The sequence below is a fragment of the Leucopleurus acutus genome, assembly GCF_964270905.1.
Source record: "Leucopleurus acutus genome assembly, chromosome: 11".
NCBI classification, from domain to species: Eukaryota; Metazoa; Chordata; class Mammalia; order Artiodactyla; family Delphinidae; genus Leucopleurus; species Leucopleurus acutus.
In genome coordinates this window covers 71,956,688-72,078,583 of record NC_139152.1, presented here as the reverse complement: position 1 = coordinate 72,078,583, position 121,896 = coordinate 71,956,688, and the positions used below count along the sequence as shown (strand labels likewise).

Below are 121,896 nucleotides of genomic sequence, written 5' to 3'. Positions count from 1 at the left end.
AAAGTATGAGCTAGTTTGTTCCAATTTCAATCAGAACATTGAAGGATAAAACATACTATTTTATTTTTATTAGCTTTTTCTGGTCAATATACTAGAATTGAGTAAGAGAAATTACTGTACAGTATTCACTAAGGTAACCTAGCCTACAGTTAGATGTGAGGTCATTTATGATGAGCAAATAATGGATTAGGTAACAGTGAGCAAAATTCTGGAAGTTTGAGTTTGTGTGCTTACTAGCAACCACTTTCAACATTTCTGCCAAGCTAGAGAAGGTATCTTCTAATTTAAATTTATTTAAGAATTATCTATTGTGTAATATACTGTCAACAGGAGATCAGTTTTAAAAATACTGATAGCCTGAAAGAGTGTGGAAGAGAAATTATTTTTCCCCGTACACACTCATAGTTCTTATATTTGCATTCCTGCAATTTTTATATTAAAAAACATAGGATTAGTAGCAAGAGAGTTGAAAATGGCAGAAGTTGGGAATGACTGCTATTTCTTTTTTAATTCCATATGCATAAAGGTAAATATTGTACAATTTACAGTACTTCACATGCTTAAGCTTTTTAGTAGAATGAAGGAAGATATGCAATAATTTGCATTGCTGAATCAAAATTTACTATTTTCCCACAAAATACTTTATATATTTAAAATCTGAAGTAAATCCTTATCGTGTATTTTTTTTTTTTTTTTGCGGTACGCGGGCCTCTCACCGTTGTGGCCTCTCCCGCTGCGGAGCACAGGCTCCGGACGCGCAGGCTCAGTGGCCACGGCTCACGGGCCCAGCCGCTCCGTGGCATGTGGGATCCTCCCGGACCGGGGCACAAACCCGTGTCCCCTGCATCGGCAGGCGGACTCTCAACCACTGCGCCACCAGGGAAGCCCCTTATCATGTATTTTTGATATATTGAATTTCTCTGATAAAATCTGGGATAACTTAAAATTGTTTGAAACTACCCTTCTATATGCCAGTTATATGCCCCTGGCTTTTTAGTCCTCAGTGTGGCACTTTTGCCTATATTATGGCTCCTTGAAACATCAAATTCCTAATATTGAAACATTATATGATACATCGTACTGTTTTGGTTAATGTGATTCCAGTCATATAAATTCGAATAGTTAAATTCAGGTCACTATCAAACAGTTAAATAAATCTAATTTACCCCCTATTTTGAAATTTATTAACGAAATTACTGAATTTTCCCCTGTCAAAGTAACAGCAAATAATATCATGGAAAAAGGAAAAGAAAGTAATACAAACAAATTGGCCAAACATGAATCGAAGTTTATAAAGTTAAAATGGGAAAAAATATTTAATCTAAGTGATTAGGATTAATGGATCTCAATGAAACCAAATAAAAAATGTAGAAATTCAGAGTTTGGAGCTTCATGTTCATATCAGAATGAACCCAGTGAAAGACATGCTGTTGTCTGGTTTAAAGCATTTCATCTCTGCTAGGACAACTGAATGGAGTCAACTTGACTGTAAGAACGAGATCTACTTCTCTTACCTGTTACTTTAAGATTAAACCCTAGGATGATAAGAAATAATAGAACTTATGTTCCATGTGGGCAGAGAGTTTTGTCTATTTCACTGCTGTATCCTCAAATACTTAGTAAGTTCTCAATAAATAAATGAAAAAATAAAAATAATAATAGCAATCACAATACTTTATCTCCCATAATTTTTACAACAATCTGTGAGGAGGGCACTTTATTCCCTTTTTACAGGTGAGGAAACTGAGGCACAGAGAGGGTGAGTAACAGATTGACTTTCTGATTATGGGCAAAATAGAGTTCAAATACCAGTTTATCTGGTTCCTGCCTACTATCCTGGACTACGAGACCTACAGATCCACCTTAAAAGGGAGAGAGACTGAAGACAGAGAGTAAGAGGGTGGGAAAAAAAATAAGGAACAACCCTGAAACACATGTCTAAAAAAGGGATGAGTTTAATAGGATATTTTTATTCTATGTTACCCACCCTCTGCCCCAAAAGCCAATGACCTGAAGTTTTCCCAATTGTGGATCTATGTGTAAAAGATATAAAATAAAAAAATAACAGCCCTTTAAAATAATCCATACCTGCTTTTGTTGGGATATAATGATGTAAATGTGTAAATGTATAGACACAATTGTAGACCAAGGGCATATAGCATATACATGTAACATAGCACATTGTACCAATTATTTAAAATTCCACAATAATATAAAGTTTAAGCTCCATTCACTTTCCCTATATAAATACACTTAGTATCTCCATAAAGTAAGAAAACAATTATCTAATGAAATATATGATTAATAGAGATCATCTCTACAATTAGAATATGGATGATGATTCTTAAAAAAAAATTCTGGCTTTCTTAACAAAGAAAAATTAGATCCTTCTGTCATTGGATTGTGATTAAGAGTGTCACTGATCTTTTGTATGTTTATCCTTAGTGAGCCATATGGATTAACTGATAACAAGGAGAATTTTATCAGTGACTCATGGCGTGTTGTACTATTTAATCATTAGATTATCTTGTGTCTTTCATTAAAATTAGACTGCTTTGCTAGAATTTAGACTTTATGGCATTGTATTTGTAGTCTTTTTTTAAATTTTAATTTGATCTCCTCATATTTTCTTTAGTTGATTAGTAATCTGTTGTTAAACACTAACATTCATATATTGAGTTTTCTACACTGTTTACTTTTTCCTTTTAGGGTTCCCAGTGCCGATTCCGACACTGTGAAGAGGCCCTTGGCAGTGACACTGTGTGCTCATTATGGAGAGAAGGAAAATGTTTAGATCCACTTTGCAGATTTAGACACATGGAAATGCAGGTAGAATTACTCAGCATCATCATGTTTGTTAAAAGCATCTCCCTTCGATAATACTGAACTATACTCTTACAACACAATTGAGAAGAAATGATTTTTCCTTCCATTACTTAATTTTAGGCATTTTGCACTTTGCTCAATTTAAATTCTTAAAGAAATGGGCAAGTATATTTTAGGAAATCCATTGCATCTTTAAAATAGCAAAGCTTAGAAACACTCAAAGCCTAGAAACACATGAGATCTTAAATCGGCAATTGCAGTAGTTTTTGTCACATTGTGTTGTGTTGTAGCACATTGTATTTATTGTGAATATGGCACCTGATCATTACATTTCCCCCCCCTCCTTTGTCTAGCAAAACTGCAGCATTTCATGCTTCTGGGAAACTCAGCCTCTTGGTTGTGTGAAGATCAGTTGTATCTTTTATCACAGCAAACCTCGAAATATCAATGGATTATTTTTGCCACCAAGTAGCAGTGAGTATTTTTTTTGAATAACATGGATATACCATATTATAATCTGGTTTTGGAGTAGCAGCATAGAATGACACGTTAAATAAAGTATGAAAGGTGAGTAATGCAGTTTAACAGCCACTGAATGATTTGGGATGATTCTATCAAGAATCATGAGATGAAGCTTAGAATGAGCCATGAAGTAGCCAACAAAAATGTAGTGAACAAAGAGCAAGTCAAACTTTCTATGTGTTTCTAAAGTGGATTTATTCATCTGAAAAGTGAGAGGACTACTGACCTCACTAGGTAGAGAGGAACTGTCTCAGCAAATCATCGCACAACTGGCCTCACCATTGTGCCCTTACCTCATAGGTGGGGAGAGCAAGGGCATGCTCTGGTTTGCACACTTCTGCTTCTAGAAGAACAGCTAGATGCGTGGTTCTTCCTAAGACTTCATTTGTGGATAAAATGCAATCCCATTGTTGCAGAGTAAGTGGCATACTTCAATCCAGCTAAATGACACTGAGGTTCTACTATGTGATGAACCTTAAACTAGGTTCTGGGAGGGGATAGGGAAGACACCACGCCCTATAACAGTGAATGGCAAAAACCTTGCTTAAGAAGTTGGGATTGTCAGGTTTCCCTGATGCTATAGCTATGCCACTCTCCTGCTGCGGCCACCATATTTCTTACGATGGAATTATTCTAGGAATGAGTTTACAGAATATCAGTCCTTTGGATTTGAAAACGTGGCTTCAGATAATCCTTGGCAAATGAATGACTAAAAATTATGTTTCTTTGTTATAGTCTTCTGGAAAACTCTGATCTCATAGCATTCATTATACATGTGGTACCTTGATCAATGTTTTTCTTCACTAGACTGTAAACATCACAAGGATGGGGACCATAACTAGTTTCCTTACCAATGCTTTGCACAATGTCTGGAGCACAGATGCTCAATAAAATTGGATGTATGGATAGATGGATGGGGATAGATAGATAACTACTGAAGGTAACCTACTGGGATGAAAGTTATTACACTTACTAAGTGGTTAACTTGATCCCATTGTTTTACATCTAGTGTGATTTTATTTCATGAGGACATTGTACTAAATTCCCTATATCTAGTGTAATAGTTTTCTTCCTAAAGGTCTATGGATAAAATTGCTATCTTTCAAACTAATTCTTTTAGGACTAGAGGAAAACAAAGACTCCATCTCTGGGCAAAGGAAAGGTAGAGTGTCTGTGTAACAGTTATTGGGCTCCCCACTATAAGACATGCCCTGGGCTAAGTTCTGTAGGGATACATTTCATTATTCTCATTTATTAGGCATAGAATCTGGACGTCAAAAATAAATTCTAGCTTTTCTGGAAGTCTCAATTTCTTCAACATGTGTCAAAACTGCTCCTGACTTTGGAATAAGGTTTCCCCTCTCTCAATAGGGTCAAAACCAGATCCATGCACTGGGACCAAATCCTTCCCCTAGCCATTCTACCTCCATCATGAGAGGGGATAAGCAGGCTTCATAGGCTGCTAATACCCTACTTCCTCAAACCTCCTTTCGTCTGTCTACAGGGAACAAATCCACTTATGTGTTTTGAATTCGCCAGGACTAATTTTATTCTGCCCTTTATTCCTGTTTATGTCAGTTTCCCTAGGGGAAAAAAAATACTCCTGTGTGTTTCTCCTTTATTTGCACACTAGTACCATACTCACAACACTTCTGACACCATACAAGTGGGTTTTTTCCCACACCAATCAATTCTCTGTGACATTAGCTGGGTGTCCTATAATTTAATTCAATTCTGACACTAACCAGAGTTAGCACACACCCCACAGATTAATGGCTGTATCCCCAAAGATTATCTTACACTTTTCATATTAATTGCAAGTAGAAGGTCCCTAGGTTACCCACAGCCTCTGTCTAACTTGGGTACAAATTGGAGGTTTCCATGATCTCTCTCCCTAGATTAAATAATTTTCTAGACAGCTCAAAGAACTCAGGGAAACGCTTCCTTATCTTTACCAGTTTATTGTAACAGACGATGCCATAGAGGATGGCATCCTCTACTGTAATAGAAGATGTTCATCACACAGATGAACAACCAGATGAAGAGGCACATAAGGTGAGGTCTGGAAGGGCCTGAGCACAGGAACTTCTGTCCCTGTGGAGTTGGGGTGTGCCACCGCCCAGTACGTGGATGTGTTCATCAAGCTGGAAGCTCTCTGAATTCTATACTTTTGGGATGTTTATGGAGGCTTCATCAGGTAAGCATGATTGATTATTAAACCAACCTCTAGCCCCTCTCCCCTTCCTGGACATGGGGGCAGGGCTGAGAGTTCCAAGCTTCTAATGCTGGCTTGGTCTTTCTGGTGACAAACCCTACTCATGAAGCTACCAGGAACCCACCCAGAGTCACCTCATTAGAACAAAGGACACTCCCATCACTGAGGAAACTCTAAGGGATTTTGGAGTTCTGTGTCAGGAACCAGGGTCAAAGGCCAAATATTAGAACAAAAGATGTTCCCAGTGCTCTTTTTACTTAGGAAATCACGAAGGTTTTAGGAACTCTGTGCCAGGAACTGGGGGCAGAGACCAATGTATTTTCTATTATTTCACATCAGTCAATATCAGAACCCCCATCTTTCAAATGACTCACTCCTCTCCCTATCTGGCCCCTTTCATCCACTCCTCCCCAAACTTCATTATCAGCAGAATTCTTTTTCAACTTCTTCCCTGAACTTTCCCTTCGTCTTCATAGTCGAATGTAAGCGTCACTCCCCACTCCTTCTCCAGCAGCCCTCTCCAAATGGTGGCTGTTTTTATCCCCAGTTCTCAAGTACCACTTGATCTGGAGATGAGGTAGAAGGTTTCCTTGGGTCCTATTGCCAATTTCAGATTGTTCTCTCTCACTTCTCCTTAAAACCATCCAGTTTGTATCTCATGCCATTATCCCCCCTCGGCATTGCTGTTCTTTTTGCTTTTGTCTACATCTGTCCACATCCTTCCACCCCATTTTTCAGAAGTATGAACTCCTGGCTCATAGTCAGTCTAACTGTACTCCTGTGTCAATTCTTGGTGATTCCAATATGTAAGTATATGATCTACCACCCCAGCCTCTCAGTTCCTCGAACTCAATTCCTCCACTGAGCTTACCCTTCCCCATCTCAGTCATTCTCTCAGTTATACTCTAAATCCTAATTGCCAGCCTTTCTTCCTCTGGAGGAAATGGCCTGGGCTGTATTATGGGACAGGCCAACTGATGTGTACAGTGGTAGGGTGTCACTTTTGATCTTTTGTAGTTTCTATTAAACTTGAACTGAGGAAAAAACGTCTCCTTTGTCTTAATCCATCCTCTTACAAGCTACCACCCCATTTTTTTCTTTCTCTTTGTAGCAGTTCTCAAAATAGTTATCCTTGACTTGGTATTATCAAATCCTCCCCACCCATTCTCTCTTAATCCCATGTAAATCATCCTTTTCAGCCTCTTTCACCATTGATACACAAATTATTAAATCCAGTGGTCAATTTTCAGTCCTTCCATAACTGGAACCATTAGCAGCATTTGACAGACTTGATCACTCCTCCCTCATTGATATAATTTCCTTATCTAGCTTCCAAGACCCTGTACCTCTTTGTTTTACTCCTATCTACCTAGTATTCTGTTTTTGCTCTCCCTCACTGGTTTTTCCTCTTTTCCCCATCCTCTTACATGTGGTATGTTCTAGGAGTTAGTTCTTGGTTCTCTTTTCTTCTCTGCCTACGCCCTTGGTAATCTCATCCAGTCTCATGCCTTTGATTATGAGCCACATGTAAATTACTCCTAAATTTACATATCTATTCCAGCCCTCTCTCTTGAACTTCAAAGATCCTTATATTCAACTTTTCACTTGGGCTCTTAACTTGAGTAGATATTTCCCACTTAACACATTCAAAACTCAACTCACAATTTTACTCCTATATCCCCAAACCTGCTATATCCATGGGCTTTCTATCTTGGTTTAATGGCAGTTCTATCCTTCTATCCTTCAGGTCAACTGAACCATCCTCAAACTCTGTTTCTCTCATATCCCACATCCAATCCATACAGAAATCCTGTTAACTCTACTGTATTTAATATATCCAAAATCTGACTTTTCTCACTATTTCTACTATTCCCACCTTGGGCCAAAACACCGACATCATTTCTGGACTGGATTACTGCAATAGCTTAAATGGTTTTCCTACTTCAACTCTTGTCCCTCTCTATGTCTGTTCAAAGCACAGTCAGTGATAATCTTATGCATAAATCAGACATCACCCCTCCAATTGGTTTTCATTTCATTCAGAGTAAAATCAGAGTCCTGACAAAGGCCTAAATGACTGTACTTGATGTGGTGCCCCGTTTCCTCTCTGAATTTATCTCCTGCAGCTGTTCTACTTTCTCACTCTGCTCCAACCATACCAGTTTCCCTGCTTCTCCTTGCTAGTAGGCTCCTGCTTCAAGGGCTTTGCATGAAACGCCCTTCTCTCAACAGCTTTATGGTAAACTCCTTTACCTCTTCAAGGCCTTACTCAAATATCATCTGTTAATGAGGTCTACCCTGAATACTCTGTTTGAAATGTGGCAGCCTTCCCACTTCCTCCCTACACATTCTTCCTGGCCTTGCTCTGCTTTCTTTTGCCATTTCCCTTATTTTCTCAGATAAAATATAATTTATTTCTTCACTACGTCTATTGTTTGTTGTCTGATTCCTCCCTATAGAATGAACATTCCGTAAGAGTAGGAATCTTTATTTTGTTTACTGATGAATCCCAACCACGAAACATAGGTACATAGTACTACCTTTCACATAGTGGCTAATTCTATCCCAGGAAGTCCAGAAAAGTATTTATTCATGTTAAGAAGGTAAATATTTTTTCTCTGCCCAGACAGATGTCTGTGCTCTAGGAAACAGGATTCAATTTCCAGACTGGAGGAAACTACAAAGCTCATTTGAATTATGTGTTGAACCTACTGCATCATCTGTTCATTCTAAAAATATTTCAGTACCTCAGAAGGTATAATTTGATCTTTTGTAGACCTAATATTTCCTAAAATATTTCCAGGGACATTTACCTACCAAGGTTCATATTAACCAAAACCGGGAAAATAAATCATCTCACCTTTTTAATGTTGTAGAAACATGTAGAAAAGTGTAGAACTCATACTTACTGATTTTGAAATGTAAAAATTACTACAAAACTAGTAATCAAGACCATCTGGTACTGGCATAAAAATCAATATGTAGATCAATGAGATAAAATTGAGAGACCAGAACTAAACCTTTCCATAAATCAATTTCTGGTCAATTGATTTTTGAAAAGGGTGCATAGACCATTCAATGGGGGAAAGAACAGTATTCTCAACAAATGGTGCTAAGAAAACTGGATAGCCATAAAAAAAAAAATTAGACTTCTTTATACTCTACAAAAATTAACTCAAAATAGACCAAAGACCTAAATATGAGCTAAAATTATAAAATTCTTATAAGAAACTGTAGGTTACTCAAACCCCTCTCAGTTATGACACCAGAAAAACAAGCAATCAATGAAAAAAATGAATTGGATTTCATCAAAATTATAAACTTTTGTGTTTCAAGAATACCATCAAGAAAATGAAAAGACAACCTACAGAATGGGAGAAAATATTTGCAAATCTTTCATCTGATAAGAGACACATCTAGAATATATAAAGAGCTCTTACAACTCAATAATATAAAGACAATCCCATTACAAAATGGACAAAGACTCTGAATAGACATTTCTCAAAGATATACAAATGGCTAATAAGCTCATGAAAAGATGCTCATCATCATTAACCATTAGATAAATGTAAATCAAAACTACAGTGAGATGCCACTCACATCTACTAGAATAGTTTAATCAAAGAGATAATAAGAGTTGACGAGGATGTAGAGAAATTGGAATCTTCATACATTTCAGGTAGGAATGTAAATGGTGCAATTGCTTTGGAAAACAGTCTGGCAGTTCCTCAAAAGATCAAACATAGAGTCACTATATGTCCTACTTATTCACTCCTAAGTATATACCTAAGAGATATGTCCTCTCAAAAACTTGCACAACAATATTCATATCAACATTATTTATAACAACCAAAAAAAGTGGAAATAACAGAAGTGTCCATCATGTGATGAATGGATAAATTGTGGTATATGCATACAGTGAAATATAATTTGGCTATAAAAAACACTGCGGTAAGTGGAAGGAGTTATGTATAAGGACCACATATTGTATAATTCCATTTATATGAAATATCCAGAATAGGTAAATCCATAGAAACAGAAAGTACACTAGTGCTTGTGTAAGACTGGGGACATTGGGTGGACATGAAGAGTAACTGCTAACTGGTATGGGTTTCCTTTTTTGGGGTGATCAAATATCCTAAAACTGATCATGGTGATGGTTGCACATCTCCCTGAATATACTAAAAAACATTGAATTATACATTTAAATGAGGAATCGTATAGTATGTGAATTATATCTCAATAAAGCTTTTATAAAATGTGATTTTAACTTGTATTGTTTTGAATGTTCAGTGAAGCTTTTCTTTGAAGCTAATGACAAGTCTTGGGAATATGTATTGAGAATAGCTAAAAAGTTCTGTTTAAAGCCATGTTTTTCCTTCACAGTTTCTTACTAGTGCTCTCTTTTCATTGACACCACAAGACTTTTTTTCAAGAGTGACATATTCTTTCACAATAGTCTAGAAATGGAGCAAGCAAAATTTTTCAACAAAAATTCTTAACTAGCAACATACTCTATTAAGCATTTGAATTCAGAACATTCCAACCAGATAGGACTTTTTTCTAATACCCCGTGTATTCATTTTCTGTTACTGTTGTAACAATTTACCCTTAACTAAGTGACTTCAACAACTCAAGTTTATTGTCTTGTAGTTCTAGTTTAGGAATTTGATGAGATCTTTCTGAATTAAAATTAAGGTGGTCTCCAGGGCTGCATTCCTTCGGAGATTTCTGGGAGAGAATCTGTTGCCTTGCCTTTTCAAGTTTCTAGAGGTCTTCAGTATTCCTTTGTTCATGTCCCCCTTCCTCCACCTCGGAGTCAGCAATGTATCCATTCTGACACTGTATCACTCTGACTTAGCTTCCACTGTCACACTTCTTTTCCTGGCTCTTTTCCTCTGCATCTCTCTTTTACTTTCAAAGGCCCACCTGAATTATAAAGGATAATCTGCCAATTCTGAGGTCAGCTGATTAGCAGTCTTAATTCCTCTTTCCTGTATAACCTAATGTATACACAGGCTTCAGCGATTAAGACTTGGACATCTTTGGGAGAACATTATTCTGCGTATCACAAAATGATTTTCTGCTGGTAGAAATGTGTATAAGTCAAGGTAATGGAAAAAGCCCTATGAGTTCATGGTGGTTTGATTAATCAGTAAAGGAGGATTTCTTTTTCGGGCAATGTGTTATAGAAAATTTTGGCATGGGTAAAGTAGAGCTTTATTTTGTAAAGTGGAGAAAACGCTACTGTGAACGGAGGCTTGCTCTCAGGCAAACTAATTTTAGGGTGAAAATGGATGTGGAAATTAAGGATCTGGAATACGATAGATTGCTTTCAAATTATTGGGATGGCAAACCCACTGAAAGCCTTCCCATGACCCAGGACCCCACCTAGATGATCATTGATTCGGGGCCATGTTTCCAAACTTGACTGATTTTGTAATTATCTGAGGCATTTAAAAATAGTATCATATTTCTAGGCTTTAATTTAGACCTGCTGAATCAGAAATTTGAAAAACAGAGACCCAAAAGATGATTTGAATAATTTTTTAATTTGATTCTGATAATTAGCCAAATTTGATAACTATTGGTTTGAAAAACCAAGAGAATTGAATAAGTAATGATAGAAGATACATGTGTTCACTGGCTTTTTCTATTATTTGCTGGTTAGTTTTGAAGGTTATAGAACATTTAAATATGACCTAGAGCTTTGGTCAATCTGACCCATGTGAGTCAATAAAGGAATCTGAAAGTATTATTCTCATTTTGAAGTTATCAACCCCCAGCCATTGGATTTTTTTTTTTTTTTTGCGGTACGCGGGCCTCCCACCGCTGCGGCCTCTCCCGTTGCGGAGCACAGGCTCCGGACGCGCAGGCCCAGCGGCCATGGCTCACGGGCCCAGCCACCCCGCGGCATGCGGGATCCTCCCGGACCGGGGCACGAACCCGTGTCCCCCGCATCGGCAGGCGGACCCCCAACCACTGCGCCACCAGGGAAGCCCCAGCCATTGGATTTTTTCCTCTTTTGAACACGTATACTCTGCCATTATAAGCTATGTCTTATATGAGTTTGCCTTTGTTAAATTATTGTAATGTGATTAGTTAAGTTATTCTTATCCCACGGATGTAATGTAAGAATACAGTAATGCTTATGATCACTTTGTATTTATATCAAAGTATGATATATACCAAGTCATGGTTATAATTACTATCTAAAGTCTATGAATTAGGATATTTTCCACACCTTACCAGCAAAATGTTGATATTTTTTTGCAAGTTAGTTCAATAACCTTTCCAGAAATAAGAAGAGACACCTTTTAACAAATATGCAGTTAATCAGGAGGACAACAGTTGATCATTGAACATGCACCAAAACGTGTATCTTGAAAAGACTGAAATGTTGCATTTCCTCTATAGATATCACACCGCAGAAAGAAACTCAGGAAGGCATTCCACCCCCAACCCAGAGTCAGGAACCTCTGAAACCTCAGGAGAATATATCACGACCCATTCACCATCCCTTAGTTTTAAAAACAAACTTTGAGGAAGAAGAGGAGGAAGAAGATGAACAAAATGGTTAGTAAGCCTTTTCTCAGATTTACAGTGCACATTCAAAAACCTCATGGTATTTTCTACATATTTAACTATTAGAAGTGTATAATATAATATATAAGGCAGATTTGGGTGAGAAAATAGCTTTCATTTTATTAAGTATATTAAATTCATTATGTTCTAATTTGTTCTATGTGTACACATATGCTTATCATTTGGATTGGAAGTTTTTTGTTGTATGATGGCTAGAAGACAGATCTCATGTTTAAATATGCACAGTTGCTTGTAGGTATACTAATAACCTGTTTTACTTTTATATAACTTAATATTGATAACATTGATTTATATAACCTTTATTATTTATATATAACTTAACATTGATATACATGAGTGTCAATCTATTACATGATTATATCCATCTGTCTCACATTTAATCCTTCAAGTTATAGAGATCAATAGAGTAGTTTATAATTTATAAAGCACTATCATCTGCATTATCCCAGGTAATCCTTGCCAAACTATAAACAAGGTTAGAACCCAGGTCTTTTGCAGTGTAGCCCATGCTATTCCTCCCATATCATCACAGCCCTGCAGTGCCAATAAGTATGTACAAACAAGATAGGCATGTGGAAAAATAAACTCTCAGTCTGTCTCTACCCTGGAATATGTCTTTCCATGGAGACACAGGATGTGGGCACATTGAAAAATTGAAATGTGACATATTTTCTGTAGGTATTTTACTACAGAAACAAACTCAGGAGGGAATTGCACCTCTGTCCCAGAGTTGGGAGCCCCTGAAACCTCAGGAGGATATATTGCAACCCATTCACCATCCTTTAATTTTAAAAACTAACTTTGAGGAAGAAGAGGAGGAAGAAGATGTGTCCTTTTCTTCTGTAGCTCTGGGTCTCCCATACTTACATCTTCCTTCTCCAAACAAACAAGCAAGCAAGCAAGCAAACAAAGATGATCTCAAATGTGAATCTGTACCTGCAGCTTCTCATCTCAAGACACATAATGTATAGTCATTTCCTTCCTCTTGACTGATTATTTCTAAAATGTAAAATATAGCAATGAGAAACATTTGACAATGTGCAAATTATTGATTTTAAATGTTTTTTAAAACAGTAATCCATTCATGAGAACAGTGTATGGGATGTTTCATTGTGGTTTATACATTTTCAGATTATTTGGTTTTGGGACAATTTAACTTAAAAAACATATATATCCTATAGATGCTTCTAGTTTATGGACAAAAACTCCTGAAGAAATTGAAGAAAAAAGAGCAATAAAGGAGATGTGTTATAAATCTGGTAAGGAATCAAACATTTGTGGATTTTCTAATATTTGATGTGAGACGTACACTAACTGTTAATTTTCTTGTGGGAGATTAGGTGAATACTACAGATTTCATACTCCTCCAGATATTTTATCATCTAAAAGCATAGCCTCTACAGTGGAAAAAGAGTTAGAAAAGCCTTTGGAAAATGGAAGTGAATTGCAGGAAGGTAAGGAATGAAAAGGAAGCATTTCAAGGTGATGAATAAGAGGTACTTGGTATGATAGGCTGTGAATTATTTAGTAAAGTATGCACTGAAGGCAAATGATAATACATCAGAATTGAGAGTGAGAAGGAAGTGATTTTATTGGATGACCTAAATTTAATATGAAAAGCTGCTATTAATGTAATTGTATTTCCAGAGGAACCACAGAATGAATAGACTTAATAAACACATGGTAGCACTACACACCCCATGCAATAATTCTGTAAATAATTTGGTTTTACCATTTTATTTGGCTATGAAAATAAATCTCCCTGTGAAACAGGTGTAGATTTTTCTTTATAAGTAGAAGGGACAACTTAGCCTTAGAAGGACAAAAGGGAGATCATAGAAAAACGTTAGCAGCAGAACAAGGGTGTTTGTTCATTGAATGAGTGCCTCCTGTGTACCAGCCAATTTCAAGGGCAAAGCAGGGGAATAATTCCAAAGCTGTGCCTTTTATGGATCTTATGTTCTGGTGAATCTGACTTTTCTGTTGGTGAACATCTTGCCCTTGAAGGCAAGATAAGAAGAACGTTATTTTCTGCATATAAAACAAGGAACTCATGAGAAGCCAGAAGAATTACAATCCTGCAGCCTGTGGAACAAAACCACATTCACAGAAAGGTAGACAAGATGAAAAGGCAGATGGCTATGTACCAGATGAAGGAACAAGATAAAACCCCAGAAAAACAACTAAATGAAGTAGAGATAGGTAACCTTCCAGAAAAAGAATTCAGAATAATGATAGTGAAGATGATCCAGGACCTCGGAAAAAGAATGAAGGCAAAGATCGAGAAGATGCAAGAAATGTTTAACAAAGACTTAGAAGAATTAAAGAACAAACAAACAGAGATGAACAGTGCAATAACTGAAATGAAAACTACATTAGAAGGAATCAATAGCAGAATAACTGAGGCAGAAGAACGGATAAGTGACCTGGAAGACAGAATGGTGGAATTCAATGCTGCGCAACAGAGTAAAGAAAAAAGAATGAAAAGAAATGAAGACAGTCTAAGAGACCTCTGGGACAGCATTAAACGCAACAACATTCACATTATAGGGGTCCCAAGAGGAGAAGAGAGAGAGAAAGAACCAGAAAAAATATTTGAAGAGATTATAGTCGAAAACTTCCCTAACATGGGAAAGGAAATAGCCACCCAAGACCAGGAAGTGCAGAGAGTCCCATACAGGATAAACCCAAGGAGAAACACGCTGAGACACATAGTAATCAAACTGGCAAAAATTAAAGACAAAGAAAAATTATTGAAAGTAGCAATGGAAAAACAACAAATAACATATAAGGGAACTCCCATAAGGTTAACAGCTGATTTCTCAGCAGAAACTCTACAAGCCAGAAGAGAGTGGCTTGATATACTGAAAGTGATGAAAGGGAAGAACCTCCAACCAAGATTACTCTACCCAGCAAGGATCTCATTCAGATTCCATGGAGAAATCAAAAGATTTACACACAAGCAAAAGCTAAGAGAATTCAGCACCACCAAACCAGCTCTACAACAAATGCTAAAGGAACTTCTCTAAGTGGGAAACACAAGAGAAGAAAAGGACCTACAAAAACAACCCCCCCCCAAATTAAGAAAATGGTCACAGGAACATACATATCGATAATTACCTTAAATGTGAATGGATTCAATTCACATTTAATATTCCAACCAAAAGACACAGGCTTGCTGAATGGATACAAAAACAAGACCCATATATATGCTGTCTAAAAGAGACCCACTTCAGACCTAGGGACACATACAGACTGAAAGTGAGGGGATGGAAAAAGATATGCCATGCAAATGGAAACCAAAAGAAAGCTGGAGTAGCAATATTCATATCAGATAAAATAGACTTTAAAATAAAGAATGTTACAAGAGACAAGGAAGGACACTACATAATGATCAAGGGATCAATTCAAGGAGAAGATATAACAATTATAGATATATATGCACCCAACATAGGAGCACCTCAATACATACGGCAACTGCTAACAGCTATAAAAGAGGAAATCGAGAGTAATACAATAATAGTGGGGGACTTAAACACCTCATTTCACCAATGGACAGATCATCCAGACAGAAAATTAATAAGGAAACACAAGCTTTAAATGACACAATACACCAGATAGACTTAATGATATTTATAGGACATTCCATCCAAAAACAGCAGATTACACTTTCTTCTCATGTGCGCACAGAACATTCTCCAGGATGGATCACATCTTGGGTCACAAATCAAGCCTCAGTAAATTTAAGAAAATTGAAATCATATCAAGTGTCTTTTCTGACCACACGCTATGAGATTAGAAATGAATTACAGGGAAAAAAATGTAAAAAACACAAACACATGGAGGCCAAACAATACATTACTAAATAACCAAGATATCACTGAAGAAATCAAAGAGGAAATCAAAAAATACCTAGAAACAAATGACAATGAAAACAGGACTATCCAACACCTATGGGATGCAGCAAAAGCAGTTCTAAGAGGGACGGTTATAGATATGCAAGCCTACCTCAAGAAACAAGAAAAATCTCAAGTAAACAATCTAACCTTACACTTAAAGGAAGTAGAGAAAGTAGAGCATACAAAACTCAAAGTTAGCAGAAGTAAGGAAATCATAAAGATCAGAGCAGAAATCAATGAAATAGACACAAAGAAAACAATAGCAAAGATCAATAAAACTAAAAGCTGGTGCTTTGAGAAGATAAACAAAATTGATAAACCATTAGCCAGACTCATTAAGAAAAAGAGGGAGAGGACTCAAATCAATAAAATTAGAAATGAAAAAAGAGAAGTTACAACAGACACCGCAGAAATACAGAGCATCCCAAGAGACGACTATAAGCAACTCTATGCCAATAAAATGGACAACCTGGAAGAAATGGACAAATTCTTAGAAAGTTATAACCTTCCAAGACTGAACCAGGAAGAAATAGAAAACATGAACAGACCAATCACAAGTAATGATATTGAAACTGTGATGAAAAATCTTCCAACAAACAGAAGTCCAGGACCAGATGGCTTCACAGGGGAATTCTATCAAACATTTAGAGAAGAGCTAACACCCATCCTTCTCAAACTCTTCCCAAAAATTGCAGAGGAAGGAACACTCCCAAACTCATTCTATGAGGCCACCATCACCCTTACACCGGAACCAGACAAAGATACTATAAAAAAGAAAATTACAGACCAATATCACTGATGAATATAGCTGCAAAAATTCTCAACAAAATACTAGCAAACAGAATCCAACAACACATTAAAAGGATCATACACCATGATCAAGTGGGATTTATCCCAGGGATGCAAGGATTCTTCAATATATGCAAATCAATCAATGTGATACACCATATTAACAAACTGAAGAATAAAAACCATATGATCATCTCAATAGATGCAGAAAAAGCTTTGGACAAAATTCCACACCCTTTTATGATAAAAACTCTCCAGAAAGTGGGCATAGAGGGAACCTACCTCAACATAATAAAGGCCATACATGACAAACCCACAGCAAACATCATTCTCAATGGTGAAAAACTGAAAGTCTTTCCTCTAAGATCAGGAACAAGACAAGGATGTCCACTCTCACCACTATTATTCAACATAGTTTTGGAAGTCCTAGCCACAGCTTTCAGAGAAGAAAAAGAAATAAAAGGAATATGAATTGGAAAAGAAGAAGTAAAACTGTTACTGTTTGCAGATGACATGATACTATACATATAGAGCCCTAAAAATGCCACCAGAAAACTACTAGAGCTAATCCATGAATTTAGTAAATTAGCAGGATACAAAATTAATGCACAGAAATCTCTTGCATTCCTATACAGTAATGATGAAAAATCTGACAGAGAAATTAAGGAAACACTCTCATTTACCACTGAAACAAATAGAATAAAATACCTAGGAATAAACCTACCTAGGGAGACAAAAGACCTGTATGCAGAAAACTATGAGACACTGATGAAAGAAATTAAAGATGATACAAACAGATACAGAGATGTACCATGTTCTTGGACTGGAAGAATCAATATTGTGAAAATGACTATACTACTGAAAGCAATCTACAGATTCAGTACAATCCCTATCAAATTACCAATGATATTTTTTACAGAACTAGAACCAAAAAATCTTAAAATTTGTATGGAGACACAAAGGACCCCAAATAGCCAAAGCAGACTTGAGGGAAAAAAACGGAGCTGGAGGAATCAGACTCCCTGACTTCAGACTGTACTACAAAGCTATAGTAATCAAGACAATATGGTACTGGCACAAAAACAGAAACATAGATCAATGGAACAAATAGAAAGCACAGAGATAAACTCACGCACCTATGGTCAACTAATCTATGACAAAGGAGGCAAGAGTATACAATGTAGAAAAGACAGCCCCTTTAATAAGTGGTGCTGGGAAAACTGGACAGCTACATGTAAAAGAGTGAAATTAGAACACTCCCTAACACCATACAGAAAAATAAACTCAAAATGGATTAGAGACCTAAATCTTAGACTGGACACTATAAAACTCTTAGAGGAAAACATAGGAAGAACACTCTCTGACATAAATCACAGCAAGATCTTTTTTGATCCACCTCCTAGAGTAATGGAAATAAAAACAAAACTAAACAAATGAGACCTAGTGAAACTTCAAAGCTTTTGCACAGAAAAGGAAACCATAAACAAGACACAAAGACAACCCTCAGAATGGGAGAAAATATTTGCAAATGAATCAACAAAGGATTAATCTCCAAAATATATAAACAGCTCATGCAGCTCAATATTAAAAAAGCAAACAACCCAATCCAAAAATGGGCAGAAGACCTAAGTAGACATTTCTCCAAAGAAGACATACAGATGGCCAAGAAGCACATGAAAGCTGCTCAACATCACTAATTATTAGAGAAATCAAATCAAAACTACAGTGAGGTATCACCTCACACCCGTTAGAATGGGCATCATCAGAAAATCTACAAACGACAAATGCTGGAGAGGGTGTGGAGAAAAGGGAACCCTCTTGCACTGTTGGTGGGAATGTAAATTGATACAGCCACTATGGAGAACAGTATGGAGGTTCCTTAAAACACTAAAAATAGAATCACCATATGATCCAGCAATCCCACTACTGGGCATATACCCAGAGAAAACCATAATTCAAACAGACACATGCACCCCAATGTTCATTGCAGCACTCTTTACAATAGCCAGGTCATGGAAGCAACCTATATGTCCATTGACAGACAAATGGATAAAGAAGATGTGGTACATATATACAATGGAATATGACTCAGCCATAAATAGGAATGATATTGGGTCATTTGTTGAGATGTGGATGGATCTAGAGACTGTCATACAGAGTGAAGTAAGTCAGAAAGAGAAAAACAAAAATCATATATTAACGCATATATGTGGAACCTAGAAAAATGGTACAGATGAACCAGTTTGCAGGGCAGAAATTGAGACACAGATGTAGAGAACAAACGTATGGACACCAAGGGAGGGAAGCCGCGGATGGGTGTGTGTGGTGGTGTGCTGAATCGGGCGATTGGGATTGACATGTATACACTAATGTGTATAAAATTGATGACTAATAAGTATCTGCTGTATAAAAAAAAATTAAATAAAATTCAAAAAAAAAAAAGAAAGGAACTCTGAGAAAAAAATCCATGGATTCCATGAGTTTAAGTAGATTTCTTGCCCCTGGGATGAGCTGAAAAACAAGTTTTGCAGGAGTAGGAGAGATCTGAATTCTTTTCTCCTCTTTAAAAAAAAAAAAAAAAAAAAAAGAGATAGTTGGCAAAGTCTCCCAGGATCAATATGAGTATAGGATAAAAAGTAGAGTGCCTGTCTTGCAAGTACATATGTGTGGCAAACTATTTAAACATATGGCAGTAGGTGGCAGCAACATGCCATCAGATGGTAGAACAATCGAAGAGACCTAGCTGATAAATGGGAGCCATCTAGTGAAGGACAGATTTCTTGAATTATGGAGACAAGAAAAATTAAAACAATAACAAAACAACAACATACACATTAGCAATGACTATTAAAAATGGCAGATTTTAAAGACAATTATATGCATTTTTGCTTTATATTATGGTTTTAAAAAGCTTTTTATTTTTAAATAATTTCAGTTAACTAATGAATATCCTTTACCCAGATTTCCCCAAATGTTAGCATTTTACACATTTGATTTTTCACTCTCTCTCCCTCTCTCTCTCAACACACACATTGTTGTTATTTTTTTCAAATTGTTTGAGAGTTAGTTGCAGGCATGATGCCCCTACATAACTCTCACCCAAATGCAGTATAAATATCAATATCAGGAAATTACTACTGATTCAATATTATTTAAAGACTTTTTAAAAAAAATTTCACCAATTGTGCCATCAATGTCCTTTATAACAAAATGAAGTTTTTTCTCTGGTTTAGAATCCAGTCCAGAATCACAAGTTGTATCATATTGTCATAGCTCTTTTATTCTCCTTTTAATATTTTATTTTCAGAGAAAATTAGCTAGAGATGTATAAGGAAATGGTGAGAATTAATTATCAGTATAATTAGCATTTTTTAATCAGTAGTTGACCCTAATACTTTTTACTTTGTTCATGGTTAGTAGATGAAAACAAAACAAATATTACAAAATTCATTATATGAAAAGCACATCAAATAAACTAAATATACATACACTATAGAGTCAGATTGCTTAACTTTTTTAACCGCCACTTGATACATTATCCACATAGGAAAATAAACTTGCCTTCTGCTTTCCTCCTAATTATAAATTGGCTTAAAATTTGTATAATTATAAATTTATTGTTCATCAAATCACTGTGCAAACAATATTTCCATTAACTTTTAGGCTTTTTACTGTCATCATAAATTCTATAATAAACTTAGGTAAACGCCTAATGGTTCCTGGAGTGATTTTTTTTTTTTCCTAGGGGACAGTCTGACAGTTCCAACAAAATTCAGCCTATTTGAAAGGCAAGGTGAGATAAAAGCATCACTGGATAGGAAAGCAAGGACTGACACTGCTGCTTTTGAAAATGGAGGTGAATTAGTTTATTACTGATTGATTCTGAGTATGTCACCATATAATAAATGAGTCTGAATTTTCTCTCTCATAACTGATTTGTTTCATCAACATCTTTTTAGCATTTTATTCATTGGCTTTGGATAAACTCCTTGAGGTCAGGAATTGTGTATAATAAATTGCTCTGGACGAATCTCTAGTAGAATGTCTGGCACATGATGTGCACTCCGTAAATATTTGTAGAATAAATGATTTTACGTTTAAACAATTGAATGACTAGATGTATAGAGACGCGTTTATAAAATTTACAGATGACTGGAAGTTAGTATGCTGGAACAATGGGCCAGATCTAACAAGGTAAACTCAAACTGTGATAAACAAAATCTCTTGTATTTAAGTCCAAGACATTACCGGTAGGTTCTCTTCAAGTTGGGAAAGACCTGACATGATATATATTGTGAGGGAAAAAAAAAATGTTTTTGTTGGCCACAAGGTTTCAATATAATTCAGTAACATGTGTCAGCTACCGAATAGCTAAGGTAAACTTACATTGAATTATTAGGAGTAGTATAGGAAAATAATTAAATGTGATAAGTCATTTAAAATACTCAGTAGAGTGTATAACTTATAGAATGATGCTCCATAAATGTCATCTATTATTATACTAGTTCCACTGATTTCTTCACAGGGTAGTTCACATTTGGGCATCATTTTTTTTTTTTTTTTTTTTTTTTTTGCGGTATGAGGGCCTCTCACTGTTGTGGCCTCTCCCGTTGCGGAGCACAGGCTCCGGATGCACAGGCTCAGCGGCCATGGTTCACGGGCCCAGCCGTTCTGCGGCATGTGGGATCTTCCCAGACCGGGGCACGAGCCCGTGTCCCCTGCATTGGCAGGCGGACTCTCAACCACTGCGCCACCAGGGAAGTTGGGCATCATTTTTAAACAAGGTTACTTGAAACAAATATTTTATGTTAAGAAAGGGTAACTTGTATGGTGAAGGATCTGAAATTAAGTATTTAAGTAATATTTAAAGCAACTATGGATATTTATCCTGGAATATAGAAGATCTTTAAGGAACATAAAAACTGCTTTCATATATCTGAAGATATTGTGTGGAAGATAAATTATATTTACTCTGAGTATCTCTAAAGTGTGGTAAAGATTGTTATATGGAAAATTGTGTTGACTGTGTGAATTTTCTTCCAATTATCTGTAAGTGTACATACTGTATTTTCACACACACGTATATATATATATATATATATATATATATATATATACACACACACATGTATTAATCGAAACATATATGATATGTATAGAGATGGTGATGGTATCACTGAGAAGTATTTACATAAAACTGTGCAAAAGGGGTATTTTAGGGGAGGATTATCCTGTAGTAAAAGATAGTTTTGTACAATTTTCTGCCATCATTGCCACTGACAGTAAGTTATTGTCATAGGAGGTGACTGCTACATTCCACAGAGGATCATATTTCCTGGAGTAGATGAAAATGAAACTTTAACTGAAGAGAAAGAAATCATGATGTCGAAATGTTCAAATGCTAAAGGTAATGAGCCAGTCTATATTTTGATCCATTTGTAATTTGTATAGACAAGTTAAATATAAAGCATTATTGTTGTAGAGGCAAGGTTATAAATAAAAATATACACAAAATACACTAGAGAGGAGTCAGAAGCCCTAAGTTTCCAGTCCTGGCTCTATCCCTAATTATTTGCCTTTGGGGCTTCATCTTTTTTTTAGCTTCAGTTTCCTTATCTGAAAAATTAGCCTGTTGGACTACATAATTTCTAGGAGTCTTGCTAGCTCTAAAGTTATTGGTCCTCTTAAATGGTAATACCCAGTCCTCTTTAGTTGTTTTTTTTTTTTTTCATCTTCCAATATTCAGTGTGATTGAATTTTCTTAGAAAGCTTTGTGAAGATATATATACTGAGAAGAGTATCAATTCTCACGCTGACTTCCCCACTTTATGATTATTACTAATTATAGTCTGTGAATAATCCAGAGATATGATAATAAAATACACCCTCTATAGTGTTATGCTGCCTTTATTGTGCTTAGAATCCCCCAGCTGGGACCTCTGCTGGGCAGCTCTCTCAGTCACAGACAGTACAGCTGTCCTGTAATTAGAGAACTTCACATGTTCTCCATCTAAATATTAACCAATTACATTTACTGTTTTCCCCACCATTAAATAAATATTCTCAAGAACAGGAAGACACTTGTGATCAAATTCTCCTTATGGAAAATTATATGTAAATCTTGTTTCCTCTCTTTTGCTCAATCCATCAAAAAACACACACCTCTAACTACACTAATAACCATAGCCACCATTCACGTGTGGTTGTTTAAGTTAATTAAAATTAAATAAATTTTTAAAATTCAGCTCATCAGTTGCACCAGCCATATTACAAGTGCTCAATATCCACATGTGACCAGTGGCTATCATTTCAGACAGCACAGCTTTAGAATGTTTCCATCATTGTAGAAAACTCTATTGGATGGCCCTGCTCCAAAGCTTAGAACAAATGACGACTGTTACAGATATTTCTTCATCCTTGGTTTAAATTGGCACACTTGATGTAAAATTGATAACCTTTTCTTTTGTTGTATTTTATTTTTTTATACAGAGGTATTAAAAATATTGCCACAAATATATAATTTACATATTGAAGATAATGGCTGTTATTTCTGAATTTTCAATGTTTTGTTAGTGACAAATTTGGGGGACTCAATGTGGTAATTAGGGAATTTCAGTGGTGGGTTCTAAAAATTAATATACGTATATATATTTTAAATAGGTATGCCCATCATATAATGCTTGCAAAGTGAAATACCAATGGAAACACTTCTTTTTACTAATAGTGACATTCTATTTTCTTAATTTGCTTTAAAAGATAACAAGGACAGTCCTCATCCAAAGCGTTCCCTAACTACCCGACTAGTACCTACAATGCATGTATTAAATGCTACTGAGAATATCAGTATGAAGTGCAGAGAGGACCCTTCTTCAAGTGAGACATCAGCTCTATCACTTTTTGGCCTTAGATATATTTGCCTTATCGTGGATTTATTTTGCTTATTTGCAGTAGAATTTTAAAAAGGAAAGAAAAAAGGATGGTTTGAAAACTATTCAGGATTAAGATTTAAAGACACAATATTCTTCTAATTGACAATGAATTGTGATGTAGATCCTAGTAAATTATACACTTTCCCACTAGTTTAATTTAGATGTTAAAGTTAATAATATACTCCGTTCTCTGAAGCTTCATTAGTACATTTTAAATTTAACCCGTGCTGGGATACGTTGACAAATTTTTATTATGTTTCAGATTATTTTTCTTGATTGGGCTTCTCCTTGCTATTTAGTACTTGGAGCTTCTTCTCTTGATACAATTAAGACTCATGAAACTTCCTGTTTCCCTCCCTCCTTCCTTCCTTTTCCTTATTTCATTTATTGAACCCCTATAATATTCTTCAGCCCCAGCTGGGAAACAAAGGGAACTGTGATGGTTTACCTCAGAGCAGCTTAGTTTAGTGACACTTGTGAAAAATATGGTTTCCAAGTTCTAGGAGTGGGAGCATGAGAGTAAGGGTAGAGCATGATGTTTGGAGAGGAGGTGGTGAATCAGAGCTTCACTGAAGGTTTCCTGCTGAACCTGAAGATGAGAGCTAGGGCAAAGAGAGATTTATCAGCCCACTGTAGAGAGCTAATGTAATCTACATAGTGAATTTGATGTTCATTTTCTCTGTGTAGTAGTTACTTGTGAATGTTTAGGATCTCCACACAGAGAAATAATAAAGAATGCTCCTCTTTACTAGATCGTTTTAAGATACTCTGGAGAAATGTACCTTAGAAATTCCTGGAAAATTGAGCATGCACATAAAATTTTCCATGTAAAAACGTGCAAGCAAGAAGTGAATAACTTAGTGATATTAGCACTTACAAATTCTGATTATTGAGGCTTGTTTCACCAAACTATCTATACCCCCAACTTCTTAAGATCTTAAAACAGTAAGGTAATAGTCATTAAAGTATTTTACACTAATGCAACTTCTTAAGAAGAAGTAGTTTAGGCTTAAAAAGTTATGTTCAAAATAACTATTCTAAAACTACTTAAAAATAACATTATAATGAGATATTTAATTATATTTGGATTGTAATTTTATGTTCTTTTAAACCTAAAAAGATCCACACATTCCTTTGGAGAAAAGCATTTTTCTCCAAAGGAATGTTACTTATTGAAAGTTTTCTCATCAATCAATTTCCAAGATAGATTTTTTTTTGGTACTTAAAATTAAATCACCCTTTGTTCTAGAAAGTAATGTCTTGGGGTGGTACATTTATTTTTTTCTCTTGCTTGACATGTGAATGCACAGATATGTAATTATCACCTACAGTAATTTTCAGATGAAAGTGTCTCTTTAAAAACTGTAAAACTTTGTATCTTCTTTAAGTAAATGATGTCCAGCCAGTGAGGAAGCCTCATTTTAAAGGCCTGAAAAAAAGAAAATGGATTTATGATGAACCAAAGAACTTTCCTGGCCCAGAAATGCAGAGAGGTAAAGTGTCTATGTACTTGATATTCCTAAATTGTAATTTGAAAAGAGATTAAATAATATTTTCTGGCAGAAAAACAAGTCATTGTCATGCAACATGTTATTTTAGATGTCAGCCCAATTCTTATAAACTTAGTTCTTTTAGCTTACATTTTCTTCCATTGTGCTATCAAACATTTAAAGTGCAATATGTTATTTACGGGTGTGAAACCAGCTTGTTTTATCCCTCACTCTCTTCCCCCTTTCTTTTATAGCAGTACAGTCTCCAAATCCCAAAAATAAAATGAGTTACCATCGCAATAATAAAAACAGAAACTCTGAGAATGCCTCCTATATCCATGGTCAGAGAGATGCTGTCAGAACTGTCTCAGTGAATGCACCTCCCCGCAGCAGGCCCACAAACGGGTCCTACAATAAAGTTGATGTTAACAAGGAACCCAAATTCAACCTCTGTTCAGGTGGAGTTCTACACTTATATAGGCTCTTTACTCATGTCTGTGGTTTGCATTCCCATGGAATTTCCTGATGGTCCAACTAATCTTAATTGCTATCCACCCCCTTCTTTTTCCAGGCCATCACCACCATAACATCTTAGAAAACTAGTAAGAGGATTTTTGTCCATGTGCAGGAGTGCACGTGATTTAAAGGATATTGGAGAAAACATGTTGGATGCAGATGGCTTGACATGACCCTCTCTAGAATTTTGTCTCAGAGCGCTGCACTTTGTTCCCCCTGGATAACTTTATTTCACTCTTGAGGATTGTTTTTGAATGGCTGACATTTTCTTGTTCCACTGACTGCATTGTTCAATTATCACTTTCTGTCTAGTGCTGTGGTTTTTCTTTAGGCCTTCATGATTACTTTCTGAAAGGGTTAGTTTGGGGGTTAACTGCAATATTTTTGACAACCTCTCATCTCTCCCACCCATGCCCAGATTGCTTCTAAATCATTTCATCATGTAATAGGCAAAGTCATAGTATTTCTCAGGAAGTACAAGGACACAAGGGAGGAGGGAACCAAATCTCTCTTTTTTTTTTCCCCTCAGATGAATTTGGCTCTTTTAAAGTTGGGTTTGTCTTCTCAACTTAACAAAAGGTCACTCAATTCCCTGTAATTTCATGTTTGTATTTTCCTGTGTGCACAGTCTAGTTAGTAGAGTTCTGAATGTTGTGTACTTTCTGAAACATAAGTGAAAACTCTATGTCTCTCTTAGGTCCTCCTTTTACAATTTAAATAGAAGTTAGCTTTTAAATTATTTTCTTCTATTTGTTTTAGAATGGAATGATGTATGGATTTATATATAAAAATAAGGATATTCTTAAGTGAAACAGACTTTTAATTTTATTTACTACATTTTATTATTAATTTTATTATAATTTTACTGTGAGTGATTAGCTGTGAAGAATACAGTAACTACCAGAACAGTTTGATGCCACAGTCTAGATTTGTGTTAAGGTGGCCTCACCTACCTACCTACCTACCTTCCTTCCTTCCTTTAGCTCTGCAAATGTTAACAGAATTTTATGTAAAATCATGGTAAAGCCAGGCAATGAAACATTTTGATTACATACACATATCATACTCTTCTCTAGCTTAGCCTCGTGGGAGCAAGCCTTATTTGAGGAACTGAACAGTCAATTAAGAGATGTATAACCGTGTTCATTGATAACTTAAATGGTTTTAATAAGCTCACTTGTATCCCTGATGCCTTAGCCTTGAAATGGTAAAATGAATTATTAGAGAATAGCTTCACCTCTGAGATATTTATAACTTTGAAATGCTCCTGGAATATGATTTTAACATTATAAAATATTTAATTCCTGTTTCCTTTTTCTCTCAGATAAATATATGTCAACATCATATAATGGTTCAGCCTGGCAAAAAAGAATTCCTTTTTCAAAAACATATTCAAAAACTGAAAAGATATATTCAGGTAAATATTTACTAGTGATTTTAATGTATCATACAATTCTGAAAATAAATGACAAGTTTTTAAGCTCAAGGAACATATTTTAGAAAATTTAGAAAGTTTTCACCATATACCTGAACATAATTACTTGGAGTTTAGTAGATATCTTCTCTACTAGCAATTTAATTTTACTTTTTTATTGTGTTTTCCTTTGCCTATATTTATTTTATCAGAAATCTTTTGATATATTTCTCTCCTTAGAAGCATAGCAGTTTCAGCAGTTATGTAATATAAGATGCATTCTTTGTTGAACTACAAAGCAATATATAAATCCATATTTTGACGCAAAATATTAAAGCCCTACTATATCCACCATGGACACATATTGGCTGGTGCTGGCTGACAAGGCATCTAAGACGTAGTTTCCAGGCTGGGAGGTTCAAAGTGACTATGGTCTCCCCCTTGTGCTCTGTGCTCTGGGAGGGTGTAGGGATTCCAGGAACCTCCTCAGTGTAAAGGTTTGTAGCAGATCTGGCCTCAGGTTTGGGATCTGGTTCTTCTACTAAAAAGCTTGTTGTCTTCTCCCAGCTTATTCTGGGGCTGGCTCAGTGGGTTTGGAAAACCATACAGGATAAAATGGTTTCAGTTATTTCTTGGAAAACTGAACCTCTCAGAAAAAGACCTAGATAGGGAGTTCCTACCTAAATCAGTAGCCTAGAACTTTCAGAATCATCTGAAATCCATAAACTCTTATATGAGAGGTTCCCAGAATGAATCAGAACACATCCAGACTAGAAACTGTACTCTTTCCAAAATAAACAGCTAAGATCTTCTAAAGCAGTATTTCCCTATAAACTCTTGACTATAACTGTGATGCAGTATTCAGACCTGTATATATATTTATACCGGAGTCAGTTGTTTTCTTTTTTCCCATCTCTTCCCAAATCATATTGTACTGCAAGAAAACTCTGCTGTGGCACTGTTTAATTGATTATATTTCCTCTTCACTTCATGTGGGTTGCACTTAATTTTGGGGGGAAGGAGGTGAAAAGGCAATGAAAATCCTAGATAAAACTACCAATTGTCAAGTCACATCTTTTTCTCCCACGGGTTCCTTGTGGGTGGAATGTTATTTGAAGTATTAAAGGATGCGCTTCTCACCCCCCTGCCCCTGTCCCAGTGACTACTCTTGTATTGTAGCAGCCTTCTCCCCTCCCATCCCACACAGTGAAACATGCGTCACTAAAGGATTTGGAGGAAGGAGGGTATGGTGAGACAGCAGGAGAGCAGAAACTGTGAAGCCACTTACACAGTACTAGTTCCCTCCTCCCCTTCTCCCACCACCTCCAGCTATGCCAGGGCCCAGGGATAGAAAGGTCTATGATAGAATTCCTCTGGAGCTTTTAAGAAACTGAGTATAAAGAGGCTCTGCATTGTACTTCCCAGATGCAATCTAGGGGGGAAGCTTTGGAGAGAGTTTCTCAACGCCCTCTGGTGGTGGGGTTGTGGGGAGGACGAGGCACGTCTAACGCAAGAGGGCTGGAGACAGAGCCTCTTGAGATTGCCGAGCTCCGGGGTTGATTGGGAGGGCATCACATAACCCTGTGAGTTTCAAGTGAGAGTGAGTTCCTGGGAGAGAGGACCAGCAGGTCTACACAAAGTCTTCTGGCTAGGCCTAAAGGGATAGCATCAAAAAGATGCCTTTGTGGTTGGGTGCTATTCTGGGGAGGACTCAGCTGGAAACTCAACTGTTTGCTGTGCCAGGAAGTCGATTAGAAACCAAGCCATCATCCACTGATCAAACCCCTGTTATGTGAAGTATGGTCTGGGGGCCACCAGCAGTGATATCACCTGGGAGCTTGTTAGGAGTGTGGAATCTCCATCTCAGACCTACTGAATCATTATCTGCATTTTAACAAGATCCCCAGGTGATTAGGATACACATTAAAGCCTGAGAAACCTTAGACTATGTTATCTGGGCCACTGTTCCCCAGCACAGGACCCAGACCTTGTTGAAACCCAAGATTGTTGAGAGGACATTCTTTTCCTACCTGTCACACAGCAGCAACCATCCTCCCCAGTCCCAACCCTAGAAATTAGGATAAGCAGCAGGAAGGTAGGGGAGGGAGAAAAACCCTCAGAATTTCAAATCTGAATGTGATTGACATACATGTGAAGTAGCTAAGAAAGCACTGAATGGGACTAAGTTTATATGCAAATTTTCTTTTCTTTTCTTTTTTTTTTTTTTGCGGTACGCGGGCCTCTCACTGTTGTGGCCTCTCCCGTTGCGGAGCACAGGCTCCGGACGCACAGGCTCAGCGGCCATGGCTCATGGGCCCAGCTGCTCCGCGGCATGTGGGATCTTCCCGGACCGGGGCACGAACCCGTGTCCCCTGCACTGGCAGGCGAACTCTCAACCACTGCGCCACCAGAGAAGCCCACCCCTAAACTCTTATCCTTTCCAGTTGTTGTTGTCATCACCAGAATAGGGAGAGAAAGAGTAGCTTGTGTTTCCTCCCCTGCACTTCCTGCTAGGGCACAAAGGAGAGATTTCAGTGTTTCCCGGGGGACAGGTGGACTGCTAGAGAGAGCCACTAGTCTACTCCTCTAAGGAATATCTGGAGCCAAGGCCTCAGAAGTGTAACTGGGTGAGAGGAGTCTTTGGGACAATGTTGGCTGCTATGAGGCTAATGCAATAGAAGAGGAAAATGTGTCTGCAGGAATCAAGGAAAGGAGCTGAAGGCAGTTAGAGATGTCATTGTCAGCCTTTCCTTGAGGCCACTTGTCCTTTCTGATAGACATACAGCTGGTGTGACTGGAGGTGCCTTTCTCCAGAGGAGGGGACATTCATTCTGTTCATTCTGGGTGCCCCATGGTGCAGCCTTCTACATACTGTAGTATTATTTCCATTCCTCTCCACCCCTCCATCTAAATTCAAATCACAGCGAGCGAGCTTCAGAAAGAAGTGGAATTAGTTTGAATGGCATTCTGAAAATTTATGAATTATGAATTAGAACAATAAGCTTTTGTTTTGTCTTTAGATTTATGGTAACTGATTAGCAAAAGAAATGCAAATTTTTGGTACCCTGAAAAACGCTGAAGAAGAAAATAACTGAAATATTTTTTCTACTTTATTATTAGAGCCAAGAAGAAATGGGAGGAAGTAAACCTGGAGGTTGAAAAATGAGAAAAGAGAAAAGTGCCAGAGATCATCTGGTTTACAATCAAAATGAAAATTCCAAGAATGAGATACTCAAGTAGTCCATACTGTATACTGGATAGCCAAATATGATAATTGCAAATTCTGAAAATAAGATGCAGGAAGTACATTGTGCTCTTTCAAAACTGATAAAAATGCAAATTACAAACAGCTGCCTGTGTATTTATATAGGTCTGGAATTCATTCAATGCATTGCCACAAACATTTAATAAAATTTAAAAGTTTGACAATTAAAATCATTCTTTAATTGTAAACTAAGATTGCACAGATTGAGGAGTAAAACTGTGCCTTTGATTTCTATTTTGCAATATTCTTTAAGGAAGAAACCTCACATTTTCTTTCTTTACCTAGATTTTAAGCTGGGTGTCCGTGATAGTTACAGATAAAATGTAAACAAATTCAATGAAGTCCCAGGATTACAGTTTGGTGGTGAGTATGAGAGGAATTCTAATAGAAATACACTTCAGTGTGTTGTAGAAAGAGACAAAGATTGGTTTATTATTCGGGTAAGTTGCTGAACAATGTCTTTTAATTGACAACTACAAAATCTATCTGCTGAAATGTGCTACATTCAAAACTGAAAAATGAACATTTTCCTACCATGAAAATAAAAATTATATGATCATACTGGAGAAAAGAACTTGTAAAAGGAAAAAAAAAAGTGAATTAATAACATGGTATCCACAAAGTCTAGAGTGAGCTTTTAAGGCTTCAGTAAACTCCAGAAGTATAAATGTTTACAAATATAACAACTATACCCCAATTAAAAAAAAAGTATGAGAGCAATATAAGTAATTAACCTTTCAAATGATGTTTCTCTAAGTTTGTAACACTTATACTTCTGAGTTTATGAAGGCTCAGAACTTCACTAAGAGTTTAGAACACCCTGTATTTATATTTGCATGCATCTTGCGGTTATTGGTAGCTTCTTGTTCAATATTTATTGGGGAAGGGAGGCAATCAGGGTTCTTAGAAATATTTTATTTTAAAACATTTTATATGGTATGATTCCAGCTTGTGGAATAATAAACCCTAGTTTCTGGCTTCTAATGGTGCTCTGTCTCCACACCTGCAAAAACTTGAGGTTATAGTCACTTTGTTTTTTTTTACAGATAGAGCAGATAGAAATGAAAACTGTGTCAGCAAAGTATCTTGGTAAGATGGTTTGAGAGGGATGTAAGAAAAGAGCTGAGATGAAAAGATGTCTAGATGGAAGGTGATAGGAAACAGCCTATAATTCCATTTAACAGACAGATCTGTGTCCTTCTAAAACTTCAACTAGTGATGAAGAAGGAGGGGTTCAAAGAAGGAAATTCAAGATCTCTTTCTTGAAGTACAGATTCTCAGTGTGTATCTGCATTGCATGCCAAATGCTGAAGAATCAATGAGGAAAGAGGAAAATATAAAGGAAGGCTTGAATGTGATTCTTCTGAAAGTGTACATGTACAATTCCTGAACAAATGTACATTTTTATTATGATAAACTTTGTCTAAAGGACCAAGTCAGACAGTGGCATTAATCAACCTTGTTTTAATGTTTGTGATTTAGAGAAAGGGCACTTGGTTTAAATGGGGGTAAACCAGTAACCAGGAAGGAAGAAGATAACAAACCCCAAAATAAGAAAAGATAGGGGATGACAAAGGTAAGTGGACAACCAAACATTTGGAAGCCAGCAAGATGCAATGCTTACTGACTCCTAAACATACAAGTAGTGCATTTAAGCTTCAATTCCACAGTGCCACTGTTGGGCAGTTGCGTATCTGGCACATACAAAAGCTTTCAATGAATTTCACTGGTGTTCAATGATTCTACTCTTTTCAAAATACAACAGTAATAAAAGTAATAATAAAAATAGCATTTATTGGGTGTTTAGTATGTTAGTTAGCTAGGGCTGCTATAATAAAGTACCACAAACTGAGTGACTCAACAGAAATTTATTGTCTCACAAATCTGGAGGCTAGCAGTCTGAAATCAAGGTGTCAGTGGGTTGGTTTTTTCTGAAGGATCTATTGCAGGACTGTCTTCTTGGCTTATAGATCACTGTTTTCTCCTTGTGTCTCTTCGTATCATCTTCCCTTAATGTGTGTTTCTGTGTTCATATTTATTCTTTTATAAGAACACAGTCATGTTGGATTAGGGCCCATTCAAATGACCTCATTTTAACTGGATTACCTCTGTATAGACCTTATATCCAAATAAGGTCACATTCTGAGGCATTGGGGGTTAGGTCTTCAAAAACATATGAATTTTGGGAGGACACAAAGGTGGCTCTGGGACCCTTCCAGGGTGGGTGAGTAGATTTTAAGTGACAAATGTACTCTAACACTCCAATCTCTCTAAACATTTAAATCCCTTCCTCTACAATAAATCAAGGCAGGTCTGGACTCACTCTGGATTTGCTCACTCTGGACTACCTTTTAGTCCATATTTAAACCAACCAACCAACCAACCAATTAGAACACTTTCTAATTTCCCAAGCTGCACCTAAGTGCAGAATCTCTGCTTAGTGGGCCCATATCAACAAATTTGGCTCGATCCAATTCTATGTTCCTTCCGTGATTATTCCACATCTTTAAAATTCATTCCCACACACATTCCTTGGACTTTTGTCTGTATAAATTAGAAAACTCAAGCAGTTGCTTTGGAGTGTAGCATACTTCCTCATGGTTCCCAGTTTCATCAAAGTCTTCCTATATGTTCCTATTTCAACTTTCAAGATTATGTTCCTTCGCAATCAATGCCATAATTGTAACAGTAAATACCCTGTGAGCCTGTGAATTCAATTTGCATTGTAATTCAGTCACTCCAGGATGAGATTTTAGGTTTGTTTTCCAGCATTCTCAACCCTGTGCCTATGACAAATAAAGAGCCTTCTTTCGGGGCAGACATAGAAGCTTTCAGGTTTCACTTTCTATGTGATGTATGAGCTAGGAATTTGTCAATGTAAAGAAAAATGCACATGACTGTTGTGAGTTTAAGTTTTATTCAGGGTCTTACTGAGGACTACCACCTGGGAGATAGCTTCTTAGTACCTCTGAGTAACCAGCTCTGAAGAAGTAGGGGAGAAGCCAGTATATATATATGAATTTTTTGGCTAGAAAAAATGTAATCAATCATGCATATATCTTAGTAAAAGATTACTGCTAATCACAAAGAACAAATGATTTTACTGCTTTTCTATGTATGGGAAGATGCAAGAATCTGGGATTATTGAAGTTCTTCCTGAGATATATATCTAACTATCTAGGGGTCTGTTTATTCCAAAGCTCAGAATGTCTCATCCTGTTTCTTCCATCCTGAATTCCTCTCAGGGCATGCTCTGTCAGTGGGTGACTGCGGTGGGTTGAGACTTAACCCTTAGTATAACTGGACGGTGAGTGGTACTCTTTGTTCCTTTTTGTTTGTTTGTTTTTAAATATTCAATTTCCTGAGTTCATTTTTTTTTCTTTTTTCATTTTGTTCAGTGACATTAGGAGCAACCAGCCCATCTCATTATATTTGTTAGTTTGACAAAAATGCTCAGAAGTATCATATACATAGTTACCTAGATCCTTGCCCCGTAGAAGTGTTTGATTATGAGTATCCAATGGTGATATTTTTGCATATTTCTGTTGCCACATCACACCATTAATTATCAATTCTCTACTGCTAGAAATAGAGTAATTAGTGCCTTTAAAACTAATTAGATTAGAGATCCAAGGGCAGAAACCCTAGAACCAATTCAGAAAACATATCCTTAGGTTATGTTCCCATAGAGCCACTCTCAGTACCAAAATTTTTATTAGGGTTCTCCAGAGAAACATGACCAATAGGGTGTGTGTGTGTGTGTGTGTGTGTGTGTGTGTGTGTGTGTGTGTGTGTAAAGAAATTTATTTTAAGTAACTGACTCGTGAATGGGCAAGAATTTTGTGCATAAATCTATAAAACTTTAATGAAAGTTTCTAACAACACCTAAAAAAAGTAAATGGAATGCTATACCATAATCATGGATAGACAAACACAATATGTTAAAAAAATGTCAATTGTCTGCAAATTGACCTAGTCATGATATCATGTCAATCCTAACAGGCTTTTTTCATGAAACTTGACAAGCTTATTCTGAAACTAATATGAAATTCCGAAGCCTTAAGAATAACCAAGATGCTACCAACAGAGAAGAATAAAGTGTGGGGCTTTGCCTGTCATATAATCACGATTTGATCTAAAGCTATCTAATATTATAAAACTATATTTTATATCTGCTACAGCATAATATTGACATTATTATGATATCTGAGGCAAAATCGAAGAGAACAGAGAGCCTAGAAAACCAACCTACCTATCTATGTAAATCTGACATATGGCAGAAATGGTATTGTAGATCAGTAGAGAAAGAAGAGGTTATTAAATAAATGTTTTGGGAAATTGAGTATCCCTAAAGAAAAAAAAGACAATGGATCCCTAATATTACACAAGAAGTAAATTTCAAATGAGTCAAACACAATGGCACAGGCAAAACTTAAACTCTACAAAAACTGTTTGCTGAATGTATACATGAGTCATAGAATATTTAGAAATGTACCACTGAATGAAAAGTTTGATAAACCTCTCTTTACTGCTATGCTTGCCAATATTTGGGTAAAGGAAGGAAGGCTGGAAGAGGGACAGGCAAGCATGTTCCACTCCTAAAGTCACAAGAACCCCCTAAATATACTTTCCAAATAAACAAGGGCACATTTATAAAAATTAGGCACTAGTCCTCTTGCATTTATCACTTAAGGGGCTGTGTTTTATTTCTCTTATTTAAAAGCCTTTATTCCTTTGATGTAAATAACTTCTTATCTTACAATAGGACTATTATACATTTTTACCTAAATCCTCTTAGATTTACTTGAGGGATCCAAATAGCTTGTTTTCACTTCTAATCTTAGGACATATCTATGCTATCTTTAAGAAAAGTTTTCTATAGACAGCATTTCCTTTGAAAATGAATTTTGGCTCCTTTTACCAGAGGCTGCCATTTGACCTGGAAATCAGTTTCTTTCTACTTACAATTATTTTGTCACAAATTGGAGTTTAAACTGCCTGAAAAAATAAAAGCCACAACTTCTACTTTGCTCCTGGCATAAACTCAGGACAATTTGTACCATTTGCAAGCTAATCAGAACAGATCATCCACAGTAGGCTGGGAGAACTTCTGGTTCCAATTCAATCTGCTTTGGGTTGGCTTTGGATGGTAGTGTTTGTGAAGATAATTGTCCCTATTGCCAAGTTGATATTTATGTTCTTTCCCCCAGGGAATAACTGCCACAGAACAAATTAAGGGTGATTATCAAGAAGAGTAGGTAATTGCCAAGGAGTTCAATAAACTTACATGAGCTTTGGAGCCAGAGGACATTTTTAGGCTCCTGGCTTTGCCTTTTGCTAGTCATTTGGCCTAGGAGGAAATACTTAGTCTTTCTGTGCATAAATGTCCTCATTTGTAATAACACCTTCCTGATAGAGTTGTTATGGGCATTAGAGATAATATATGAAGTGCTAAGAGTTGTGTCTGGGATAGAGGTGGTTTTCAATAAATGATACTCATTTATTATTACTGGAAATTATCTGACAGGTTACCACTACTTGTTGATCAATATAATAGAAATAATGTGACCATACTCTTAGGACTTAATGTGATATTTACTTTGCCTGATATTAAACAGCAACTTAGTATAATAAAATCTGTATATTTCTGCTGGAGCATAGGCTAGAAATACAGTTTGAAGTTGTTTTTGAGAACAGAATGGTAATTCTCAGACTCACTTGCTCCTTTCCTATGAGATCTGGTAACTAAGGATGCAGAAATGTTTCCCTTTCTTATATTTTTGATTCAAAACCAAATCTATATCCAATTTTAATAGGAATATATATATATAAAAAACACAATAAGAATGAAATAAATTTGATACATTATACCATTAAAAATTAAATACCAAGTCATAAGTTATAGGAGAATTTTTAAAAGATTCCTTTTTAGTTTTTTTAAAATTATGATTTAATAATTTATACTCCCCAGGCATGCGGCCCTGGGACATTTCTAGCCCAGGGCACTATAGCTCTGCATTCCACAGGGAAATAATTTCAAATTTGCTCCCTCCTGACATCCAGAAGCTTCTTTTTTCCCTCCATAGCTAGTGGATTATGTTTAAAGGATATAAATTTGCTTTCATCATACTAAATTCTTATGCAAATTGTTTTACCAAAAAGCTATATTTAAAATTATAGAGAGAACATTTGTTAGTTGGTTGATTTTATGGGTTATCCACATTATTGCTTCTTGCATGGGCCTGAATAATCAAGAGATGGTTACTCATTATTGGGAGAAAATAGCTCCATTTAACTAAGTATATATTTTTGAATCATCTTCAGACTAGCATTGTGTTATATAATTTGTAAATTTGACTCTCTGAAACATTAACATATTAACATGCTATTATATTAATATATGTTAATGTATTAATGTGATGTATTAAGGGTTACTTATTTTCAGAAGTGCATAAAATTCAGATTCCACACTTTGTCAGCCTTTATCCAGTGATGTGCTGATAAATGTTTGACAACTGATTCTCAGGAAAAACAGCTTCAGTCTGTAGCACTGGTGATTTCTGTAGTGTAAAAACTCTCACCATGGTTGATTTAAAGCTACCAAATTGAAGTCACTGAACACAGAATTAGGAAGGAATGCACACAACTGGCTCTCCTGAGCTGGAAAGCACTCACTCCAGCACACCTCTGCATATTCTCTATGTAATAATAAAATAATTTAACATAATCAAATTAAATTCATATTAATTGAGTGCCTATTCTGAACCAGTTCCTATTCAAGGTATTGGTGATATCCCACTAACTATATAATATACATATTGTATGTTTGTTTGTTTATTGCCAGTTTTTATCCTTAAGAATAAAGCATCATGAAGGTAAGGACTTTTTCTTTTTAGTTTATTATTGATTTCTCTGAGCCTAGAATGATGGCTGACACACAGTAGGCAATAAGGATGCTGAATCAAATGAAGGAGACTCAATCTCTGTCTTTAACAAGATTACAGTCTATCAGGAAATGAAACAAAATGTTTTTTAAGGAGAAAAACAGATTAGAGCATGTAATAATTAACAAGCCTTAGTATTTTTCTAAAGTTGAATATTAAATTATAATACTATAATTAATAATAACTTTTATCTCTAGCAAAAGTTATATTTTATTGAAGTGTTATATGTTGATTGTGATTCTGCAAATAATAACAGCAATAACACCAACAGTAATAGCAAAACTTTATAGAGTGCTTACTCCATGGTAGGCATATGCTAAGTGAATTACATGTATTATTATTATTAATTCTTAATAATTATATTATTAATTCTCATAATATTCTTTCAAATATGCATTAATTTTACCTTTCCACCTTATACATGAGAATGCTGTGATTCCAAATTTCTCAGTAACTCGAGTCAATAGCCAATAAGTGTAACGCTCCTTTTTGTACCTAAGTCTTCCTGATTCTAGAATCTATGTTCTCAACCTCTGTGTTCAGTCTTGTAAACACTAATTTTCTTCTTTGTTGTTACAAAACGATCATGGAGGGTTCACATTTTCATTTGGATGCTTTGCAAAGTGAATAATACTAGGAAAGGGAAGTCAAAGTCCTAGAGGCAGGAAGAACACTCTCTAAACTTTAGCCAAGCTGAGGAGAACTTTCAGGTCATCTTGGTCAGTGTCTTTGTTTAAGAAATAGCCAAAAAGCCAGTGTGGCTGGATGGAAGGGAAAGAGAGAGAAAGGGAGTGTTGTGAACGATGGGGTTAGAGAGGTGGGCTGTGGAGGCAGGTCAGATGGGCATTTGCTGTCATCTCTAGACTTCAGCCTTTTCTCTGAGAGCCCAGGAAGCCATCTGAATGTTCTGAGCAGAGGAATGCCACGATCTGCCTTCCATTATTCTGAAGGAGCACGGTGGCTGCTAAAGCTAACAGGCTCCGTGTAGGAGGAGAGCTATAGCCTGGGAGAGACCAGTTAGAAGGTTATCACCATAATCCCAGTGAGGGAGCCTGTGGCTTGGGATGGGCGGTGGCAAGAGGGTGAATAGTGGCTGGATGCTGATGTGTTCAGCAGTAGAACCCATAGGATTTCTCATGGATTTGCAGGGTGAGGGAAGTAAAGAATTCAAGGTTAACTCCAAGATTTACAAATGGCAGGCTGGCGACTGTAAGAGGAATAAGGAGTTTGGTTTTGGATTATGTTCAGTTTGAGATGCTTCAAAGGGGAATGCCTGTGATGACAACTGAAAATGTTTACATCTCTTCTAACAATTCATATTTTAAAAAGACCCCACATCTTAATTCTAAGATTCAGTACTTATATTAAAAAGACAGTCATTTACTTATTACTAAACTTAGAATTTTTATCAGATTCCACTAAAAGGAGACCCAAACCCATGAAGTTCGAAAATACTAAACACAAGTGAAGTTAAAGAAAATATTGGTGTTCTGAACACTAGAGGTCAGCAGTATCACACAAACTACCTAGAAAATGCATCTAGGTAGAAACCACAATAAGACAGTTTGAGAACATTTATTTCTAACTCACTGATGCTAGCAGTAGGAGTCTTCAGGAATAAAAACAAAGCATAACCTTTTCATCGAAGACATTTTATATAAAGAAAAAATAATTTATTTCAGTTTGTAAGGATCCATAGAAGCTATAACGTAGCTTGGGGGCTTCTATAGTATTTGAAAATAAAAGCATAAAGACAGATGGAGCAAAGGACACTCTGGGGCATATTTTTCTCTGGATGCCCTTGCTGAAATCATGCTGGCAGCAATTAATCACATTAGGATAGAGAACAGAGCAGCCCAGCTTGTCCCAGTTCAGATCTGGTATTCTTCTCAAGGGCCAGGCTGCAGCTTTGGTATGCATGCCTCCTAAGAAAGGTGACAGTATGGCCTGAGGCCCTACTTAAATCGGCTGTAGCAGTTGGGTACGGTAGGTCATGAGTGCTTGAGTCAGGGATTGTAATCTTCCTTCCAACAGGGAATAGAGGAAGATGTAAGAAAAAAAATGAAAAGAAATAGTGCAGAAAGGAAGAAAGTGCAGAGTCACAGCAAAACTAATAAAACTTTAGAGTCTGCTGGAAAGAATGAGAAAAAAGAAATATTTATTTATTTGAAAATGAGTGAAAGGAACACACAGACTTGTGTAAAATAGGTGGTATATCTATTTTTGTTAGAAAATAGAGTAGGTACTGATACAGATAAGTAAACGACCAGGAGGTAACATATTAGATTTAAATTTGAGGGAGGGTGATTATGTATTGGAGAAATTTAGTTATTTTGATAAACAAATTTAAAAGGGGTGTGTGTGTGTGTGTGTGTGTGTGTCTGTGTGAGAAATACAGAGGCAGAGACACAGAATATCTGTTTTTCCAGGTACTGCTTTACCTTCTGTTAAACTGCTATTTATAATGCTAAAAATACATTCAGTCAGGATATGTTTCTTCACAATGGTATTTAAAAATATGATGCCACAGAATTACATTATTATGTGTCAAAACTGCTGCCTCATTTTTTCTGTGGAATAGAGAAATATATAAATGTTTATATTTTTTACAGGGATACAAGACAAATGCATTGTAATTTATTGCCCCCAAACCCTGAAGAGGTAAATGGACTAAAAAACTATTAAAGCCAATCAGGCACACATGATTACAAAGTTCTATAAATATAACTCATTATTTGCATCCAGGTGAAGTTCTCGTTTTGTCTTTACTTCATTCACCTGTGAGATCAATTATATATCTTTGCTCCTTTCAACCACAGTCCCCCTATCTCCTATATATGAAAAACTTTGACTAGGACTTTAGGTATTGATACATTTTGTTCCACTTTCTCTTTCTTTCTTGGATCATTAAAGCCAGACTTCCTCCTTTCCTTCCATCCTTCCTTAATTCCTCCTTGTCTCCCTTCTTTCTTCCTTGTAACATCCCTTGTTCTCTCTCTTCTTGGCTCCTTCCCTCCTCTGTCCCCTCCCTCCCTCTCTCCCACCCTTCCTCCTGTCTTCTTGTATTTAATGAGCATGTATTAAGCTCACTATACGGCAGACACTATGCTAGATGGCAAGATTAGAGAGCTGAAGAGGACAAATCATCCCTGCTCCCAAGAAACTCAGGATCAGTTAGATAGACAGATATGAGCACAAATAAAGTGCTGCTCAATAAATGCTATATCAAAGGAGTTCACATTTTCTCTCTTTTAAAGCTCCTAACCCAGTGGAATATTCATCATTATTTTCACTTTATACATACGATGAAAGGATTAGAGAAGTCAAATGACACACATGAAAATTCATAATCATCAAATAGGGAGTAGGTTGCATGAAGTATTTATGTTGCTGTTTTCAAAATTACCGTGCTGCCACTCCAGTTTCACTCTTCATTATATCCTTTTTCATGTTTCTATAGAACACTTACATTACTTCTTTTCTTTGTGATTCTTATTTCACTTCTAGTTCCTTCATTGCTAGATCTCTTTCTCAACTACCTCTGTAGCTAATATAGAATAATTTTTTTGCAATGAAGAATTGAGTGACTGTCTTCCCCTGCCTATTTTCCAACTGTTCAATACAATAGAGAATGCTTCCAGTGTTACGAATTGGTTTATTAGTTTGCATCCTGTTAAAATCTAGAGAGACCCTAGCTCTTGAAGGATGAGGTATGGTTTATAATATTTTTTTAAATTAAATTTTATTTTTAGGGCAGTTTTAGGTTCAGGGCAAAATTGAACAGAAGGTACAGAGTTCCCATATATTACCTGTCCCCTGCCACACATCCCACTCTATAGTGGTTCATTTGTTATAAAAGATGAACCTATACTGAAACACTGCTATCACCCGAAGTCTATTGTTTACATTAGGACTGTCTTAGCATTGTACATCCTGAGTTTTGACAAATGTATAATGACATGTATCCACTATTGCAATATCATACAGAATAGTTTCACTGCCCTAAAAAAGCTCTGTGCTCTGCCTATTCCCTCCCTTCAAAACCTTTACTGTCCCCATAGTTTTTTGATTTTTCAGAGTGTCACATAGTTGGAGTCATACAGTATGTAGCCTTTCAGTTTGGTTTCTTTTATTTAGTAATATGCATTTAAAGTTCCTCCATGTCTTTTCATGGACTGATAGTTCATTTCTTTTTTGTGCTGAATAGTATCCCATTGTCTGGATGTACCACAGTTTATCTGCTCACTTACTGAACATCTTGGTTGCTTCAAAGTTTTAGCAAGTTCTTTCCTTTCTTAGCACATCAATTATGCTCCTTTTAAAACTATATTTTCAGTGGTTGCTCTAGAGTTTACAATATACATTTGCAATGAATCTAAGCTCACTTTCAAATAACACTATACTACTACATGGGTAGTGCAAGTACCTTACAAAAACAAAAGAATCCTAATTCCTTCTTATTGTCCCTTGTATCACTGCTGTCACTCATTTTACTTATGCATAAGCTTACATAAACACACAAGCATATATGCATAAGCATACATAACCGAGTACATTTGTTGCTATTATTATTATGAAAAAAACTGCTGTTAAATTAAGAAAAAGTCTTTATTTTATCTTCATTTATTCATTCTTCTATGCTCTTCCTTTCTTTATGTAGATCCAAGTTTCTGACCTATATTATTTTCCCTCTCTCTGAAGAACTTCTTTTAACATTTCTTATAAGGTAGTCTACTGGCAACAAATTCCCTCAATTTTTCTTTCTCTGAGAAAGTCTTTATTTCTCCTTCTTTTTTGAAGGATATTTTTTGGGATATAGAATTCTAGGTTGGTGATTTATTTCTCAGCACTTTAAACATCCCACCCATTCTCTTCTTCCTTGCATGGTTTCAGAGGAGAAGTCAGGTGTAATTTTCATCTTTGCTCCTCTGCAGGTAAGGTGTTTTTCTCCTCTGGCTTCTTTCAAGATTTTTTATTTTTTATTTTCTGAAGTTTGAATATGATATGAGTAGGTGAGGTCTTTTTCTTTTTTGTATTTACCCTGCTTGATGTTCTCTTCTCTGAGCTTCCTGGATCAGTGGTTTGGTGTCTGACGTTAATTTTGGGGAAATTCTCAGTTATTATCGCTTCAAATCCTTCCTTCCTTCCTTCCTTCCACCCTCCTTCCCTCCTTCCCTTCCTCCCCACCTCCTTTCCCTCCTTTCCTCCCCCCACCTCCCTTTTTGGTATTCTCATTATGCACATTTTTAGTTGTCCTACAGTTCTAGCATATTCTGTTTTTTTGTTTCACTCTTTTTTCCTTTTGCTTTTCAGTTTTGGAAGTTTCTATTGTCATATCCTTAAGTGCAGAGATTCTTTTATTCTTTTATTGAGGTATAATTAAGATAACATTATATTAGCTTCAGGTGTACAACATAATGATTCTCATTGCAAAACAATCACCATGATAAATCCAGTTAACATCTATCACCATAGAGTTACAAAAATGTTTTTTCTGGTGATGAGAACTTTCAAGATCCACTTTCCTAGCTACTTCTAAATACTCAATATAGTATTACTAACTATACTCATCATGCTGTACACCTTCATAATATTGGGTTGGCCAAAAAGTTTGTCTGGGTTTTTCCGTAACATCTTTCAGAAAACCTGAATGAACTTCTTGGCCAACTCAATATATTCATTTTATAAGTGGAAATTTGTACCTTTTGACCCCCTTCACCCCTCCTCAGGCATCAACCAATCTGTTTTCTGTATCTATGAGCTCAGTTGTTTTTTTTTTTAAAGAATCCACATATAAATGAGATCATGAAGCATTTATCGTTTTCTGTCATGCAGAGAGTCTTCAGTCATTTCAAGTCTACTATTGAGCCCATCAAGGGCTTTATTTCTGTTACAGTGTTTTTGATCTCTAGCATTTATTTTTTATTTATTTATTTATTATTTTTTTGAGGTACACGGGCCTCTCACTGTCGTGGCCTCTCCCGTTGCAGAGCACAGGCTCCGGACGCGCAGGCTCAGCGGCCATGGCTCATGGGCCCAGCCGCTCCGCAGCATGTGGGATCCTCCCGGACCGGGGCACGAACCCGTGTCCCCTGCATCGGCAGGTGGGCTCTCAACCACTGCGCCACCAGGGAAGCCCTGGATCATCTTTACTATTGTTACTCTGAATGGTTTCTCAGGTAGACTGCCTATTTCCTCTTTATTTGTTTGGTCTGGTGGGTTTTTACTTTGCTCCTTCATCTGCTGCATATTTCTCTGTCTTCTCATTTTGTTTAACTTACTGTGTTTGTGGTCTCCTTTTCTCAGGCTGTAGGTTCATAGTTCCTGTTGTTTTTGGTGTTTGCCCTCAGTGGTTGAGGTTGGTTCCATGGCTTGTGTAGGCTTCCTAGTGGAGGGGACTGGTGCCTGTGTTCTGATTGGTGGGGCTGGATCTTGTCTTTCTGGTGGGGAGGGCCACGTCCAGTGTTGTGTTTTGGGGTGCCTATGAACTTAGTATGATTTTAGGCAGCCTCTCTGGTAATGGGTGGGGTTGTGTTCCTGTCTTGCTAGTTGTTTGGCATAGGGTGGCCAGCACTGGAGTTTTCTGGCCATTGGGTGGAGCTGGGTCTTAGTGTTGAGACAGAGATCTCTGGGAGAGCTCTCGCCAATTGATATTACCTAGGGCTGGGAGGTCTCTGGTGGTTCAATGCTCTGAACCCAGTTCTCCCACCTCGGAGGCTCAGGCCTGACACTAGGCCAGAGTGCCAAGACTCTGTCAGCCACATGGCTCAGAAGAAAAGGGAGGAAAAAAAGAAATAAAATAATAAAATAAAATAATTAAAATTAAAAAAATAATTAAAAAAAAGAGAGCAACCAAACCAATAAACAAATCCATCAATGATAACAAACGCTAAAAACTAAGATAAACATAAAAATCTGAAATAAATCAGTTGCCGACAGCAAACCCCAAGTCTACAGTTGCTCCCAAAGTCCATTGCCTCAGTTTTGGGACAATTTGTTGTCTATTCAGGTATTCCACAGATGCAGGGTGTATATCAAGTTGATTGCAGGGATTTAATCTGCTGCTCCTGAGGCTGCTGGGAGAAATTTCCCTTTGTCTTCTTTGTTCTCACAGCTCCTGGGGTTCAGCCTTGGTTTTGGCCCCACCTCTGCGTGTAGGTCACCCTCAGGCATCTGTTCCCCTCCTAGACAGGACGGGGTTAAAGCAGCAGCTGATTAGGGGCCTCTTGCTCACTCTGGCCGGGGTACAGGGAGGGAGGGGTAGGGTAGTCATAATTGGAATGCAGGGGCAAGCCTGCAGCAGCAAAGGCCAGCGTGACGTTGCAACTGCCTGAGTTGCACCGTGTGTTCTCCTGGGGAAGTTGTCCGTGGATCACGCGACCCTGGCAGTGGCAGGCTGCACAGGCTCCCAGGGGGTGTGGATAGTGACCTGTGCTTGCACACAGGCTTCTTGGTGGCTGCAGCAGCAGTGTTAGTGTTTCATGCCCATCTCTGGGGTCTGAGCTGATAGCCATGGCTCGCGCCCATCTTTGGAACTCACTTAGGCAGTGTTCTGCCTTCTGTGGGCACATGTGGAAGGAATCCCTTCTCCTCGTGCACCCCGAAACAATCGTCTCTTGCCTCTTAGGCAGGTCCAGACTTTTGCCCGGACTCCCTCCCAGCTAGCTGTAGTGCACTAGCCCCCTCAGGCTGTCTTCACGCAGCCAACCCAGTCCTCTCCCTGGGATCTGACCTCCGTAGCTGGAGCCTTAGCTCCCAGCCCCCACCTGCCCCAGGGGGTGAGCAGACAAGCCTCTCAGGCTGGTGAGTGCTGGTTGGCAACAATCCTCTGTGCGGGAATCTTTCCGCTTTGCCCTCTGCACCCCTGTTGCTGTGCTCTCCTCCATGGCTCCGAAGCTTCCCCACCGCCCAATCCCCTGTCTCCACCAGTGAAGGGGCTTCCTAGTGTGTGGAAACTTTTCCTCCTTCACAGCTCCCTCCCAGAGGTGCAGGTCCCATCCCTATTCTTTTGTCTCTGATTTTTCTTTTTTCTTTTGCTCTATCCATATACAAGGGGAGTTTCTTGCCTTTGGGAAAGTCTGAGGTCTTCTGCCAGCATCAGTAGGTATTCTGTAGGAATTGTTCCATATGTAGATGTATTTTAGATGTATTTGTGGGGAGGAAGGTGATCCCCACATCTTACTCGTCTGCCATCTTTAGCATCCCCCTAATTACTACCAATATATTCAGTTTTGTATTTATTCTTTTCATTTCTGTATCAGCCCAGTTTGGAACCTTTCACTAAATCTATCTGGGCAATTAAGTTTTATTACTATGGGGCCTAGAATAATAATACCTAGATTATTTTACAAAAGAGGTAAGCAGGAAGACTTTGCATTTCAAAGTTAATTGTTGTTGCTCTGTAGTGTAGCTTACTATGTGTTAGGCATTATTCTATTATTCCAAGTGCTTTATGTGCATTAATTAATTGAATCCTACATCAACCCTATAAGGTAGGTACTGTTATCATCCCCATTTGGCACAGGAAAACACAGGCACAGATTAGTTAAGTGTTTTACTGAGGTTCACACAGCTAGTAAGTAAAGGGGCCAGAAACTGAATCTGAGCTGTTTGAATCCAGAGTTCATGTTCTTAACTACTACACACAAACTGCCTCTCAGGGTCCTGACTCTCCTCTAGGTTAGTATACCGAGGAAGTAACTAGCTGTGTGAATTCCTTAAAAACTTTGCACTACAAAACTTTGGGACCTTAAATGTGGGTTGTCTGTGGCCTAGCCCAAATTAGAGAGAGTGGAGTTGCTGGTAGATTGGTCTCTTTCAAAGACTTGGAAAGACCCGGGGAGAGACTTCACTGTGGCATGGGCCAGCAGGGCTGGGGTAAACCCTTCTGCACAGCACACCTGTGAGGTTGGGCGGATCAACTACAGTGATGGCAGCTGCAGACTGGTATACAGTGGATCTCTCCCTAGCCTGGGAAAGGAAGCCTGGCCCACCCCTCTTTTGTACTGCATAAACCATTATGGCTCTTGGATGATGGGTAAGGGGCATGAGCTGATGGGGAGAGAAGGAGTCCCAAGAGTGTGATAAAACTTTTGCCAGTATGTTAGGTGGAGGCTCAAGTCAATTCTAATATAATTTAAGTTATAAACAAATACAGTGGGCACAAAAAGATCTACCACATTTATGTAACCATTGCTCTATCATTGAATATATAGTTTACTGACATAAGTAATGCTGTAATAAACGTGTTCGAAATTTCACATTTTAGAGCAAGAATTTTATAAAATAGTAAGTCCTCAGTCATAGCGTTGAGCAACAGAAACCTCACACAACAAATTATAAATTACCTGATTCCTTTTATATGATATTCAAGAATAGGTAACATTAATTTATATTGATCAAGTAAGAATGGGGGTTACTTCTGTGGGTAACGAATTCAGAAGGGAGATAAGAGAAACTTCTGAGGATGTTGAAAATGTTCTATATCATGATGATCTGGGTGATTCTACAGGGGTGTGCGTGTGTGTGTGTGTGTGTGTGTGTGTATTTAAATAACTATATCAAGCTGTACACATAAGATTTATGTCCTTAACTGCTGGAATATTATACCTTAAAAAAATAAAAAGTTGAATAATCAATAGAGGTCAGATATTTAGGACCTCTTTTGTTTTCCTACTTAAAGGAGTTTCTTCTTTCTGTTTTCTTTTTCCATCTCATGGCTGAATAGTCTGGATCAAGGGTCACAAACTTTGACCCATGGGCAAAATACAGCCCACTTCCTCCTGTATTTGTAGATAACAATTTATTAGAACACAGCCATGCTTATTTGTTTATGTATTGTAGACACTGCTTTCATGCTGCAACAGAAGAACTGAACATTATAATAGAGACTCTATGGCTCACAAAGCCTAAAGTATTCAGTATCTGGCCTTTTACAGGAAAAGTGTGCTGCTTCTTGATCTAGATGACCTTTCGGGTCCCTTCTAATACCGAGATTTTGGCTGTATGATTCTTGAGTCCAGGACATTTTCCTATGGAAACTTCTCCAGAACTGATGCCAATATCTCTTAAGATTTATCATTTGTAGAGAGAAAGTAAGAGGACCACAGCCCATTTTATCTTCATCTTGAATTTCCACCTTATAGGCTTCTATTTAAAAAAAAAAAAAAAAAAAGGAACAGAAGTGTTTTGAGTATAAACATTTCCAAAACACTTACACGGGTTTTGACTGAAATTTAGGCCATGAATCATATAAAAAGTGTTCATCTTTGTACAGGGAAGATGATGAAATTCACAACAACATAGGGATAGGGAAGTGGAATTGTATTCTTATCAGTTTTTAGGATATGAAGGCAAAAAAAGGAAAAAAAAAATTGGGAGAAAAACCATCCTGAGAAGTCTTCCAACTCCACCTCTGCAAGGTTTCAAGTCTGAAAGTTGGCCAATGCTTAATGCTTCTTACCTCTTACCTTAATGCCTCTTACCTTGAGGCTGTAGATACCTGCTGTTCAAGGCATTAGAAAAGCGATCAGCTTGCTCTGAATGAAATTGCTGCAGAATAAACAGCCTTATAAGCCTAGCAGTACTGTGCTTTCAGTGTATTATTCACCCCTTCAGTTTCTCTTCACTCTTTGGAAGCTTCATAGCGTTTCACAGCATCTATTCTGAGCCGATGATATTAATGATGGCAACAGGCAGGCGCCAGAAACTGCTCTTTTCAGAAAGCTTTACTGGAGCAATCTTAATATAACTGTCCTGAGTTTCTTGGGTTTTGTATTTGCTTTGGCTCTTTTTTCCCCTTTGCCGTGGAGAAGCTGCAATTTGCCATTTCTTGCTGCTGCTTACATTTTCTCCCCTGCTGACACTTTGAATTAAGGTTGTTATTGTTACCATTCCATTCCTTTGGGACAACCCTATCTCCATACACTGCAGGTAGACAGCCTTTCCAGCAAACTGCTGTTCACAAATCAGGAACTACAGCAGAAGCCAAGCAATTCTTTTGTTGTTGTCATTTCAGATATATTGAGCACTGTCAATGTACTGAGTGTACAAAACAGAAGGTTCCTACCCTCTACATGCTTACAATATTGGTCTTCGAAGATATATAAGCTCTTAGGGCAAATGGAGCAGTTAAAATTAGTGAAGCCAGTGATATTAACAAGCTCTAAAAACAGAGTAAAAAATGTTTAACAGCATCTGAAAAATTAATTCTTCAGCTTTAAATCATGATCTCTATCTCCCGTTTAATCTGTTAACACACTCTGCAAAAGTGTGAAGTTCTTTAGAGTTCACAGACAGGGTCTGATGCTTTGTCATTCAGCCATCTTTATCCTGGCCTGGGGCAAGCCAGGCTCTAGCAGCCACAATTCTCTGAAGAGAGGGTGCTGCTCAGCTGGTACGGCCATCTCTGAGCTCGGAAGAGGGGTCCCACAGGGCTGTAAGCCAGACTTCTGAGGAGGTGGTGCCAGTGAGATGGAGCTGGTATCGGTGGAGCTGGTTCTGCAATTGCTGGGGAGACTGAAAACTGGATTCACTTGCTTCGATGGGAAGGAACTGCCTCTGTCAGGGTGACAGTGTGCTGCTGGTGTGATGCTCTCAGCAAACTAAGGCAAAGAGGAATCCCAGAAGAAGCACGCAGGGAACACATGGAAATAAGCTTTCCTTTTTTGGATCTGGCTTCCCATTCTTCCTCTATCGTTCTAAGAGAAGAAACTGCTACTGCCAGGGTGAAGAAGCCTTGCTGATATGATGCTTACAGGAACCATGGCAGTCGGGAAACCAACCAGAAACCAATAGAGAACAGGAAAAAGCAAGGCCCTTCTCCTCCTCCAAACTAGAAGGCTCCTTCTAGCTCTTCTCACTGTCAGAGCTTAACAGGCAGCAGTTTGTGAACAAGAAAACTGGTTTGCAGAGTCCCATCACAACGAGTAGGAGAAGGTGGGTTTGGAGCTGAGAGACAGTGGCTTAATATGTGGCAGAATTACTTTCCCCACAAAGCTGTGTTCTGTGTTCACTGATTGTATCGAAATGATGATGGGTACTAAGAAGTACAATATTTCTCAACTGTGCTGTGGACTATTCATTAGACTCTCCAGGAGTGAAGAAGAGAAAGGGAAAGAAGAAGAAAGACTTTGAGGAGGGAGCTGTAGATAATGTGCTAGGCATTGACTTCACTCTCAGTTTATTACTGGTTAGTTAGACATGTTCTCAATATGTAGGGAATGAAAGAAAATGAGAAAAAGCAAGTAGAAAGAGAGGCAATTGTTTCACTGGAAAGTTGTCTCCATTCCCAAACATCATACTGTTTCTCTGTACTATTTATCCTATTCCTCACACCCTCTGTAATGCTCTGGGTGGAACATGATACATAAAATATCTAGAATAGGGCTTCCTTGGTGGCGCAGTGGTTGAGAGTCCGCATGCCGATGCAGGGGACACGGGTTCGTGCCCCGGTCCGGGAGGATTCCACATGCCGCAGAGGGGCTGGGCCCGTGAGCCATGGCTGCTGAACCTGCGCGTCTGGAGCCTGTGCTCTGCAATGGGAGAGGGCACACCAGTGAGAGGCCTGCGTACTGCAAAAAAAAAATCTATATCTAGAATAAGCTGAGCGGCTTCCATTAAGAAAGGCATGGTGAGCATATGCTTGCAATTCTTCTCCATGTGTGGAAGGCTCAACGTGGTTTCTGTTTGTTTTACTGGCTAAATGCTATGCATTTGGCTGTCATCTGGTATATCAGTTGGTGTAGTACACAAATGGCTCTACTTCCTCATTTCCCACAGGCAGTATTTATAATGGCATAATTATGTGTCCAGAATTCAAGTTAAGAAGAAAAGGAAAAAAAGTCATAAGCAGAGTGATACAGGCTTGAACTTTAGTGAGTTAGGAGGTAATGGTTTACTGGCGAGTGTTCTTTGCTACACATGATAATGAAGAGACCGTACGTGCTGTAAAAGTTTCTTTTATTTCAACCTGCAGTTTATTCAGATTGTTGTGTGTTTTATTTTATTTTTTTCACATCCTTGGAGTGAAACTGGCCATACTGTATATCTTTAAGGACTTCAAAAACTTCACGGAAGATACACCTGAGTGTGAATCTTGCCTCTGGCACTTATGAGTGAGATATCTTGGGTAAAACATATGAATAGGTCCAAAGTTCAGTTTCTTTTCTAAAATGGGGACTAAGAATAGGCTTAGGGTGGTTACGTACCTCAACACCTTAGCTACATATACCACCAAAATATTAGCTATTATTATTCTTAGCTAGCATTATTATATAATTATATTATTTGTCACTATTAGTATTATAATTAATAATATAAAGCATTGTTATCATTATTTTGTTAGTTGTATCTATGTCTCTAAAGTCTAACTTATATTTGTAGACTAAAAGCAGCGCTTGCTTTCCTTACCCATGTGTCTTGCCTGAAGGAGCAGCAAACTGGAGAAAATAAAACTCTATTAAGGGAAGTGAGCACGAGGCTATTCTGCAGCTGCTCTGTATAATCCAACACATCCGTGGGCAACATTCAGTTTCCAGCTTCAGTTTACCTGCTGGAGTGCTCACTGTGGGCATATCCAGTTTTCATGTTTGATATAACACCTTGGTGATCAAGAAGGCATTTAAAATTCAAATTGATATCATCTAGCGGTGTCAATACCAATGAAATAACCATTTTTATTCCTATATGCTAACAATGATATGGGAAATCAGTGAAAAATAATACTTGATCTGTATAACTGTTGAGCAACACTTCATAATTTATTGCTAGATCAACACACAAGAATTTGAACTTTTAGCATGGAAGATAAATGAAAGATTCCTAATTTAGTCTTATTAACTGCCCAGGATACTGCTAGAGCTTATGGGATTTCTGTGAATGATTTGAACAGGTTTCTATCTCTCTGAATAATAACACACCTGGGACATATATAGGAGAAGTAGAATTTAGACACACATATGGCAAGGCTACAAGGTGGAAATAATTTGGAAAAATTTCCTAAGGTTTTGGCTAGATTACTTAAACTAATTAGTAATCTCTTTCCTGAAATGTCAAATAACTGTGACATGTCGAAATGATGTGCTTGGTTTTAACTACTTGCAAGTGAAGTTCCAGGACTCTAGCATCTGCTCGTGTGCCAAGACTATGACTAATGCCTGCTGTTAGTGTTGCTGGAAAAGCACGTCATTCTTGGGCACCTTTCCTTGGTTATTAAAGAATGTCTTCAAACTCACTGTCCTTAGGGGAGAATTTTCCTCCCCAGTCTATTTCTCTACTTAGAGCAAACAATTTATAATCATTGCATGGTAGTGAAAACAATTATTCTATAAACCCAGCACTTGCATCTAATAGAGTAAATTATCCCTCCAAAAGAGAAGTTTCAGATATTTTTGTTTTTACATTTAATGAATGTAATACAGGTTCATGAGTGGCTCAATTGTAATTGATGTAAACAATGTAATCTCTTATTTAAAATAATCTAACATAGCTCAAATTTATTTACTTCTTTCCAATCCTAATGACTTTTAAAAAATTCAGATGTGGTGGACAGATCTTAAGATGCCTCTACCACCCAAACCATGTTGGGGAACTCCACATGGCAAAGAACTGCTGGTAGCTTCTGAGAATGAGGATGGCCCCTGGCAAGAGTCAGTAAAAACTGAAGATCTTAGTTCTACAACCACAAGGAACTTAAGATTGCCAAAAACCATGAAAGTCGGGAAGCAGATCCTTCCCTAGTCTCCAAATGAGAACACAGCCCTGACTGACACTTCATAAACCTATAAAACCTTGAGCCAGGGAAGCCATGGAACTCCTAATCCACAGAAACAGACACATATTATCTTAAGCCACAAAGTTTGTGATGTTATTATGTAGCAAAAGAAAATTAATACAATAGGTGACTATCATCAAAGGCTGAATTAGTGCCCCAGCTTCCTAATTAACCTCTGTGAGGTTGGTCCTATTCTAATTCATTGTTTACTCTGCAGTCACTGTTCCAAGACACAAATCTGATTATGTCACTGCCTTGCTTAAATCTCTCCAGTGACTCTACATATCTTCTGAAGACCCTTCATTATCTATTTCCTATGTACCTCTCCTGCCTACTTCTGAGTACTTTGCCTCCACCTCATGTCAGCCATAGAAGACCTTCAGTCTTTGCACATGTTCCATTTATTCTCCATTTCCCTTTCAACTTTCAATTTAGGCATGGCTTCCTAAATTTAGGTCACAAGCTTCTATTTGCTACTGTAAAACTGTATACTTAACTCTAACATTGAATTTATCAAAGTGTATTATAATTGCCTACTGACTGTGTATCTCTTCTTCTGGAAGTGCTTAGTCAACAAAAGCCACCGCAACTTGTTCATCACAAATTTCCACTTACAGCACCATGGCTAGCATGTAGTACGTAGTCAACAAATAGCTCATGAATGTACACAGTACACATTTCTAAACTAAAAAGAATGTGCACAAATCTCTACTAAACTGACTTGTATTGCATCCCTGTTTTATAGTTATGACCATAAACTTTGGTTTAATTAGTCTAAAGTCAGTGGTTCCTAAATCTTCCAGATTTCAAGACTCATGATTATGGATATTTGTTTAAAATGCAAATATTTGTTTCTATCTGATACCCACTGTGAACCTCTACAGAGGAAGATCCATGAATCTATTACTTTAACCAATACTCTATGCAACTCTTGTGATTTAACACGTTTGGAAACACTGGCTTAAAATGGTTACATACTATTCACTATTGCACACCTACTGGCTTTTTTTTTTTTAAATTGGGGTACAGTTGCTTTAAAATGTTGTGTTAGTTTCTGCCATACAACGAAGTGAATCAGCTATATGTGTACCTATATCCCCTCCCTCTTGGACCTCCCTCCCACCCCCCACCCCATCCCACCCATCTAGGTCCCCACAGAGCACTGAGCTGAGCTTCCTGCGCTAGATAGCAGGTTCCCACTAGCCAGCTATTTTACATATGGTAGTGTATATATGTCAATCCCAATCTCCCAATTCATCCCACCCTCCCCTTTACTCCCCTGTGTCCACACCTCCATTCTCTATGTCTGAATCTCTATTCTTGCCCTGCAAACGGGTTCATCTGTACCATTTTTCTAGATTTCACATAATGCGTTAATATACAATATCGGTTTTTCTCTTTCTGACTTACTTCACTCAGACTCTCGGTCCATCCATGTCTCTACAAATGACCCAATTTTGTTCCTTCTTATGGCTGAGTAATATTCCATTGTATATATGTACCTACCGGCTTCATTAATTACTTACTGTTGCTAGAATTTATGCAGAACTGAGCTCTGCTGGCTTGTCCCTGGCTCAGCAGTTGATTTTCTGTTTTCCCACAGCTCACTTCTCAGAATCGTTTCATGCATTCGCCTGTGCTGACAACCTCTGGGGCCCACCACGTTATTATTTTGGAGGTGGCCACTGCTTGGTGTTGACTCATTCTTTCTCCTTTGCTACTAATTTACACCAAAATTAAACCTAATTCAGTGAAGCCCCTCACTTCCCAGAATGGAGTTTCCTAGTTTACTTCATACCCATGTGTTCCTGAGTCACAAAATAGCAATTCCTGTGGGAATGTTGATGTTGTAACTATGTAAAACCATTTATCACATTTTAAGTTAGTGTAGTTTTAAGTTTTTGAATTTTTTTTTTTACTTTGAATTACATCTCCTCTCAGGGGATTTAAATGCATAAGTAAAATAGATATAACTAAATATCCCCCATGGTTCTATAGAACATAATAATAAGTTCCTTGAGAGAAAATTCATATTAATCTTATTATTCTTATTTCATACATACTATAATACTGTCTTATTCCAGCTATAGGGTTGTCTTGGATGGGCAGCAGGGAGCTGCCATATCCACTGTGAATACCAAGTCTTTGGAAGTTTCAGAGATGAATTCCATTCCTTACTGACTGGACCACTTTGGGCAAGTGACTTGATTGCTCTCTACCTTGATTTATTCATCTGTAGAAATGGGGCTATTAATAGGCTTTTTGTGAAGAAGATAGAATTCAGTATAAGTAAGTTGCTTAGGGAAGTATCTGGCATACAGTAAGTGCTACGCTAATACTGAATTTAAAAATGCAGGTGGAAAAATGCTAAATCAATTTAGTCATAAATTTAAAACCAGCTCATACTAGATTAAAAACAATCTAGAATCTGTTCACTCATAACTGGGAATTATAAAGTGGAGTAGGGTCAGCACCAGTCTCAGTTTGTTCAGGGATCAGATTCCTTTTTTCTCTTTTCTATTGGTTCTACCCCTTTTTGTATGTATGTTTGTCTTAAGGATGGCTCCTATCTTAACTGAAAGACAGTTGCCAGCCAAAACAAGGTGACTTTTCTCCACACTCACTTAAGTAAAAGAGAGAGAATAGAATCCCAGCTTTCTTATTTAAGGAATAAAGTAGAATTTTCCCAGAAAACTCTAGCATTCCTCTCCACTGAAGTGGATACTAGCCCATTACAGAGGAATCACTTATAGGAGGGATAGTCTTCCTTTAAGTAATCAGACTTTACCCTTGATTTAAGGTCAATTGTAAAAACTGCACTTTTACTTCTTATTGGGAGGAGAATATCAGTGAGTCAACTACGGTATTCACTACATTTTATTTTTCAATTATAAAATGAAGAAGATGGGTTAAATGATTAGTAACAACCTTTTTATCTCTGTAGCTTTCCGTCAGAGAGCAGAGGTTAGAGGTTCTCAACCATTTTTTTTTTTTTTTTTTTGCGGTACGCGGGCCTCTCACTGTTGTGGCCTCTCCCATTGTGGAGCACAGGCTCCGGACGCTCAGGCTCAGCGGCCATGGCTCACGGGCCTAGCGGCTCCGCAGCATGTGGGATCTTCCCGGACCGGGTCACGAACCCGTGTCCCCTGCATCGGCAGGCGGACTCTCAACCACTGCGCCACCAAGGAAGCCCTCAACCATTTTTTGACACCTCAGAATAATTGCAAAATAAAAAGTCTATATTGGCATATAGTTAGTAAAACACAAAACTATTATGTATAATATTTTTGTTTTTTAGTAGCACATTATATAATAATAATTACTGTAACTTTGAAGTAGTGATAAGAGTAAACAATATTTTAAGATCTCTCATGATATCAGACATTGCTAATACTACTGTGGATTTATTAATATATTAATAAATGCAGAAAATTACAAAATTCAGTTAGAAATTAATGAAAACAAAGATATAATTATTTTTCCCACCTTAGTCTACCAAGTTCCTTCTATCCATGGACCTCTTTGAATTTAATGGACCCCAGATCAAGAACCCCTGTCATAGAACACTGTTTCAGGAAGTCAATAAAAATCCATAATATGAAGGATCACAATCTTGGGGGTTCAGTTGTAATTCTGTTATAGCATTTAGCACAATTTCCCCATAATCTGATTATGAGAGTTTGTGGTATATTTTCATAACTAGATTGTGAGCTGCTTAAAGGTAAGAGCTGTATCATCTATATCTTTGATTTACTTAACTATTCTTAAAACTGAGTCTTCAGTAAAATCACTTTGGGAGATTTAAAAAAAATACAGATGCTCCCCACCTACAGGAGACCCTCTGAATCACAATGTCTTCACAGGAACCTGGGAATCTGCATTTCTAAAGCCTTCCAAGATTACTTTGGAAAAAAAGTTAGCTTTCACCATGTTGATGATTGACATAAGAGAACTACTGTGATTTAACACCTGGCATAATGCCTTTGCACAAATTACATCCTCAGTAAATGATCAGGGATTTGAATGAGAGAAACTAGAACATATAAAAGGAGTTTACATTACAAAACATCACCAAAAAACCCCTCTCACTCAAAAATGACATATAAATGTCCACAAGAAAAAGTTTCGGGGGGCTTCAAGATGGCGGAAGAGTAAGACGTGGAGATCACCTTCCTCCCCACAAATACATCAGAAATACATCTACATGCAGAACAACTCCTACAGAACAACTACTGAACGCTGGCAGAAGACCTCAGACCTCCCAAAAGGCAAGAAACTCCCCAAGTACCGGGGTAGGGCAAAAGAAAAAAGAATAAACAGAGACAACAGAATAGGGACGGGACCTGCACCAGTGGGAAGGAGCTGTGAAGGAGGAAAGGTTTCCACACACTAGAAGCCCCTTCGCGGGCAGAGACTGCGGGTGGTGGAGGGGGAAAGCCTGGGAGCCACGGAGGAGAGCACAGCAACAGGGGTGCGGAGGGCAAAGCGGAGAGATTCCCGCACAGAGGATCAGTGCCGACCGGCACTCACCAACCCGAGAGGCTTGTCTGCTCCCCCGCTGGGGCGGGCGGGGATTGGGAGCTGAGTCTCAAGCTTCGGAGTTTAGATCCCAGGGAGAGGACTGGGGTTGGCTGCGTGAACACAGCCTGAAGCGGGCTAGTGCGCCATGGCTAGCCGGGAGGGAGGCCGGGAAAAAGTCTGGAGCTGCCGAAGAGGCAAGAGACTTTTTCTTGCCTCTTTGTTTCCTGGTGCGCAAGGAGAGGGGATTAAAAGCACCGCTTAAAGGAGCTCCAGAGACTGGCGCGAGCCGCGGCTATCAGCACGGACCCCAGAGACGGGCATGAGATGCTAAGGCTGCTGCTGTCACCACCAAAAAGCCTGTGTGCGAGGATAGGTCACTATCCACACCTCCCCTCCCAGGAGCCTGTGCAGCCCACCACTGACAGGGTCCCGGGATCCAGGGACAACTTCCCCGGGAGAACACACGTGTGCCTCAGGCTGGTGCAACGTCATACTGGCCTCTGCTGCCGTAGGCTCGCCCTGCATCCGTACCCTCCCTACCCCAGGCCTGAGTGAGCCAGAGCCCCCAAATCAGCTGCTCCTTTAACCCCGTCCTCTCTGAGCGAAGAACAGACGCCCTCAGGAGACCTACACGCAGAGGCGGGTCCAAATCCAAAGCTGAACCCCAGGAGATGTGCGACAAAGAAGAGAAAGGTAAATCTCTCCCAGCAGCCTCAGGAACAGCGGATTAAATCTCCACAATCAACTTGTACCCTGCGTCTGTGGAATACCTGAATAGACAACGAATCATCCCAAATTGAGGAGGTGGACTTTGGGAGCAATGATATGTATATTTTCTTCCCTTTTTCTCTTTTTGTGAGTGTGTATGTGTATGCTTCTGTGTGTGATTTTACCTGTATAGCTTTGCTTTTACCATTTGTCCTAGGGTTCTGTCTGTCCGTTTTTTTTGTATTTTTTTAAACTATAGTTTTTAACACCTGTTATCATTGGTGGACTTATGTTTTGGTTTGGTTGCTCTTTTCTTTGTTTCCTTTTATTTTTTTATTACTTAAAAACATTTTTTAATAATTATTTTTTATTTTAATAACTTTATTGTATTTTATTTTACTTTATTTTATTTTATTATATCTTCTTCTTCCTTTCTTTCTTTTTTTTCTCCCTTTTATTCTGAGCTATGTGGATGACAGGCTCTTGGTGCCCCACACAGGCGTCAGGGCTGCGCCACTGACGTGGGAGAGAAAAGTTCAGGACACTGGTCCACAAGAGACCTCCCAGCTCCACGTAATATCAAACGGCAAAAACCTCCCAGAGATCTCCACCTAAATGCCAAGACCCAGCCCCACTCAACGACCAGCAAGCTACAGTGCTGGACACCCTATGCCAAACAACTAGCAAGACAGGAACACAACCCCATCCATTAGCAGAGAGGGTGCCTAAAATCATAATGAGGCCACAGACACCCCAAAACACACTACCAGAGGTGGACCTGCCCACCAGAAAGACAAGATACAGCCTCATCCACCAGAACCCAGGCACTAGTCCCCTCCATCAGGAAGCATACACAACCCACTTAACCAACCTTAGCCACTGGGGACAGACACCAAAAACATCAAGAATTATGAACCTGCAGCCTGCAAAAAGGAGACCCCAAACACAGTAGGATAAGCAAAATGAGAAGACAGAGAAACACACAGTAGACGAAGGAGCAAGGCAAAAGCCCACCAGACCAAACTAATGAAGAGGAAATAGGCAAAATTATGAAAAAGAATTCAGAATAATGATAGTAAAGATGATGCAAAATCTTGGAAATAGAATGGAGAAAATATAAGAAACGTTTATCAACGACCTAGAAAAACTAAAGAGCAAACAAACAACGATGAACAACACAATAAATCAAATTAAAAATTCTTTAGAAGGTATCAATAGCAGAATAACTGAGGCAGAAGAACGGATAAGTGACCTGGAAGATAAAATAGTGGAAATAACTACTGTAGAGCAGAATAAATAAAAAAGAATGAAAAGAATTGAGGACAGTCTCAGAGACCTCTGGGACAACATTAAACTCACCAACATTTGAATTTTAGGGGTCCCAAAAGAAAAAGAGAAAAAGAAAGGGACTGAGAAAATATATGAAGAGATTATAGTTGAAAACTTCCCTGATATGGGAAAGGAAATAGTTAATCAAGTCCAGGAAGCACAGAGAGCCCCATACAGGATAAATTCAAGGAGAAACATGCCAAGACACATATTGATCAAACTATCAAAAATTAAATTCAAAGAACAAATATTAAAAGCAGCAAGGGAAAAACAACAAATAACACACAAGGGAATCTTCATAAGGTTAACAGCTGATCTTTGAGCATAAACTCTGCAAGCCAGAAGAGAGTGGCAGGACATATTTAAAGCAATGAAAAGGAAAAACCTACAACCAAGAATATTCTATCCAGCAAGGATCTCATTCAGTTTTGACGGAGAAATTAAAACTTATACAGACAAGCAAAAGTTAAGAGAATTCAGCACCAGCAAACCAGCTTTACAACAAACGCTAAAGAAACTTCTCTAGGTAGGAAACACAAGAGAAGGAAAAAACCTACAATAACAAAGCCCAAACAATGAAGAAAATGGTAATAGGAACATACATATCGATAATTACCTTAAATGTAAATGGACTAAATGCTCCAACCAAAAGACATAGACTGGCTGAATGGATACAAAAACAAGACCCGTATACATGTTGTCTACAAGAGACATACTTCAGACCTAGTGACACATACAGACTGAAAGTGAGAGGATGGAAAAAGATATTCCATGCAAATGGAAATCAAAAGAAAGCTAGAGTAGCAATTCTCATATCAGAAAAAATAGACTTTAAAACAAAGACTATTACAAGAGACAAAGAAAAATACCACATAATGATCAAGGGATCAATCCAAGAAGAAGATATAACAATTGTAAATATTTATGCACCCAACATAGGAGCACCTCAATACCTACGGCAAATACTAACAGCCAGAAAAGGGGAAATCGACAACATAATCATAGTAGGGGATTTGACACCCCACTTTCACCAGTGGACACATCATCCAAAATGAAAATAAATAAGAAAACACAAGGTTTAAAAGATACGTTAAACAAGATGGACTTAATTGATATTTATACGACATTCCATCTAAAAATAACAGAATACACATCCTTCTCAAGTGATCATGGAACATTCTCCAGGATATATCATATCTTGGGTCACAAATCAAGCCTTTGTAAATTTAAGAAAATTGAAATCATATCAAGTATCTTTTACGACCACAAAACTATGAGACTAGATATCCATTACAGAAAAAAATCTGTAAAAAATACAAACACATGGAGGCTAAACAATACACTGCTTAATAACCAAGAGATCACTGAAGAAATCAAAGAGGAAATCAAAAAATACCTAGACACAAATGACAATGAAAACACGATGACCCAAAACCAATGGGATGCAGCAAAAGCAGTTCTAAGAGTGAAGTTTAGAGCAATACAATCCTACCTTAAGAAACAAGAAACATCTCAAATGAACACCCTAACCTTACACCTAAAGCAATTAGAGAAAGAAGAACAAAAAACCCCCATAGTTAGCAGAAGGAAAGAAATCATAAAGATCAGATCAGAAATAAAAAAGAAAGGAAGGAAACGATAGCAAAGATCAATAAAACAAAAAGCTGGTTCTTTGAGAAGATAAACAAAATTGATAAACCATTAGCCAGACTCATCAAGAGAAAAAGGGAGAAGACTCAAATCAATAGAATTGATTGAAATGAAAAAGGAGAAGTAACAACTGACACAGCAGAAATAAAAAGGATCATGAGAGGTTACTAAATGCAACTCTATGCCAATCAAACGGACAACCTGGAAGAAATGGACAAATTCTTAAAAATGCACAACCTTCCGAGACTGAACCAGGAAGAAATAGAAAATATGAACAGACCAATCACAAGCGCTGAAATTGAAACTGTGATTAAATATCTTCCAACAAACAAAAGCCCAGGACCAGATGGCTTCACAGGTGAATTCTATCAAACATTTAGAGAAGAGCTAACACCTATCCTTCTCAAACTCTTCCAAAATATAGCAGAGGGAGGAATACTCCCAAACTCATTCTTGAGGCCACCATCACCCTTATACCAAAACCAGACAAAGATGTCACAAAGAAAGAAAACTACAGGCCAATATCACTGATGAATATAGATGCAAAAATCCTCAACAAAATACTAGCAAACAGAATCCAACAGCACATTAAAAGGATCATACACCATGATCAAGTGGGATTTATCCCAGGAATGGAAGGATTCTTCAATATACACAAGTCAATCAATGTGATACACCATATTAAGAAATTGAAGGAGAAAAACCATATGATCATCTCAATAGATGCAGAGAAAGCTTTCAACAAAATTCGACACCCATTTATGATAAAAATTCTCCAGAAAGTAGGCATAGAGGGAACTTTCCTCAATATAATAAAGGCAATATATGACAAACCCACAGCCAACATCGTCCTCAACGGTGAAAAACTGAAACCATTTCAACTAAGATCAGGAAAAAGACAAGGTTGCCCACTCTCACCACTCTTATTCAACATAGTTTTGGAAGTTTTAGCCACAGCAATCAGAGAAGAAAAAGATAAAAGGAATCAATGTGGAATAGAAGAAGTAAAACTGTCACTGTTTGCAGATGACATGATGCTATACATAGAGAATCCTAAAGATGCTACCAGAAAACTATTAGAGCTAATCAATTAATTTGGTAAAGTAGCAGGATACAAAATTAATGTATAGAAATCTCTTGCATTTCTATACACTAATGATGAAAAATCTGAAACAGAAATTAAGAAAACACTCCAATTTACCACGGCAACAAAAAGAATAAAATATCTAAGAATAAATCTACCTAAGGAGACAAAAGACCTGTATGAAGAAAATTATAAGACACTGATGAAAGAAATTAAAGATGATACAAATAGACGGAGAGATATACCATATTATTGGATTGGAAGAATCAACATTGTGAAAATGACTCTACTACCCAAAGCAATCTACAGATTCAATGCAAGCCTTATCAAACTACCCATGGCATTTTTCACAGAACTAGAACAAAAAATTTCACAATTTGTATGCAAACACAACAGACCCCGAATAGCCAAAGCAATCTTGAGAAAGAAAAACGGAGCTGGAGGAATCAGGCTCCCTGACTTCACACTATACTACCAAGCGACTGTAATCAAGACAGTATGGTACTGGCACAAAAACAGAAATATTGATCAATGGAATAGGCTAGAAAGCCTGGAGATAAACCCACGCACATATGGTCACCTAATCTTTGATAAAGGAGACAAGAATATACAGTGGAGAAAAGACAGCATCTTCAATAAGTGGTGCTGGGAAAACTGGACAGCTACATGTAAAAGAATGAAATTAGAACACTCCCTAACACCATACACAAAAATAAACTCAAAATGGATTAAAGACCTAAATGTAAGGCCAGACACTATCAAACTCTTAGAGGAAAACATAGGCAGAACACTCTATGACATAAATCATAGCCAGATCCTTTTTGACCCACCTCCTAGAGAAATGGAAATAAAAACAAGAATAAACAAATGGGACCTAATGAAACTTCAAAGCTTTTGCACAGCAAAGGAAACCATAAACAAGACCAAAAGACAACCCTCAGAATGGGAGAAGATATTTGCAAAGGAAGCAACTGACAAAGGATTAATCTCCAAAATTATAAGCAGCTCATGCAGCTCAGTATCAGATAAACAAAAATCCAATCAAAAAATGGGCAGAAGACCTAAACAGACATTTCTCCAAAGAAGATATACAGATTGCCAACAAACACATGAAAGAATGCTCAACATCATTAATCATTAGAGAAATGCAAATCAAAACTACAATGAGATATCATCTCACACTGGTCAGAATGGCCATCATCAAAAAATGTACAAACAATAATTGCTGGAGAGGGTGTGGAGAAAAGGGAACCCTCTTGCACTGTTGGTGGGAATGTAAATTGATACAGCCACTATGGAGAACAGTATGGAGGTTCCTTAAAAAACTAAAAATAGAACTAACATACGACCCAGCAATCCCACTACTGGGCATATACCCTGAGAAAACCATAATTCAAAAAGAGTCATGTACCATAATGTTCATTGCAGCTCTATTTACAATAGCCAGGACATGGAAGCAACCTAAGTGTCCCTCAACAGGTGAATGGATAAAGAAGATGTGGCACATATATACAATGGAATATTACTCAGCCATAAAAAGAAACGAAATTGAGTTATTTGTAGTGAGGTGGATGGACCTAGAGTCTGTCATACAGAGTGAAGTAAGTCAGAAAGAGAAAAACAAATACCGTATGCTAACACATATATATGGAATCTAAAAAAAAAAAAAAAAGGTCATGAAGAACCTAGGCGCAAGGTGGGAACAATGACACAGACCTAGTAGAGAATGGACTTGAGGATACGGGAAGGGGGAAGGGTAAGCTGGGTCAAAGGGAGAGTGGCATGGACATATATACACTACCAAATGTAAAATAGCTAGCTAGTGGGAAGCAGCCGCATGGCACAGGGAGATCAGCTCGGTGCTTTGTGACCACCTAGAGGGGTGGGATATGGAGGATGGGAGGGAGGGAGATGCAAGAGGGAAGAGATATGGGGACATATGTATATGTATAACTGATTCACTTTGTTATAATGCAGAAGCTAACACACCATTGTAAAGCAATTATACTCCAATAAAGATGTTTAAAAAAAAAAAGAAAAAGGTTCCTTTCCTAAGGTTTTTTAATAACAAAATTTTATTTGAAGACATAGTCCATGGCTCCTACATAAGCGTTCTTAATACAAATTGCTCCTACAATTCAGTGCCAGGGAAATTTCAATTCCTCAGATGAACAGTTATGATTCTATTTATTATAGTATAAAAGCCAGGTAGCTTTGACTTGATTGTATAGAATTTACTGGAGGTGGTGAGAGACAAGAGGTGGAGCTATTGTTAGGTTACATATGCCAGTTGCATGTGAACCGTGACAGGTGACTTGGAGAAATCAATAAAACATAATTATTTTAACACTGGCACTAAACTGTAACCAGCTGGTCATTTGGATCCAAATTTCAGATATATTCAGCCCCAATACCACAGTGTTATTTCTGAAACAGAATACACTTCTTGAGAAGACTGCCAAAGGAACTATGGGTTAGCTATTTGCAGATTTATTTAAATATTCATCAATATCCATTTATTACAAATTAACCATAGGTAAGATATGCCCATGTACATATACTACTTGTGCCAGTTGACTAACAAGAGTGCTCTTAATTAATCATGAATCCTTTACAAATGGATTAGAAAACTCTTCTTACCATGGATGGCTATAGCCAATGACAGAGTTTACACTTCCCTTTTATTCTGCACCATTTGCTCTGCCTCTTACTTATGGAATATGCTGTTTCCCCTTGGTTGAACTCAGGAGCTCTCTACATTCCTTTGCATTTTCTCACAGTTTATTATCTCAAGACCATGCCATAACAATTTTACTATTCCTGTTGTCTCTGCTTTCTGTATATATTGTACTACTTTGCTCTGTGCATAGCCTTGTTTCTCTTTGCTTCTTTTTCCTTAAGTTCTCAAAGTTACAGTTTCACATTTTGCTACCTATCTTCCTCTGAAACTAATCTTAGGCCAACCCCTCCTTTAATAAACTGCATTTATGGACATAGAAGAAAAAGATATCAACCTAGTTGTCACTTCCACCAGGAGTCTTCCTTGACACCCAAAGTACAGGTTAGGGTTGCTCAATCACAAGCAACAACAACTTTCAGCTAATAGAAGCACAACAGAATTTATAGGATGATGATGAAGGCTCTCAGAACTGATAATTAGGGGGAAAGTGCTGGCTATAGAAGCAGGAAGCTCAGCAACTATCTTATAACAGCAACCATTTGCTTTGGCTGCTTCAGTGGGGATGAATAATGAATTCCAATAGTTTCTTCTATATTTGTAATACTCACTCAAGGTGTGTGCTCTGGAAAAAAGCAACCGATTACTGAGTTAAGCTAATATACCTGTGCCCTGAATTAACTGGGCTGTGAAAAAAAAGAACTTGAACATTTTCATTTCTGTGTGATGTCAGGCATATGAATTTATGATTCTATCAATACTCAATGGAAAGGTAATTCTCCAAAAGGAAATCCAGGAGCTCTAGGAAGGGAGAATAAAGCAAGGGTCCTCAAAAATACAGATGTCCACTATGTTGTGGCTTATGATCATTCCCACAGTACTCTATGCTTCCCTCCTCATGACACTTACCATGTTATCTTGCCTATTCTCTAAATACCTCACTGGGTTCTAAATTCTGGGAGGGCGAAGACCATGCTTGTCTTGTTTACCACAGCATGCACCTTCTGGACTTAACACAGGGTTTGGTATGTATTTTAAATAAATGCTGAATAAATTAAAAAATATTTTTAACAAATTTGACTAAAGTTGTTGTGTTGCCAGTCTCACTATACTTCTGTGGCAACAGCAGAAAACCTACCTCAAATATACTTAACCAATAATGCAAATTTATTGAGTCATATAAGTGAAAAGATCAGAGTTAGAGTAGGTTTTGGGTATCACAAAAAACCAATTTCTTTCTCTCAGCCTAGCCCTGGGCATGGTCAACATTTCCTCAGTAATTGTTCCCTCACCATCTTGAAATGGTTGCCAACAGCTACCAGAGCTACAAATGTCTTTTTTTTTTTTTTAATGTCCATCAGACAAGAGACAGATTTGGATCCAGAATTCCTGGATCAGAGTTGAAGAGAATAACTCCTTGATACAGTGGTTTGGTCATATGCTTACCCCTGGACTAAATCCTTTGCCTAATAGGAGGAAATGAGCTTCTTTTTCAACCTGGTACTAGGTTTGGAGTCCATTTTCCTGGGTTTCCTTCACTTCTTTTAATAATTTGGGAAGTGGCAGGAAGGAAAGATTTCTGGTAAGACTACCAACAAATGTCCGTATCACCAGTCAAGCTTTATAGCCAGTAACGACCACACCCTGACCTCTTTTGGGTATGACCCCATCCCATAGATAGTACTATCATTCTCTTTAGTCTGCTATTCTCTTTCAGAATCCTAGAAAAGCATATTAATCTTGCTTCTGTGGTTGAAGTGAAAAACAAACAAACAAAAAAACCCAGAAATGCTTCTGTGTGGTCAAGAAGAATTAAACTCTGAAACAACAGATCTTTTCTGTAGTAGCTTCCCGATTTTCTCTTTAATCCTTTCTTCTTTGCCGTGTCTGTCTGATGGAGATGGCAAGCAAACTTCTGCTTCTATCAAAGGTTGTTCAGAGACAGAAAAGTCTTAGTCTTAGTCCTTTGTAAATCCCTATACTCCCTTTTCTTAATTCCCACAACTACAATTTTGTTTTGCCAACACAATTACAGAGAGTGATTTACTGAGGCAGGGAAAAGAGAGAGCTGAAATAGCTTTTTGCCTAATCCCCAGAAGCCTTTATGTATTCCTCTTCAAGTGAGAAAAAATCCAGAGGGAAGCTTTATAGAGGATGTTCCAACAGCTTTATTTATCAAAATACCATAAAGTGAACTGGTTATTCAAGGGTATTAATGGAGTGCAGCCTTTAACCAATTCACCGTCTTATTTTTCACTTGTTAGCATCTTATCTATTATCTATTATGTGTTATTACTGTTTGCTTTCAAAACACTAAACTAGGCACTTGCCCATCATGGGTAAAGCATCTGCTCATTGCTATTCTCTGAGAACTTCTGGGAAGTAGAGAGATTTCTTATCAATAAAGGCATCGTGTGTGAGAGGGATACAATATTAGTATAAATTACCCTAATTAAATATAAGGTACTTAAGTGCCCAAGTCATGACCAAAGTAAGGTAGCATAAATATTTTTAGTGCTTTAGTATTAGTGAAATGCCACCTTATACAAGCCCACTAGTTCTTAGAATTCTCCAGTTGTGCAAAATGAAAATTCTGTGGAAGGTGAATTATGTCTCTTACTTTCTGTCTGCAAGACAGTGTAATATCTTGCCACAGCCTTAAAGATGCTTTTAACTAATGGACTATTGTTAAAGGACTTTTAAAACTGGTTTGCCCTAGAATTGATATTTTACCAAATCTGAACTCAGTTGCAAAGGTTAAAAAGTGAATTTTATCCTATTTATTCAGACATCTATTTTAACATTTAAATAATTAAAGTTGAAAACCATGTCAGAATTTTAAAATAGTCAATAAAATTCAGAAAGTAGCTCATGGCAAGCAGAATGCTGGATTTTTGGTCTAAGAATTCATCCAAAACCAGTGACATTTTAGCCCCATGAGGTTGATTTTCTGAATAGGACCAAGTATTTTCTACTTGCAAACAATGTCCAACATCTGTTTTCAGGCTTTAATTTTCTTTTGCCTTCTTATTTTCTTTCTTCTTTTTTTATTTTTCACCTAAAAATCAATGATCCCTAAGGATTTGTCAATGAATTTTTTTTCCTTAGGCAAGGAGCCTTTAATCAGACTTGCTGTTTTTTCAGGCTTACTCTATCCTTCAGAGGGATAGCAAGATTTTTGCAACAATTGTCAGCTAGTATGAATAGATTGTGATCAGCTACAAAAAGTCTGTGAACACTTGCAGAAATTGGAGTGTTTTGTGTTGAATAGCACCTGAAACATAATCAGATGCTGGAGATGAGAGGGAAATGCTGCTTTTTTTTTTTTTTTTTTTTTTTCTTTGGTACGCGGGCCTCTCACTGATGTGGCCTCTCCCATTGCGGAGCACAGGCTCCGGACGCACAGGCTCCGGACGCACAGGCTCAGCGGCCATGGCTCACGGGCCCAGCCGCTCCGTGGCATGCGGGATCCTCCCGGACCGGTGCACGAACCCGTGTCCCCTGCATCGGCAGGCGGACTCTCAACAACTGCGCCACCAGGAATGCCCGGAAATGCTTCTTAAGGCAACAAAACATCTTTGCAAAGTGTTCATTTCATTACATATTTTAAAATATGTATATCATGAACTTTGATGGCATCTGACTGAAAAATATTCTGTGAATTCTGAGGGGTGACTTCTGCCTTTGTAATGGCTCCCCGGAAACACTTCTAAGGGTTTATGTATAACTAATACTAATAAATGAGGTACAACTTAAAAAGTTATCCTTGAGAAGTGATGAAATTAACCCTCATATTTCACTTTCTGCCATTCATTTAAAAATTTTCTTTCAACTTTTGTTTTTTTGTATTTTCCCTGTTCTTTCTAGATATTATGTCTTACAGAACTTTTTATTATCCTCTATCATAATACTGCTATTTTGTTGTAGCCTGTGGAGGGCATGCTATCAATCCCTGCAAAACCAAAACTGGTTTTGACATGGAGACTGAGGACACCATGCATTGCACAAAGACAGTATGGAAAGGTTTATTACTCATATAATGAGACTTTGTGGGGAGAACAGGGCAGGCACCCAAGCAAGTCTGGGATGGCCTGAGCAAAGGGATGGATGATGGCTTGGGTTAGGGGGTAGGGTCACAGTGAGTGTTCCTGGAAGGGCTTTGAACTTTGAGCTTTGAACTTTGAGCTTTGAACTTTGAGCTTTGAACTTTCCCACTGACATCAAGAGAAGGAGCACCTGGGCCTTTTTATTGACTTTCTCAGATGAGGGCAAGAGGGAAGGGGCAGGGGTGAGGCCGGAAAGCTTTGTGTTCAAACATCCAAAATGGAGGGAGGCTCTTTATTACAATCGCTCTAAATGAAAGTCTATTTTTCATAAAAATTTTTAAAAGGAATCAAAAACATTTATGAGGTTAAAAACCAGGTGCATTATGGGGATCTTTGAATTTTAAAAAATATTTTGACATAATTTGAGACTTATAGAAAGGCTGACTAACACTGTTCTCCCCAATTCTTCCCTCTGAGAGTCCTTGGAGAAGTTGTGCATGAGAGTCACAGCTGGTCCTTTTTGCTGTCATTCCTCTCTAGTGTCTATTGCTCTACTCTTCTTCTACTCCATGACAGCTGCTGCCTTCTCTCCTATGGTGGCTGCCTGTATTGGTACCCTTGTGTTGCCAACCTCCTCTAAACCCCTGACTTCCATGACCTTTTGACAATAAAGCTCCTTCAGCTTCTTGAGACCTGCTCAGTTTACTTAGAGGGTTTCCCTTTGGGAGAACTGTTGAGCCTCTAGGTACACCTTAATCCCCCCTTACACGTGAGCTCTCTCTTCTTCCTTCTTGAGGTTGCAGGGTGGAGAGAGTGTTTCAGGAGGGGCTGGGTCAGGCCAGCTAAGTAGCACCTCATAGTGGACCTGGAATAACTCTTCCCTCTGCATTCCAATCCTTGTTGCCCAGTCTCACCCATTTTGCCAGACTTCTTCACTCAGGTACTTTTTATCTTTTTGAAGCTCCCCCCTTTTTAATCTCTTTCCAAATCAGCTTCCATTGGGGCCCCCAGTCCATTAGACAGTTGTTTGCCTACCTATACCTCATTTATGGGCTGTGTTCAAATTTCTTACCCATAGGACTCCTGGGCCCCAGGCAAGTCAAGGATGTGGCTGAACATTCATTTCAGAAGTCAAGTGAAAATGTGTTTAAAAAGGGAGTGTGAGCTATATTATATGTATTGATAGACTGAGTAAAATGAGGCCTGAGAATTGATAAAGCCTGGGAAAGTAGAGGTCATTGCTGACCTTGGATTTTGATATTTTCAGTGAATTTTGGGGAAAAAATCATCATGGAGTGTGTCCAAGTGAGAACATGAGGAGTGGAAGTGGAGACTGTTGAATGTGAACAATACTAAGGAACTGTGCTGTGTGAGAATCACAGGAGAGAGAGAAAAAGAGACAGAAACATCACTGCATTGCAAAGGCAATGCTTTGAGTAGTTAAAAACGAATGTGATTGAAAAGAGTGATGACACAAGTGAATGTATGTGTTGGCCTTAGAGAGGAGCATGAATCATTTATCCATTGTAACAGGAGGGAAGGCAGAGGAAGTAGGGAAATAGGGACAGATGTTGGCAGTTTTTTTGGCAACACTAGGAGAATTCTCTACTGATTGTTTCCATTTTTGCAGGGAAATGAAAAGCAAGTCACTAGAGTATACTTATGCTTAGGTTGAAGGTGTATAGTTTATGAGATCATTTGGGTTAAAGTCTTCACAATTTTTTCCTTTCAAGGTCAGAATTCTTAACATAAGAAACCATGTATGTGAGGGAGCTGCACTTGAATCAGGTGGGCCCAAATCAGAGAAATTGCAAATTGGTGACTCACCACCTGGAGTAGTCCTGTAGATGGATTTTTTTTTTAAGCCTTTACACAGTCGCAACATTTTAAAACTTAGTTTTCATTATTTAAATATGAGGGGATTTTATATTTAAACCAAATATCATATCTCTCCTTAGAAAAATGGATTTCCTAGTTGCACTGGGCCTGCATTCGTGCATGGCAAGAGTAGGATGGAGTTGAGTAACACTGAGCCTTTGGACAGGGCACTCCAGTGTTCTCTAGTCCCTAACACTCCCCATTATTATCTTACAATTGGCTTGATTTATTCCAATAGTTTGCTCCTGTAACGGATTTGAAACTGAGACACAGGCTTTGCACTGTGCAACTCCTGGAAGCACCATTGTAGCTTCTGTGAATGGCACCCCTGGAGTTGTGTCCATTGGAAATCCTTGGCCTGACAAATATTTGCACTTCCTTTCTTGATGTCCACATTGAGGTAAACAACTGAAGAACACTCCTAACAGACTGGTTCTCATACCTAAATTTATTTCTATTTGTTATGCCACGTTTTTCTTAAGAAAAAGCTCTTCAATGTAATTTTCCTTCAGGGCCTGTACATTCCTTCCTTCAGGGGTTCAATCCTATCATCCAAAAAGGTATATTCAAGTCCTAATTGTCAGTACCTGTAAATGTGATCTCATTTGCAAACAGGGTCTTTGCAGATATAATTACCATACAAATCAAGATAAAATCATACTGGATCGGGGTGGGGGGGGATCTAAATCCAATCATTGATGTTTTTATAAGAAGAGACAGAGACAGAGAGAAACAGGCACAAATACACTCAAGGAGAAGAAGACCATGTCTGAGGCAGAGATTAGAGAGATGCAGCTAAGGATTGATGGCAATCACCAGAAAGTAGGAAGAGCTGAGGAAGGACTCTTTCTATAGCCTTAGGAGGGAGGATGGCCTAATGACACATTGCTTTTGGACTTCTATTCTCCAGAACTGTGAGAAAATAAATTTCTGTTTTTTAAGCCACCCAATTTGCAGTAATTTGTTACAACAGCCCTAGGAAACTAATACAGGGCCCATACTTCTAAAATTTTCTTCATTACTTTTTCCCTAAGAACCTTTGAAAACTCTTGACATTCATATTCATACTTTACCTTTATCTTCTTATTTGAAAGAGTTTTGATTTTCAGGATTAAATAACGATCCTGCATTTGAATTATTCTTATTGCCTTTTATCAATGCTGAAGTAATTTAAACTCCCTAGGCAATCTATACTCAATTTTCTCCAATAAAGTCTATACATGGCTTTAGGATCTATATAATATATTGATATTTATAGATTCCTAAATAAATGAGTTACTCTGATGTGTTCTTTAACTTTTGGACCATTAAGTGTATAATGATGATTATGCCATCCAGTGATTAAAGTAGAGCTTCATTCTGGTAGTACATTTAGAAAAAACTAGGAAGAACCTTATTTAAGTGTTATTTTTAGTGGATGAAGATGTAGACCATCAAAATGAGTTATTTCATAAAAATCAACAATTGTAGTGTTGTCTAGGGGTAATTTACCAAATGTAGAATTTATATTAGAAAAAGGATACTGTTCTACTTAGAAGAAACAAATGAAAAGAGATATTTTAAAATGTTTATCAAAACCTTTATGTGTTAATTAAATTTTGGTTCCAAACTTTGGAAATACCAGGTAGTAGCAACACTTTAAAGTAGATTGTAGTATCACATGTAAAGACAGCAATAAGATAAAGAGTGAATATAAATATTGTGACAGATGACTTGCTCTAAGTCAAGAAAATAAGAACCATAGAATGATCCTCACTCTCCAGTAAGCAATGTATTTCTTGAATTTCTCTTATGTAACTGTATATTTTTGGTCCAATCAGAAAATAAGCCATGCAAAAGAAAATGCGTTAGGCATTGAGCTTTGTGAAAGTTACATTGTAATTACATGAAAAAAATATGAACATTTTATTAATTTAACATTTTGGTAACCAGAAAATTAATTGTAAGATGAAAGTCTTTCTTTCAAATGAATGACCCCATTAAAACATTTCATAATCTCCATCTCATTGAAGTAAATTCCACTGTTAAAAATCTTATGAATAATTAAACTGTTCTAATGATTACAAAGTTAGATATTTTGTTATTTGTCTAAGTAGATATAATAAATTAAATGGTGGTAGCTTTAGGTGTATGAATGTCTAACTCGAAGAGGGAAATAACTTTCCCAGAATCCAGAATCAGCTTTCTTAACAAGTTATCAAATCATAGATATATTATCTTTGGTAATAACATGTACAGTTACTTTTCAGAGATGTGTTACTATTCAGTCACAAGTAATGAATTATTGGTATGGTACAAAGCTAAATCCTTTTATATTTAAAAACTATTAATATTTCTTTATTATCATAGGGAGAGTTTGTTTTTAAGCTACCTGGCCTCTTTTTGCTACTGACTTTCCATGTTGGAAGCAGCAACTGCACAACTATAGCAAAATATTTTTCTGCATATAGTCATTGTTATCATTAACAACCTTAATAATACCACCCTACCTAGATATGATACTGATAATTATAATGCATAACAAGTCAGTCTCCATAGTATGACTGTATGAATCAGAACCACTCTAATTCCGTTTAGTCAATTCACTCTGTGATATGTTAGAACTTTAAAATGCCATGAACACAAAGGCAATATTTAATGAGAAATTATTTATCCTTTATTTATCAAAATTTAACTGAACTCCTACTATGTTCCCAATGACCTAGAGCTTTATGAAGCTTATCATGTATGGAAAAATAATGAATGTTTCTACATAAGAGCTTTTGTTTTCTCAAGTTTTTACTGTATATAATAAATGGGTGCTATAGATTGAATGTTTGTGTACCTGTCAAATTCATGTGTTGAAACTTAATTCCCAATGTAATAGTATTTGGAGGTAGTGCATTTACTTGGTGATTAGGACATGAAGATGGAGCCCTCATGAGTGGGATTAGTGGCCTTGAAAAAGAAACCCTAGAGAGCTCCCTCATCCCTTTTACCATGTGAGGACACAGTAAGAAGACAGCCATCTGTGAACCAGGAGGTGGTTTCTCACCAGACACTGAATCTAAAGGGGTCTTGATGTTGGACTTCCCAGCCTCCAGAGCTATGAAAAATAAGTTTATGTTTTTTATAATCTACCCAGTCTATGGTATGTATCTGTTATAGCAACCTGAATGGACACTAAGTGGGGCAGGTGTAAATGTCTAGCTAAGTCAATACATTCTTTGTTCCTTGCTTCTATTGGATGGAACAGGTTAATCATTTTGCTCTTGTGTCAAATATTTTCTTTACAAAGTCACACTAATACTTAGTTCCTGCCTCATTCTCCCCATCCCAGGTACTGACAATGATAGTAGACAGTTTCTGCTTTACCCGGTTTCTCCTGATGTTAACATTTCATATAAATATGGTTCATTAGTCAAAACTAAGAGGTTGACGCTGGTACATTACTACTAACTAAACTTCTGACTTTATTACGATTTCACAAGTTTTTCCACTCACGTTCTTTCCCTGTTCTATAATTCAATTCAGGATACTACATTGCATTTGGTGGTGCATCAATTTTGTGATTTTTCTTAATTTTAAATCATGTTTTGACTAGAGAGTATACAATTTTGCTGCTTTTCTCTCTTCTGATTTACTTCAAAAATTACTGTGATTTTAAAAAGATTCTTTATGTCTATGGAACCACTCAATAAATTTACAGCTCTGCCAAGTTTCAGGATGTAGTTTTAAATGCAAAGTCAGAAAGAAAACTTTAGGAGGGGAGAATATGATGAACTCTTCTAAAGTTCATAGGACAATTTGAGTATCATAAGACCCAGTAGAAACATTTACTTTTCCCCTACAATTCCAGAAAAAACATTTTGTACTTCTAAGTTAGAAGTAAAAATTGATCTGATTGCTGCCTGACCTACAAATTCATTGTGTTCACAGAGATTGAATTCCTGTTTGTAGAAAATCAAACTGAAATAACTTAAAGAGTTATAACATCAAAGTTACAGAGAGGTCTTGGTAAAACAGGTCAGCAAGAACACTGGAAACTTATACAGGATTCCTTGCACTGCTTTACTCTTCTGACATCTGTGAGCACCATAAAGATGAACAAGACGATGAGTGACACTGTCACCCTTATTTTTCCAAACTCCCCTGTATGTTAAATAATTTTAGTATCTCATAGATGAGTTCTCTTTTATTTTAAACTATGGAGATTTATTTATGGTCTATAAAGAATGTCTAGAAAAGTTCAATGATTTTCACTTTCCTCAAGATGAACATTTCATTTTTGTTTTATACTTAAGTAACTTTTATTCATTCATTTTATCATTACTGTTTCTAAAAATAGAAAAATTGTGAATATGGTGAAAAATTAAATTTTACCATCGAGCTTATAAGACAAACAGCAGGTACCCTCCCCTATTCCAGGCCCATACCCCAGAGGTAAATTCTTTTAACTGTCCCTGTTTTGGTTCTTCTGGTGGCTACATTTGAAAATCTAAACAATATGTTTACACTATCTTACTAGCAACTTAACTTCTCTCTGGAAAATAAGGAAACTTAATCTGTACTCGGGCATTTGCCTCTTCTATTCCAACCTAGCCTTTGCTATCCTCCCATGTTTTGATAGTCATTATTTTCACTTTTCCCACAAGTCACCTTTGCAATTTAATACTAGATTAAGCACCCAACTCTTGTTCCACTGGCTTTAGACAATGCTTTTATTTTTCTTTTCCCATTATACACAACAGGGTTATTATAACCTTATTCCTTCCCCACTTCTTTTTCTAATAACTATTATGGAGGCTTTTATTGTTTTGTTGTTGAGGTTAATAACACTTACATTTTATTTTATAATTGTCTTGTATAACTTATCTACAGATTAATTTTAAAATATGAAAACCAGTAAATAGCATTCACATTATGGTCATAAAGCAAATCTTATTCCCTGTTGTTCCCTTAGGGAATGCTAGATTTGCATTTTCATCTTTAGAGAGCCAAAGTAATGATCTTTCTTTCACTCAAAAGAGTGTTCCTAGAATTGATATTTTACTACTCATACCCTATCAATTCATTCATTAATTTGCTTAACACATATTTACTGAGTGCCCACTATGTGGCAGGTACAAGGCAGGCAGTGAGTAAACAGTAGGGAGTGACACAAGTAGAAATCTCTGTCTCCTAGAAGTAGAGATGGAGTATAAGAGGGTGGTGGTGATTGTGGTTATAATTTAAAATAAGGTAGTTAGAAAAGACCTCCTTGAGTATCAGGTATTGGAACAAGTTATAAAGGAGGTGAGGGAAGGAGTAGTGAGTTTGTGGATAGGATAAACTTTAATTGTATTGAGTGTGCAGGGAGTGGAGGATTGTCTGAGTAATGTTAAATTTAGCCTTTGTTATAGACAAAACACCCCTAAATTCCATGGCCATAAAGTACTTCTCCTCCTCTTCTGCTCGTCTCACCTGGGCTCATTCATGTGGGTTCATTAGGTTGGAAGTTCAGCTGGGATTGATGATCTCAAGTTCTGAGGCTCAGAAGTCAGGGCTGGACAGTCAGGAAGCCTGGGCAGTCTTCTTCATGTGGTCTTCCATGCTGGGCTTCTTCTCACGATGACAGAAGTAGGAGGATTCCAAGCGGATAAAGACAGGAGCTTCAAGAGCTTGCACAGGGTCACTTTTGTGACATTCTGTTGGTCAAAGTAAGTCACAAGGAGCAGTCCAGGGATGGGAAAAGAGATTCTACTTCTCAATAGGAGGAGCTGCAAAATATTATAGCTATGTTGCTTTCGAGGTACTAAAGGTCAGTTGCCTCACAAATAATATGATGAGGGATATGTGCTGGGTATTAACTCTCATGCGAGTTCCCCTACTTTACTTTCACACAAGTATTAAGAGAAAACAAATTAATTTTTGGCCAATTTAAACTGCTTTTTATTGATTCTATGCATGAGAGTGTAGAGATGGGAGCAACTGGCCTAGTGGTTAATAAAAAGATCTTCAGTTAATCTCTTTCTGTACCTTTACCTTTTCTTTATCTTCTATACCTGTACACCCTGAGGCTATGCCTGGTCATAATTACACTGCAAGAATAGGCTGCCTCATTCACTGCAGCCCAATTATTTGCATATTCTAGACTGTTGCCTTTTCCACTTTCTTTTTTTTCTAATATAAATTCATTTTATTTACTTTTGGCTGCATTGGGTCTTCGTTGCTGCACACAGGCTTTCTCTAGTTGCAGCAAGCGGGGGCTACTCTTGGCTGTGGTGCACGGGCTTCTCACTGCAGTTGCTTCTCCTGTGGAGCATGGGCTCTAGGCGGGTGGGCTTCAGTAGTTTCCACTTTGTTTCTTTATCAGAACCCTTCCATCTGATTTATGTCTTCTATAAATATGTTGCAATTTTTGATGTTGAACACTCTCTCAATCTCTTTGTTAGTTGTGTTATTCATTTCCACTCTTTTTCTATGCTTTCTACTCTTTCTCAAGGGGCTGAAAGTATGGGAACTACATTTCTAGAATACATTGGTTCAACAGTTTTGATGCAATTTATGTTCTAATAAGGTGCACTCATGGAGACTAGGAAAGAAAAAGAGAAGCAGAAACCATTCTTCCTCTGGCAGTTGCATAAAGCTTGAGCAGATGTGTGCTTCTGCAGCATCCAGCTGGACTCCATGTTCCACTGCCAGTCATTGGCTTGGGGGTTGAGAGCAACTGTGGCTTTTTGAACTTGTATGGTGGTTTCCTGACCTCTTGATTACAGTTTGCTGCTTTGTGATCTAAAGAACTAGTAGCTGTTTATTCCTGATTTTTTTCTTCGAGCCCTTCCAATTATTTTGTAAACTTCCTTTTTTTTCTGTATTAATTCCCTTTATGCTTGAAATACCTATAGTTGTTTCTAATTTCTTAGTGGGTTCTTAAAGTTGTTTCTTTAAGCATTCCTTAATTGTAATTGTAATTGTAAAACAAAAAACAAAAAATACAACCCTGCCCCATTGCGGGGTTGCTTCTGGTTTCTGGAGAGCTCACTCTCATTCTTTCTTGGGAGCATAATTTTGCTTTCCTTAATAAAACTCTTGCTACTTAAAACTGCTCTATGCCTCTTGACTGAATTCTCTCCCTTGAGAGGGCAAGAGCCAAGGGAATTGCTGTTCCACTAGTGACAGGATAACTGCAAGTTTTTTTTTTTTTTTTTTTTTTTGCGGTATGAGGGCCTCTCACTGTTGTGGCCTCTCCTGTTGCGGAGCACAGGCTCCGGATGCACAGGCTCAGTAGCCATGGCTCACAGGCCTAGCCGCTCCGCGGCATGTGGGATCTTCCCGGACTGGGACACAAACCTGTGTCCCCTGCATTGTCAGGCGGACTCTCAACCACTGCGCCACCAGGGAAGCCCAGATAACTGCAAGTTTTAATTCACTATAACCTGAATTTGAGCTAATGATATTTTGTTGGTTTATGCTATTTAAAAATTAGCCCGTTCTTAGTTTGGACTAATAGAAATGCAAGGAATAAATCATACAAAGTACATACCCGACTATTCTCTGTGCTAGACAGACTCTTTTGGCATTACTGTATTCAGTTTTGAATCATATTTTAAGAGACTTAAAACTGGGATTTGTCAAAGAGACAGCCATTTGGATTGTGAAACTGGTGAGGTCTAGAAACCATATTATTGGAAGAAGTATTAGAAGTATCTGAAATTTTGAGTATAAAGAATGAAAGACTGAAGGCAATTGCTCTTCTAGGAAGTCTTACATGAATCTCTGTGTTTGTCCAAAGGCCCCTCTTCTTTGCCTGTCCCACATACTATACATTCATTACCTCATTCCACTGAGAATTGTGTGGGATGCCTGCTATGTGCTAGGAGATGTTCTACACTGTGGGGCACACAGTAGTGAAGAAAACAGACAAGATTCCTGCTCATAGAATTGACTCTGTGGGCATCACAGACATTAAACAAGTGCACACATTAGTGATAAGTGCTGTGAGAACGTAAAACAGGGCATGACAATAAAGAGTAACTAAAGAGGGGGTACTTTTTTATATCTTGGTTATAGAAGACCTCTCTGAGGAGATGACATCTGACATGAAATGAATTACAGGAAGATATCAGTCCAGATCTAGGATTGGCATTTTCCTTGCAGAGGGATTAGTAAGGGCAAAGGTCTTCTGTTGTAGGAATGAGCTTGGCTTGTGGAAGAAGCAAGGGATAGAATGGGAGGAGATGAAATTGGAAAGATAAACAGGACTATTTCTTGTAGAAAGTTTAGACTGTGATAATGAGTTTGAATTTTATTCAAAGTGCATGAGAAGTTTATGGGAGGTTTAAAGTGGGAAATTCCATGGTCAGATTTGTAAACTATGAGGCTCTATGAGGTATATTGATTGTAGGGGGAAGTATGGAAGAAAGGAAACACTTAAAGCACTTCAGTTTTAGCATTTTCCATGTTATGTAGACCTTATTTGCTTATATAAATTCATTTTCCTCTAAACTATAGCTTCCTCAAGAACAAGAATCATATCTTGTCTATTTTTGAATGTCCAGCACCCAGAAAAATATCTGAAATCCAAGAGATACTCAATAAATTCTTTCTTATTCAATACATGAGTCTCTGTTTTTGTCCAAGGGTCTCTCTTAAGATTTTAACTTTATTCTGTCTGATCCCTTAAAGGGAAGAAATAATATTTGGAAGCTGATGATGTCTATTTCTGCCACAAAGAATGGAAGCAAAGAAAGCTGGTTTGTAACAACAGTAGAATGAAGCAGACATGTAGAGAGAAGCAAAGATCGAGACGTTTCTTTGTCACCTGTGGTACAGCTCAGCTAGTTCCAGTTTCTTCCTGTTTGTATTCTGAATTACAGGGTCAAGAGACAATACCCCAATCCTTATTATAAACTAGTTTTCGTCTTTTTGTGTTTCGTTAACTGGCATTGATCTCTGTTACTTTCAAAGAAAAGAGTCCTAGGATTAATTCTCAATTTTTATTTACTTACTGAATGATTTTAGTCAAGTTATGTAACTTCTTTAAGTTTTAGTTTCCTATTTCCTTAAAACACGTTTGACAAAATTGTAATACTTGAGGATAATACAAATTCAGATAATGCAATTAGCATTGAGTTATTCTCTGTCTAGCTTCTATTAATCATACTACATGTGGAGAGTAGCCATGATGGGATTCGAATGGGAGCAAAAGGACAGGTGAATGAATGACAGGCTAGCCTATTTTTGTGAGAGGAAGAAGGAGAGTGAGTCCCCAAGTCCCTAGCATTTTCTCAGCCCAATCGCCTCATATCTATTTGACCAAATGGGCATTGAAAGATTCCTGGAACTGCTGTCTATGACCTAGGAGTCCAAACCATCATTGTCAGACACACAGAGATATGTAAGCCAGAGTTGACAACTGTTATAATGTGATACCAAGCTACAGCTGGGACCAGGATGGCTGCATTCTGCATCTCACCCCTTCCCCCCCAGCAAAAAAATCTTGTTCAGTCTCAACCTAGTCATTTAATTACACTTGCAATAACATTAGTTTATATTATGCAGTTGAAAGTTTTATACTTCACCTATTACATTATGGTGGGGTTTTTCTATAATAAAATCTACCAATAAATTATTAAGAGAATTAAATGAGATTATATATGTAAAGTTCTTGGTATGGGGCATTGTCTACCCAATAAGTGTGAAACCAATATCAATCATTATTATTATAATCCTCAAAATTATGGTTATTACAATTGAAAGGGAAACACATAAAGGAGTTGAAATTCAACATGGTTAATTCTAACATTTCTTATATATTTGGAGAAGAGCGTTAATACAAATGGCTGAAGTGATAATTTGTGAATTTCATTCGTGTAAATTATTTCTTCCTCCTCTATCCAGACTAATTGTGAGTTGGATGCATATTTAATATTTTCAGAAGAGGAACTGGCAGCAAGTTTGCTCTGCTGGCATTTTTGCTCACACATATGCTCTATTTATGTCTAGAGATGGTATTATTTTTACCTTCCTGTCATCACACTCATTTTTTTATAAGAGCAAACATTTCAAAATATGAATATTTTAGATTTAGTTTATTCATTTTAAAGCACCCATCTTTTTAACTTGTATTCATTTCCATTGATACATGAAGTCTGTAGATTTTATGCTACTTAGGATTTGTAAAGTAATTATTAAGTCTTTGATATTTATAAAGTATCTGAAGTTTTCAGAGTGATTAATTATTGATAATCCAAATGATTCAACCTATCAGGCCATAATAAATATTTAGTGATGCATTTCATGAAGTCTTTTTCATTATATTATTCTTCTGTGTTTAAATTTCTAGTGTGCTGTATTGCAATGAAATATAACCCACTTTTAGTAAATAGAAATTTTTGGTCCTTACAACATGTTAATGTTATTTTAAATAAACCAAGCATATAATATAGTTAATAATCATACATTTTTCATTCAAATGTAGATGACTTTAAATGTATCTTTGTTTGGGATTTTTGCAGGTCTGACATTCTTTATTAACAGCAAAAAATATATATTTTTCACCAAACAGCTTTGGATGTTTTCACTGTTCTGACTAGGTATGTCTATCAATACAAAGTCACTTTTCAAAAATTGATTGGTTCAGATTAGTATTTGTAAAGAATTGTTAAGCTCAAAAGACAAAGTGCTGTTACCTGTCTCCATGGAATCAATGGTCCATAAACAAATTGCTATTCAATCATGAAAAATACCAACCTACTCAACAATATAAGCTTTTGCATCAGCAACTGCACTCAAACAATGAAATACTTATAATAATATTCTCTTTGTGTAAACATATTCAGGAGTCTTTGAAGAATACAGCTGTGTTAGCAGTATTATCCATTCATTAATTTAACAATTAAACATGTGTATATACTCTGTACATCATGGTAGATTCTGAGGATTTAACAATGGAAAGGACAGACATGGTTTCTACCTCTCAGAGTGTGTAGTGTGAGAGATAAATACAAGGCCAATTACCGTAAATGTGCTGTGATAATGAAAACACCCAGAACTAAGGTAGCACATAGTGAATATACCTAACCCTGTGCATATGTGTGTATGTGTGGTGGAAGGGGATAAATAGGAATTTGGGAAGTGAAGTTGGGGGAAAATAGTTGAAACAGAAGGAAGGGTCCATGCAAATGCTTCGGTTTTGAAAAAGGTAATTAGTAACAAAGAGAGGAATGAAGGGGAATGAGAAAAACGTTAAATGAACAGAATGTAACAAACAGTGCAGGTGTTTTAAATAAAAATTAATGACTAAGTAAACAAATGAAGGTGTGTGAGCAAGTGGAGGAATAAGAAATGGGGGAAAGATATAGAGAATAAAAAAGAATAGGAAGAAAACTTAGAAAAATATTAAAAATTAGAACATTTATGAATTTAATGTCTAAAAGGTAAGTGTGATAATGACAGACAAGGATTGGATAATGTGTTGTATGAGTGCTATTTAATATTATTTAAAAAATATCTTCATTGCAGTTAAGAGATTCGGGAAAAATTGGACAGATTTATTACTACAGAACTTCTCAGAGCCTTTAATATTCTAAAGTTCTTACAGAAAGCAATATTACTGTGTAGCTTTTCCCCATATTTCTTGACCATGATTTTTTTTTTCTACTAGTACTATTTCCAGAGATTAAGCTTCTGAGAAACACCATGGGAAATATATGAACAGAGATATATTTAAAAAATGGAAGGGAGATGGGGAATAAAGCAACCTTACTTGTTTTTCCTGAATTATAATATCAATTCTCCTTGGGCAAACCTCTTCCTGTCTCAGTCACATCTCTTCCTACCAGTGTTTGGTCTGCCATAATTTATTTTTCAAGCAAAAATCCCATGATGTCCTGTATGTATGTATATCTGTGTGTATACATATGCATATATGTACGTATGTATATACACACCTATATACATAGGTATACATGCATACATTATATTTATATACCTTTGGTTCTCCTTAGAAATCAGTTTTCTAGCTTCAAAGGTAAATATTACACACTAACCAAAGATATTCAACAATTTTGTAGTTAAGAGTAGTCTATACACAAAAAAGTAGTAATAGAGGCATATGATTTAAAGTAAATATGAAAATATTATAAGAAAAAATGCAAAAATGTGGAAAATGCTATAGAAATATTCCCTCAGTCTTCAAACATATTACAGCACAGAAACTCTTAAGGGATCACTAACCAGGGTGTTTATGCATGCCATATGGAAATATTTCCTCTGCAGTGTGCCTGCATTGCTGTTTAAATGGAGAATAAATGTTATGTTAGCAATATTTTTATATAGCCTAGAATTTTATTTTTTAATTTTTTTCTCCATTGCATCTGGGTGGTAAATAAAAGATAAAATTCAACTAGAGAAGTAGTTATTTATATAATTTTATACAATAATATGATTTAAAAGCAAACTTTTACAATTTCATTCTTGAAAGAATAAGCAGCTGTTTCTTTTTAAAAAATAATAAGCTCATTTGGTAGGTAGATATGTGCTGAAACAAAAGTAATAAAAGATTTTATGGACTGTTACTCTAAAACTTTGAGATAATGCTGGACATACAATGAACCTTATACATTAAAGTGCTAATTCAAATAGAAAAATTCAGTAGTTTTGGAATTTCTAAAGCTGTTGTTCCTGGATGTCTATCCAGAGGATTTTGATAATGCACCAATTGCTTTTCAGGATTTTTGTCGACCAAATAAGAGTAAAGATGAAAATCATCTTAACATTGTTAACTTTTCTTATTATAAAGCACTGTATATTATAAAGCATACTTAATCACAGGAAAACTGGAAAAATTATATAAAGAATGTTAAAGTTGCAGATGTCCAACCACCCATTTTTAACCACTCTTAACACTGAGGACTTCCCTGGTGGCGCGGTGGTTAAGAATCCACCTGCTAATGCAGGGGACATGGGTTCGAGCCCTGGTCTGGGAAGATCCCACATGCTGTGGAGCAACTAAGCCCATGCGCCACAACTACTGAGCCTGCACTCTAGAGCCTGCAAGCCACAACTACTGGGCCTGCATGCCACAACTACTGAAGCCCGTGCTCCTAGAGCCTGTGCTCCGTAACAAGAAAAGCTGCTGCAACGAAGAGTAGGCCCTGCTCACCACAACTAGAGAAAGCCTGCTCGCAGCAATGAAGACCCAACACAGCCAAAAATAAATAAATTCATTAAAAAAAATAAGTGTTCACATATATAAAAAAAAAAACCCACTTACTGTATTTGTCTACACATGGATTCTATCTGCACTTCTCTATTTATGTTATAGACACACACTGTTTACTTTCAACACAGCATCACACATTGTATATATTCCAAGGCATATGTTGTTTTTTCTCCGCAGCTGCACTCTAGCCAGATTCTCTTGCCTACTCAGACATAAGTCCTGTAGTGTACCACATGGTATACACAGCTTGCTTCCTTTTCTGAGCTCTAGCAGCCTTTTCATGTTGTCACTTCTCCTAGATATCGTTATTGCATACTGCACTGCAAGCCTACAACAAACCCTCCACCCTCCTCCATGGGGCCCCAGCAGAGCTGTTTTCTGTGGAACTCCTAAAGCATGAACATCCTTCTATTCTCTGGGCAGGAGGGAAGAGAAGGCCTTTCCATAAGCCCTGAAAACTATGTTTCCCTCAGTATATTAAAGCTGTGAGGTTTGGGCTCCAATATATTGCAGATTTTTTTTTTTTTGTAAAAAGGTTTTCTTTCTTTTTATTGTTTACTTATGTTTGCAACTTCATCCCTCCATGAAATGAGGGGGTAGGGCTGGAGACGCATCTAAGTGACAACTGTCACTGTGTATTGAGAAAGTCCTCTCCTCTCACACCACTAAAACTTCGTGATTTGGCCACACTTATGACTCTCTGGTGCAGTAGTATATTACCCCTTGTCAGTTCTGTGCCTTCAGGGTACAGAATATCATGTTTGTCATAGGATAAGCCCTGAAAATTGTGTGTGTGTGTGTGTGTGTGTGTGTGTGTGTGTGTGTGTGTGTAGGGTAGGTGTAGCATTTATGTATATGTATGTGTATATGATGAGATGTAGCCATTGTTTCCTGAATAAATGGTGATTATATTTGCAAAAAAATGCAGAAAGAAGTATACCTTTTGTTTTAGTATGAAGAAGCATTCATTTTTGCTAAATATAGCACTAAATTTTACCCCAGGTATTTCTCATATATATTAAGGCACTAAAGCCCTCATATCACGGGAGAAACCAGTTTCCCACTAGTTTTCTGAAAGCATAAAACTATACTACAGTTCAGGTGCAAAGCTATGTCATAGGAAATTTTACATAAAAGGAATGCAGAGCTCCTTCTCAGAGTGAATTATCATTAGAAAAATTCCCAAAGAGGCTTTCAGTGATGTTGCCCCATTCATCCTCTTTTCGAGACTTTAGGAAAGGAAAAAAATCTATTGAAAACATAGAAAATGGCTAATTTCATGGAAGATAGAAAAACAACTCTTAGGAAAACTCCCAGTTCTCACGGAAACTTCTGATTCTCTTCAGTTGACTTTCACCATTTTCTGTCCAGTAAATCATATTTCACAGTGATCTTGGAAATTCTTTCCATGGTTTTGGGATATACCCCTGGGGCCCAAGTCATTAAATAGTCCTGTCAACTTCCACCAAGTACCTGTTTCTAGTCCCTGCCCAATGTGTTGCAAAGTTCTAGAACTACCATCCTTTTTGGGTGTACAAATGAAATATGCCTGTCTTCATCCCCAGAGCCTCACCAACCAGGAATTTCCAATGTGCCAAACTCAGCTGCCGATCATTTTTAAAAAATGCAAGCAATTTTCTTTAAATAGCAGACACTGGTCAACTTATTATCTACCATATTTTGAAATTTCCTAAAAGCCACAATGTAAGCATAGATGCAGATTTTACTGTTAGCCATGATAATATTAAGTAAAAGATATAATTCATGTTTATAATATATAGTTTTTCATTAATAACCTGTTAAATTGCTTCTAAGTTGTTAAATATTAATATTTATGAGTTAAATATCACTAAAAAATGTTTCAATTTTCTCATGTTACTGCAAAAATTAAAGTAGAAAATATAAAATAAAAATGAAAATGTAATAATACTTTTTCAAAACACTTGAGAATAATTTTTAATCAATAAAGTCTTGGTTATTGAGTTCATACTTAATAAGGATGCACAATATTCACTTAAGCTGTTCAATTATGCAGTGGCCACCCCAGAATCATTAGATATCCTTCTGACTTCTCATCAAGTCATCTTTTCCAAAGGGCAACTGATTTTTGCTGCTTGTTATAATCCTTAATTTATCTATAGGTGGCTCTGAAACTCAGGCTTTTAGGTCAGTCGTGTCCGTGGTGATGTTGTTTTGTAAACATTAATAGATATATGAACCCATATTGTTGTCTAAGATTAATGGATAGAACATCAATCAGGAACCCTTAATTCCAAAAGACAACTGGATACAGGGAGATCAAAAAAAGAAAGACGTGGTTTTGCTTTGATTCTGGGCCCATGAATTGGCACTAGAGAACTGTCTACTTGTAAGCATCATGCTGGGATCTTTGAGATGGCAACAGTATGACTGTGGCCGCCAATGGACTGCAATCCACATTTATGTCCAGCCATATTTTGGGGCCCCCAAACTAACAGTGGAGCTTCCTGCACACACAAGAACCCACATGCTCCAGTCAGGCAGAAAGCCAAGTTAAGTTCTCAGGACACAAAACGAGACAAACAAGAAGGCGATAGCTGGCCCTAGGAATATGTCGACAACCAGTGGGTGCCCGAAAGCAAATTCACAAGTCACGATTCGATTCATAATAAATCTTACAAATGTTTTTGCCTGCCAATCTGAATCTGGAAAGAAAGGAAGAACGAGAAGTTTTCCCTTGCTCTCTCGACGAGGCACCACAGATAGAGATCTAGGAGAGCTGACTTTGTTAAGAATTCTTACCCTTTTTTTGCTTCTGCCAGTTTCCCCAGGATTCTGTAGGCTCTGGAGTGAGTGGGGTGTCCCAGCAAGTCTCATCCTGGTCACGAAAAACTGAAGAGGAGGAAGAATAGTTTTCCCTCTACGCTTTATAGTGAGTGCTAGCCTGAGATCCCTTTTTCTCTAAGGCACCTTGTAAATGGATAAGCTTATCAGGTTAAAAGTTCTCAGCTGTGCCCACTATAATGCAAGATTATCCTCAGCTGTGGCCACTATAATGCAAGATTACCCTGGGTAAGGATAACCTGCTTGTTTGGACTTAAAATTTTATTCACGTCACTCCTCTCGCTGGGCCCAATCCTGCTTAAGTCAGACCAAGTCTGACCCGGAACTAGTTCCGTGGTCCCACCTCCCTACCCGGTCGCGTTTCTAAGTCGGACCCAGTTCGCCTCCGACTGGCTTCCAGACCGAGTCTAAAGAAAGAAATGTTTAAATGAAGTCTAAAAGCTTCTGAGACAAAAGACTTCGAGACTCCAAGAGGGGCGGACCCAGCACCTCCTGAGGCGGAAGAGGCGGCGAGCTCAGGGCTCAGCAGGTACCACGTCTGGTTGCTCGTTGCTCCTGGGGCCGTCGGGGGTCTCCTTCGCTCCCCGCTTCTTACTGTTACTAACAGAACTGTTAAAAGATAAACTGAGGCATAGAAAACATTTTTTTTTTTTTTTTTTGCGGTACGCGGGCTTCTCACCGCTGTGGCCTCTCCCTCTGCGGAGCACAGGCTCCGGACGCGCAGGCCCAGCGGCCATGGCCCACGGGCCCAGCCGCTCCACTGCACGTGGGATCCTCCCGGACCGTGGCACGAACCCGCGTCCCCCGCACCGGCAGGCGGACTCTCAACCACTGCGCCACCAGGGAAGCCCTAGAAAACATTTTTTTTTTGGCTGTACGCGGGTCTCTCACTGTTGTGGCCTCTCCCGTTGCGGAGCAACAGGCTCCGGACGCGCAGGCTCAGCGGCCGTGGCTCACGGGCACAGCCGCTCCGCGGCATGTGGGATCTTCCCAGACCGGGTCACGAACCCGTGTACCCTGCATCGACAGGCGGACTCTCAACCACTGCGCCACCAGGGAAGCCCCCTAGAAAACATTTTAAGAGTTTGAGCAAAAATCAATTTGAATCGGGCAGCATCTAGTCTAGCAGATAGAAAGGAGCTCCGGGCAGTTGTTCAAAATGAAAGACTTTCGTAGGCAGAAGGGAACAGAAACGAGGAAAAATAAAGTAGGGAGAGAAGCGGTGGGTTAATGCATAGTTACCTTCCTTCAGGGGATAGCAGGGGTCTGTCAGGCAGGTGACCCCACTAGTGCTGATCAGGTGGTTTCTGATTGATTAGTTTAGTTTTCCTTCTAGGAGAGCCGAAACTGTGATTGTCTCAGTTTGGTGATGTGGGACTTAAAATAAACAACTTCATTTTGGGCTGGTTGTCTTGTTTTTAATACTTTATGGCTTATATGTAATGTTATGCTTAAAAGGTCTTCCTCATAATTGTAACTTAAATATTTAGTGCTTTCTTGAATATTTTGACCTTAATATATCATATATTTGTTTTTCTTTTCTAATTTTTTTGTTAAGAATACAAAAAAGATCCAGCTGTATAGTATTTTTTTCCAAATGACTAGTTGATATTCTCAGCATCGTTAGTTGATTTATCTATCGTCTATTTGGAATATATATTTTCCAAATTTCCTGTTTAATCCATCTCTGAAGACTATTTCAGTGATCTATTTGTCTATTATAGTGTTTCTCAAATTGTGTATTTTTTCATTAGAGAAGATGTCCCCTTAGCCAATATGATTGGAATTACTATTTCCTCGTTTAATAATAAAAAAAACTGGTTAAAGCAGAAAATCATTAAAAAATATATAACACCCTAAATATTTTAATTTAAAACATATGAATGCACATTTGCCAGTCTGTTGAATTAGATCTTAGGCATTTTCTTTGTGGTTCTACTGTTAAGTTTTGTGTCATCAATTTTGCGTTAATGATGCTCTTATACTTTTCTTTAAAGTGGACAAGTTTTAGAGGAAGACCTTTAGGAGTAATCCAAGTGAGAATCCTTCTAGCTTTTTATGATTTTATTCTAATCTGTTGGAGTTTTCTCATCCACACTAGTTCAAAATATTTTTTCAGCAATTTACTTTTACTGTATTTTTCTAAAACATTTAACTTAGACTTCATAGAAACAGTCTTCTTTTGGAACTTACATTTTATGGGTTTACATAATATTTGTCATGGTCCAAGTGCGGGATGGAAGAAGAATTTCCAGACACTAAGTATTTTAGAAAAGAGTGAGTTTATTGAGAACAAAGAGCAGAGTTAGTGAGGGGCTCTGCAAATACACTGGGCCGACCTCCTGATAGACCAGGGAGAGCCGACCCCCTTTGTGGGCTAGTAGTCAACTTTTTTTTTTTTTTGCGGTACGCGGGCCTCTCACTGCTGTGGCCTCTCCCGTTGTGGAGCACAGGCTCCCTACGCGCAGGCTCAGCGGCCATGGCCCACGAGCCCAGCCGCTCCGCGGCACGTGGGATCCTCCCGGACCGGGGCACGAACCCGTATCCCCTGCATCGGCAGGCAGACTCTAAACCACTGCGCGACCAGGGAAGCCCCTAGTAGTCAACTTTTATAGCCTCAAGACAAAGAAAATTTCTGCCGGCAGGATGGCATTAGGTGATTGGTCAGGATGCTACAAGGTTACTACATGGTGATTATTTTGCCTAATATGGAGTTGGGGGGCTGTCCGATTTAGATTAGGAGACCCATGGCAACGGTTGCTATGGGGGCTTGGTTAATTTCGGAAGTTTTGTCCTGTGTCCTTGATGTAGAGTGTCCTTGATGTAGGGCTCCATGTTTCCCCCTCTTTTTATTTATGGGCCAAATCTTTGGCCCCTTAACACACCGCTCATGACTAACTATCTGCCTATCCCCGTCTCAGGCCATAGGAACCCAGGTTACTGGTGAAAGGGGTGATGACCATTTCTAGCTTCTTCCTGCTGGACAGGGGCGTTGCGGGGCCCTGAGTCCCAATGCCTGCTCTCTCTCAGGGTGTATTTACAGAGGGAGATAAGAACCTGTGGAATGATAAAGTGGCTTGTTCCGATGTAGTCTGTGTGCCAACTGGCTGGTATCCTTGTTGTAGCACCATCTGGAATTGAATCTTTTGAACCTGTCGGGAGATGAACTTAGATAATGTGTTAATAATGTAGGGACTAAACAACAAAACAAAGGCTATCAAGATTAATGGTCCCAGCAGGGGCAATCGCCATGTCCATAACCAGATCCCCATAGAGGAGAGGAGGTTGGAAAGCAAGCTGGGGCCCTGTCCTGTTCTCTCTTTTAAATATTCTATTAATTTGATGTTTTTCTTTAGAATCTGAAGGTCTTCTTCAACCTGGCCAGAGGTATTAATATAGAAGCTGCATAGTAGGGCACAGACACCCCCGGCCTCATCTGTTATAACATTAAGGGCCCTCCTATTTTGTAAAACTACCTTGGTCAGAGAGCCTAGGGCTGACTGCTGTTCCTCAGTGGCTGCTACCGTAGCCTTCCCAGATTCCTGGATTATGATGGTGAGATTGAGGACGCTCCTATCTAAGAGGGGTATGCCTGCAAACCAGGAGAGCCCTCTAAAGACACTATGTATTTTGGGCCGATCAAGAATTGGGTTATCATAAGCATGTCCCCCCCATCAGTGGTTCATTTTTGTCTCTCCCGGACAGGTCTTAAGGCCTCCTCGAGGAAGGACCCAAGGTTGGGAATGCCTCCTGAGGAAGCTAAATCCTTTATAGTCATAATGGTCACCTCTGGGACTGCAGCAGTAATAGTACAGAAGCCCCTCCAAAGTGTGGGAAGATCCAGATAGACCCCATTACCGGATAGAAATGAAAATCTGGTGTCCCTCAAGGATTCCCCTGTTGTGGGTCCCCAGAGCCAGGCCCTGACCTTTTGGGAGTTTTCCTCTGGAAATAGACTGAGGTCCCATGGCCTAGGCTTGTACTGGGAAGGCCAAACTCCAAGGAAATAATCATCTACACATAAAGGGGAGAATCCGGGCTCTGACTGATTATGAGTGTGACGGGGAGATTGGCAAACAAATTTCTGAATATTAGCTGAATTATGTTATATTTTGGAGGAGAGTCTTGTCGGGAGGTTTAACTAAGTAAGTGTCTGGTGGTCACACCAATCCCTACATATTTAGTTCCCAGGGCCGAACTTTTTTGGGGGATTATGGTCTTCATTAGTATATTTCTTAGTTGCATTTTTCCTTGAATTTCCCCGACACAAAGTAAAATTATGTTCATGTACATCATATTCATCCTCCTCTGACCAGAGATCCCACTCCAGGCTTGTCTGATTAAAATTGAGGGTGTAGTTACAAAGAGAGTCATTTAGCCAGCCCCAAATGGGTCCCCATCCATCCAGGTTGGAAATAGTCCTTTAAATTATGTCTTTTCCAGTGTGTATAATCCCCTGATTGTGGGTCATGCGGCATCTGATTTTCATCCAAAAATAGATTACTGAGATAAGCTTCAGAAACAAACTTAGAGTGTCCTTTAATAATTCAGTTAAACTTTTTAGCAATATAATATAACAGCAAGGTACTGTCTGGGAAGTGAGTCTTGGTAACACAGACCTTAATGAACAAAACTAGAATTTAATATTCAGTGAAACGTAATTTTTTTTTTTTTTTTCCATTGTGAGGGCATTAACCCTGCAGCCAGGGAAGACTTATCCCGTCAAATAAAAAAATGAGGATTGTCAGGGAGGCAGAAAAAGCCAGGCGGCCGTCTTGGATTTCCCATAGTCCTGACTGTTTGATTGACAGCTATTGTTTACCCATCTTAAATTCCCTGATTTAGGAGTAGACTGCTGCCATATTTTAAGGATATCAGGATGGCAAAAGTCTGGCAATGAGGGGTTAATTTTTGTAGAAGCAGAATGAACTTTACATGTGACATAATCTTCATAGATCATTGTGAAATACTACTTATTTACTCAAGCAGAGTAACAAAAGGATTTTAAAAGCAAATGTAAATCACTTAAATGCAAGGTAATTCACACAGTCTGTTACCAAAAGCAGCATTCCAAGAAAACTTTGTTCTCTTAACAGAGAGAGAGAACCAAATTCCAGTCTGGTACCAGCTTATGTTAATCACAAAATTTATTTACCTAATTAATTTTAATTCAATCTTAGAAAGTCCTTTCTATAAATCTTGAAGAGGTAGTATTTTTGCAAAGGCAGTTCAACATCTTAAGAAAACTTGTACCATGTATAAAACTCTTTTCTCAGGGTCCATTTTCCACAAACATTTTTTATCACTTTCTGTATCCATCACTTCATTTTTCCATTCAGAAACCTGACCTGTAAGTCAGTCCTACTTCCTTTTTCCTTAATAAAATGTAATTCCATTCCTCATACCTTTTTTACTGAAAACATACATCCTACTTTCCTTAAGCAACCATGAACTGTCCTTTATATCAGCTCTCTGTAGATTAGTAAACATACATCCAAATAATAATTTTTGAAGAATGTGCTTTCTTATAGAAAATATCTCAGTGTGGCACCAAACACATTTTTAAAATAATTCCAAACCTTTTGTTTCTATCTAAAAGGAAGCCAGTGTTCAGTAATTAATGTTTCAGTATCTTATTTTATTTGGAAATGGACTAGTTATTTAATAAGCTTCCATCCTTTAACTTAATTTAGCATAACTCTAAATGTTTTAAGTTGTTGAATATCTGGAGAGATTATTCTTAAGTAGACATTCCTAAAACATAATTATTCCTAAAAAGTTCACCCAAAGCTCTTATCTCATTTGTATTTTCTTTTCTTAAAAGTTTCTTCACATTGAGTTATTTTCATTGCTGACAAATTTGCAACAGATATAATAAGAGCATATTTAGTTTATATTATATCTAGGCACAATAAAAGTATTATACTTAATGTTGATGGCTCAAAAGACATGTCTATATTAATTAGATCAACAAATGTAACCATTAACACCGGGTATTAATTTAATATTTCTCAGTTCACATGAATCTGAAATTTATTTAGCTTATTTTTTCTTGTATTTAGAATTGTTTGATTTGTAAGCACTTACTTTTCTTTTAAGCCAATTAAATAGAGCTCATTTACAAATTAACCTCAGCAATATTATCCAAAGACAAAGATACATACTGAGACATACACGTATATCCAGACAGTCAGAGATCTCATAGTTTCCACTTGAGATTTAAAATGTCTCTTTGCCTCTTTTTTTTTTTCTTGGCTTGAAGTTCTACTAATTAACCCAAGGCTGAAGTCTCAGGCAAAGTGGGCTGTGTTTGTAGCTCAAAGACAGGATAAGAATAAACTTCAGAGTTTTTCCTAGGCATCTTTTTGTTCTCTCTGGGTCAGGATTCTGAAAAAAATATTTCAACAGGCTAGTCCTTCTAATTGCACATGCAAAAAGAACCCCTTTTGCAATTTCAAAAAAAGTTTTAACCAGTTTTCTCCAGAGTCTAAAGAATATTGTGGGCATCCTGACTGAAGGAACCTAACTTGTTTTGAATTTGGGAAATGTCAGACATGGGAAAGGGATAATGGACTCTAATAGTGCCCATGTCTCCATTAGCTACTTCTCTTAAGGGAAGCATGTTAGAATCTGTTTCCTGGCGTTGGGCAGTCCTCGATCTTGTGTGGGGAGGAGAGAGAGGGCTTTCGCCCTGATAAGGGGTTGGCTGTTGGGGACCGGTGGATTGAGGAGGGGGCGGGGGCTGAAGTGAAGGGGGTTGATGGGGTGGGGGACAGGAAAGGTCGAGTAGAGGGTCGTCTAGGAGATCTGACGGAGAGGGAGACAGAGGGGGACTGGGGGATAAGGCGGCAACAGAAAGACGCATGTAACATGAGTCCCTCAGATCTGGATTCTGACTAAGGGCCATAAAGGTCTGGACCTAAGGAACCTCTGAATCATTTCCTTGTTTCTGGCAAAAGAGATCAAGTTGGAGGATCGTGTTATAATTTAGTGTGCCGTTAAGAGGCCATTGTTCTTGGTTCCCCAGTTTATACTGCGGCCAAGCTGTGTTACAAAAGAAAATGAGCCTCTTCTTTTTGAGATTTTCAGGGTCAAATTTTTCCAGTTCCTGAGGATACAGCCAAGGGGTGAGTCTGAGGGAGGCTCCCGAGACGTTCCAGAACCCATTCTTAGCCTGTGTGCCATAAAATGGGGGTCCTGAGAGTCACCGGCTGACAGAAAGGTGTCCCCTTTGTCCCAGTGATCTCTCCATGAGACAAAGGCACAAAATGGGCCAACCGTCCCAACAGTCATGTCCGACTGTGAGAAGTGATCCCTGAGCATGCGACTGAGGCACAAACTGTGCAACTAAGCACCATAAGACTCGGGAAGGGAATGAAAGAAAAGAGAGAGAGATTCCTGGGACCCCCCGGGTGACTCACCGTTTGGCGATTCCCTGAAACGTGAAAAAGCACTCCTGGGTTGGCTCAGAGGCAACCCTAGGCTCCTGTAAGTCAGTACCAACTGAGAAAAAGGTGAAAGTAACAGAGAAGACAGGCTGAGGAATCACCCTCACAGTCCTACTGGGAAGGCGGCGGCCAAGGGGAGAGGGCTCAGTGTTTTGCTTGAACCAATATGTGCCTCACGGTGCATGGAAATTGTCTTGCTGAGGGCAGATGCTCTAACAGCCTGGTCTGTCCTGTGACCCCCTTATACTTTGACGGGAGCTTCAAGCGCCAGGCGCCCTAATGGCTTTTAAATGCCTGACCTGTGCCCGCACAATATCAGTCGGCCTAGTCCTCAGTCAGAAGGAAGACAGAGGGACCCTCACCCGTTCTGGGTGGTAGTTACAGGGGCGAAGTGAGCCGTGCAGCCTTTGGAACACACCAGGGTGTGGCCCTGGCCATAGTTCCTCTGTTGCTTCCATGGCAGCTTGCCTGTTCACAGAGGGTCCCAAGAAATGAGGAGAGGAGGCCAGGGAGGAGATCCCTCCAAGAGATTTCCCCGTACAGGCCACCAAAATGTCGTGGTCCGAGTGCGGGTTGGAAGAAGAGTTTCGAGACACGAGGTATTTTAGAAAAGAGTGAATTTATTGAGAGCAAAGAGCAGAGCAGAGTTAGTGAGGGGCGCTGCCAATACAGCGGGCCTACTTCCTGACAGACCAGGGAGAGCCAACCCCCTTTGTGGGCTACTAGCCAACTTTTACAGCTTCAAGACAAAGAAAATTCCTGCTGGCAGGATGGCATTAGGTGACTGGTCAGGATGCTACAAGGTTACTACATGGTGATTATTTTGCCTAATATGGAGTCCAGGAGTGGGGGGCTGTCCGGTTTAGATTAGGAGAGCCCATGGCAACAGTTGCTATGGGGGCTTGGTTAATTCCGGAAGTTTTGTCCTGTGCCCTTGATGTAGGGCTCCACAATATTTAATTAAATTAGGTAATTATTTGGTGTAAATAGGCATAAACAGTTCTGAGTTTTTATTTTGCTTCTAAGAAAGAAAACAGTGGACTCACCTGTGGGAACAGAGTGTGAATGCAACAGTGTGGTCCACTGGCTGAGTTTTCAGTATGCAGAGAGCATCAGATGATATGTTTCATAGTGAAAATAGAGTTCATTAGTTAAATTGGTAGATTAGTTAAGGGAAGGATAGTTATACTTCACTTGTGTTATTATCATCTGGGAATCTCATTTTAAGAAATGCATATTTTCACACTCTAGCCCTGACATAGAAAGTCAGAATTTTTAATGTTTGACCCACAGGGAAATTTCAGAGTTAACATGCATCCTAGGTAATTCTTCTGCATTATTTGAGAGCCATGGGTACATAACTTCACTTATCAAGCTACCCTAATTTATGTCACTCTATTATATTTTAGTATTCTGTAGGGCTTCGCCCTCAGTCTTCTTATTTTTCTTGGCTAGTTCTGCATGTATATTTTAACAGATCAAAGTTAAAGTTTTATTTTCAGATTATTTCATTTCAGGTTATATTGATTCAATAGATTAATTTAGAGAGAATTAACATCTTTACAATGTGACATTTTGATTTCCACAAGCAAGTTATGTGTTTCCATTTATTCAAGGCTTTTTAACCTGCCTCACTAGGGTTTTAAGGTTTTCTTTGTGTAAGCCCTACACAATTCTTGTTAAATTTCTTCCTAAATGTTTTAACTTCTTTTGTTATTCCTATAGAAAAAAAGGTCGATTGAACTTTAACTGTTCTAACTCACTTTGGTTTATATACTGAAAAGCTATTGCTTTTATATTTTGATTTTGTAATGTCTACTGATTCACTCTTTTTTTAAACATATTTATTGGAGTATAATTGCTTTAAAATGGTGTGTTACTTTCTGCTTTATAACAAAGTGAATCAGCTATATATACATATACATATAACCCCATATCTCCTCCCTCCTGCATCTCCCTCCCACCCTCCCTGTCACACCCCTCTAGGTGGTCACAAAGCACTGAGCTGATCTCCCTTTGCTATGCGGCTGCTTCCCACTAGCTATCTATTTTACATTTGGTAGTGTATATATGTCCATGCCACTCTCTCACTTCGTCCCATCTTACCGTTCCCCCTCCCCGTGTCCTCAAGCCCATTCTCTACGTCTGCGTCTTTATTCCTGTCCTGCCCCTAGGTTCTTCAGAACCTTTTTCTTTATTTCTTTTTTAGATTCCATATATATGTGTTAGTATACGGTATTTGTTTTTCTCTTTCTGACTTACTTCACTTTGTATGACAGTCTCTAGGTCCATCACCTCACTACAAATAACTCCATTTCGTTTCTTTTTGTGGCAGAGTAATACTCAATTGTATATATGTGCCACATCTTCCTTATCCATTCATCTGTCGATGGACACCTAGGTTGTTTCCATGTCCTGGCTATTGTAAATAGAGCTGCAATGAACATTGTGGTACATGTCTCTATTTGAATTATGGTTTTCTCAGGGTATATGCCCAGTAGTGGGATTGCTGGATCATATGGTGATTCTATTTTTAGTTTTTTAAGGAACCTCCATACTGTTCTCCATAGTGGCTGTATCAGTTTACATTCCCACCAACAGTGCAAGAGAGTTCCCTTTTCTCCACACTCTCTCCAGCATTTATTGTTTGTAGATTTTTTGATGATGGTCATTCTAACTGGTATGAGGTGAAACCTCACTGTGGTTTTGATTTGCATTTCTCTAATGGTTAGTGATGTTGAGCATCCTTTCATGTGTTTGTTGGCAATTTGTATGTCTTCTTTGGAGAAACGTCTGTTTAGGTCTTCTGCCCATCTTTGGTTTGGGTTGTTTGTTTTTGTGATATTGAGCTGTATGAACTGCTTGTAAATTTTGGAGATTAATCCTTTGTCAGTTGCTTCATTTGCAAATATTTTCTCCCATTCTGAGGGTTGTCTTTTCGTTGTCGTTTATGGTTTCCTTTGCTGTGCAAACGCTTTTAAGTTTCATTAGGTACCATTTGTTTATTTTTGTTTTTATTTCCATTATTCTAGGAGGTGGGTCAAAAAGGATCTGGCTGTGATGTATGTCATAGAGTGTTCTGCCTATGTTTTCCTCAAAGAATTTTATAGTGTCCAGTCTTACATTTAGGTCTGTAATCCATTTTGAGTATTTTTGTGTGTATGGTGTTAGGGAATGTTCTAATTTCATCTTTTCCATGTAGCTGTCCAGTTTTCCCAGCACCACTTATTGAAGATGCTGTCTTTTCTCCACTGTATATTCTTGTCTCCTTTATCAAAGATTAGGTGACCATATGTGTGTGGGTTTATCTCTGGGCTTTCTATCCTGTTCATTGATCTATATTTCTGTTATTGTACCTGTACCATACTGTCTTGATTACTGTAGCTTTGTAGTATAGTCTGTAGTCTGGGAGCCTGATTCCTCCATCTCTGTTTTTCTTTCTCAGGCTTGCTTTGGCTATTTGGGGTCTTTTGTGTTTCCATACAAATTGTGAAATTTTTTGTTCTAGTTCTGTGAAAAATGCCATTGGTAGTTTGATAGGGATTGTATTGAATCTGTAGATTACTTTGGGTAGTATAGTCATTTTCAACAGTGTTGATTCTTCTAATCCAAGACATGGTATATCTCTCCATCTGTTTGTAGCATTTTTAATTTCTTTCATCAGTGTTTTATAGTTTTCTGCATACAGGTCTTTTGTCTCCTTAGGTAGGTTTATTACTAGGTATTTTATTCTTTTTGTTGCAGTGATAAATGGGAGTGTTTCCTTAATTTCTGTTTCAGATTTTTCATCATTAGTGTATAGGAATACAAGAGATTTCTGTGCATTATTTTGTATCCTGTTACTTTACCAAATTCATTGCTTAGCTCTAGTAGTTTTCTGGTAGCATCTTTAGGATTCTCTATGTATAGTATCATGTAAACTGCAAACAGTGACAGCTTTACTTCTTTAATGATTTGGATTCCTTTTATTTCTTTTTCTTCTCTAATTGCTGTTGCTAAAATTTCCAACGCTGTGTTGAATAATAGTCGTGAACATAGACTGCCTTGTCTTGCTCCTGATCTTAGAGGAAATGGTTTCAGTTTTTCACCATTGAGAACGATGTTGGCTGTGGGTTTGTCACATATGGCCTTTATTATGTTGACATAAGCTCCCTCTATGCCTACTTTCTGGAGGATTTTTATCATAAATGGGTGTTGAATTTTGTCAAAAGCTTTCTCTGCACCTATTGAGATCGTCATCTGTTTTTTCTCCTTCAGTTTGTTAATATGGTTCACCACATTGATTGATTTGCATATATTGAAGAATCCTTCCATTCCTGGGATAAACCCCACTTGATCATGGTGTATGATCCTTTTAATGTGCTGTTGGATTCTGTTTGCTAGTATTTTGTTGAGGATTTTTGCATCTATGTTCATCAGTGATATTGGCCTGCAGTTTTGTTTCTTTGTGACATCTTTGTCTGGTTTTGGTAGGGGGGATGGTGGCCTCATAGAATGAGTTTGGGGGTGTTCCTCCCTCTGCTACATTTTGAAAGAGTTTGAGAAGGATAGATGTTAGCTAGTCTCTAAGTGTTTAATAGAATTCACCTGTGAAGGCATCTGGTCCTGGGCTTTTGTTTGTTGGAAGATATTTAATCACAGTTTCCATTTCAGTGCTTGTGATTGGTCTAGTTATATTTTCTGTTTCTTCCTGGTTCCATCTCAGAAGGTTGTGCTTTTCTAAGAATTTGTCCATTTCTTCCAGGTTGTCCATTTTATTGGCATAGAGTTGCTTGTCATAATCTCTCATGATCCTTTATATTTCTGCAGTGTCAGTTGTTACTTCTCCCTTTTCATTTCTAATTCTATTGATTTGAGTCTTACCCCTTTTTTTCATGATGAGTCTGGCAAATGGTTTATCAATTTTGTTTATCTTCTCAAAGATCCAGCTTTTTGTTTTATAGATCTTTTCTTCGAGAAAACTATACTAAAAAAAAGGAAAAAAAACTGGACAGACAGAACCCTAGGACAAATGGTAAAAGTAAATCTATACAGACAAAATCACACAAAGAAGCATACACATATACATGCACAAAAGGAGAAAAAGGAAAAAAATATATTTTCTGTATATATATATATATAAAAAAGAGAGCAGCCAAATCAGTAAGCAAATCTACCAGTGTTAATAAACTCTAAGTACTAAACTAAGATAAACATGAAACCAGAAACAAGTTAGATGCAGAAAGCAAACCCCAAGTCTACAGTTGCTCCCAAAGTCAACCACCTCAATTTTGGGATGATTTGTTGTCTATTCAGGTGTTCCACAGATGCAGGGTACATCAGGTTGTTTGTGGAGATTTAATCCTCTGCTTCTGAGGCTGCTGGGAGAAATTTCCCTTTCTCTTCTTTGTCTGCACAGCTCCTGAAGTTCAGCTTTGGATTTGGCCCTGCCTCTGCATGTAGATCGCATGAGGGCATCTGTTCCCTCCCAGACAGGATGAGGTTAAAGGAGCAGCTGATTAGGGTGCTCTGGCTCACTCAGGCTGGACGGAGGGAGGGGTATGGAACGCGGGGCAAGCCTTTGGTGGCAGAGGTGCAACAGCGTGAGGCGCACCATGAGATCTCTTGGGGAACTTGTCCCTGTATCAAGGGACCCTGGCAGTGGCAGGCTGCACAGGCCTGTGGGAGGGGAGGTGTGGGTAGAGACCTGTGCTAGCACACAGGCTTCTTGGTGGCTGCAGTGGCAGCCTTAGTGTCTCTTGCCTCTCTCTGGTGTCCGCGCTGATAGCCACAGCTCACACCCATCTCTGGAGCTCGTTTAGGTTTGCTCTGAATCCCGTCTCCTTGCGCACCCCAAAACCATAGTCTCTTGCCTTTTGGGCAGTTCCAGACATTTTCCCAGACTTCCTCCCTTCTAGCCGTGGTGCACTAGCCCCCTTCAGGCTGTGTTTACGCAGCCAACCCCAGTCCTCTCTCTGGGATCTGACCTCCGAAGCCAGAGCCTCAGCTCCCAGCCCCCACCCGCCCTGGCGGGTGAGCAGACAAGCCTCTCAGGCTGCTGAGTGTTGGTCTGCAGTGATCCTCTATGTGGGAATCTCTCCGCTTTGCTTTCTTCACCGCTGTTGCTGCGTTCTCCTTTGTGGCTCTGAAGCTTCCCCCTCACCCCACGACCCCCCGTCTCTGCCAGTGAAGGGACTTCCTAGTGTGTGGAAACCTTTCCTCCTTTACAGCTCCCTCCCACTGGTGCAGGTCTGGTCCCTATTCTTTTGTCTCTGTTTTTTCTTTTTTCTTTTGCCCTACCCAGGTACATGGGGAGTTTCTTGCCTTTTGGGAAGTCTGAGGTCTGCCAGCGTTCAGTAGGTGTTCTGTAGGTGTTGTTCCACATGTAGATGTATTTCTGATGTATTTGTGGGGAGGAAGTTGATCTCCACGTCTTTCTCCTCTGCCATCTTAAAGGTCTCCTGATTCACTTTTTAAAAATCTTCTGATAATGTTGTTTTCAGTTTGTTCTCTTGTGTTTTCTAAATATGTAGTCATATCTACTGCAAACAGTAATTATTTTGTCTTTTACTTCTCACAATTTCTATTTCTGGTTTCTCTTTCCAAGTGCGCTGTCTCTGAGAATGGCACTCTGCTGTTGTGCAGTGTGGAACTGGGTCCCCGTGGGGATCTTATATATTCCTCCTGTTGCTGGCCCATGGCTGCAACTCTTACCAGTCTAAGGAAGTGATGCTGGGGCCTTACAGAGCTGCACCATATACTTATTGAATATTCTTCCCCAAAGTGTGGAAGGTTATATCCTCCCCCATTTGCTCCACAGCACACAGTGTTTGGCAAATTTTTTTCTTAATTTGTGTCTTAAATTTGTTTTTTTTCTTTTTTTTAACGGTATGCGGGCCTCTCACTGTTGTGGCCTCTCCCATTGTGGAGCACAGGCTCCGGTCGCTCACGCTCAGCGGCCATGGCTCACGGGCCCAGCCGCTCCGCGGCACGTGGGATCTTCCCGGACCGGGGCACGAACCCGCGTCCCCTGCATCGGCAGGCGGACTCTCAACCACTGCGCCACCAGGGAAGCCCTGTGTCTTAAGTTTGTAGCTGTTTTTCTTAAGTAATGAAGATGCTGTATTTTTGTTGTTTTTAAGTTTCACACAGAATAATTACTTTTACCTACCTAATTATCACAGGAAGTCTTCATTAGCTTTTTAAAGACGTTTTGAAAAACATTTGGATTTTAATTTTTTTACATAAATTTACATAGTCAAATATGTAGAATTTTTCTTTGTAACTTGGTTCAGGATTATCATAGAAGGTTGCAGAATGTGAGTAATTGTTGAAGCTGGGTAACAAAAACATAGGAATTCATGCTATTATCACTGCTTTTTGTATGTGTATAAATTTTCAAAATTAAAAAGATTAAGGGCATTAAGAAGAAAAAGATATTTCTTTAGTTTCAGATCTGACAAACATTTACGAAATATTTTTTCTTTTTATGGTTTCACTTTCAGTTATTTCTTTCATTAATTTAGAATTTTTTGTATCATGTTTGGTGAGCATATGATATTTCCCCCTTCAAAGAGGTAATCAATTATCCCAGCACTATTGATTGAACAAACTTTCCTCTCTCTCTGTCCTCCCTCCCCAGACAGACTTCATCATTGTCTAACATCACTGTGCAAGTCTATTTCTGGACAAATTATCTGTTTGTCAATTCTCATATAATAATCTATTTACAGCTTTTGTGCTTTTAATTAATTTTAGTATTGGTCATGGCAAATCTCTGTCATTATTTTCCTTTTTAAAAGTTTTCTTGTATCTTTTAATCGTCACTCTTCTTGATAAACTTTGGGACCATTCTCAGTTTCTAAAAACAATCACTGAGATATTATTTATTTATTTCCACTTAGGAATACTATTTAATATAAAATTTAGCATATAATAAATGATATAATATTTATGAAGGTATATGTTGAAAGCACAATTTTTAAATACTATTATTTACTCCTATTTTTCACAGTATGATAAACAGTTTACATCCTTTTTTTTTTTCATGGAATGGCATTTTATTTTAAATATAGCAGTATGTACATGTCAGTCCTAAACTCCCAATCTATCTCCCCACCCTGACTTGTCCCCCTGTTAATCATAAGTTCGTCCTCTGAGTCTGAGAGTCTGTTTCTGTTTTGTAAATAAGTTCATTTGCATCTTTTTTTTTTAAGATTCTGCATATGAGCAATATCACAATGATATTTGTCTTTCTCTGTGTGACTTACTTCACTTAGTATGATAATCTCCAGGTCCATCCATGTTGCTGCAAATGGCATTATTTCGTTCTTTTTAATGGCTGAGTAATATTCCATTGTATACATGTACCACATCTTCTTTATGGGATATTAGTTAAATCACATTAAGCCTACATAATAATTAGAGAAGACATTCAACATCTTTTCTTCTCAGCTGGGTGCTTAGTTTTCCAATGATTGCAGTCTTGTTTTAGGATTCTCAGTGAAATTTAGTAGATTTTTTTCATTTATGTCTCATGTATTTTTATTCTTTATGAATTTTATATATTTTGTTAGCAGTTGTGAATTAGATATATATTTTTCCTAATTAAAATTTATATTTTGTTCTTCCTGAGTTATATAGTACTAATGATGTTTGTTTGCTTATTTAGTGTATATTGTTTATTAACTATTTTTATAATTTTTTTCTAGAATTTTTTGCATTTACTGGGAAGATAACTATTATCAAGAAATAATTGAATTGGATTTTCATTTTTTTTAATACTATTCATTGGGCAAGGGTTCCAGAATAATGTCATATAATAGTGATGATACTGGCTAAACTTCTACTATTTCTGATTTTAATAGGCATTTCTCTAACGTTTTATTGTTAATTATGACATTGTAGGTTGATTTCATTTTACGAAAATAATTTTAGAACTTTTCTAATATGCTTTTTTCTTGTTTTGGAATCTTTTTTTTTTAATACAGACAGATTCTTATGATGGTTCAACTTTACAATTTTTTGACTTTACTATGATGCGGAAGTGATAAGGTAGAAACCCTACTTGAATTTTGATCTTTTTCTGGGCTAGTGTTATGTGGTAGATACTCTCTCAATATTCCCATGAGGCTGAGCAGCGGCAGTAAGCTGCAGCTCTCGGTCAGCCATATGATCATGAGGGTAAACAACCGATACACTTAAAACCATTCTGTACCCCAGCAGCCATTCTGTTTTTCCTTTTCAGTACAGTATTCAAAAAATTCCATGAGATATTCAACACTTTATTATAAAATAGGCTTTGTGTTAGATGATTTTGCCCAACTGTAGACTAATGTAAGCATCCTGAGTGTGTTTAAGTTAGGCTAGGCTAAGCTATGATGTTTCGTAGGTTAGTGTATTAAATATACATTTTCAACATGATACTTTCATTTTTGGATGTGTTTATTGGGATGTACCTCCATAGGAAGCTGAGGAAGATCTGTACTTCAACTGTCATGTGTCAGAATGGATCTTATTTAATGCTTCTCCCTTTCTCATTATCAGTTTTATATTTTTTCATTCTTAATTTCATGTTTACACTTTCCCTATATTAGACTTATTAGAATTTGATTCTCATGCTATATTCCTGAAAACCGATTTACAGTTCAGAATTCACTCACTTCAAAAGCAGATTTGAGGGTCTTGGGAAGAAACAAGAGATAGACTTACTTATATCTCCAGGACATTTATACGTAATTTATACGTAAATATAATCATATAGAATTTGCATTATGTGTATGTATTTAATTTGCCGACACTGAATAGATAATATCGATAATTCATGATTATTCATTTAATGAATACTGCACATATATAGTGATAAGAATCAAAGAAGAGCCTAATCTTAAGAATATGAAACTAACTGGGTTTGTAAACTATGTATTTTCAGTGCTAATATTAAAAAAAATACCATTGGCATAAGGAACTTATATCACCATCTGTACAAATATTAAACTACACCACTATAAATTATATTTAGTAGCTCTATAAATGGAGAAAGGCAGGGAAATACAGTCAAAATATATAGTATCATAATAAAATATATTAAAGTATATCAAGATTTTGGTCTTCAAAGTATTGGTTTCCCATGGAGTCATAATTAATTCATGTTCCGTCTCTGCTGTGTACAGAGAAAAGTACATAAACAGAGGAGTTTTCATTCACACCTCCTCTTCTGCCAAATTCCAAATGAAATGAAACCAAAGCTAGTATGCCAAAAAATTTGATTTAAAGGAAACCTCAGACACTGAAGCCATTAAGCACACATTTCCTAAATAAAAAATGAGTTGTCTGCAAGCTGTCTTGACACGGTCTGCAAAGTCTCACTGCATAAAACAGCAGCTCAGCAGATTGTCAGAGAGTTCCTGAGATAAACAAAAACCAAATCAAACTTCCTTCTCCCTGTCTTTCCATTTAAGGTTCATCTTGACAGGAAAAAAAACTATATATATATATATATATATATATATATATATGCTTCTTCGCTCTCTAAGAGAGATTTGCAAATATCCCCATACAGCATTTGGGCATTGCCTTTTGATTTGGAATAGTTTTTCAAAAATGGGAAAATAATGCACTGACTGTATGAAAAAGATGCGTGCTAATTCATTTAAGAGTTTGAAAATTAATTACTTTTATTATATATATCAACTACTGGCAGTTAAAACTCAAATTTCAGAAAAATTTGAGATGATTATTGTTGTTAAGAGCACAGGATCTGGAATTAGACAGTTGTCCTTGAATTCTATATATACATATACTATATCCAACTTTGGACAATATACTTCACCTATCTGGGCCTTAGTTTCTCTGTCTTTAATGGGAATAATGGAAGTACTTACCTCATACAGTTGTCTTAAGAGTTAAATTAGTTAATATATATTTTAGAACAGTAGTTCATGCCATGTAATAAATTTTATTTGTGCTAGCTCTAATATGATAATTATTATTATATTATTATTTGTTTTGTTTATTGTTCCCTTCCTAGGTGTTTCTTGTAACCTGTAACCCCTGCTACTATACAGCCATCTGTTTCATTAGCCATACTCTATTATTATCATATTCTATAAATCTCTTTCTGAATTTCTAGAGCTATGATATACAATTGTGTATATCCAGAGAGTTGAGATGGAATGGAGAGTGAGCAACAGTGGGTACCCCTAGCTTTTTACTTTATTTATTTATTTAACTTTTATTGGAGTGTAGTTGATTTACAGTGTGCTACTTTCTGCTGTACAGCAAAGTGAGTCAGTTATACATATATCACCTCTTTTTTAGGTTCTTTTCCCACATAGATCATTATGTATTTTATGTATAATAGTGTGTATATGTCAATCCCAATCTCCCAATTTATCCCTCCCCTCCTTTCCCCCCGGTAACCATAAGATTGTTTTCTACATCTGTAACTCTATTTCTTTTTTGTAGATAAGTTCATTTGTACCATTTTTTTAGATTCCACATATAAGTGATGTATGATATTTGTCCTTCTGATTTACTTCACTCAGTAGGACAATATCTAGGTCCATCCACCTTTCTGCAAATGGCATTATTTCATTCTTTTTTATGGCTGAGTAATATTCCACTGTATATATGTACTACATCTTCATATCCATTCCTCTGTTGATGGACATTTAGGTTGCTTCCATGTCCTGACTATTGTAAACAGTGCTGCAGTGAACATTGGGGTGCATGTATCTTTTCGAATTATGGTTTTCTGTGGGTATATGCCCAGAAGTGTGATAGATGGATCATATGGTAACTCTATTTGTAGTTTTTTAAGGAACCTCCATACCATTCTCCATAGTGGCTGTACCAATTTACATTCCCACCAACAGTGTAGAAGGTTTCCCTTTTCTCCACACCCTCTCCAGCATTTGTAGATTTTTTGATGATGTCCATTCTGACCAGTGTAAGGTGATACCTCATTGTAGTTTTGATTTGCATTTCTCTAATAATTAGTGATGTTGAGCATCTTTTCATGTGCTTTTTGGCCATTTGTATGTCTTTTTTGGAGAAATGTCTAGATCTGCCCATTTTTTGATTGGGTTGTTTGGGGTTTTTTTGTTATTGAGCTGCATGAGCTGTTTGTATATTTTGGAGATTAAGCCTTTGTTGGTCGCTTTGTTTGCAAATATTTTCTCCTATTCTCCTATTGGGTTGTCTTCTTGTTTTGTTTATGGTTTCCTTTGCTGTGCAAAAGTTTTTAAGTTTAATTAAGTCCCATTTGTTTATTTTTGTTTTTATTTCCATTACTCTAGGAGGTGGATCAAAAAAGATCTTGCTCTGATTTATGTCAGAGTGTTCGCCTATGTTTTCCTCTTAGAGTTTTATAGTATCTGGACTTACATTTAGGTCTTTAATCCATTTTGAGTTTATTTTTGTATGGTATTAGGGAGTGTTCTAATTTCTTTCTTTTACATGTGTTGAATAGCTGTCCAACTTTCCCAGCACCACTTATTGAAGAGACTGTCCTTTCTCCATTGAATGTTCTTGCCTCCACTGTCACAGATTAGGTGTCCATAGGCACATGGGTTTATCTCTGGACTTTCTATCCTGTTCCATTAAACTATATTTTTGTGCCAAAGTACCATACTGTTTTGATTACTGTAGCTTTGTAATATAGTTTGAAGTCAGGGAGCCTGATTCCTCCAGCTCTGTTTTTCCTTCTCACGATTGCTTTGGCTATTTGGGGTCTTTTATGTTTCCATACAAATTGTAAAAATTTTTTTCTCTAATTCTGTGAAAAATGCCCTTGGTAGTTTGATAGGATTGCACTGAATCTGTGGATTGCTTTGGGTGGTATAGTCGTTTTGATAATACTGGTTCTTCCAATCCAAGAACATGGTATATCCCTTCATCTTTTTGTGTCATCATTGATTTCTTTCATCAGTATCTTATAGTTTTCTGAGTACAGGTCTTTTCCTTCCTTAGGTAGGTTTATTCCTAGGCATTTTATTCTTTTTGGTGCAGTGGTAATGGGAGTATTTCCTTAATTTCTCTCTTTGATGGTTCATTGTTAGTATATAACAATGAAGGAGATTTCTGTGTATTAATTTTGTATCCTGCAACTTTACCAGATTCATTGATGAGCTCTAGTAGTTTTCTGGTAGCATCTTTAGGATTTTCTATGTATAGTATCACATCACCTGCAAACAGTGACAGTTTTACTTCTTCTTTTCCAATTTGTATTCCTTTTATTTTTTTTATTCTCTGATTGCCATAGTTAGGACTTCGGAGACTATGTTGAATAAGCCCCTAGCTTTTCAAAAGCACTTATAAAGAAAAAACCAATTCTGTGTTTCTGTTTCTTAAGACTACTCATAAGCAAAACTATGAAGTTCACAGATTGCTTTGGATTTTCTTCTGTTGGTTGCTGTTCCTTGCTATACCCCTGCAACCGAGGCTTGAGAGGGGTTCTTGCCTTGAGCCTGTTATGATAGGTTCAGCGTCTTAACACAGTGGTCCATGCTTTGCATCTCTCCCTTATTTTTCAGTTCATTTGCTATCATCCCATTCCTAGTGATACATACCCACGTTTCATATCTCTCATAATCTTGCTTTCCATTAGACAATGCTGGATTATAATGTGCTCATCAAAAAAATGAATTCCACTTAGAACATTAGCTAAGTAATATGTTACCCTTTCTAAATAGTGTGTCAACCTCCCTCCTTTTGCATTGCTTGTTTCTTTCACCTAACACATATTGGCTCATTTCTAGATATCCGTTTTGAATCAATTTGAAGGCCCATCATAGTTCATATGTAAAAGATAATACTTCATCATACACATACCTGTTATGGAACAAGTGTTCCTTGGAATACCTTTTGGAAAAGACTGTCTTACATGCAATGTAGTAGAGTATAGTCACACAATTTAAATGAAATACTTACAGAAAAACTTGATATAAATAAAAAGACATGAAACTCGAAATTATGCTTATCCCATTAGTTAAAAAAAAAAATATATATATATATATTTTTTTTTGTGCTATACGGGCCTCTCACTGTTGTGGCCTCTCCCGTTGTGGAGCACAGGCTCCGGATGCACAGGCTCAGCGGCCATGGCTTGCGGACCCAGCTGCTCTGCGGCATGTGGGATTCTCCCGGACCGGGGCATGAACCCGTGTCCCCTGCATCGGCAGGCGGACTCTCAACCACTGCACCACCAGGGAAGCCCTCCATTAGTTAAAATATTTGAACTAAATATTTATTAAAAATTTTCTCCTCTAACTTGAACACTTGACTCTAAACAGGCAGATTTTGATTTTCAAAACTGATAAATGAGAGTGAATTAAGATTTACACATTAAGGAAATGGCAAGTGGCTCATGGCTCAGCCTCTGTGTAGCCAACTGCATGAAATGAAAAAATTAGGTTGTCTTATTTCATGCACTGTATAGTAGCTCACACTGTGCTGGCCTGAATTAAATCTAGATCACAAGAAGCTTCATATGTTATTAGCAAACTGTAGTTATCAATCCTTTCTCTAAAGAGAAGACAGAATAATTGAAACTGAAGTGAGCTAATGTGTCTCCAGCTCTTAGTACAATTGGTGAACACAAGCAGAAAGTATACAATGACTGTTAGTTTTATAGTTAAGCAATTCTGCCGAAAGTGCATTATATTGGGAAATACGGGAATATTAAGTGCTTTAGCTACCCATTAGAGGCTGGAAGAATGTTAATTTATCATCTTTTTTATGCAGGGCCACAATTATTCTGGGCTTGAGTCAAGTGGAAACAAGTCCCCACATACCAATACCTACTAGAAAACTCCTCATGCTTTCTCTCATTCTCTTCCCAGAATCTCTAAGGCACCACATGCTTAAGTAAAATAATGTAATCACAGCAACTAGACATGCTTCTTCATTTCCCCAAATAATCATTCCCCAGTTTTTAATAACATCAGAAGTGCCAAGTAGAATTGTACTTCTAATGTCTTCTCTAATTAGCTAGCCTTGGAACCCTCATCTTTCTCACTATTAGCGTAAATGACTTATTTATAGCAAATTAGTCTGGTGTTAGGATTCATCCCAAACCCCCAAAAGTTGGAACCATATTTTTTTTCTTGCTGTTGAATACATTCTCAGAGCATAGAAGGGACTAGAGAACAGAATTTTATTGGTCTAAGAACTTTCTATTCCCCTTTATTTACTCATGTTATTTTTCTTTCTACAATCTTTGTTTAAAAATGAGCATTGGAATATTGAAGGCTTGAAAAAATTTATGGTTAAATTAAAAAGAGGGACATGAGGGGTGTGGGGAGTATGTAGGAACAGGGAAGACAAGGATGAGAAGGAAATTTCCCCAGTTATAAATGTGCTTCCAGGAACCTCTCCAGCATATGATAAATATCTAATTGAGGTTGGCAGTTAAAATCAGTGAGGTAGGAAAACCTGAGAAGAAAATCCTTGTCTAAAATTGTGGAAAAAAACCCAGATATTAAAATAGACACAAGTAGATGTAAGAATAATTGAATATAAATGAGAGTGGAATAGATGGAGTGATGATGAGTCCCAGTGGGGAAAGTTGAAAACATACTCAAAATTTTTAGACATAAAAATTGAGAAAACGTATTTGAGAGTTGGTGGTCTTAGAGTTTGAAACCACTGTTTCAGCTGAAGCTTAAAGGTACCTGAGATGAAGGACATATCTATGTGTAAAGCATAGAAGGAAAAGAGTTAGTAACCAAGGACTAGAAATTGATATAAATTTGCTGTATCACCTCGAACTAACCAATTAACACCTAAATATACTTCTTCTAAGGTAAAGTGGGGTTAATAATAAAAATATTAGTCTCTTTCCTTTACTTTGTCTTAATAGCCCTTATATAATGTCAACTCACATTTTTAAGCTTCCAAGCAGTACAGAAGGGTTAAATGTGTTGTAGGAGCATGTAGATTCTCCCAGGTAATAAGATGGGTAAACTGAGTGACAGAGCTTCAAGAACAAATGAAATTACTCCACCCTAATGAAGATCATGATGGGAAAGATACATTCAAGAGAGAATACCAAAGGAACACTTGGAATTAACGGCCTGAAGAAGTGGACCAAGAAATCAGTAATGGATGAACTTTGCACCAATGCACACCAGATGAGAACCATAGCTACAGATATTTTCTTGAGGAAGAACTGGATCCCTAGACTCTGAATCAGTTATTTTCCTTAATATTATCACTTTTGTCATATCAAGTAGTTACAAGAAATAAGAAATTATTATTATGACTTCCAGCTCCCTAAAGGTAATGTCAGCTGATTAAATCAAAATGTCTGAACATTTCCCCCAAAACTTGTATAAGCAGGTCAATGAGAAGAGCAAATAAAATTACCTATAGCTGATATCTATGGAATAATTAGAACACCAGAATTATTACCAATTTCAAATTATGTGTAGGTAGCAAAATAAACTTGCAAATTCAGCAGGTTCATTCTCAGAACACATGACTGTATATGGAGTCTGTCAGTGACTGAAGAGAAAATAGGAAAAGTGGATAGGGACCTAATAGTGATAAATACTGATAAAATCATGCACAGTAAGAAAGAATCAACACACTAAGTGAAAAAGTGCTGAGAACAGGTCAGAGATCTTGTTGGTCACAGCTCTGGTTACTGGAGCATAAAAAAGGAGGAGGTGTGGAAGTGCATGGAACCAGTGGTGGAAGTATTGAAGAAGCACCGCTTCAGGGGTGGAACGGGGAGACTTAGAGTAGGGAGCATCCTTTGAGTCTCATTGATGAGAGAAAAAGAAGCAAGCAGTGGAAGTTAAAGATCCTATAGAAATAAAAAAGCAGAGCAAGATAATCTTGAACTAAAAATCCTGGTAAGCAACCCAAATTTCCAACATTGGCTAGATAAACCTAATACTTTTGTGTAGGGAAATATTAGATGAACAGAACAAAAAACTGGATACAATATCCATACAAAGCTACTATAAAAAAATAAAAATAAAATAAAAATGGTGTATTAGGTCAGGTTGCCATAATAAAATACTATAGACTGGTGACTTAGAAATTTTTCTCTCACAGTTCTGGAGGCTGGAAGTCTTGGATGAAGGTGTCAGTGTAATTGAGTTTTGGTGAAAGCCCTCTTCCTGGCTTGAAGGCATCCACCTTCTTACTGTGTGCTCACATGGCCTTTCCTCGGTGTGTGTTTATGGAGAAAGAGAGAGAGATCTTTCTTCCTTGTTTTTTATAAGGCCACCAGCATCCCTGTTGAATTAGGACCCTACCCTTATGACCTCATTTAACCTTAATAAGCTCCTAAAACCCCTATCTCCAAATACAGTCATGTTGGTGATTAAAACACCAATAAAGAAGGTTGTTTAATAATGTTGAGGGCCAAAATTCACAGTGAAGATACAGCAGTAGTGAATACATAGCAAATAATACAGATTTGCTTTTAAAAAAGATATGGAATGATTTTTATTATATATTTTTATAATATATAATGACATAAAGTAAAAAAACAGGCTGCAAAGTAGCAAATAAGCTTTGCCTGTTTTGTAAAACAGTAGGGGAAATAAGGCGTGTGTGTGTGTGTGTGCGCGCACGCTTATTTTTAGAAAAGACAACTGAGAACAGAAAGGATAAAGAAACTATCTGTGGCAAATATGTGGGAATTGATTGGAAGGTATAGTAGGTAGAAATGAAAGTTACCTTTATATTTACTTATAACATATATTTATGTAATTAAGTAGTTTATATATGTTTTATATGTAATATGTAATTATATATTTTGACTCGCCTTTTGAAATATGTAAATGATTTACGTATTTTAAAAATTGAAATGAAATAAGATAAAAATTCTATAATTAATTATAGCTGAAACAAACCTACATGTATACCAAACAGATAACATAGTCACACAGGAAAAGAAGTTATTCAAGGAATTTTGAACATAGTTCTCTGAACACCCTTAGAGAGTAACAGACTTAGGTTAAAAAAAGTAGAAACAAACAAACAAACAAACAAAAACCATGTTTCACTTAATAGATTTGTTGTTAATAGTGATATTGGTTTAACGGTTCTGAAATTACTTTGTGTGTTCTAAAGGATAGAACAAATATGTAAATATATTGATGTTGTTGAGAATTAGGGTTCTCACTGTGTAAAAAATGGCGATGAAATCCACAGGTAAAAAAATCCCTTGTGGACTATAGCTGTATGTGTATTTCCTAGCTGTGTTCATAGAACCGGGCCAGAATCAATGATAACTCATTAACAATGAGAACATCTAGGCCCTGGATCTTGGTCTCTAAATAATATTTCACTTTAAAAGAAACCAAGGTTCTATGGAGAAATGGGTGATTTTAGGTTTGTGGCAAGAAAATGGTAGTGGGAACCTGGAACATTTTGATGTACCAGAAAGCTAGAAGTCAATACTATTGTGCTGAGAAAAGAACATGGAAACAAAATTCTGTTTAAAATAGGAGCAGGCTTGAAGGACGTTACATGGTCAAATTTCGGACAATTAGAATATCAAAAATAATGACATTAATGTATTGTGGAAAATGATTTAAAAACCCCAGGTACTTTTACTGGTTAAAAAGGGGTCAAAAAAGATTTTAAGATATTTTATAAATAAATTTTGCTAACCACATTCTAACCAGAGTTGAACAATAAGATATCTTACTTCCCTTAAAATTAAAATTTTGAAAAACTCAGTAAGCAAATTAGTACGATCATTTGTTAATTATCGAAATGAGAGCTTAGAATGCAGTTTCAGCACTGTTCTAAGCACTTTTACATGTTTTGTCTTATTTAAGTCTAATGCCCCTGAGGGGTTAGCTTTATTTTATAGATAGCAGAATCTATTTGGAGAATTTAAGAAGCTAGCCCAAAGTCATATGAAGAGCCAGGATTTCAATACAGGTGAATGTATCTCTAAAGTTTACATTACTGTTCTTTGACCTGCCATTTGTCCAACTTAATCGTTTTAAAGGACTTTCCAAGTCACTCATTGGGTCATCACAACATTCTGTGAGCTGGTCAAGTTGTCAACTATTTATTACCTTTGTTTTACAAGCAAAAGAAGTTGAGGTTCACAAATGTTAAATATATTGATTTAATTAGTGGTATATCTAGAACTTGGATTTAAGCTTTTTGAATCCTACTCAGTGCTTTTTCACAGTAGCATGCTGCCAAGAAGCTACTATCTTGGGAAAGTTTTGAAAGAGTGAGGTGAAATCTTGTTTTGATGAATAAAGATCGCATTTATATGAGTTTTCAGAAGGAAATGCTGGAGGAACTTTTAGAGACTATAGTAGGTAGAATAATGGCCCCCAAAGATGATCGCATCCTCATCTCCAGAATTTATGAATATGGTAGGTTGCATGGCAAAGGGCAATCAAAGTTAAAGACAGGATTAAGATTGCTAATCAGCTGATACCAAAATAGGGAGATTATCCTGAATTTTCCTGATGGGCTCAAAGAAATAACAAGGGTCCTTAAAAGTGGAAATGGGAGACATAAGAGGCAGAGTCAAAGACAGATATAGGATGATAGAAGCAAGGTCAGAGTGAGGCCAAGTTGAGAAGAACTTGCTGGCTTTAAAGAGTTTGAAGGGAGGAATGAGTCAAGGAATACAGTTCTCTAGAAGCTAGATATGACAAGGAAACAGAATGTCCTCTAGAGCTCTCAGAAGGATCCTTCCTAACACCTTGACTTTAACTAGGGAAATCCTGCATTAGGTTTCAAACTCCAGGATTGTAAGATAATACATTGATGGTGTTTTTACTTACTCCATTGTAGTAATTTCTTACAGAAGCAATAGAAAACTAATACAGACAAAAAAGATTTGAACAGAAAGAGGAAGTAGATAAATAGTAGTGGGTTCTTTTTGAGTCAGTCCTCATGAGATGGAAATGGTTAGATGTACTGATACCATCAATTCTGAGAAGGCTAGAAAGTTATAACATGTTTGAGGTTACAAGTTAGGACATCAGACTGGGGGATTATAAAACATACCTAAGCTCGGAAGGTGTAAGTGAATCATAACTCTTCCTCAGTTTCAGTAACTTTCTCATTTGCTCTCTCATCTTTGGAGAAGAATCAAAGCCTTTGAAATGTTATTGTGTTGAGAAAGGAACACAAGAACAAAATTCTGTTTAAATTAAAACGAGAGAAATTTTTAAAAGGTGTATAGCAGGGCAAGGGGCTTTGTCTACTCTCACATTTTTTCTCAGCCCCTCTGACCTGCTGTGCCTAGTGGGTCATAGAAGGCTGTTTGGCATTCTCTTTTGTAAATCAGTTTGAAAGAGAGTAAGAACAAATGCATGCTGTGCCCCAGATTTCACTAAATCTTTTTAGGGAAACTTCAGAGGCATACGTACAAGAGAAATGGAGAAATTTTAAGTCGTTTGCAGATTGTTGGGTAAGACTACATTAGGCTGAACTGCATGGTTTCAGTATGACTGAGGAGAATCACTTAAATGAGTAGATAATTGATTCAAAATCTCCCTTTTCACTTTCATGTCACATACTTCAGCATATATATTTTTATTCTCTACTGTAAAATCTTTCAGTTAAGGGGCTATAGGTCTACATAACATTGACAGTGTGGATATAGTCATTTTTAATATTGCCATATTAAAATGGTTATAATGCATTTCCATTTTTAAATGTACTTGTGGAAGTATATATGAAGGGTTAGTTTCTCTAAAGTTGGAAGAATTATAGTATTTTAGTCATGCCTATATTTACACATTATTTTCTTTGGGAAAGCTTTTAGACTTCTAAACCCTAATTATAGCAATGATTGAATCTATAATGATGTGGTGTTGCCATAGTGTGGATCCAACAGAGACATTAAGGCAAATGAAAGACTTAACCCATCATTATTGAGGAAAAAGAACAACTACCCCAAACCAAGCAGAATGGGCCAGAAAACAATTTGACCTGCCAAATAGATAATACCATAATAGATTGTCTTGGACTTTCACTTATTTCATTTATATAAATCAAGCCATGTTGTAGATGATCTTGATGTTAGATTGACAAGTTTCATCTTAACTTTCTAGCAGTAACAAACCATCTAGTATGTGTACTTTTATTTGGAGGAGTCTGGGTGATATACCAAACCAATCAGAGATGTAGTTTATGGCCTTTGCAGTTTCTAGCCCAGTCTTTGGAATGATGCCACCGTCAACAACTTTTTTAAACTAATTCACGTGAAACTGCAACTCAGGTAATATACTTTGTGGTTTCACTCAGCCCTAGTACATCAACCAGAACAAAAATGAATTTTAACTTCATAAGAAGGATATGTATGTGTAAAAAAATACTCCTTGGCAAGGCTGGGAAATGGATCATTTTATGCTGTAGCTGTCTTGACGTACAAATTCTCTGGATTTATATAAACATGTTTTCTCCAGTCCTTCTGATGAGAGCACACTATAGCAGCAAAGGACTGTTGGGTATAATTCATCAGAAACACAAAAACATGAGCTATGCTTTGGGTCTCATAGAAAACTGAATACTAGTTGCTTGGTATAACAAAATGTTGGAGCTTTTATTTTCTTTTTAATTGCCCACTTGTGGTCTTATTAGGGTTACCATGAAGGTTTAGTGACTATCCATCTCAAGTGAGTTTAGTTACCTTATATGCAGTGTCATATTCTTAAATCATAGCTTCATTATATATACAGCTATATTCTCTGGAGGAATCCTTCCACTGTTCCAAGTTTGATTTGACCATCATTGTTCTACATCACATTCCTTCTCACATTTTGACTTTGTTTCAGTAATCATCCCCTTGATTATTAGCATATTAATAGGCTCAAGCTAATCCCATCTTTAAAGAGAAAAATAAAGCCAAAACTTTCACTGGACCCAATCATCCTTTATAGATATTTTTCCTCTTTTCAGAGTTCTATATGTTATACCTGGGTCTTACACTCAAATGTCTATAGGGACCAAGCTGTTGATGGAAATGAGAGATGTGAAGCCTGGGGAGACGATGGGAAATTGCAGAGTTGGTACTCATCAGTCCCTGTCAGGGCTGATTCCTGCCATGCAAAAATGCAGATTCAGATGCCAGAGCTTCTCATTTTCTAAGAGAGTCTGGAAATCTGGATTTAAACTAAAATGCCTTAAACACTAAATGCTACTGACTAATAAAACCAAGCCAAAACTAAAACAGAACATTTTGCAGGTCTGCTAAAAGATATCTATGGGCTGAATTCAGCTTATCACTTGCTAGTTTGCAGTCTTTGGAATATACATATATATATATTTTTTTGTGGTATGCGGGCCTCTCACTGTTGTGGCCTCTCCCGTTGCGGAGCACAGGCTCCAGACGTGCAGGCTCAGCCGCTCCGCGGCATGTGGGATCTTCCGGACCGGGGCATGAACCCGTGTCCCCTGCATCGGCAGACGGACTCTCAACCACTGCGCCACCAGGGAAGCCCTGGAATATTCTTATTGTCCTCACTTTCCTCTCTTCTTGCTAATTCTTCAAACCATTACAGTACAGCTGTACATAGATTAAACTGTAAATAAACCATCATGCAAGTAATACTGCTCCTACTAAGCTCACTTATGATTTCCTAAATACCAAAATCAATGGCTACCTCTCTGCAGCACTTGATATTCCAGATCACTCCTTTTTGCAGGCGTGATCCCTTGCACTGATGTCTCAGGCATTCTACTCTGTGTCTTCCTTTGTCTTTGAAAGTATCTTCTTACTCTTTTTTGCAGACTCCTTTTCTTCTACATTCTCTTAAATAATGACATTCATTAAAATTTCTATATTTAGTCCTCTTACTGTTCCTCTTCTTTTCCTCTTTATCCTTACTGTTGTTTTATGCAATTTATCCTGACTGGTATCACCTATATGACTTCAATTCCTACCTGTATAATAGTGACTTCTTAATGGGGATTTCCAGCTCATATTTCTTTCCTTAGTTTCTAAGTTTATAATTGCCTATTAGATATCTGTATTTACTTCCCACAAGGAGTTCTTGCTCAGCTAAACACACTTTTCTAAATTTTGGGTGATCAACCATCTGGTTTTGCCCAGGACAATGGTTCCCCATCTTCTGTATTAAAGTTAAAAAGAATTTTTTTTTGCATGGTATATAAACCTATTTTGGAGCTAGTTTCTCATCTGCAATCATTACAATACCCTTATACTTTCTCATATACAGCTGGATACAACTATCAATCTATGTGCTTTGGGGGAAATTGGGTGGAATTAGCTCTACCCTGAGATCTAAGCATAACCAAACAAATCATAACTTTCTCAAGGCAACATGATTGGAAAGGCATGTCACATGATCCAAATCATTCTGGTCTAACCAAAAGCCAATCCCAGGATACTGCCAGCATGGACCAAAAAAAGAGGCATTCTCTTGAGCCTGGAGTGTGGGCCTTGAGCCTCTGTGAGCTTTTTACCTAAGAATGAAAGCAACATGGAGGGAGAGAGAAGTCAGAAGATGGTCCCTGATGACATCCTTTTAAGTTCCTGTATCAATCCTTGGCAACTATGCTTGTGGTTTACCTATCATCTCTTAGCTACACACCGATACCTCTAGGTTTAGGGACTTTGGAAATACCTTCATAGACTCATTTGACAGCCAACTTTTCATTAGGTTCTGCCACTGGAGGTGTTAGAGTAAAAGTGGAAGGAGGAAAGAGGGCAGAGGGACTTCCGTACACAGCAACTGTTGTTCCAGCAACTGAAGACAGTTCTAGCTCTAGCCTCCAATTTATTTATTCATTTATTTTTATAATGGACTCTTTATTGTTATAAAATATACTTAACATAAAATTTACCATTTTAACCATTTTTAATTGTATTGTTCATTAGGTTTAAAAAAACTATGGTTTTAGATTTATAGAAAAATGGAGAAGATAGTACCAAAGGGATTGTATATACTCTTCACCTAGGTGTCACTATTATTAACATATTACATACTTACATTACATTTGTTACAATTAATGAACTAATACTGACACATTAGTAATTAAAGTCCATAGTTCATTCAGTTTACTGATTTCTTTAGTTTTTACCAATGTCTTTTTCTGTTGCAAGATTCTGTCCAGGATACCACATTACATTTACTTGGCATGTTGTTTCCTGAGGCTTCTGTTGTTTGTGACATTTTCTCATATTTTCCTTGTTTTTGATGCCCTTGATAGTTTCGAGGAGTACTGAGAAATTATTTTGTAGGATGCCCCTCTATTGGAATTTCTCTGATATTTTTCACATGATTAGACCAGAGTTACAGATTTTTAGTAGGAACACCACAGAGGTAAAGTGCCATTTTCATCCCCTCATATCAAGGGTATGTACCATCCATATGACTTATCACTCTTTTTTTTTTTTTTTTTTTTTTGTGGTACGCAGGCCTCTCACTGTTGTGGCCTCTCCCGTTGCGGAGCACAGGCTCTGGATGCGCAGACTCAGCGGCCACGGCCCATGGGCCCAGCCGCTCCGTGGCATGTGGGATCTTCCCGGACCAGGGCATGAACCCATGTCCCCTGTGTCGGCAGGCGGACTCTCAACCACTGTGCCACCAGGGAAGCCCTGACTTATCACTCTTAATGTTAATTTTGATGACCTGGCTGAGGTAGTCTTTGTCAGGTTTCTCTCCTGTAAAGTTACTTTTCTTCCCATCCTCCCTTTTTATTGCCCTCTTTGGAAGGAAGTTATTATGTGCAGCCACATATAAGGAGTGGGAATTTTTGCTCACTCCTTGAGATTATCTACATAAATTATTTGAAATCTTCTAAAGGGAGATCTGTCTCTTCTTCTCATAGATCATGCATCTATGGATGCATGGATATTTGTCTTATACTGTGGTTTATAATCTAATACTACTTTATTTGTTGTTCAGATTGTTCCGGCTTTGGCCACTGGGGGCCTTTTCAGTTGACTCCTGTGTCCTTTTGACATACTCTCATCAGTTAGGTTTTTTGGTTTTTTTTTGTTGAACATTTCCATACTTTCTGACATAACAAGATGCTTCAGGCTCATCTTGTATATTTCTTGCCTTAGTTCTAGAATCAGCCATTTCTCCAAGGAAACTTGGTTCCTTTTTTTGCAGAATGGTGATCAAGACCAATTCTGAGTACCAGATGGGATTGTTGCTACTGGCGTGTCCTTGCTTCTAAGCTCTCTCAGATGACAGAACACAGAAACGTATATGTGTATGCTAACCTGTGCATGTGCCCATATCTTTAGTGATTTCTATGTACAACTGTCTGTATCTATATTAACCATGTGTTCCTACTGATGTCTCCAACTCTAATCCATTATCATAAGGTTGATCAGTCAAGCTTTCTTCCCTTGCTTATCTGTAAATTCCCACCCCTACAGTGAGAAACCTGGGTCTTGCCAGTATAGATGTAAAGCAGTATCAGAATTGTTAGCCTGGCCAGTTTGTTTCTAAGGCCAGACATGCTAAGGCTCCTGGAGGTTTGAACATAAGATATGCTGGAACCCCTCCTTCAAGATCCTAGGTGTGTTTTTGTTCTATCAACTTCAGGGATGGTAAATTTGTCCTGAATTTACTAATATCTGGGTCAACTCAGCATCTCCTTTTGCTTCCAACATCAGAGTAACCAGTTCCCTGTGGTAATGCTTTCAGTTTGAAATCTGTAACACTGTTTCTGTTTTTATGTCTGGACCTTGACTGGTCTATGAGCCAACATCTTTTTTTTTTCATTAGCCAATTTGGGTTGTGTTTTCCTGTCTCCTATGGCCAAAAGAATATTAAATAATATATCATACTATTGCTTCTGCTATTCTTTCTGCCTAGAATGTTCTTGTTCTCATTGCCCACATGGAAAATTGTCAATAGTTCTTTTATAGTTAGTTTAGGTGTTAAGTTTTCTGTGCATTTCTATGTCCATGCCGTGGCATCACACCAGTTTCTTTGCAGTCTTGCAGCCAGGGTTGTATACTTCCTTCTCTGTCTTCTTAGGAAGTCTACTGAATATTGAATTTTCTTATTGTATGAAAGTTCATCAGACATTAAATGAATTTTATAGTTTACAGATAAACAATCCCTGTAAACTATAATCCCTTAAATGACTTTTTCTTTGCAATCTTTTAAATGACTTTAAATTATTGATTTTAAAAGGGCCTGAGGCTCTGAGGCATTTGTATATTTTACTTAGTAGAATTATGGTTCTCAAGAACATATATTTAATAAAGCATATTCCACTCATTGCTTAGTTGAGAAAATGTTTCTAGTATATCTTTTTCAGTTGGGGAAAGCTGCAGTGTTCTAAATATTGATGTCAAAATTTTTTTCACACTTTCAAAATATTTGTGTTATCAAAGTTTAAAATTCTGTCTTTTGGTATATTGAAGCTTATTTCATTATCCTAAGGGCTTCTGCTAAATCCACTCATTAAAGCATAGGTTACATGATTTAACTCCCTTTGTCTTAACCTATACCCTGGATTTTTATATGTCATTTTAATTTCCCCTTTATTTCAGAGAACCCCAAAACCATTTCTAGGTTTGCTGTTTATAATTCCCTCTGGGAAAAAAAAACAGTCTGTTGAAAGTAGATACTATATCTGTATGAGCTTTCAACCACTTTGCTATCTCTAGGTTTGATTTTAAAGTTGTCCAGAATAATAGCATGCATTTTATCTTGCATTGTGAATGTGTTTAGTGCCGTTTTGACCACACATGCTTCTTTCCATCATCAAGGGAACCTACTGAAGGACCTATTGGCAAAGGTATGTCAATTGAGACATTTCTTTATTTTTCTTCCTTTTTTTCATTGCAAGATTATGTCATTATTAAACCAGTGACATCATATATCAGTATAAGTTTTCTTGAATTTCATAAATGTAGGCCAGATTTGTAATATGGGTCTTCAAATGCTGATGGTGTTTCAGTGACGCTGAAGTTCTGTTGAAATGTCTTGGCGTTGCCTTCTGCACCCACTGTCAGGGAGTGCATTACTAGATCTCATCTCTATAGAAAGAAGCCACTAAAGTTATTCTAGATGTACCTGTGTTAGAGACTCCATCCATCCATCCATCTATCCACTTCCTGAGTGCCAGTCATGTGCCAAGTACCATATATACACTGACGTATATCATCAGATAAAGAGGGAATTGTACTGTAGTATGGAAGTGCAGTGAAAGTGGTATGCACAGGGTATTCAGGGATCATTGTGTCAGGGCAACCCAGCCTTGTTTCTGGGGAAAAAGGGAGGACAGGGCATATACGAAATTGTTAATACCAGGTTAATAAATCTCAGGCCATTTAAACATCATTTGCCTAGCCAGACACTTCAAGAGTGTGTCCAGGAATAAATCAAGAGGGAGAATTTCATGCTATGGAAAATAGACATACAGAAAAAAACCTGGGAAATCAGCACAGTGCAGTGTTAGTGTCCTGCTAACCCTAATATGGTTTGATTACTCTGAAGGCCCTGTGGCTCTTCATTGCAGAAAGTCATCATGAACGCTGCTGCCCCTTGGTAGGTGTGCTTCCACTGGGGGCTGCTTCACCTGTTAATAGTCAGCCACGGTCCCTGGAGTCTCTTCTGTCCTATCAACAAATAGCTTGTTACTAGTGAATAATTTGACAACTGAAAACTTCATAATTCTTCTGAAACTACCACCTTTGCAATCTATTAAACAGTCTAAATTTCCTTTTTAGAGTTTTTAGTTTGTGTTTGATAGGGGTAAGATTTACCCACATCATTATATTCCATTCTCTGGGGCTAGCTTCATTTGGAAATCTCATGCTGTTTCAGTGCAATTTCATTTTAAAATTATTAGTGAGAGTAATAAAGTACCATGCCATAGTATATGATTTCTAGACTTCTGCATTTCACAGTCCAGTAAAATTTTAAAAAATAATGGAAACATGTAGGCTTGACAATGTCTAATTTTAGCTAAAACCATGAGAAACCTCTCCCATCTACTCTTACTACTGCTTTAAAATAAAAATATATTTCATCCTAATAAAGGATAATCTCAATTAAAAAATATGAATATATTCTACTTTTAGGAAAACTCCCTGATTATACCAATTTTCCTAATTTTTCTACAGTTTAGTCAAGAAGAGTTGTGTACCGCTGAGTACAAAACCTCTGGCTTGGTAGACAGTGACACAGGAGGTCGGGAATAGGTTTTGAAATCAGATAGACGTGGGTTTATATCCCATTTTGTCATTTTCTAGTTGTGTGAACTTGGTTAATTTAATTAACTTCCCTGAAGCTGTTTCTTTACCTGTAAAAAAGGAATAATTATCTGTTTTGCCCCAGCACAAGGTTAATGGAAACACTGAAAGAGCTAATGCATGTGAAAAAATTTATTAACTGATAAATGTCATAAAATGTAATTTAAAAAAATTCTATTGAGGACCT

At 37.5% G+C, this 121,896-nt stretch overlaps 1 protein-coding gene across 1 annotated transcript; it reads left to right on the top strand.

Annotated features, from left to right (window-relative positions):
• Nucleotides 1–472: 472 nt before the first annotated feature.
• On the top strand, nt 473–92,990 carry LOC309968953 (uncharacterized protein C12orf50 homolog; the record flags this gene model as incomplete). Its single annotated transcript, XM_082850457.1, has 14 exons — nt 473–526; nt 2,710–2,829; nt 3,180–3,300; nt 11,981–12,139; nt 13,351–13,428; nt 13,510–13,623; nt 20,603–20,713; nt 22,157–22,264; nt 23,614–23,730; nt 25,175–25,279; nt 25,531–25,734; nt 27,117–27,209; nt 30,814–30,911; nt 92,742–92,990. 14 exons carry the CDS (start codon nt 473–475, stop codon nt 92,988–92,990), a joined length of 1,731 nt encoding a protein of 576 aa, XP_082706583.1.
• Between the last annotated feature and the right edge of the window lie 28,906 nt (nt 92,991–121,896).